This window comes from Mus musculus, chromosome 2 (genome assembly GCF_000001635.26).
Source record: "Mus musculus strain C57BL/6J chromosome 2, GRCm38.p6 C57BL/6J".
NCBI lineage: Eukaryota > Metazoa > Chordata > Mammalia > Rodentia > Muridae > Mus > Mus musculus.
Window position 1 is genome coordinate 174,079,159 of NC_000068.7, and position 144,179 is coordinate 174,223,337.

Consider the following 144,179-nt stretch of genomic DNA (forward strand, 5'->3'; position numbering starts at 1 on the left):
GTTTAAAATAATATGTGGTTTGGAAAAGCAGGCAATGTTAAGAAATATACAGCTATATTTAACAAATTCAGACAGTTTTTTTGAAAGTGATTTATAAGTACAGCTAAAATTCATGTTGAAGTCAAGAACATTAAAAATATTTTCATATGTCACACTACTGAAAATACTGGATGCTTTTATTAGCCGGTGCTTCTGGAATTTTTCTTAGATAACTAAAAAGGACTCAAGTCCGTGGAAATACCTGTGTGTTCAGTTTAGATTGCCTCCCCCCACCAAAAAAAAAAAACAAAAAAACAAAAAACAAAACAAAAAAACCCCAGCTTTTTTTCAGTCCAACAAAAATAGTCTACCTAAATTACAATTTAAAAAACAAAAGTGCATTTTCATATTTCTGCATTTTTCTCTGTGTTTCCGACTGTTAATTTTCAATTTCTTCATAAGGTTTTTCCACAAACTATTTCTGCACACAAAATAATCAAGAATATCAAGATATTAACAGGATAGAGATTACAGTTTTTAATAATTCTTTTGGAAGTCAAAAAAGCATTATAAATATTTTGTAAAAAGAAAAGATATGCTTAAGACAATTTTTGAAAACTACAACATCATGCATACAGTGCTTCTAGCTCAGAACAAATTTGAGAACCACATTTTTGTCTTGCAGATTTCAAAATCATGTAGTAAATCAAAAGTTTATTGATCAGCTTTGAATATGGACAAGATATTAGAAATTGTAATTAGATTTGTTAATTGTACTAGATATCTTGAAATGCTTAATACTAAAGGAGCGCTCACTTTATATATTCTGCTTTCAAAGGTAAAGGGAGCGGGAAAGCTGAGCTCCTGACTGAGCTCCAGAGGTGCAGCTTACCCCAGGGACTTTAGCCACATTACTTTCCTATTTTCTTTTTTCCAGCAGATTTTTCAGCTTGGAAAAATTGCAAATAAAAACTTAAAAGTATAAACTTGTCTTAGTCACCTAAGACAAAAGAGACAATTTGTAGATGCATATTTAAACTTAGATAATTAAAAAGGAAGTAACCAAGCCAGAGAATTTGATTTTTAAAATACATTACCTGGAAATTTAAATTTCTAATTAGAAGACCAAACTGTAGACATTGATTTTGGTGTGTGTGCTGTCTCATGTGTAACCAAATGTAAGTATCTAAAATAATAGATTATTTAAATTTTAATATCAAGCTTTTATGTCCTTATATGAAAACAGTACTACAGAAATGGCTTGCTGGGAGGTTTGTGTATGTGCCTGTCTCACACAACTCAAAACAAACCACAGTGGAAGCCTGAACTTGTAAAAGCATTAAGCCCATATTTTTTAAATAGTAGTTTGAAGAAAAAGCTGTAAGTTTGTTGGTGATGGTTGCTGTAGGAGACCGTGCATGCAATGTAGACTTACAGCTAGGTGCAGGTAGACGTGCTGCAAACAAGAATGGATTTCAGGAGGATTTGCAGCAGCAAAACAAGCAACAGAAAGTCCCAAGGGCCAGACTGGACCTAAAGGCCTTGGCCCAATGTCCCTTTTTCTGGAGCCTTCATGTTTCTCTGCTGGACACTTCTGTGATGGGCAAGACAGTCGGCAGCTGTCACTTTTTACTTCTGAAATGTGTTTTTCTTTATCAATGCCAGCAGTTATCCTGTCTCCCACTCACTCGGTAGTCTGTCCCTGATGTCTGCGGGAGAGGACACTAATTCTTCCTGCTTGTGGACCCCACAGCTGCCTTGTTCCCTGGAGGGTTTTTCTAGGTTCAGCCATCCCGGGTCAGACGCATAGTTTGTTTCTTCTCTGGGAATGAGGGCTGATTTTTCTCTATTCTTTTTAAAATTCAGCACAACATCTGTCCAGGTTTCTACTCATTTATGTTTTGTGTTCATATTAATAAAGTTAACATTAGAAACAGACTGGGGGTTGGTTTTTGTGTCCAAGCCACAGGCACTTGTTGGTAATTTTCAGGAGCTGTGTTCTGTCTTGGGTTTGGGGCATCCATCACGTTATCCCTCGGGCAGCATATGATAAAGGGAGAGTGATGGATGTGAGTCTGGGAATTTAGTCTAAGCCCTGCTCTGCTGTGGATGTAATCTTTTTGGACATCTTTTGTCTCGTTGCTAAATTGAGGATTTTGAGTGAGGTGATCTCTGGTGGCCCCATCAATTCAGCAGTGTTTTCTGCAGTTCTGTTTTAATACTTGTTTCTCCTGACCAAAGCACACAACCTTACCTTTAAATTGAAAAGGAGAAATCCATAGTCAACAACAGTGTGTGGCTGTCAGCTCAAGGTTACTAATGAAAAATACCTAGAAGTAGCTCCAGCACATTGCAGAAGTAACTTTCTGATATCATGTCTGCCAAGAACAGGTAGTGCCTCATGCAGGCGGTTGCAAGCAGTTAGCTTCAGGAACCTGAATGTATTTATGAAGTTAAATTAATATACGTGTGCATGTGTGTATATATATTTTTATTAATTTTTTTTTAAATCTTGGGATGCCTGAAAGGGCAAGGCTGTGCCAGCTGGTTGAGATGCCGTGTTGCTCTTGTTTTCTTGGTTCTTGGGAGTCTGAGCCAGGAGTGGGAGTTCTTGGTTAGTGTTGACTGCTGATCTATACTCTGCTGTAAAAGCATGCACAATCTATAAATGGAAGCTAGAGTTAATTGCTCCTAGATTAGTTTGAAACTAGCACATTATTTTTAATAAAATCTGTGTTTGGTGGTAGGGAAAACCTAAGGATTGACTACGGTTATAGGGAACCCGAGGTCCTTAGTCTTGACTGTGATATTAGTGAAGATTTATTGAGTGCTTACTGTGTGCCTGGCAAGGCGCAGCCTGTTCCATGAGTAACCTTGTGTCATACTGGGTGAAGTTGGTGCTTAGGTGGTTCACCTGAGCAGAATGATGGGGTAGTGGAGTTAGGATATGACCCAAGTCACCCACCTCATGAATTTGGCAATGTGGGTAAAGCCCTGGCCACACTGGCCCTGGCTGATGCCCAATGGGTATGGAAGGACGTAGTTGATTAATGACATTTTTTTTCCTCTTGCAGTCGGCTAGCCTGGGTTGGTTTTTTGTTTTGTTTTGTTTTGTTTTTGTTTTTGTTTTTTTGTTTTTTGTTTCTCTCTCCTTTTTACAGCCATCCACAGTCAATTTAACTTGCTCATTGAAGGGTCTCAGTCTGCTGGAAAATCATGTTTCTGTCTGTAGGCTCCAAGTATGAAATCACTGTATATTTCTCTTTAGATATGTTTGCTTTTCTGTGTGTAAAGATTCTGTGTGAGCAGGAGACTGACTTGTAAATGAGCGTGCTTTGCTGGATGAGAGTGAAGCAAACTTTTATTTTGGCAGCAATGGGAATAAAATAAACACCAGTATAGCACAGACCTGTGCTTCCAGCTCGCTTTGCTCAACTCCTCCAGACCCCTGAGCAAACACAGATGGGTTTCCACTTCTCAGTTTTATGTAGAAAGTCCTTTAGACTATAAATTCCAAATGCTATTTGGAATGTTTCAGTGTTAGCTTGATTGCATGCCATGGGCAGGTCCCAAGCCTTGGTTTAGACAATGTAAAGGTTTAGAAGGTGGTGATGGGTAGTAAGCTGTTTTCATTGGACTAGACTATGCTCTTTCCTGATGGTAATTCTTAGGTTTTTAACTCCGGTCTTGACTACATTTCCTGGTAATTTTGTGGTGGGGGTTTTGAAAACCTCCTGTGTTTTAAGAAATAAAATGAAGGTGGTCTTTGAAAAGGTGGTGTGCTGAATTTATTCCTGATATGCAAGTAATTCCAGGAATTATTAATAAAAATAGAGGCTGGAGGGTGGGATGCAGAAAGGCTTGGTGCACCTGGGCTGCCCCCATCCTCCCCGGCAGCAGATACTGTGACTGTGACATTTTGAAGTGTAGCTTTGAGCATTTGTAAGTGTTGCTTTTATTCCTAGTCTCGTGATTGTAATTTCACCTCTTAGTGCCTAGTAATTGTAGGGATGAGAAGAAGAGAATGTGTGTGGCCAGCTAATAACCCACGGCACTGCAGGGGCTCAGGTGCAAGGCTGCTCAGACAGCGGCTTGCTGTGCCGCTTCCCAAGATGAAGCCCTGGGAGGACCTTCAAAGGGACCCAGGTTCAAGCTCCACTGTGGCCTTCATCTTGCATCTAGTTTATTAATAAAAAAGATGTCCGTGTTCTCTTTCTGGATCTGCTAAGCTTTAAAAAATACATACTTTGTTTTCTTTTATAGCAAAATGAGGTGAGATAAGATGAGCTATTTCCATGACATAGCTTCCTCAGCCTCAACCCTAGCAGCACGCTTGTGGGATACAGCTTCGTACCAGCGGGGGAAGTGCAGGGTGCGGAGACTCTCCACTCCAAGAGGCTCTCTCCGCAGATTTTTAGACTGAGGCATTATTGTGTGACCAGTCTGTGTTTGGATGTTGCTGTTGTTGTGTTGTGTTGTTATGCTAGCATTGTGTGATACTACTCTGGTATCAATAATCAAGCTTCATTTGCACTACTAATCTTTAAATAAGAAAATTATGTTATTTATTTTTTAAATTTACTGCTAAACAAAAAAAAAATCAGCACAGTTGTTTATTGAAATTTACCACTAATTATTTCCATGATCAATACTGTAGAAAAAAAGGACCTTGTTGTTTAGATTATCTGTCATTAGTTACTGTCTCCTCAGAAGATAGAGTTCCACGCTGATCTAAAAAGGAATCTTTAATTTTCAACCAAAATTTAACCCTCGAATGCCCAGTGCTCCATCCCTATACTGGTTAAAACTGGGTCCTTTTTACCTGCTGCTTTGTCTCTTTAGTTTTCAGTACTGTATAGCACTCTATATAGCTGCGCCTGACGACAGTGCATGGCTAGCTCTGCAGGAGTGTTACTTTCTCTTCCCACCTTGCCTCCCCTCCATGACTAGGGATAAACTGTGGCCATAGCATTTGATATGTACAGTTCTTAGCGGAGAGGATTACTGCAGGGTTATTTGAATGTAGCCATTGGAGGATACTTTTGTGGGTTGTTTATATTTTAATTTTGTTGAATTCTCTGAGCTGATTGACGTGTTAAAATATGCATTTATATGACACAGTAACATTATATTTTAGCATTTTACCTTCCTAAGGAGTTTAAGAAGTGAAATTACAAGTGATAATTGATGCTTACTACAAAGGTTACGACTAGAATTTAGTGAAAGAAACCAAGCATATTTTGCTTGTCCGCAGTGTGCTTTAATTTTTACAGCTGTTTATTGGCTGCCACCTCCTTTACCAAAAGAGCCACAGTGAATGATGCACATGTTGGTGTAGCATTTCATAAGGAAAAAGACGCTAGGATAGCCTTTTAAGTGCTGCGTTTGTAGTCACTTTGAGTATCTGGACACGTGTCTCCTCACCTGATGGCCTTGTGTGTCTGTCTGCCCATGCCTTTCTTCTGCTCTTCCTGTCCGGACGGCCCGACGGCAACGCCACAACCACAGGAGCTGGACGAGGTACTGTGCTTTGGGTATTTTTGTGTGTTGGGTGATTTATAAAATAACTGTTTTCCTGCAGTCTTGGTTCAGATATGTGACACTAGGCCTACATACATGTAGAGTTGGTTTGAATTACTGTGTGGAGTGCATTGACTTCATACTTCATCTATGTTCACACCATGTGAAGTGACTTAGAAGAAGCCACGTTTCCTGTTTGGGAAGCAGCCGTGTATGAGAGTTGCTTGGGTAGGAAGCAAGCTACCTGCATGTAGGTTGAAGACCTGGGATGCCCGATCTCCAAGATAAAGAGTGCCTAGTGGTTGAGGTGGAGAAAAGGGGGACGGGCCGTCTGGTGGAAGTCTCAGGCAGGCAGCAATGGAGCTGTGCTGCCAGCTCACTAGTGCCTTGAGCTCAGGATGAAGTAAGGGGTGCTCTGTGGCTTGGCTGTTCCTGCAGAAGCCCCCTTCAACCCCTTCCTAGCAGCAGCAGCTCACCAGGAAGGTGGAGAGTGAGTCTGTATCCCTTGGGTTTTTTGTTTTGCTTTTGCTGTTGTTGTTTATAGCCCTGTTGACAGGGCTGAGGACAGGGAAGTGACACGGCTGCTGACCACATTAGTGGCTCTTTGTGTCTCAGTGATGAAGGGGTAGCAAGGGTTTTTCTGAGGGCCTACTGAGGGAAGAAGTTTATCTAGAAAGGCAGATCAGGAGAGCAGGACCATTTCTCTTTATAAACTGGCAGGCTCCAGCTCCTGGGTTTGCTCTAGCAAACATTCGAGGTGCCTACATTTGCAGTTGGTGATGGCAGCACTCTGCATCACTCACTCGCCATCCCTGGGAGCTTCAATCCTCAAGCCTGCTGCACGTAGTACCTGTGAGAGCTAGTGGAGAATGAGCCCAATGGGGTTGGCTCTCGGCCAACGGAGATGGGTACCGCATACATACAAAGGGGACAGACCCTTGCTCCCCTTTTCGGTTTAAGAAGAATAACCCATATTTGTGTGGTCTGAAAAGATGTATGGAACACCATTACCAGTAGGTCCCTCCTGAGACTGGGAGGGAAAGCTTCAATTTTGAGCCTGTTCTTACTACACACACACATGTAATCATTGGCAGGTGTCACTTCTGTATTAAAACACACTCTAACCTAAAGCTTGCTGCTTAGGTAGATGCCAAGGCTAGGCCTTCCAGTTCCCACCCAAGGTCCTCAGTGCCAGCAGCCTGGGCTGAGGAAGAATGAAGCTAGGGGTCTCTTGGGGCACAGCAGATGAAGGTTGAGTTTGCTAGAGAAACTCCTGCTAGGTTAAGCCTGACACAGAGATTCTGGTAGATGTGCAACAGTGAAGACATCAGGGTGTGAGGTTGTCCTCTTCACTGAGAAGACTGAAGCTTAGAACATCCTTGAGGGCTGATGAAAGAGGTGTGGTTGTGGGATGACAGTCAGCCTCGTCAGGGCTTGCTTCCAATCTTTCTCCCTTCTGTTAGGGCAGGTTCTAGAAACTAGCCTTGTGTGAGAGGAGCTGGAAGACTGTTTTGTATTTCTTCATGGTTTTTGAGTTGGGTTCTCACCCCATGTAGCCCAAGCTGGTCTCCAGCTCTTGACAGTCCTGCTTCCTCAGCAGCCCAGGTATTAGGGTCACAGATCTATACTACCATGTTTGGCCCCTGTTTGCATCTCTTGTGCCTAGCCTGTGTGAGCAGCACCCGGCGGAAGTGCGGTGCAGTGGCTGAGCATCTCTGACGTGTGCTCTTGGCTCTGCAGGCTTCACTTCCTGCCCTTGTCCAGCACCATTATGTTGTTCATGAAGTGTAGCTTCCAGAATTATATGCGACATACTTTATTTACCTCATCCATTCATTCCACCCATTTACTGTTGACTCATTCAGCTAATTATAACTGTGTGTTCATTACTGTGAAGTGCCAGGTGCTGAATGGGGAACTAGGGATGTTGTTGGGAAAGGTGTCCAGAGGCTCGGTTCACAAGGGGGTGTTGGGGAGGAATTAGGGCTTCAAGGCAGAGTCTTCTGGGAGGAGTAAACATGTGCCACTTGGGCATCCTGGCATGAAGCCATGGGTCTGAGAGCCCCCTACTCCCTTCAGATAGCCCTGCAGGCAGATAGACAGATGTGTTAGCTCTTTTCCTGCTCAAGCTGAGCCCTGGAGACTCTGCTTTCTCTCTTGCTCAGGAAGTGTGTGCTGTAGAGTTTGGGCTGAGGAGGAGGCCATTCTCCATCCACAGTGTTGTCAGGGCAGCATCTATTCTCTCCTGTGGTCTGTGCCTGGCCTTTACATTTTCTGTCTTGGAGAGGTAATTTTCCAGAAGATGGGAGCTATTAACAAATTAGAAGGTATGAATGTGAGGATCCCAGCTCACCTAGATCTGTGATCCAGCCCTTGTGGCCTTGAGCAGATGCCCATGCCAAGGGTTTGAACACCCACTGAAGGTAGGAGCAAGCCCTTGGGAGGATTGTGTCTTCGGCTGAGAGTCCAGGTCTGCGAGTGTGCTCAGTGCCATGCTGGCAGGCAGGAGCTGCTGCGCCCCCTTTGTTTTTCAGCTTGTGTACATTGAGGAAAGAAAGTTGGTGAGTTAGCAAGATTGTCAAGATAGTGTGTGAGATTCCCAAGATTTGTGTTCTCTATTCTGTGTGCTGTTTAGGAAGTGTTTTCAGTCATTTCATCAGGAGAAGATAGCATTATTTTTAGTCTCAGATTAAGATAATTTGGCTGTGACATCTCCATTCCTATATCCACTGCTTGTTTACTGGTCCCTGAGCCTAGAGACTTCTTATGCCATTCTGACTATCCTCAGGCTTTGGCTTCAAGATACATAGGCCCATTGCAAGAGTTGCCAGACTGTGGTTTATAGCATCCCTTCTGGACACTGAAGTGTTGAGTGGTCATGTGGTCCAGTTGCTTGTCTGAGCTGCTCTGGTTCCATTGTCAAATTTGGCGTAGATCTCCGTGCTCATCCTTAAATCTCACTGAGTTGTCTGTATGTGAGGTGAATGTTGTATGAGTGGAAGGCTGTGTGTTTGCAACAGCAGGATTTATATGGCAGGGTGTATGTGTTTCTTCCATAGGTCAGGAATTTGTCTCAGACAAATGCTTATATTTGGAGTGGAGGCAGGGTGATAAGACACCTACAGGGAAGCATGAGTTGTGCTGTGAACACAGTCAGGGGCTTCTGCATGTCTGCATTCTGTACAGGAACAGGGCTCTGAGGTAGGTCAGTCACCCATGGTTCTTGGAAGACAGCCCTAAGTTAAGGACACAAGAATTCTTAAGTTCTTAGTTCTCTAATGTGCAGTTTACTTAGCATTTTTTTTCTTATTTAAAAAAACATACAAAGATCTTTTCTAATTTCAAAAGTACAAGTTTATTTACAAAAATCCTAACTCATGTTGGGTTTTGGGAGTAGGGAGAGTTGAAAGTAGGCAAGGATAATGTGGAGAGGCATGGCTATGGGCTCTGGGGAAAGGACAGCAGCCTGGAAACTCATGTGTACTCAGCACAGCACTAACATGCTATGAGGGACGGAGCTTCGGGAAGTTGGGAGGCTGATCATATATTTTGCCAGTAAGATACATTTTCATGTTCCTGTTTGTTCCAGTTTCAAATGGTTGACGTTATCTTCAGTTGTTTTACTTTCTCAAAACACATGTTCCTTTTCAGTTGTACACACTGGGATTCACATTACGAACCTGCACTGATAAGAGGCATGGAATGTTTCTTCTCGGTAGGATGGGGTTTCTGTCATGATGAACTATGGCCATAGACTCTATCAGGGACAAATCATTGGCCACATGCAAGTCCTCAGTCTTGGTGCAGCTCAGGAAAGCAGTAGCGACTGTCCAGGCTGGCACCCGTCCCTCTTGAGGTCCTCTAGGACCCACTGAGAGAGTGTCCTGACTTGAGTCTTGGTATCTCAGATAAACAGAAGTGCTGCGTAAAACACTGCAGCCCTCTTGAGCTGGATGTTCATGTGTAACCACGGGACTCCTAGTGAGAGTACTCGTGATTTAAGATGCCATCTCTGCACATTTCCCAGTGAAAGTAGCACTGTCTGTTTTGTTAACAAGTTGATATGGTCTCAGTGGGAACACACGTGAGAACGATGCCCATTAAGATTACTGTCTATGGCTCGTTACTGTGGCACGTTAAAGCTGTGCTTTGTGTGGTTTTCTGGACTTGAGTTCAGGTTCCACCTCTTGTATCAATGAGTCTGTCAGGCTCTACTAAAAACAGCATGTCAGAGCTGGGGGCTAAGCAGCAGGCTTGCCTCTGGTCAGTACACTTCCCACAAGGCCATTCTTGGTGGCTGTGCTGTGGAATGGGACCGTTTCCACAGTGGTCAAGACAAGCCTGCTCAGACTGGCACTTGAGTGCTGGAACCTTCTCCTGCCTGTGTAGATGCTCCAGGAAGATCTGAAGCCCCAGGTCTTGTTTGCTCTCTGTTTGGTAGTCCCTTGTCCGGGTCTGTTTGCTTAGTGAGCTGTAGTTACATTGCGTGGGTTGCTAAGAGTGAGCGTGTGGGCTGGGCTGGGGATTCTGCTGACCTAGGTTTTAATCTGTCACACCACCAAGAGTGTGGTGGCTTAAGGCAGGTTGCTTTACTTCTGAATCTCAATTCTGTATTTATAAATTGAAATAATATTCTTCAGTTCACCTGGTTTTTATGAGGATTAAAGTAAGACTTACTGTTAGTGAAGGCTGTGGAATTGCCAGGCCTTGCAGTTCCTGGTGGGAGATGCTTAAAGGACATACCGTTAATCTAGGAATAGAAGGAACATGGGCCGGCAGTAGTGAGGTGGACAGTGGTGGATGCGGTCACTACCCCAGGCCTTGGGAGCATCCCCGTCATTGTTGTCCTTGATGGATGCTGGGGCAGGTAGAGGTCAGACTACAGGAAATGGGTATGGGTGTGGGGGTGTTGCTGAAGATAACAGCTGGAGTTGGAGTGTGAGCTCTCAGTATTGTAGGGGTTGTTATTTGAAGAGTTTTTAAGTTTTTTTTTTCTTATGTGATAGTTTTCATTTGTGAGAATTTTAGATTTGCCTCTTTATTGTTAGGTAAGCAAATATGAATTTGTCAAATGAATAAAAAATAAATGTAGATGATTACAAGGAAGGAAGGAGTGGACCTTGCTCACTCACAAAGCATTGTCTATGTGGATGTCTGTAGACCACCACCCATTTTAGTGGGGTATCATTTGGGTCTTTTGAAATTAGCATTTAAAAATCCTGTGTTTTGGAGGACTTATAGATCCTTTCAGATCCATTCTTTGCCTCCAGGCAAAATAAATAAATAACCAGGCTAGTCCTTGTGACTTCCCTCCCACTCTCAGAAATTTCAAAGGCAATATATATTGCAAATTTAAAAAACAAAAACTGTCTGTCATTTCAAAGTAAGGGAAGTTCAGCCAGTGGACCAGTAGCTGTGGCAAAGACTCAGGTGGCTTGCAGAAGGCGGGATGGTGTGCAGAAGGTGGGGCTGGCCAACACTAACCCAAGGATGGTCAAGGCCCATGCACAGTATTGCTAGTCCTGCTAAGCAGTTCTTGGACTTATTTTAACATGTAGTTAACAGTCTGCTGAGGTAACTGGACTAACTTGATGTCCACAGCAGGCCTGCTGCAGTCATCACACCTGTAGCACAGCAGCGCCCAGCACACTCACCCTCTGCTTCCTGCTGCCTTACCTCAGTCCTGCTGCTGAGAGACTTTTCCTTAAGGAACTGGTCTCTGACATTTTCATTACATTTCTGTAGCCAAGTCACGTCAAAGTCGTGTCCACAAGAATGTCCAAGAAAGCTCAGAAGTGGTGCATGAAAAGATAGGAATGGAGCTCAGACTCTAGTGTGTCAGACACAAGCATGTGACATGGGCACATGCATTCCCCTTGCCTTTCCACATCCTCAGGGAGGGTGGGGAGAGCCACATCCACACTGACCTCTGATCACCTCTTGATGCCCGTTATCCCCTGTAGCTTGCTGATGACCGCATGGCGCTGGTATCAGGCATCAGCCTAGATCCAGAAGCAGCAATTGGCGTGACAAAGCGGTCGCCTCCCAAGTGGGTGGATGGCGTGGACGAAGTAAGTTTCTGCATGCTTCCTTTTGTGGGTTTGTCTTTTAAGTTTGGATGACAACACGGTTGATTGAGAATCTGTCATATGAGCCAGTATGGCTGCAGTGAAAGCTGTGTCCTCAGACACAGCCATTCGTGAGTTTGCTCATTTATGTACCACACAGTAAAGCAAGACTGGGTCTGGATGGCTGCCTGCATGATGTGAACTTAGTGTTAGCAACAACGACTTGAATTATAGAAAGAAATGAAAAACTAAGGAATAAGGAAGGGTGTGTGCTTCTTTGTTTTAGGTTTATTTATATTATGTTTGGTTTCTCCGGGCAGGGTTTCTCTGTGTAGCCCAGGCTGGCTTCAAACTCAAGAGATCTACCTGCCTCTGCCTTCCCAGTCCTAGGATTGAAGGCGTGTAACACCACCTATTGGCTTATTTTACTTTATGTGTAATAGTGTTTTGCCTACAGGTCTATCGTTGTCTGAGGTGTGTGCCTGAGGGGGTCATAAAGGAGCATTAGGACATGGAGGTGTTGGGAATGGAGCCCAGTCTTCTCTAACAGCAACAAGTGGCTCTTGACTGCGAGCAGTCTCTCCAGCCTTTGTGCTCTTTGTTTTTTCCTTTATAACTTGAATTTCAAAGTTACTTGTGTGTCAGCAGTAGGCCACTAAATTCAACTGAGTGCAGATTCTGGTGTAGCTAACTGTCTTGAATACAGATGGATAGCTGCCAGGCATAAGAGGGATTTTAGTGAGTTCATTTGTTTAGATACAGTATGATGTTGGCCGCATTAAACAGAAGATGAAGGAGTTAGCCAGCCTTCATGATAAGCATTTGAACAGACCCACCCTGGATGACAGCAGTGAGGAGGAACATGCCATCGAGATCACCACCCAGGAAGTCACACAGGTAAGAACACAACGCTAGTCCCGGGGAGGTGCTGATCCTCCCAGCCCTCACCCCAGCCTTTGCCCCACTCTAAACGCTGCTGATAATGTCTTAAAAGTCTCAGGGGACCTTGGAAAAACCCAAGGTCTATGAGTGATTTTCAGAGTGTGTGGTTTTCTTGGAGGTATAGGTACTATTTTTCAGTTGTTGGTAGACACCACTGTTGATGTTAAAATGTGTAACTGCTGCCATATTCTAGGACTTGGAATTTCATGCTAAACACAGGTCCATAAGAAGATAGGGTGGGCATTTTAATGGAAACCTGCTTGAACCAATCTTTAAGTGATATGACTGGGAAACACTTCTTTAAGCTTTATATATTGTTTGTGTGTTCGAGTCTCCTTTGTATTTACTTTGAGAGTAGATATCCAAATGTCTGAAGCCAGCTTTGTAGCTGAGTAGCCATTAAATGTTTCTACTTCAGTCTTTGATCCTACCTTCTCATCTGTAAAATGGGCATAAAAGTCACACTAGTCTAGTACCTGCCTCATGTAGGAAGTCAAATAGTCAAACATACAGTAACAGTGAGCAGTATCGGGCACAGGATAGATACTGTACAGATAAGGTGAAGTTTAGGTAGGTCTTCAGTGTGTGTGTATGAAACCTCTAGTCACCCTCTTTTACCCTTGCACACACATGTCCAACCTGACCTTTCTATACCAGCCTGCAGAACAGGGTGCCTCCTGGCAGAGAGCTTGTCTAGGAGAGGCTTTTGATGTAAGCCAGAGCTATTCTCTCAGCTCTTCCATAGGTGCCAGCGTGCTGTGCAGGCCCTGCCCAGCCGGGCACGAAGGGCCTGCTCGGAGCAGGAAGAGCGGCTACTGCGGAACGTGGTGGCCTCCTTGGCACAGGCCCTGCAGGAGCTGTCCACCAGCTTCCGGCATGCACAGTCTGACTACCTGAAACGTGAGTGCAGGCCTGGTGGAGGGACTCTTAAGTAAGAAGCATTGTGTTTTCTGTCCTCCTTTGGGGCAGTTTCTCTCTTCAGCACCTGCCTTTCATTGTTAACAGCTAGTTAGGCACATTCACACCTTTTGAGCAAGAGGAAGCTGCCTCCCTAGGGAATCTTTGCTGAGGAGAGAAGGCCTGGCTCCTGGTGCAGTGGTACAGACAGGTTCCTGTCCAGGTGAATAGCACTCAGCCCTAGCTGTGCATAGACTTTGAAAGTCACAGTGTTGCTATAGAAGCCTTGTTGATGTGACGTTGGGCTCTGTAGGTTTTGATGACATGTATTAGAGCCAGTTCCTCCTCATAGTGACATCTGCATGGCCCTGGTTACCTGAAAGCAGGGTGCGAACAGTCTTGCATCAGCTGACTCTGGGTTTTCCTGTGTGTCGTTGTAAGGGATAGAACCCACTTCCTCCTGTAACCCTGATCCCTTTCCCATATCTGCTGTCATTTCATTCCTTCTGACTGTGATCAGAATGCTTACTTAGAGAGTCTCCAGAAGAGAGATATGGATGTTGTGTTAATGTCTTATAACAGCACTTAGAATAACTGTTACTGTTCCACTTAGAGAAGTCTCAGATGGTTGTGTTCTGTCTGTCTTGGCATCCTGTGAATTGGGCATTTAGAGTGGCTGCCCTGAGTACCCTGAACACTTGCATGATGTTGCAATGCTTTAATGCAAGCAAGGCTCCCCTCTGGAGGTGGTCTCTTTAGACTGTTTAGGGGCCTCCCCTTGCTATTGGGTTTTACTCTTAGACAGCCTTTTTCATGGTAGAACAGTAGCCATACTCGTTCAAGTAAAGTGGGCTCCTCCTGTTTGCTAGGCATGAAAAACCGAGAGGAGAGATCGCAGCATTTCTTCGACACCCCAGTACCACTAATGGATGATGGAGATGATGCTACTCTGTATGGTCAGGTATGCAATGGGACAGGTGTCTTCTGCCTCTTTTCCTAAGCTCCTTGCCCCTATGCAGTGCATGGTGGGTAGCTGTTGTCTTGTGCCTGCCAAGTAGTCCTTGCTGTAGGCAGAGCAGCCATGCTGGACCTCCCTCCTAGTCGTCACAGAGGCCTACAGCATGCACAAAGCCATCCTGGAGCCCAGTGTGACTGCAGATGTGGCTTCTTTCTGGTCCCCAACTTCAGCTACTATATTATGTACCATGCTGTTTGGGGGCGTGGGGTCCGTGCTTCCTGTCTGGGAAATAAGTTACCTGTTGCCAAATATTTTATAAAAAATATTCTCAGAATTTGTTTTCTCTGGATGCTGTGTAAACTGGCCAGCCACGGCTTTGCTAACTGGGAGCCTCTTGTTTGGCCAGGGCTTCACGGATGACCAGCTGGTGCTGGTAGAGCAAAACACACTGATGGTGGAGGAGAGGGAGCGAGAGATCCGTCAGATTGTGCAGTCCATTTCAGACCTCAATGAAATCTTCAGGGACTTGGGAGCCATGATTGTGGAGCAGGTGTGTGCCCTGCAGGGTGTTGTGCCCACCCTTGTTCATGGTCCTTAAATCCTGTCCTCTAATTGGGAACATGTTTAAACATGTGCTTCTCATACCTAATGTGTTTGAATATGTGTGAGTGTTTGCAGGTGATGTGGGCTACTGTCATTCCCTGTGAAAACACCGAAATTTTTTTTTTTTTTTTAAATCTGGGGAGGGAGAGAGGAATTCTAATGCTTTCTGCCCTGCCCCAAAGATACTCATGTACATGAATCCTTTGGAGGCCTGGCGGACTGACCAAGGCTGGCGTGATTTTGCCAGTGTACAATTCCCTTCTGACAGTGGTAGATTGTTGTGTAACGGCTGTTGGAACACCAGCTTTTAAGTAGAATTAAATCGTTATTCATTGCTACAATCTGATTAGGGCTTTTTATTACCTTGCCAGCAGGGATTTGTTTGGGTCCTGGTCCCATGAAACCAACTACAGAGTGTTGAGGCATCATCAGAGTTGGCTGGTTAACTGCCATGTTTCCCAATGAATTGCCGTCTTTCCTGGCCCATCCTCCATACTTCATGTAGAACCCAAGAGACTAGACAGTTTAATCACCTTTCCTTGAGTCCCAAGTTGTCACTTTAGACATTGATTAGAGCAACCTGACCATGGTGGTAGAAACTAGCTGGTATCCTCTGTCTGCCAGACCCAAGTATTTAATCAGCAAGAAATGAAAAGCCAGGGTTCTTTGCTCCCCCGGACAGGTTTCTAAGCCCTCGTACATCCGAAGGTGGTATATCTCTCTCTGTAGAGGCTAAATCAAAAGTCAAACCCTGGTTTTGGTTCTTGGTGCAGCTGACACAGTGTTTTACTCTGTGCAGAATGCCCTAAACTGTTTTCGGGTCTGACACTATCCTGGTGTGGCTCCCGAGGTGTGTGATATGCATGTCTCAGGGTTGGCAGTTCAGTTCTCCAGCTGTAATTATTGACCATCTGTACTGTCTCTCATTACTCAGGGAACAGTCCTTGATAGAATTGACTATAATGTTGAACAGTCCTGTGTCAAGACCGAAGATGGCTTGAAACAGCTTCACAAGGTACTACCGTTCTCCTTGGTGGGTCTTTAGGAACCTCTATCCCTCCTAGGAGGGTTTCTTCCTCTGTCACATGGCCTCAACTCAGACACACAAGTTAGATGGAAATGGACTCTGCTGTCTCCTTGGGAGCAGCTATGACCTTGCTTTTGAGATGCAGCCTGGTGTCAGACAGACCACACCTTGAGGTCAGACACAGCTGGGCACTTCTTGTGAGGAGCCTGGGTTCTTTCCTGTTAGAGACGCTTTGTTGTGTTTGGAGGTTTACTGCTTAGTGCTGCTAACTTTGGGTGTGGGGGTTCACCTCTGACAAGTTACTGGTGGAAAACTCTGACCAAGGCTAAAATATGCAATTGTTCCTCACTCTGTCACCTGTAGAGAAGTTGCTGGAAGTGAGGTGGATTACGGTGAGGTGGATTGCGCTCCTTGTTGCACCCCTCTTTCATGGGGTTGCAAGCTTATTTTTGGTTTTGTTTTTAAGAAGTTGGTAGAAGTCATTTTAGAAATCCTGTAATCGTTTATGAGAAATGGGCTTATGGATACTGAGGTGGTATCCACGTGTGGTTGGGCACGTGACTCCTGTGAAGGGAACAGAGCTGGTGTGCTTGATACCTTCAGTCAGTCCTGTGCACCTCCTTGTCACTGAAGCCCACTGGTGCTTCTGGCCAGGGGATGAGCACTTTCCTAAGTCACGAACCGTCCCTCCATCTTACTTTACCATGGTCCTAGCCCTGCTGCAGCCACTGGCCAGAGACCCTTCCCATCCCTGTGCTGTTTGCCTCAGAGCAGGGACAAGTCTTGCTTAGTGTTTAGAGTAATGGAGAAGCCAAAGCCAGCCTGTGTCTCACAAGCTAAAGCTGTCCCAGCTTCTCTATAGAAGGTTAGAGCTGCTGCTAAATTACCCATAGGCTCTGAAGTTTAAGTCACAACTGGGAAGCATTCTTTGTGTTGTGATGCAGACCATGGGGGGAGAGGTCTCTGTGGGAGAGACTGGATCGCATACAAGCTAAGACTTTGGTTTTGGTCTGGAGTTACTTGAGAGTTTGCCCAGAGTGTTGGGGTTGCTATGAGGAATGGTGCTGCCCCAGTTCACACTGTGGGAAGGCAGTTGAGACTTGGAAGTGGCTCCCATCCTGTTTCTAGGTGAGGAGAGCATTTTCTGGGTGGCTGATGGATTTCCTAAGGATGGTCAGCTCCTAGTGCCAGTAGTGTCTGCGCATGTTCTCCTCCTTGAGGGGTATGTGTTTCCGTACCACCACACATTTACTTGTGTGTGCTTCCCAGGTGCTTCTGTAGGAGAGAGGGTACAGGTGAGTGGTATATGTTAGTGCTACATATAGGGGAGGTAAGCAGATGGGTCTTTGGAAGCCCCTCTGTGCCATTAGTCCAGGGGCAGGGGAGGTATATAAATACACACCATTGTCCATTTCTTCCTCAAACAATGAGATATTCTGTTTCCACATTCAGAGGAAGCGACCACAGGGCCTCTTGGGGTCACTGGTTCCATGCTTTCTGGTCAGCCTTTCCTACCCAGGGAAGAAAGACAATGCACGTTTACATTTGTCCCAGGCACGGGGGCCTTCTTGAGAATCCATAGTAGGAAGTAGTAGGCCCAGTGTAACTTGGTGTCTCTTGGCCTCGGTCTTCACACTAGATCCAGTGTGGATCAGGGTATTGGTGGTTGATATCACACTGTAGGAGTCTCTCCAGTGAGGTTTGGCTTGCAGACCCAAGGCTTGGGTGAGGGCTGCGAGGCAGTAACACTTCCCCCTGTTTTGTAGGCTGAGCAGTACCAGAAGAAGAACCGGAAGATGCTTGTGATCGTGATCCTGGTGGCCGTCATCATAGTCCTCCTCGTGGCCCTCGTCGCCGTAAAGTCTCGCTAGTGGCACCAGGTTCCCGAGAGTGCTACTGTGTGGATTATTGGTGATAGGACTTGGCTGGTGCCTCACCGCTGCACTGTGTAAAGAGCACAGCCCACTGGTCCATCAGTGGGCAGCAGACCTTCCCGTGGACACCTTCTAACCAGTGGGCTGGCGTGTAGGCACGGCCATGTTTTCCATCTCTGTCCAGAGTCTAAGGACTTGATGCTGTTGCCGAAGAGACTGGCCTATGATGAGCTGTCGTGTGAATACGTGCTTTAGTGAAAGGAGTGGAAGGTTTACAGGCACTGCCAAAGCTCCGTGTCGTGTGTGCATGCTCATTTTTAGCACTAATGTCTGAGCAGCATGTTAAATAATTTTTGGGAAATTTTTTTTTTAACCATCTGGTTTTTAAGAAGTTTGGTACCAAAAATTTATGAGTGTAGAGGCAGTGCCTCTTCATCTTCCCAGCTGAAAACAAAGCAAGAAGTCCTTCAAGGATTTATAATCTGTTCCATTAACTTAATTTAGCTTTCCATCACTGTTAACGATCAGAGTAACAAAGTGTGAAAAATAAGAAACCATCATTGACGTTAATTAACACATTTAGACGGGCCAGTTAAACCAGCTTCATGCGTTTAAATCAATTGTAAATAGCATATTCCTCATTCAGAATTTTTGCCCTGCATTTTCTACTGTAAACCAAGAGGGGTTACTAAGCAAAACCTCCTGAATCAGAAACTTGGTCATTTGAACCAACCTCACATTACAAGAAAGCTTGACAGTGTGTCCCCAGCCATCCTTCCTCAGTCCATTACTTACATTCTAGCTACGTAATGACCTGTCCAAACCTGACTCCGTTTAATGAACTGTGAATTTACACAGAGGCCATTTTAAATGGGTCACCCCATTTAGGATTAGTGGATCTCAAATTATTAACCAAACATCACTCCATTTCAAAGTAAAATATTCTACACATGATTTGATTTATCGACTCTTGCCACTTAAATGCCCAGAAAACGGGTGTATTCCTGAGGACAGTGAGAACGTCAGCTAGGGAAACCCTGTGTGTGTGTGTGTGTGTGTGTGTGTGTGTGTGTGTGTGTGTGTTCTGAGGGTTTTTTGGGGGGTTTTTGGGTTTTTGTTTGTTTGTTTTTTGCGTACGTGTGTGAGCATATCATGTATTATCAGATGGCCAAAGTAGGGTTCTGTTTACTCCCTGTTAACTCTATGGTGCTCGTGTGCTCTACAGAACTAGAGCGATGCGGACCAGGCTGTCGGAGCTTTGAGAGCGTGCGTATCTCACTCGCTCTGTTTGCATCAACACTGCTGGAGTTAGAGTGATTGTTGTATAACTGTTGACGGCTTGAAAAAACTCTCTGTGTCTCTTAAATTATTTAAACACCGTGGCCCTGTTAAGTGTGTTATATTTTTATTTAGACCAGGCATATGAAATGCCTCTCTGGGACTCACTGAAGGGTGTCTCAAAACTCCAGCTCAGACCTAGAAATGGAGTCATGTAGACCCATCATGAACTCACTCTCCCTGCCTGGGCCATGGAATAATGAGATCTAAAGGTTTTCTGGATTCTTTGGCAATGTTAGTAGAGAGGCTTAGAAAAGAGGAGGCAGCACCCACCCCACCACTTCAGAATTGGGGAAGGGACTCTGCAGTCTCTCTCAACCTCTGAGGTTAGACAAGCTGTTCCTGGGTAGACTGGCCAAATTAGGGAAACTGCTTCAAGCAATCTATGGAGATCATGCTAAGTAATTGTGAAAGCCTTGAAAAAAAGTGACCTTTTAAGAAAGGATCACTATTTATTTATAATTTATTTCCCTGAATAGATTTTATTTTGGTGGGGGTGTTGGTTCCCCCCCCCCCCCAATCCATCCATCTGGTTAGAAACTGTCCCAAGGACCTATGGGGAGAGGGACTGTCCCCTTCTGCCTGGAGGCAGTGTGGTGCTGGTCTGGGCCCACGCCACCCTGGTGAGAGTCCGGAAGGGCTTGGATACTGGGCTTTGCCGAGCTCCAGAGCTCTGTGCACTCGCTCTCTGGGGCCCCACTGCCCTTTGCCGTTGAGCCTGTTCTGGGGGAAAGAGGAGAAGTTAGTACCCATGTCCTGCTAGGTCCCTCACGGTAATGGCTTTTGGAAGAGGACTCTTGTACCTGCTGACGGCCGCTGTCTGTGCGTCCATCCTTCCCTTCAGGCTGGCCATGGAGGCGACAATCACACAGACTCGTCTGTCCCTGTGCCTGGGAAGCCCGGCCTCTGGACGGACACCACCTCCCTCTGCTGCCCTGCTGGCTTTTGTAGAATTGGGGTGGAAGGGGAGAGGGAAAGAACTGTTGGTCCTTCGGGGCCCCTGATCTTTCCTAAGACTAGCATAAAATTTCTGTCTGTCATTCTGTTTGTTGGGGGTGGAGGGACATTGGGGTGCTGGCTGGGCCACTGTGTGAAGCAATGTGTGTCTAATTTAACGGATGTACCATTTTCTCTGCTAATTGAGAGAGCATTATTTATTTGTTTTGACACAAGTGCGTGCAGTGTTTCATCCCAGCTAATGGCTTCTTAAAGGTAATAAAACCCTTCAACCTAATTGGTCAGATAAGACTTTTTCCTTGTATGCTTAAATAAAGCAATTAGTGAAACGCTTCAATCCAAAATGACTTTTTTTTTGTCCTTTTTTTTTTTTTTTTTTTAAAAAAAAAGCTAATTTACTGTTACTGGAAACTTTTTGTACAATAAAGCAATCTCACAGATTGAAGAGCATCCAGCATTCCTAGTATTAATTTTAACAATGGGGGTCATATTTTCTTCAAATGTGTTTGTGTTAGCAGAGGGCCTGACCATGTCTGGGATCTTTGGGGCCGTTGCTATTTATTTTGTGCCTGAGGCCTCTGCCTCAGAGTCTGAAAGTCGATTTGTCTATCTAATGGAGGCCTGCAAAGGGACCAATCAATTTGCTATCCAATATACAAAGAGAGAAACCACATAAAAGACAGATAATTATTTTTCGTTATGGAAACGTGCTTTACTCGAGCACTAGCGCCTGTTTGGTAATCTTCAGATCATGTCCAAAGTGGTTTGCAGTGTGCAGGCTCCGGGACCTGCCACTGGGAGGGAAATGTCGTCCTCCGGTGTGGTGTGACAGAGTCTAGGGACAGTATTTGCTAGGAGGCCAGAGCAGAGTACCGATGTTTATATACATGCATACCTGGGAGAGAGGAGAGGTGATGGGGAATTGATGCAGGACCCAAGCGTGGGTGGCTGTCATAGCAGATGGGTCATCAGTCGTGAGAGCTCTCCAAAGAGCTTGCTGAACCACTGACTAGTCTCTTGCTTCCTGTACTCTGTTGTCCTTATACAATGTATGATTCCCTTCCTTCTCATCAGTCAGTCACTTTCAGAGAACAACCCATTTTCCTAAGGCTTGAATGTTGAGTCCAGTGGTAACCACCTATATCCTGATGTGGCTTAAGGTGGGAAGGCCTGTGAATAGGGGAGGAGGGTGGGTCATTTTAGACAGGTCTATGTAGCTCAGGTTGCCCTTGAACTTGCGACCCCACCTTTACCTTCCAACTGCTGAGATTGTAGGCAGACAGGTGCTACCTTGCAGGGCAGTGGGTGGCTAAACAGTGGAGTCATCTTTGCAGTGGAGCCTTTGGTGACCTGAGTCTCTAATGGTCACACAGGAGTGTAGACTCACAGTTGGGCATTGTCATTAAGCAGAGTGCTTTGAGAATTGGGTACTGGGTCAGAGTTGGTGACCAGCTGAGGTATTTGATTCTCATTCTCATCCTGAGAATCAGACAATAGGCTGAGTGTGAGACTCTGCTAATTGTGAACGTGATCTATGCAGTTAGAGCCACCTTCCTCCTCTGCCCTGTGAGGTCATAACTACCTACCCGAACATGCATGTGAACGACAGCAGAGCAGAGCAGGCCGACTATGCGCCAGGGCACTTGATCATCGGGGTCCCTTCTATGTCAGCCATATGGGGACCATGTGAAGACACCTTTTCATGGTGGCCTGGGGTCAGGCAGGTAAAGGAAGGCCAGCAGCATCCGGGACTAGTTACATGGTAGGATTTTATCTCTTCTAAGGAAGCAGCTCTGATCCATCTGATGAGTGTTTGGGGGCTTAGTTATGCTCAGTGCCTCTAAGTAAGGGTCTCAGTTGTGTTTTCCTGTGTTTATTGGCCCTTTGAAACCTCTGAGTTTTCTTTGAATTCTCTTGACCACCCACACAGCACCTTTAACCTTGTGTCTGATGTTTCTGTTTAGTTGTTTTGAAACTGAAGGAAAGCAGCCCCTTGCAAGTTGATGACTGTCAGAACAAGCTAATGGGGGCACCGGTGGACATGTAGACAGCTCATGTAGAAGTGTTTCCTATCGGGCTCAGAATCACCATCCTCAGACAGACTAAACCCATCTATGCTAGGTTTTCTTACTACATCAAGGGACATTCCACAGAGCCAAATGGCAGAGACTTGTGCACAATTATCTGGTCAATTGAGGCAAAAGAAAATAATCATTTGTCCAATCGTGCAAATGAGCTCCCTGGACTATCCTGAATGCTGAGATAATTGTGTGGTCCTCCATTTTCATTCCATAATCTGGCAAAAATGGGCTATTTAAACAAGGCTCCATTTGACAATGCACATTCCAATCAGGCTTCGTTAAAACAGACCTCTGGGGTTTGCATTTTCTGTTTGTCAACTATAATTCTATAATTGCTTTAGGCTAATCATCCAAATTCCACCATTAGTAATCACTATCTCTCATTTACAGATGTGATAGAGGCCAAGGGCCCTGGTTTATGTCATTTGGTCTCATTTTCCCAGGAAGTGCTGAGGGAACCAAATGCCTGTTCTCTGGCTTGGCATTCTGACCCAGGGTATCACAGTAGAGCTTTGTTTTATTCACTGTGGGGAGGAAAAGCCCCTCCCACACTGAGCCGCCCCTTCTCCAGATGGGGAAACCGAGACCCGTGCCCAGGTGTAGCACAGGATCGAAGACCTCATCTCTAGACCAGCACTTCTCTCTGCTTATTCCATTTTAATTGTTCATTTCTTTCCATAAAATTAAATGACCTTCTTCAAGAAAGATTTAATGGTCAAGATGTGATTTGGTAAAAAGCTTCCTCAAGGGTGTTTTTTCTTATTACAAAGATGAGACCAGGCTGCAGCTCCGAGAGATTTGCAGACAGTGGTGAACCATTACCCCAGTTCAGTTTTTTGTGTAATTGGTGTGAAGAGATTGCTGCTGATGAATCAGCCTGCCGCTGAACAGAAAAATAATGAGTGTGTGGTGACGCGACCGGGTGTGCGCACATGTGAGCTCCAAGTTGTTTACCAAAGGTATATGCGTGCATAAAATGCTCGCCGAGATGGATAATGTCATTTTAAAGTTGTAAATAATAAAAAATAGTCTCGGGCAGACCTGATTTTACAATTGCCTGAGAGTGCGGCACTTCATTTCAACACTATGCGATGGCTAGAAATTGATTTTTTTTTTAAATCCAATTAAGCCTCAAGGTTGGTCATCCATTTAAAAGGTCGGGTGAGTTAAACAGTGACAGGGCCTTCGGTTCATGCTAATAATTAGATTTACACAGAACTCCAGCCCTCGTGTCTGCGTTATGGAGACATATGTTTTCTGTTTGCACAACTCTGAGCTGTCCAAGCCCCCAAGTCCTGGTGCAGACAAACCAGCCAAGCAGGGACCCAGGCTTTCTGAGACCCCAGCAGCACTGACTGACCCCACTATGCCTTCTGCTGGGATTCCCAGTCCACCTGGAGAGTATGGGTGCCAGCATCCAGCTGCCCTCTTTTCTGTAGCCCTGAGAGCCCTCCGGATGGCAAGTAGCCTCTCATGCGAAGACGCTGTACCATCTGGGTTCATGGGCTGCTGACTTTAAGGTAACAAATAAATCCTGGTTTAAAAACAGCACTGTACAGCTCGATGCTGAGCGTACCTGGCACAGGGAGAGGAAGGCTTCAAAATACCTTTCTAGGCTTCTCACGAGTAATGTCTTAAGGGTTACTATGTTATGAAGATGTTGGGGAAATCATGAGTCTGAGGAAGACGTTTCATTCTCTGCTTGGCTTAGGGTGTCATTCTCATTTTATAAATGGCTGAGACCTGGCATTTCACCCTGCACTGTAATATAAGTAAGGCATTTCAGTATGCTCCATCCATAACGAAACCAGCCTGAAATAAGAGACCTTCCAGAACTTTCCATCCATAACCATGAACCAGCCTGAAATAAGGGCCCTTCCAGAACTTTCCATTTACAACTATGAACCACTTTGAAATAAGGGCCCTTCCAGTATGTTGCATCCATAACTATAAACCAGCCTTGAATAAAGACCCTTCTAGAATGTTCCATCTATAACTATGAACCAGCCTGAAATAAAGACCCAGAATTTTCCATCCATAACTTTGAGTGAGCCTGGAAGAAAAAAAAAAAAAAAGATTCAGTGAGAAGAAAATATTGAATTTGCTTCTCGTTGCTCACCACTCCAGACAACAAAAGCCTAAGAATTTTAGATTAGCTTTTTGCCTCCCCCACCCTCCCCTCACACCACTCAGTTGCCCAAATCCTCAACAACAGATTTATGATTCTTTTTGAAAGGTCTGCGTTGGATAGCACAGATAGACGTGCAGTAAACACAAGGGTGTTTGTGAGGTGAATGTGACGTGGGCTGGAGTGAGTCATCTCAATACACTGGAGAGATCTGCTTCTAACAGGATCCTGCCAGCGAAGGTTTTTCCTCAGGAAAAGATTTGATCAGAATAAACATCCACCTCCATTTTGCTTTTCTGTAAGTCTACATGTTCACAGGTTGGGTTTGCTTAAGGGAATGTGGGACTGAACTAGCTGTTGCTCTCTTCCTTCCTGCATCCTCCCCAGTCCCAAGGCTCCAGGTCTTCAATATGCCCTCGAAAACTTTCATAACTACAAAAATAATTGTGCTGGTGTTCAGAGGTAAATAGGAATTTACTTCCCGAGACGTGAGGGTTATTGCTGCCTGAAGCTGGGAGGTTCATTCAAGGACTAGTTCAGACCTCCATCTTCTCCAGGAGTTCCCAAGACCCCGTGTCCAAAGGATCAGGTTCAGCTTGTTAATAAATGGTTCTGCTAGTACATTTTTGTTCACGAGTTCTCTCTTGTTCTGCTGATGGCAGAGATTGAAGACAGTCACAGAGATGAGATTGTATGGCATGCTTTTCAAGCAAGGCACAAACGATTGTGTGACACCTTTTGTGTAAGAGGCGTGGAGGTAGTAGCTGTATTTTTCTAAAAGAGGCAGGCAAGATAAACCAGAAACTAGTAGAAATGGCTGCCTGTGGGGTGAAGAGGGATTGTGAGGAGTGAATAGAAAGTGGGGACAGGAAGAACCCCCTTTTGAGCATCCCTCTTCACAGCTAGGGTTTTTTGAGATGGATAAATGTTTCACGTATTCAGAAAAGAAAATGGAACAAGAAGCAAGGGGAGGCCAGCCATCATCTGAACACAAGCAGGAACCTAAGCGGCTGCCACGGAGAAGCCACGCAGCCACGAAACCAGCTCCTCGCATGGCAGTGTGCGAACGCAAGCACAAAAAGAATAAAGAAAGGGCAGCTGTGTGGTTGGAAACTGCTGCTGTCTGTGGTGGGGAGAGCAAGTGAGCATCCATGGGAGGGTGGCTGCCTGCCAGGAGGAAGCCTGCAGAGGGGTCACAAGGGAAGGCATCTGCAAGCCTGGGATGTCCTGTGAATGAAAAGACCCCACGACAAGCGTCACTGGGGACCTAGTAGTGTGCCTCTACTTAACCAACTGGTCCCAAATGCCACCCAAGAGCCACAGCTTCCTGGACAAGAAGGAACAGAGTGAACTAATCATAATGTAACCCTAGACCCAACCAACCAACCAACTAACCAACCAACCAACCAACTAACCAACCAACCAACCAACTAACCAACCAACCAACCAACCAACCAAACAACCAACCAACCAACCAACTAACCAACCAACCAACCAACCAACCAACCAACCAACCAACTAAAACACAAAACTGAGAATGTGTTAGGACATACGAACCCGTCCAAGGGGACTGCTACTGGCCTGAGCAACTGTACTGTCAAGACAAGCAGTACATGTGGGTGTTCATAAGGACATGGGGTAGGGCGCTGGGCCCCTAGGGCCTCGTGCATGGTTCAGTTTCCTGACTTGCTCCTTTTGGAGACAGAAGTTCTGCCTTCTTGTTCTGTATTGGACTTCTCACATGATGTAGCCAGTCCCAGAAAGCAAGAAGGAAGCCATTCAGAAAGAGCTGGAAATTACAGCCTAGAGGTTGTAGCCATGGTGCCCTCATGTGCACATAGTACTAGAGCTGGGTCACCATGGGCAGAAACACTGAACACCAAGGCATCCTAGCAGCCCCAAAGTGTCCCTCCCCATAAGGAAACGAGAAAGGCTCTATCTAGTAGGGAAGATAAGCTTCCCTAACAGGAGATGAAAACAAATGGAATGTCTGGTGTCTGAACAGGAAATTAACAAAATAGCAGCAGTTTCTTTAGGCCCTCCTGAGAAAATAAGACCAACCGTGCAAGCCAGAGCCCTTTGCTGCCAAGCATCTATTAAACAAGGGAGGTGGGGGTCTGGGAGTTTGGCCCAGTTAGTCGGTAGAGGACTTGCCTAGCATTCATGAAACTCTGAGGTCATTCGCAAGCCCAGCCTTTGTGAGGCAGGTGCAAGAGGGTCGAAAGTTCAGGGCCAACCTCAGGTAGGCTCAAGGATATCTTGGGCAACGTGAGTCCCTGCCACAAATAGGTCAATAAATAATAAATATAAATGGTAGGAATGGTGGTTATTGGACTGTAAAGTGGACACTGCTTCTACTTCTATCGATTATAAAGAAAACCTGTACTTTGACCAGAAGGGATCTCTCAGATCCCACTTAAACCAAATGTAAGGGACACTTAGACCCTGTACCTTCTCATGAGGGACAATGGAAAGCATAATATAGATTTTTGCCAAACACCTTCAACCCAAATCTAATCTCAAAGTAGCAGGCAAATTCAAACGTCAAGGCCTTTTGTGTGACATGTCCTCATCGTGAGAAAGAGGCAGGGATTATTCAGGATTCAGGGAGACTAGAGAACCTGACAGCCAAATGGAACGTCTGATCCTTGTGTGGCTTCTGGTAAAAGAAAAAGCCACTGAGGATGTCTGAGGACAGCCACAGTGTTAGAGGATAGTATTGTTTGAATCCTGAATTGCCCATGGGTCTGAATGGGATGATGTGGTCCAACCAGCATTCTCATTCCCAGGATACACCCTGAAGTACATAGGGATAAATGTATGCAATTTGATTTAAACAATGCAGGAAAGAAATATGTGCTCGCACACCTGTATACATGAATATGTATAGATTATAAGCATGCACAGTCTTGCTGAAGGGCACAGAAGTGTCTTCGTTGTACTAGGTTTTCAATTTTCCACAGTTGGTGAAGGTGGTTTCTGTCTGTCTGTTTGTTTTTCTACTTTGGGTAGAGCTCCTCTCACTTTGGGTGGCTCTGGTGTGAGCATAGGTGAACCATCTGGTACTACTGGTTACAGAATGTAGCCAAGGCATTTTCTCACCTTAGGGAATTCAGGACATGGTGCAGAGATGTAAGGCACAGATATCGCAGCCTGGGGCAGAACCCACAGAGGCCATGTCCTGTTTCTCTAGGTTGGTAGCTTCAGCCAACTGTCATAGAATGGGGATCACCAGACCAGAGCTGCCTTTCACTTTCTGTCCATGGTGCTCATTTCCCCTACGTCTGAAGGACTTCTGACTGGTGTTCAGTCATGTATAAGGGAAGAACAGAGTCTGGCTAAATGGATGCTAGGCCTCGTCACCTGAGTTCAGATGTCCCAAGTGGACTGTGTCCTTTAGCACCCCAGGGCACTCTATGAGGGGTTAGTTCCCTAGTTCAGGATCCAACTGCCAGTAAACTTCAACTCATCCCTCAAGACCCATGTCAAAGCTCTCCCAGTCTGCAGGGCCTCACTTGCCTCGGTCTTCTCCCAGAAACCTGGTGTCTGGAATTTGTGGCTGTGACTCCGCCCATTCACACATTTAAGCAGCTTTCATACACTGCTGCTCTCTTTGGAGAGATCAGGGGTCTAGAGCTGTTCAGAACTGATGTTTGCTAGGTCACTAGGTTGGACTGAGGAAGCTGAGGCAGGAAGATTGCAAGTCCAAGGTCAGCCTATCAACCAAGCTAGAGATGAGCTTGAGACTGGCCTAGTGGAAAACGAAGAGAGACGTGGGGATATGATTCATGGCAGAGCACTTGGCCAGCCAGATGAGATCCTGGGGCTCTGTCCCCCCACCAAAATGAATACATGAATGCACATATGACCACTGGATGAACATACCTAAACCGTACACTTGTCTTCTTGGCATTGAGGAAACTTGCAGACAAACAGCCTTAGGGGAATGTGGGGTTTTAGAGCTGTGTCCCAGAATGTGACCTCAGGACTCCTGAGAACTTTACTCTGCTTTCTTTCAGAGGCCTTTGAACTTCTGCTGCTTCTGAGCTGCAGCCACACCCTCGTCGGGTGTGGAATTGGCTCCAATTCATCACAATTGTAAGTTGCTGCTTGGGTCACAAGATCTGGCCATTTGTTTTAAACTTTCATTTTTCAAAAAAAAAAAAAAAATCAAGAAGTTCAATTTTTCCTTGACAGGGAGGTGTATCCTGAGCTGTGGGTTAATACCTTCATAAAAATCTATCTAACTAAACAAAGACGCCCTGCTGTCTCATTTATGTTGGTGTCCGTGAAGCTTGTCGTGAGAGGGAAAGTAGTTTCTTCAGACTTTCTCAGATCCATCACATGTTCTGTCTTGAGGAAATTGATAAGCATCCAAAGTGGAATGTCCTGAGTGGTTTCAATTTCTTCTGTCTGGGGGTGGCATGAAACCAGGGATCAGGAATATCTGCTCATTACAAAGCACCCAACAGTCCCTCTTGCTCTGTATGTAGTAAGTATTTAATAAATGGTTGCTGAGTTGGCTCAACTCAGCCATCTTTGTTTATGATTCACAAAAGTTACTTCCTAGGGGAATGCCAGGGCCAAAAAATGGGAATGGGTGGGTAGGGGAGTGGGGGGGGGGGACTTTTGGGATAGCATTGGAAATGTAATTGAAGAAAATACGTAATAAAAAAAAGTTACTTCCTTCATTAGAGGGGAGGATTTTGTTGAATAGGCAGGCCCTATTGTCTATGAATGTGTGTGTGTGTGTGTGTTCATATGTGTGTGGGCACACGCACATGTGAGTTTACATATATAAAGGCTGAAGGTTGGCCCTAGGGGTCTTCCTTTAGTGAATCTCCACCTTGTTTCTTTGCTAGACGGTTACAGTTACTTCTATATTCATTTTGTGTTCGCGTGTTTGCTTGAGCAGGACGCAGTACTCACCTGTAGGTTGATGACAACCTACCAGAGTTGGGCTGCTTCTTCCCATGCGGGAAGTGGGAGTTGAACTCAGATGACAAATGCCTTTATCCATAGAGACATCTGAAAGGCCCCGCCTCGTTTTTTGAGACAGCCTCTCTCGCCGAACCTGAAGCTAACCAACTGGGTAAGAATGGCTGATCATGGAGCTCCAGGGACGATTGTCCCCACCCCCCAGTGCTAGGATACAGCCCATCTTTTTATAGGTGCTGGGATCTTCAGGCCTGTACAGCAAATATTTTACCTCCCAAGTCATCTCCCCAAGCCCCCCAACATACTCTGTGGTCTGTAGCATACGCAGAGACCTGCGCACCTGCAGCTCCAGCTCCTGCTCTCATAGGCTGCAGGCTATGTCATGCTCACTCCTGCCCCACCTCCCAGCGTCATTCCTTCAGATGACATCTTGCTGTGGACTGGCCTGGGGACTGGGGACATAGTACTTCTCCCACAGGGATCAGCTTAAGCCTGCCACCCTCTAGGAAAATTGCAAGTTGTCTCGGCCCCTCCTGAGTGCCTTGTGCCTCACACTGTATTTGCAAACACCAGAGAATCGGGATAGAACACTTAGTACCCTTTACAAAATGTGTGAAAACATGCAGTTGCTGTAAAAACTCTTTTTCGAGAAAATAAGATCCAATTAGTGTTGACTTCTGCGTCAGGAAAGCCAGAGTTTCAAAGGAATCCCCTCTGCTCATTCAGCTACTGCCGTCTTCAGGGCTGGCCTGCTCTGGGCTGTTTGATGGAACCTCCAAAGCTGAAGAAATCCATACCATAGATGGCTTGTAGGTGGGGACATAAGGTGGGTGGTGCCTGCAGGGTCAGTGGAATGGAGAGCTATGTGATGAAACTGGCTTTGGTAGGGTTTTTTTTTTTTTTTTAATGTTTTATTTAATTCATTCTCTCTCTCTCTCTCTCTCTCTCTCTCTCTCTCTCTCTCTCTCTCTCTCTCTGTGTGTGTGTGTGTGTGTGTGTGTTTAAGTCGGTGTGAGTGGGTACCTCTTAGTCAACCTCTTAGTCAATGGACACATTTTGGATACTGGTTTGCACCTTCCAGATACGGGACTAGAACTCTGGTCCTCAGGCGCTGCAATAAGTGTCTTTTCTCGCTCAGCCATCTTGTTTTGCTAGTTTTAAAGGCTGATAACAGAGAAGAAATGTAGATTAAAAGTGACATATAAGACTGGAGGTCACAGCCGGGCGTGGTGGCGCACCCCTTTAATCCCACTTGGGAGGCAGAGGCAGGAGAATTTCTAAGTTTGAGGCCAGCCTGGTCTACAGAGTGAGTTCCAGGACAGCCAGGGCTACACAGAGAAACCCTGTCTTGAAAAAAAAAAAAGGAAGAAGACTGGAGGTCACTGAGCTCTAGCCCCAGGCCTGGAGTTGTCAAAACCTGGGCAGTGTAGGGTAGCAGCTGACTCCTTTCAAATGACTTCCTATAAGCTCCCAACACTGCTGTCTTTTCCTCTCCAACACAGGTGACAAAGTGCAGAGGCAGCTTGCGCCCACTGCTGAATGGTGACCTTTCTGGCGAGCGTTAGGCCGAGGAGGCGGCCTACGCGGAATAAAGGGGGGATCCGAGTGCCTAATTGTCAGGCCACTGCAGTAGCCACGGCTGTCCCTGGCAAGTGAGGCTTCCTCGAGTCCAGGAACCTACTGCCAGCCGGGCCAGGGCAGTAGCCAGAGCTGGAGCGCTTCCAGGGGCTCGCGCGCCACTTGCCCCCCAACGGAGGCCCGGAAGGCGCAGTACGGCCCGCGCCCCGCCTCCGCCGGCGCCCCCTCGCGCCCCGGGTGGGCCCTGCAGGGCGGCGCGGCCCGGAGGCGGCGGGGAAGGCGGGGCGCCGAGGCCGGGCGGGCCGGGGCGGCGCCGAGCCGGGCCGGAGCAGGGCGCAGGGTGCTGGGCGGCCCGGCCGGGGTCGTGGGGGGGAAGATGGCGAGCGTGGGGCTGCAGTTCCAGGCCAGCGCCGGGGACGCGGACCCCCAGAGCCGGCCCCTGCTGCTGTTGGGCCAGCTGCAACACCTGCACCGCGTGCCCTGGAGCCACGTCCGCGGGAAGCTGCAGCCCCGGGTCACCGAGGAGGTGAGCGGGCCGCGGCCGCCATGCGCCTGCCAAGCCCAGGCCCTGGGCCACGGGCCCCGCCTCGCCCGCGCGCCCCGCCGGGCCCAGGGCGCAGGCCCGCGACAGGCCTAGCCGTCTGTCCCCAAGGCCCTGGCTGCAGCGAGGCCCGGCCTGTGTCGCCGGCCTGCCCGGGCCGAGCCACCTGCTTCCGCGCCTCTGGGCCGGGCCCTGCAGAAGGCCCAGTGGCGGCTTTCCGCGTGGCCTCTGGCCTCGAGACCCGCTTCCATGGCCACTAGCCAGGGCCCAGGAGCCGGGCCTCCAAGTGTTTGAAGCAGAGGGTCCCCAGACAGGCCTTGCCAGCGCGAGGCGCAGTCCCACGAGGGTGGTAGGGTACCAGAGAGCCACACATGCCTGGTGGCAGCGGCTAGGGTGCCTTAGACAAGCAGGCGTGGCCCGCAGGGCGCATCTAGCCACACAGCACACGTGTTGAAGCCCGGTCCGTCTCATATCTCCTTTCTAATCCAGCTCTGGCAGGCAGCTCTGGCCACGCTCAACCCCAACCCCACAGACAGCTGTCCTCTCTACCTGAACTGCGCCACAGTGGCAGCTCTGCCTTCTAGGGTGAGCCGGCATAACAGCCCGTCCGCAGCCCACTTCATCACCAGGCTCGTGAGAACCTGCCTGCCTCCTGGAACCCACCGGTGTATCCTGGTGAGTGCTGGGCCGGTGAGTGTACCCCAGCCCGTGGCCCACCTCAAGCACAGCAGGCTGGCCCGTGTGATCTCCCATTCTAACCCTTCAACCACCGAGTGATTTACACCGGATCGGTTTGCGTGACAAATCAGAGATGCCAGCCTAGATTTATTGAGGCCTGGGCTTATGTCTGTGCCCTGCTCATCTGTCTGGGAAAGAGTGGACAACATCTGGTGGCAGACATTTTTCTCACGCAGCCTCAGGTTACTGGGGGGGCACAGCCGTCTGGGTTTGTAGAGCTGCTATTGGGAGAGTCCTGGTGGTGTCCCTTTGTGGCTTCAGCCCCACCTTGCTTCTCTCTCACTACAGATGGTCTGCGAACAGACTGAGGTTTTTGCCTCTGCCTGTGCCTTGGCACGGGCCTTCCCACTCTTCACACACCGCTCAGGGGCATCCCGGCGCGCAGAGAAGAGGACAGTCATGGTGGAGTTCTTCCTGGTGGGACAAGACAATGGCCCAGTGGAAGTGTCCACCTTGCAAGTGGGTATCTAGAGGCAACATGCCTTCTGGGAGCACAGGTGGAGAGCTCTTCTCTTCTCTCCCCCTGGGAAGAGCTACAGTGCTTTTCGGGAATCCCAAAAAAGGGTCTTGGGTTGTATTTTCAGGTCTCCGTTTGGTGCAGCTGTGATTTGATTATGCATAGTTGTCCCCTTAAGTGGGGAGCACTTTTGTGTGTGACAGTGGGAGCACCTTTACGTGTTAGGTGGGGAGCACCTTTATGTGTTTCGTCTCACTGGAGCCTCAGAGGAAACTCAGGCAGGCTGAAAACCACTGCCAGCCTGTCAGGCAAGGGAGGTGCCTGACCTAGGTTGCCTTCCGTTGCCTTGACCCGGCTTCCACCCAGCAGCCAGAGGCCAACTTGTCCCTCCACTTTGGCTTCAGGAAGGCTGTTGCTTGAGCCTCAAGCAAGCACCCTACTTGAGGGCTTTGCCCTCTGTCTCCCTGATACAGTTAAAAGGGGGCGGTCCTCCATGTCTGCCATCTCGTGTCAGCTCTCTGTTTTTGAAAACAGTCTAGTTGCTTTGCTGGTTTTAACCCCCTTTCTCTTCCAACCCACCCAGGTCTAGTTTGGGCCCCTTCTCTTTTTCTGAGGGCCACGATGTGTCCGTCTCTCCTTGAAGCATACCCCCCAATTCTCAAGCCTCTTGTCCCAACTGCCCTCCACCCTCTTACTTTCTCTTTCCAAACTCTCTGGCCTTGGTGTCTCAACTCTGCAAAGTTTCCACTACTTGTGGCCTTCATCTGGCAGTGGGCACTGAAGACCATGTCTGCCTGCTAATTCTCGGGGGTCCCTTCTGGGCTTCCGCCTCACCTCCTGCCAGCCGCTCACGTCTGGGCACTCTGTGGTGATAAGTGCCTCCTCTTTTTCCTCACCAGGGTATCCCCCACGATGCCCACCCCTAGAGCTCTGTCTGGGTCCTGTAGACTTTTAATCAGTTGCTTTGTCCTTGTCTCTACTGACATCTCTCCCAGTTATCGGAGAGTCCATCACATTGCCTGCTGTGTAGCAAGCCTCACATAAACCCACGAGAAAGAAGTGAGTGGATATTTCTTCTCTTGTCAGTGAGACCGAGGTTGAAATGCTCTTCACTCTCATCCTTTGCTTAGTGAGAACTCGGTGGAGGGTCTGCGGGGTTAGACTGCCTCCCTTGAGGCCAGTCCTCGGCCCAACACACATCCCACGCAGGCCACCGGCTGCTGACAGGTGGCAGGGGCTCACAAGCACAGCTCATATCTGAGCTGTCAGCTCCCTGGTCTCTACGCAGAGCCTTCGAGGTTTAATTACCTGGGACAGGCAGCGGCTCTTGTGATGGTCAGACAGCGGGGGCGGTGGCCGGCTGGCAGAATCGACTTGCGCCTGCCCTCCTGACATACAAGTCCGGGGGAGGTGATGATGAACTGCAAGCTAAAGCCCCGCGCCCCCGCAAGCCCCTTAATATCTGTTTCTTCCGGCCAGTACAGAGGCACTGACGTAGTCAGTTATCCCTGGCTTCTGAGACTTTGGGCACATGATGGGATTAAATGGAGGTGGAGGTCTGCTCAAGTCAGCTATGAGGAAGGCCCTGTGGCAGAGAAAGATGGACAGGCAGGAGTCTAGGTCTGGGGTGGCTCTGCAGAGACCTGGAGCCACCTGTCTCTGGGTACATCTAGCATCTACAGACCCAATTGGGCTGTCCCCAAGTTGTCCTTACTACAGAGCTAGGAGTCTGGTGGGGTCTGTTGTCTCAAGCTCCTTTCCTCTCCTGGGTCCCCTGAGGCTAATGAGCTCTCTAAGACAGAACATGGTCCCATTCCTTCTACAGCAATGCCCTAGTAGACCATTCAGTGACCAGGAGGACAGGGTGACAGGCCTCTGTTCCTCCAGAGGGCTCATGGAAAGCAACCTTCTCAACATTGTAGGGTGATGTTTTGAGGGATTCTCAAAGCACCTGCTCCTTCCATACCCATACCTGTGAACCGCCTGAAGCATTCTTCTAGAGTGTTAGATCTTTGATGTCTGTGGTCCACAGGGAACTGGATGGGATGGGGCGAGAACATCCCTTCCCACCCTGCCCGTGGGCCCCAGCGATGAACTTGACTCTTCTTCCCTAGTGTTTAACCAATGCTACAGAAGGTGTCCGACTAGCAGCTCGCATTGTGGACACGCCGTGCAATGAGATGAACACAGACATCTTCCTTGAGGTTCGTGGTCTTATCCTGATAAGCTGAGGTGGGATAGTTTTCAGATCACAGTGACGGCAAGAAAGCCTTAAGTTTTTCGGTACCTTTTCTGGCCTGGAAGTCCCAAGGCTGTGTTCATCAAATCCTGGTGTCCGTTTTGCTCCAGAAGGTCAGCATCCTTAGCTGAGGACATGCATGGGTGGGATGGGTCCTCACTGAGACCAGCTGCAGGAAGCTGAGTTTGCAGGGCCAGACCCCCCCCACCCCCGCCCGGGCTTAATCATGGGAGGCACAGCCACTGGCCCCAAGGTAGTTCCTTTCCCACCATGAAGCCATGGATAGACTCATCTTTGGCGTGAAGCCCAGCCTCGCCTTGAGTCAAGCCTTTTTCACGTGTCTCGTGCTGTTGATTTTTCCATGAATCTGTCCAGGAGATTATCCAAGTTGGAAAGGAGCTGGGTATCACCCCCACCATCATCCGCGATGAGCAGCTAAAGACCAAAGGATTTGGAGGTGTGTAGAGCTTCCTCCCCACCACAGTTCTCACTGTCAGGAGAGGCTGGGGGAACCTGAGTGGCAGGGGTAGCATTGGGAGCATTTGGCACAGGGTCCTCAGTCTCCTCCTGCTGGGGATGTGAAGGGAATGGAATCAGCCTGGGTCCCAGGCCAAGACCAGAGCTTAGGAGACAGAGCATCCCTAGGGGAGGCAGGGGCAGCCTTCCAGGTTCTGCTGCTGATCCTGGGAGTCACTGGACCCACCTCCTTCCCATCTTCTGTCTCTGGCCTCCCATGCGCTTGCTCAGAGCCAGCTCAGTGAGGCCTTCCGTTCCTCGATTGCACATGTTCATGGCCACTTTCAGGGTCCCAGTGGATAGTGTTCTCATACCGAACATATTTCCTGTAAGTCAGGGGCTGTCCTGGCCTACATGTCTCTCGTAAAGCTACCTCCTTCTCTGATCTCTACATAACCAGGAATTAGAGGGGGAGGAAGCTGGGCTGTCTCAGGCGCTTTCTAGACAGAGCAGGCAAAGGTCACTGCCACAGTTTTCAGTGACTATGAAGTAAGTTCCTTCCAAGGTCCTGGGCTCAGGCAACAGCACCCTCCGCCTTACTGACTTGGGTTTTCACCTGCCACAGCAGTGTGAAGACTGGCGGAGGAAGCCTGTGTAGGCTGCTGCCTGGCCTTGGGGCTGGGGACGGGGTAATCCTGCTCAGACTGGGTCCCCCCAGTGGGTCCTCTCCAAAAGACAACTCAATGGTGTGTGGCCAGTGTCCACCTCAGAGTAAGGTGTCTGAGGACAGAGTAGGGAAGCAAGATGTTCATCTAGTCTTCAGAAGGCCGTGTCACTTGTGCCAAGTCCTTTTATAGATAAGACCCTCGCCGGAGCTCCTCGATTAAGGGAAGGAGAATTACGGGAAGGGCATGTTCATCAGTGTATCCCTGGAACAGCGGTCAGAGCCATGCCAACCCCCCACACATTAACCAGAACAACACGCCGTGGCAGCGGCCATTTTTGCTGGGGCGTTTCTCTGAGGAGGTGGCAGTCCTGGGCAGGATGAGTAGGAGTTTGTCAGACAGGCATTTTCTCCTTCCTTGTGGTTGGGCAGGGCACCTTGATGCATGCATAGCGTCTGTGCTCGGGCATCACCTCTTTCTTTGGGAAGATGGAGTATGTAAGCAAAAAGGGAGGGAAGTGATAGGGCAAAGGCCATGGGAGCTGCAGGAGAAGGAAGGCTCTGAGCTCAGGGCGGGGGACTCGTGTGGGCAGGAGAGGCCTTGAAGCATCGTCCACGAATTGCTTCACTCGGTAAGACCTCCTCTGTTCCCCATAGGCACCGTGCCACGTTTTTTTTTTCCCCTCAGCGAGTTTTGTTGCCTAACAATACTTTGCAGTCATAGATGTTGGAATGGATCTGTGTTCTCCCATCCCACACTGGCTCCTAGCAGGAGTGGGAAGGGAGATCTATTGAGGTTGCTATGCAGGAGAGGTATGGGCCAGCTAGTGCCAGCACCAGAGTCTGCAGGGCCTCTGGACGTCTCCACCAGTGCGATGGGCACCTCACTTCTTCCTTTTCCCTACACAGGAATCTATGGGGTTGGCAAAGCTGCCCTCCATCCACCCGCTCTGGCCATCCTTAGCCACACCCCTGATGGGGCCACACAGACCATTGCCTGGGTGGGCAAGGGCATCGTCTATGACACCGGCGGTCTCAGCATCAAAGGAAAGGTAAGATGTGGGTTTCAGGGTGCAATTCAGACTGGCACGTTCAAGTACCTAGTGCATTTAGTATCAGGAGTGGGCGATTGTTTTATTTAAAATCCTTCCTCTTCTACCCAACACAATTATTTTCAGGACTACTCAGGAAATGGAACTAATAATACAAGTTTAAAAATAACCCCAATAGCAAATAATTCTCTTTTATTGAATTCCACACATATTATCTTGCCAGTTGAAAATTTAGAAAAGAAAAATATTCCAATCCAAATAAAGAGAGCAGCAGCATATTAACACTTCAGATCTCATTAGTGTGTTTTAATAGGGAAAAGACCCACGAAATAAGTGTCCATCTCTGTCTCTGCTAATTGCTGATGGATTATAGCATTAAAGAAGTTTGCCTGGGTCTCTCATCCTGTGAATTCAAATCTATTCACCCTTCTGCTCATTTCTGTGTTGGGTACACATGGGAACCAGGGTTGTTCTTCTGTTCCTACGCAGAACCCCAGCCCACCAATCCTTTAACTTGAGGGGTTTCTGTCACCCTAGGCAACTGATACCAGAGGCTCCCAGGGCAGGGGGGGGAGGTTTACAGAGAAAAACAAAACAGTGGGTGCCATGGTCAATCTCCCACTCCTGTCCTGGGCTCCCGATGGCTCATTTGAAGCATAGATGCCCCAGCCTGCAGCCTTGCCCCAGTAGCATTTGCAAGTGGGTACGTCAGCCTGCGTGCTTTGAATGATTGTTCTGATACGGAGCCCGAGGCAGTTAAGTGGGCCGCCCCGAGCCTCGGGTGTCTGTTTTGTACATGATGGGTGGATCTCCTGGAGGCTGTCAACACCCAGAGTCATGCATGAGCCGTAATTTGGTGCACTTCCTCATACCAGAAGCCTCACGTTCCTTTGTCACCATTAGCTCATCAGAGAAGCCCTGGAGCACAGGGAGGCTGTCAAGTGGTGTACACAAGTTCCGCCTTGTGGTGCAGAGCTCACGTTAGTGCTGGTGATGCGTGCCGCCCTGTGCTCTCCTAGCGAGGCTTGCCCTGTTATTACCGTGTCGTTGCCTCATCTAGAAACTATCTCTTGCCTCTGCCTCAGGCAGTGGCTGTCTGGGTCTGTCACTCTCGTGGCTGCCCTGTGCTCCGGCTGACCTGGAAGAGGCAGCTGAGGCGTGTCCCTCATACAATAGGGACAGTGACTCACACTCCAGTGGCGGTCTTTTTTTTTTTTTCTGAATCTATTTTATTTTATGTGTTTTGCCTGCAAGTATGCACCACACGCAAGCTGGTGGGCGGTTGTGAGAACATGGGGGTACTAGGAACTGAACTCAGGGCCACGCAGCGAGCGTTCTTGGCCAGTAAGCCATCTCTCCAGCCCCAGGAGAGTTTTTAAACTTTACAAATTTCAAACCTAACATTACTGCTTCACGGAGGGGCTTCTGCAAGTGAGGTCACCATGACTTGGTCGCCTAAGAGGGCAACAAGAAGAAGAGCCAGTGGCTCTTGGCTCACGGAGAGGCCACAGCCTCCCCTGGACCAGAGCTTTGACACTTTGTGTAGCTGTGCCTTTTGTGTGTGTGTCAACGTGACCAGGGCAGATGGCACCTAAGTATTGAGAACCTTTCCCTTTGTGATAACAGAAGAAACTCGGGGGAGTCAGGAGACCTCACGTAAGCAGCTGAGCTTGGCACTTTGCTTGGCAGGTAACACCTGTGCTAGGGTACACTGTGTTCCATGAACAGCTGTCAGAGGCATTTTCTGGGTGGGTCATTTCGAAATGGTTTTTTGCTAGGCCCGGGGCTCCATTTCTTCACGTCAGTGGGCCTGCGTGTTCTCTCCGAGTAGGTCAGAAAGACGGCTTCTTTTCAGTCATGAGAGATGGGTCCTTTTTAGTTGATGGTTTTATAAAAGCAGCCCTCCTACATCCAAAAAAAAGCACTGTCAGCTAAAATTCAAGGCCCCTGAGATACAAAGGGGTCTCTAAAATGACCGTGCATTTCAGGCTCAGAGTCTTTCTCCTGAGGACTTGTTTTTATTTAAAGTCCAAACCTGTCAGTCTGAGCCGGAGGCCGATGCGACGCAGCCGTGTCACAGCATAATAGTTCACAGAAGCTGGCTTTTGCATTTAGTGGCAGGGGTCTTCAGCTGCACGTGGTAGAGTAGAGATGCCCCCTACTGATGGTTGGATGTCAGTGGCGTAAGGGATAAGCAAGGTCTGCTCTCTGCAGTCATATAGGAATTGCTAGGCAGGGAGAGGGGCAGGCACAGAGCCGAGCCTCCCCAGAAAAGCTACAGGGATGGACAAAAGAAAGCCAGTGACGGTGTCTTCAAGTGGCCACTGCAGGAGTAGACGGAAGACAAGCTGGAATGAGTGTGGGCATCTGTGGCAGGGTCAGAAACTGGAGGGGCTAGGGCACAGGGCTCTTCCTTGGAGGAGAAGTGGACGGGACGCTGTGTATATTGTACCCTCGCTGTGGCTGGATATAGATCAAGAGTGAAGCCGTCAGCACACTGTTGTGTCTGACTGTAGTCGGACTGAACTGCTAGAAGCCAAAGCCATACACAGGCTGGCTGCCAGCTGTGCTCAGGGAGAATGGGATAGGCATGAGCCTGGGGTTACCCTGTCCCCCTCAGAGGAGACACAACAGGAACCTGTGCAAAATGTAGAACACAGGCAAAATGGCTGATTGGCAAATACTTCACCTCCTGGGTCCCATGTCTGAGAAGGAAGCCATAGTTCTGATAGCCACTGGAAATTCCTGGCCAAGCCTCCTGAGGTGCTGGCTGAGTGACGCCACATGAGCCTTGGTTTCTGTGGAGTCAGGGTGCAGAAGAGGGCAGAGACCGTGAGAGTAGACTCCTAAGCTGGCCTGGGATCCAGGGCTCTGTGGGAGAACCCAGTCATGGTGAGTCTGGACACTGTAGCTTCCTGGTCTCCTTCTACCATATTTATTGCTTGGTAGCCCCAAAACTCTACAAACAAGAAGAGTTATATCTCCGCCACTTCTGCTGTTCCTTCTTCTTGCTTTAGTAGAAGCCCCCCTTGGCCAGTCAGTTTCATGAACTGTAGGGGTGCTCAGGGAGCCCTGTGAAAGGTGGGGTCCTGGTGTGCCATGCAGGTTGGACGATTAGAGGCTGCTGTCAGCCATGCTCCATGCTCATGTGACTTATGTGGCTTGTACCCTCGCTTCCGGTCCTTTTGTGTGACTACAGACCACTATGCCAGGGATGAAGCGAGACTGTGGGGGTGCGGCAGCCGTCCTGGGAGCCTTCAGAGCCGCCATCAAGCAGGTGAGGGCGCCAGTTCTGGTTTCTCTCCTGGCAGTGGAGCTTAGCAAGCTTACTGGGTAAGAAGAGCTGACTCGGGGTGCTTGCTGAAGGTTCTCTGAAGGGAACAGCCATGGGCGCACGTGTTTGCAGAAGGCCTTTACTCCTGTTGCCCTGCCATCTAAGACATGCTGGCAAGGAAATGTCCTGCAGGTCAGTTCTTCTGGACGCCCCTCCAGCTGGTGCTGGGGTACCCAGTGATGAGCATGAGGGGTGGTGAATCCAGGAGGCCACAGCCAGTCACACACACACACCACACATGAGACACTTGAGTGTCACAGCCATGCTGTAGGGGTCACACTGAAGGAATACAGAGGTGGGAAGGCTCTTTCTTGTCATGGGGGCTGGGATTGCTACCTGTAGGAAGAACTGGGTCACAGGACCCAGGAAGTGATGTGATGTGTGGTAAAATTTTGGGTAAGAATGATGGTCAGGAGGCTGAGGCAGGAGGATTGCCTCAAATGTCAAGTTTTCATATGTTGTGTAGTGAGATCTGCTGCATGGTCTGGCCTCTGGAGGGCTTTTCCCCTTCTAAAAGGGGTCTTGCCAAATTGCACCTTCACTTCCTGCTCCTTATGGCCTAAGTCTGTCTGTCTAAGTCTGTCTGTCTGTCTACTGCTGTCTACGGGTCTGAGAGCACCTGGCTCTCTCCCCCTTCTCCTTCACTCCCCCCAGAATTCCCAGTCTATAATGGGACCTCTCACTTGCCTCTCCTCTCAGGGTTTCAAAGATAACCTCCATGCTGTGTTCTGCTTGGCCGAGAATGCAGTTGGACCCAATGCCACCAGGCCGGATGACATTCACCTGCTGTACTCGGGGAAGTAAGGCTCCCTGTCACGCTTGCACTGTCCTTTAGACTTGTAGACTCCCGCCCTGCCTCCCGAGGCACCCCCTAAGGGATGAGGTGTCTCATAGTCCTGGGAGGGCACGTGCCATGGAGATAGAGGAGCTGCAGAGACGGGGCTCCCCACTACAAAGAGAGGTCAGCGATGCTCAGTTGGAGCTGTATTCCTGAACTGGGTCTGTGCCTTGCCCAGGACCGTAGAGATCAACAACACGGATGCTGAGGGCAGGCTGGTGCTGGCAGACGGGGTGTCTTACGCTTGCAAAGACCTGGGGGCTGACATCATCGTGGACATGGCCACCCTGACAGGGGCACAAGTGAGTACCACACTTCACCTCTTGGCTGCAGCTCCCCAGAAGCCTGAACCCTCGTTGGCAGGTGAACATGTGCCGCTGTCATTCCGGAGGCAAGGTCGCTTCCCCTCCTGCGGTTGGACCGGAACCCATGCCCCGCCCACTTGTTGTCCAAGCCTCCTCTTTCCGCCTCTTCTCCCTCTCCCTCGCTGTATTTCCTGTCTGCCGACTGCTCTGCTTGCTCCACCTTGCGTTCTCTGCTGTCTTCCCTGGTACGGTTGCTTCCCTTGTGTCCTTTGCCTAGGGCATTGCCACAGGGAAGTACCATGCAGCCGTGCTCACCAACAGCGCCGAGTGGGAGGCGGCCTGCGTGAAGGCTGGCCGGAAGTGCGGGGACCTGGTCCACCCGCTAGTCTACTGCCCTGAGCTGCACTTCAGCGAATTCACCTCGGCTGTGGCTGACATGAAGAACTCCGTGGCGGTAGGTGTGGGGCCTGTGCTCAGGGGTGCAGCCGGGGCCCTGAGGAGTATGTGAGCGAGAAGACCAGTGTTCCCAAGCTCCAGACGCCGTACAGAGTCCGACGTCACTGAGCATGCTCACTGACCAGGCCCACAGAGAGCAGGGTCGGATTTATTTGCCTCTTTAGCGCCTTTGGAGTGTTCCCTGCCCTGGGGGGAGGTAGATGCCTTGTTCTAGGTCAGAGCCCACTTCTGCCACCTGGTTCACCAAAAAACTTCCATGTATAGCTGATGGATAAGGATTGGTTAGAGAGAACCTTCCAGACTTCTCCCACTGCTGGGGAAAGGGTGTCACCAAATGTCCTCTTGTCCCCAGGACCGAGACAACAGCCCCAGCTCCTGTGCTGGCCTCTTCATTGCTTCACACATCGGGTTTGACTGGCCCGGGGTCTGGGTCCACCTGGACATCGCTGCTCCAGTGCATGCTGTGAGTGCCTCAGGGCTCCTCCTCTTCCCTCCAGACACATCTTCACTTCCGCCTCATGGCCTAGGCCACTCCCTCCCTCCTACCCTGTTCTTGCAGAGCTCCTCAGAGCCGCTGCTGAGTTCATCAGTAAGGTTCTGTGTTCTGTGTCAGATAATCTGTGGCCCAGCCTCCAGCCAGCTGCAGTCCCTCTGACCTCTGGCCTCCTCATCCCTGGGAACAGAGTAGCTGCTGTGTGCTGTCCTCCCAGCCAGCCTCGCCTATGCTTAGTAGGAGGCCCAGACCGTGTCCACCCCGAGCTGCAGCTATTAGTTAGGCTGCGCCCACCACCCAGTCACCTTGCTGGCCCCGAGCGTGTCAGGACATCTGCAGGGAGGTCCTGAGACACAGCCTTGTGTCCCAGGACCTCCATGTGGAGAAGGAGGGATTAGAAGCCTGGAGAGCCCCTTTTACAGAGCTGCTCCTCTGGCTCAGACCTTTCCACTGTCCCTGTCCTGTCTGCAGGGCGAGCGAGCCACAGGCTTTGGGGTGGCTCTCCTACTGGCTCTTTTTGGCCGTGCCTCCGAGGACCCGCTGCTGAACCTGGTATCCCCGCTGGACTGTGAGGTGGATGCCCAGGAAGGCGACAACATGGGGCGTGACTCCAAGAGACGGAGGCTCGTGTGAGGGCTACTTCCCAGCTGGTGACACAGGGTTCCTTACCTCATTTTGCACTGACTGATTTTAAGCAATTGAAAGATTAACTAACTCTTAAGATGAGTTTGGCTTCTCCTTCCGTGCCCAGTGGTGACAGGAGTGAGCCATTCTTCTCTTAGAAGCAGCTTAGGGGCTTGGTGGGGTCTGGAGAAAATTGTCACAGACCCCATAGGTCTCCATCTGTAAGCTCTGTCCCTTGTCCTCCACCCTGGTCTTTAGAGCCACCTCAGGTCACCCTCTGTAGTGAGTGTACTTCCTGACCCAGGCCCTTGCTCAAGCTGGGGCTCCCTGGGGTGTCTAGCCAGCCCTGGGTAGATGTGACTGGCTGTTAGGGACCCCATTCTGTGAAGCAGGAGACCCTCACAGCTCCCACCAACCCCCAGTTCACTTGAAGTTGAATTAAATATGGCCACAACATAACCTTGTCTCCGCTCACTTTTTTTCTCAACTTCTTTGTCTTACTTCTTTGTCTAGGTGTAGAGCCTGTCTGAGGCTGAGGTACAGAACCACTCCACCCAGCAGCCCTCAAGCTCCCTCGCTCGCTCTCCTGGGCCTGAGATGGCTAGTGGAACTGGTTTTACAGCCCAGAGCCATGGAGTCTGGGGCCCGAGGACAGCAGGCAGCCCTCAGGCCCAGGCCTCTTTTCCAGTTTTCAATCTCCACACATGGGGGGGGGGGCTTCTGAGAGGCTCTGTTCATATTGGGGTAGACTTGGCTTTCCTCAACTCTGAACATGAATCTCACAGTTCCTACCAGAGAAGTCCTAGGGCATAAAGGGCCTGATTTGGAAACTACCTGTGATTCCTGGGAGCCCAACCAGGGTTCAGGGTCTGAAACACCAACCCTAGGCTACAGGAAAGGGACAGGGGACAGGGGGAGGGACAGGGGGAGGGGACAGGGGTCTCATAGTATCTGGAGATACATTGACCCCATTTTAGACAAAACCCACCTGCTCTCTGTCTTCCAACACAGTACATCCCATTGTGACTGCCTGAGAGATCAGGACTAGACCCCAGTGAGTAGGGAGTCGCTTCCTACACCTTCTGTAATGGGTAGCAAGGCAAGGGCCTGCCTGCAGATGTGCAGACTGCGTGCCCTGAAATGCTGTGCCAGTTCACCGACAAACCTCAGCCTAAGCCCCCACTCCCACTCCCACCCCACCCCAACCCCTGGATTCCACTTCTCTCCAGCCCTGGAAAGAAGGTATCTGTTTCTGGTCTGATACCATGCAAATGTTTAATAATCGTCTACTTTGTACATAACTCCAGGCAGGCCCGAAAAGTCAAAGTCAACTCTTAGGTTCTAGCCCTATCTGAGAAACCTTGCTTGACAGTCAATAGCTGTTATGGGCAGTGGCCAAATGACTGGGGAGCTGTGGGCTTCTGTGTACGGGGAGGCATGGCCATGCTGGAGGGCAGGGGCCTCCATGGGTCATTAGTCCACTTAATTGCTTGCAGTAGCAGCTCTCAACACCTCCCTGAGACACCCCAGAGGAGGGAAGTGTCACCAAGGTGGTCTGGTTCATTCTCTAGGGCAGCTGGCACCATCCCCATCCCACCCCATGCCAGGGAGCTGTGCCCATGTGGACACAGGAAACAGGGGTCACAGAGCATCAGGGGAACTGAGTCTCCCTTGTATGAGTACAAAGGCAGCCACAGCGGTAGGGACCCAGCTGGGGATCAGCTGCAGCCGCAGGGCCTGGCTGGCATGCCCAGTGTTGGGGCTTCTGGGGGTGAGCCAAAGGTTCGCTTTCCAAAGGTCAAAGGGCTTAAGGGTACAACTGCTTCCCCAAGCTCTGCTGGAGTCCCAGCAGGAGTCACAGGGTTGCAAGACCTCTATTGTGGCAGATGAACAGTCTTAGAGTCAGGTCAGCCTAGGCTCTGGAGAACTGCACAGAAATGTGGCTTGCCCAGTATATGAGGAAGGTGTGCAGAGGCAACTGGACCACTATCATCATGAAGACGATGTCCATTTTAACTGTCAACTTGACATAACCTAGAATCACCCAGGAAGGATCTCAACGAGGGATTGTCTACACTGAGTCGGCCTATAGGCATGTATTTGATGCATTCTCTTAAGTTCAATTTTGTGGGGAAGACACAGCCCACCGTGGGCGGCACCATTTCCTAGGCAGGATTGATTCTGAGTGAGCTAGGCTGTGGTCATCCTCACCATGACCACAGTGGGTGACCACCTGGCATGCCCAAGGAGGAGCAGAACCTTCAGCTTCCATGCTAGGAGCTGCCCAGCTTCCCCCTGACTTGGAGAGCACAGAAGGAAGACCTACTCTCTGTATTAACATAAGGAGCCCTAGACAGGACCATCGTTAAGAACCCATGCACCCATGCTAAGGGAACATAGAAACATACACCTTTGGCCTTTCGGGGAACACTGAAAGTGGCCTGAATCTGCTTAGAAGCACAAGGTAGGTGTGGGAGCCATGTTGTTTTATGGCCGGGAGTGTCTCACCCAAGCTCACCTTCTCTGGTCACTCCTGTGCCTCCAGTCACCCAGTGCCTGGTTTGTCCTCATAGCCCTAGGCCTGAGCACTTCAGCCTTGCAGGAGAAAAGTCAGCTGGTCTCCACATTGCAGCCTGAAGGAGTGGGCTGATTGAGCTGGGTATGGGCAACAGCCATAACGGTACCCCATTCAAGTCCCCAAAACCCAAGAAGACACTCCCCCAAATCAGTTCTCTCTGTGCCAGCAAACGGGCATCAATCAGCTTTTTTTACACTGACAAATCCCCAGGAAAATCAACAGGAAGGGAAACCTTTTATTTTCACTCATGGTTTCAGAGGGCTCCATCCACGGTTTGTATGAAGGCATTGACCTGCTACAGAAGGCAGCTGGTAGGAGCAGGTAGCTGTCAAGGCTGCTCACCTCGTGGTAGCTGGGAGTCAGAGAAGAAATGTCAAGAACTGCTTTGGCTGTCAGCTTTCACCACCCAGTTTCAGCATGAACTCCTCAGTGGCTTAATCCACCGGCAAAGTCAGCGCTATCTAGTTCCACTTCTGTGACTAAAACCCCGTGAGGAAGAGCGGCTAAGGAGAGAGAGAGGATTTAGCTTAGAATTCCTGGCTACTGTCCATCACTGTGGAGAGTTATAAGTGGGGAGAAATGCGTGAACGCATGCCGGTGTTCATCTCAGTGATTCAACTCCTCACAGTTCAGGATGCCCTGCTTAGGGAATGACACCACCCACAGTAGGCTGTGGTTTCCCCTATCATTTAACTTAAGGCAGTTGCCCACAGACATCCCCAAAGTATACATAATCCCTCACAAAGACTCTTCCTGTCGACCCAGCCACCACCTTTCCGTAATACCACCTCTAAGCGTGGCTGCACAGAGTGTGGCTGCACCTCCAACACAATATCCCCAGAGGACAGATCCAGTCAAAGCTAGATCCAAACTGGATGGAAGAAACAAGGAAAAGTCAGTGTCAGATCTCCATCTTTGCTACCCAGATCTTAGACCGCGCAGTGCTAAGTGACTGCAACAGGGGAGTAACCCCTTACAAGACATGATGGGTGTTTTAGGAAGAAGTCTGCTTACCTGACCCTTATGGGTGCTGAAGTGGCCTCTGAAGCCCATTGAGATGGAAGAGCTGGAAGAGAGAACTCATTCAGTAAAGTACTTGCCGTGCAATCATGAGGACCTGAGTTTAGATAGAGAGAAGCCAGGTAAAAGGCAGACACAGCAGTATGTGCCTTTAATCCCAGCATTTGGGAGATAGAGACATGAAGATTCTTGGAGCTTGCTGGTCAGCCTGTCTAGCAAATCATTGTCTAACAAATTAAGGTAAGAAGCAACTCAGGAAAGACTCCAGATATCTGGCATCTACATGTAAACACATACAAATATATACATATCTTTATCCCCACCACCACACACGTACACATGTGAATTCATATGCACATATACACACATATATGCATATGTTTGTATGTATACACACATACAAATATATACAAACATTTTTCTTAGAAGAAGGGAACCAGGTTGCCAGGCGCTGATGCTGCACGCCTTTAATCCCAGCACTTGGGAGGCAGAGGCAGGCAGACCTCTGAGTTTGAGGCAACCCTAGTCTACTGAGCAAGTTCCAGAACGGCTAGGGAGGGCTATACAGAGGAAATCCTGCCTCAAACAAAACAAACAAAAACAAAGAAACAAGAAGGGGGGGGGAACCAAGTGAGAGCTATTTCTACAGAGGGTGTTGGGTGCCAGGAGACACCCCCAACACACTCACACACACACTGCGGTTTGCTTCTAGGTATGACTCCATCAGAGGCTGCTGACACGAGTTCCCAAACCTCCTCATCCAGGCCCTTCCCAAGGGGACACCCTGTTCAGGCACATCGCCCTCCTCCACCCCAGCCTGCCCCTCGGCCTCTGCTCAGAGCCCCACACCTAGAGCATCAAGCACCAAGCCCCTCCCTCCAGCATCTCCCGTGAGTTCCCGGCTGGAGGGTTTCCGGGAAGGTTGTTCTTTGCCGCAAGGACATGCTGCAGTGCCCACCCCTCCCCGGGCCTCTGATCCCAGCAGGTCCCTCAGTGCCCAGTAAATGCCTGTTGAATTTTCTGCTGTGACTCTGCCTGAAGCTCCTGCTCAGGCGGATGTTCCCTGGTGAATTAGTGTTCAACATTTTTGTTTATTTGTTTGTTCTTTAACAAAAGGTTGTTTTGGTTTGAGATTCAGCAAAAATACAGGCTGTATTCAGCTTCCTCTCCATTCAGGACTCAGTAAATTAGTTGTTTTCCAGTCTGTTCCGAGTCCTTGCCTCAAATGCGCCTCCAACAAGATAATGCATTTAAAAGCCCTTGGAAAAGTACCAACCCCACGCACATGTGGGGTACTGTCATCCTGTGAGCTCTGCCGGAAGACAAGCGCTGCAGCTGGCTCACTCCACACCCCGCCCCCACACTGGGCTTAGCTACAGGTCCCGCTGTGAAGCTCCTACTCAGGATTCAGAGCGGGCGGGCGGGGGGGGGGGGGGGGGGGGCTGTCTCCAGGTTGGTCCCCCCAAACCCAGTCTCCACCCCCAGATACAGCCTCGGCTGAGGGGGGCTGGAGGGGAAGACAAGAGATAAACTAACACTCCTTTGAGGAGAAGACCTGTCCATATCCGTGTCTAATCCAGAGGCCATTTTGGCTTTCTTTGGGGCCTGCTGTGGTCCTGAGGGTTTCTGAGATCAATCCAGGGAGGAGGATGCAGCAGGAAAACGAAATCACCCTCCCAAGCTTAAAAGGTTCAGAAGCCTGGTTCTCGTTCCCGGTCTGCAGTCAGAACAAAAGGTGCCTCCAGCCAGAAGCCTCTGTTCTTGTTGGCTGGCCCTGGCCTGCTCTGGGGGGTGGGGGGACCTTCCTTCTTCCACCCCACGCACCTTTACTTGTTTGTCTTCTTTCCTGTCATGCGCTGGATGAGTCTCTGAGATTCATGCCCACGCCAAGTCCAGTATGACATCAGTATACCAACGGCATAAAGCTAGCTTCTTCATTCACCCACATTGATCCAACATCACCTGCAAGTAAACTCCCTTAAGCACAGACCCCTCTCTTGGGAGTGTCTTCCCACCCTGAACCTTAGAAATCAACTGTTATGAGAAGCCTCAGCTGCCTTGCTGGAGGCTGGAGAAGGCTGTGTGTGGTGCCCGGGGAGCCTGCTTGGTGGAAATCAAAGTCCTAAGGCTGACCTTAGAGGCTAGCATCTATTCCAACCATGGGCCATCACAAGAATAGCTAATATGTCACCAGCAGTTTGCTGCTTGCTAGACAGCTGCTATGATCTTGTCCTGTATAGCATCTACAGAGGCCCAAGTCCACAGATGATTGGTGCTTGTATGCAGAGTAAGGGTCATCTGGCCTGGCATAGCCTGTGCACTGAAAGAGCTCTCTGGTCCTCTAAGACCCTCTGTCCTTTGTTCCCACCCCCACACAATGCACCACACTCTGTGTGGTCAGAGAGATGGCACTTTCCAAGGCACTCGACAGTGAGTGTATACCCAGGAGGCTCTGCATGTGGCCTGGGTGCTGAGCCTCAGGTTCTGCACCAGTAACACACATAAGCTCCATGGCGTTGCATGTGACAATGACGTCTAGGACATGACCTTGATAGCTCTGGCAATGGAAGAACACAAAGAAGAAAGTTGGGATTGGTGAAAATTCTAAAATGTTGTGCATCAAAAAGGATGAGGATGGTGGAGACTGTGGCTCAGACAGCGAAGTGCTTGATGTGCAAGTGTGAGGCCCAGACCCGTCCTCAGTTCCCCATACACATACGGATCCAGCTGAACATGCAGGCAAAGTCCAGCATCAGGAGTCTAGGACAGACAGACGGACAGATCCCTGGGGCTTGATGACCTGTTCATGATGCTCAACTAGTGATTCTGGGCTCAGTGAGAGACTCTGTCTCTCTCCAAAAATATGATGGAGAACAACAGAGAAACACACCCAATGTCCACTTTTCTCCTATATACACACACATACACACACATACTCACACACACATACCACACACATACATACCCACATTTACACATGCATATAACACACACAGGTAGCCACACACGTACCTCCCCACAGGTATACATGAGCAATGTATACCCCCTCCCTGTATATAAACACATCAAAAAACACTATTAACAGAGTAAAAAGGAGAAAACATTTGTAAATTACATATCTAATAAGGGTCTGACCCAGAATACATAAACACCTATAACTCAAAATTATGTAGCAGAGCGTTGTCTAGCAGACACAAAGCCCTGGCTCATTTCCTCCACCTCATTCTCCCAAAGCGAGACAGACCAATTTAGGTGGCACAATGGCAGGCACCTGTAATTCAAGCTACTTTGGATACTGAGGTGGGAGAGTCGTGAGCTGGGGGCCAGGCTGGGCTACACAGTGCGAGCTCATCTCAAAAGCAGCAGCAAGGACAACAAAGCTCCCACCAAATAGCAACAACAGAAAACAGCCTAATTCAAAAATAGGCGAAGGAGTTGAATAGACATTTTTCCTAAGAAGATACACAAACGGCTAATGAGCACATGAAAAGATGTTCAACGTGGCTAATGGTTAGAAAAATGCGAGACAAAATTACAGCGAGCTACAACCTCGCACCCATTAGGGTGGCTGCTATGCAAGGAACCCAGAAGATAATCAATGTTGATGAGGCTGGAGGGAAATTGGAGCTGTCACGCGGGGCTGGTATGTCGCATGGCGTGAGCGCTAGGGATACAGCCTGCTGCTCTCCCAAAAGTTCAAGGACAATTACCCCATGACACAGCAGTTCTTCTACTGAGCACGTCTTCTGAGAAGCCAAGGAAAGTTTTCAGAGCTAGGTGTGTAGGCCCATGGTTGTAGCTAACATGATAGCTCTCACCACACACTCAATTACAGCGGGTATGGAGAGATGAGGGAGGGATGCAAATGTGTACGGTGCGTGTGAAGTGGACCCGAGAGAGGGCAACCCAGACCCAAGCCACAACTTGGATGAATCTTGATGCTGCTCTGTTGTGGAAAATAAGCCAGTCACAGGGGTCCCCAGACTCAGTGGTGAAACTAGAGTATTACAGGGCTGAGGGAGAGAAGGTAGGAGAGTTAGTTTGATGGGGAGAGAGTTTAAGTTCAACAGAATCAGTGTAGCTCTGGAGGTGGGTGGTCCGGAGGCTTGCACAGGGTGAATTCTCTCAAAACTCATACAGTTAAAACTGGGGAAGATGGCAAATTTTATGTTGTATATATATTTGCCAGAATAAAAACAATACATTTTTTTTTTTTTGTGGGAGATGGCTTGCCACACAATCATGAAGACCTGAGTTAGATCCCCGGAGTTCACATAAAAAACCAGCTGAAAGTGATGTGAGCTTTCCATTTCAGTTCTTGCAGATGGGGAGAAGAGGAATTCTTGGACCCCAGCCTAAACTGCAAGGCCTGGGCCAGTGAGAGATCCTGTCTCAAAAACAAAACAAAACAGCAAAAAACAGGGGGAGAAAAAGATAGCTCCAGAGACATAAAATCTGAGGTTGACCTCTGGTTTCCACATGTATACATGGGCACACACCCCTGAACATGTCACAAACACGAACACACACACACACACACACACACACACACACACAAGGGGTAAATAAGCACTTAGCAGTATGGATGGTTCCTGGGCACCCTGGCCAGGGAGTTAGGCTGGTCTGTGAACAGTAGCTTTGAGGCTAGCAGAACTCCGACCAACTCAGTCATCTCAGTAGCTCCGGGACTAGGAGTTTCCCTGAATCTTTCATTTATGTAGCATGTTTGGTGATCTGTTGGGGTGTTCTCTGTCACAAGACACCCTTTTCATTTTCCCACCCACAGTAGATGGTCTAGATAGGACACCCTTTCAGCCAAGGCTCTATCTGAGCCAGGAGGGATGTTTCCAGGACTCCCTCAGGGCATGGCTGAGCATTTGGCCAGTGTTCTTGTGGCTTCCTTCACCATATGCTAGATATCCATTACACACTGGCCAAATGTTTAAATGTCAGAAATACATCACTGACGTGGGGGTGCAAAAGCCCAGATCCCAAGGGACGGAGGCCGGGGAGTGGGTCTCAGCCTCTTCCTTCCCAGCTGATGACCCACCTCTGTCCCTCCGATCTCCTTCCTCAGCCAGCCTTCACTCGGCCCTGGGAACTCCAAACAAGACAGCCACACATGGTTCCTTGAGACCCCCAAAGGAAGACATCATATCCATCTGTGCTGGGAGACATCACAGTTCCATTTCCTCCCACGCTATAAATAAACAGCTGGCAGACACAGAGACAGCAGAGAGGACTACCTCATCCTTCTCCTTACCTTCCGGCATGTTTTTATTCATTCATTCAACAAGCGCGCACCTTATTCCTCCTTGGTGTCAGGTGCCAAGAGACAGTGTTGAAAAGATAATTTTCAGTTTCATGATGGCCACAGCCTAGCAGGGGTGATGGGTGCTCATCAGGTTGTCACACAAGTAAAGACACTAAAGACTGCAACAACCTCCCTGAAACTTCGGGAGGGGGGAGGATGAGGACATTTTGGAGACATCATTCAAAGACTAGATGGATGATGGGATGGCAAGATGGCTCAGTAGGCATAGGTGTTTGCTGTGCAGGCCCATGAGCCAAGTTCAATTGACATAGCAGATGGTACAGAGTTGTCCTCTGACCTCCACATGCTTGCCATGACACGTGTGCCCATTCATATACATCACACACACAAACACACACACACACACACGCACACACACACACACACACACACGTGTGCACACACACCTAATTACTTGTTAAGGGCCAGATAATTGAGCTGAGAGTACAGAGATACAAGTTTAAATGGAGCAGAGGATAGACAAAAATCCTTCCAGACAGAGGAAAATGCATATGCAGATAGGAGAGACTGTGACCGGCTGCTGGGACAACACAGAGGCCTTTCTAATTGGAAAACTGTGAGGTGAGGTGGGAGGTGGGCTGTAGAGTGAGCTGAGCTTGCACTCCGAGAGCCCTAGAAGCCATCAAGGAGTTCTGAGCAGAGAAGAGCTTGGCAGAGCCCACAACTGTGAAGGGCCCAGGCTGCACTTCACCAGAGGCAATCTCTGCTCACCCGTGTTCCTGGAACCCATTTTCACACACAGGGGCCACTGGAATAAATGCAGGTTCTCTGTAGTACATAGTTAAGGTGTCAGTTCCACACCACCGTGAAGCTCCTCCACATCCTGGCCATAGGATTTTGCCCCGATGATTCCCAACTCATTCCCAGCTCAGCCCTGTCTCTTGTGACTGCATTGACACCTCTCAGGAGGCCATAAGAGCACAATGTCAGTGGTTGTTGGAAAACCAGAATCAAGTGTGAACTCTCAACAGATGCAAAAGCCAATCTCCTGAAAACAGTCCTGGGCTGACAGAGGGAGATGAGGTACGATGGCCAGGCCTTACTGTCCCCCTACGGGTCACCATGGAAACATACTTCTGGGTTCACCTTTAACAGAGGAAGAAAGACCTCTGGTGGCATGTAGATGACACCATCTCATGGCCTGTGGTCCCGGCCTTCCTCATAAGAAGAGAGTGAGCACTCAGAAGGCAGATGTGATGTGATCGGATGCCTAGGTTCCAGTGCCAGCATGGACAGCTGCTTTCTATACTATAAACCCAATGAGCCCTTTGGCCTTTGGATTGCTTTTGTCCTAGCTATGGGAAGAGTAATTGATACATACAGGGAGAAGCACGCTCCCAGAGCTTTGCCCCTGAAGATGCCCCAGTCCCTGGCACAGGACTATTGGGCACCAACAGACTCCCCACTATTCCTGCCCAGAATGCAACTGAGTAGAAGTCAGCTGCCAAATCACTCGGAGGTCAAAGGTCTCAGCAATAACACTCCGACCACTGAAGCCAAACAGAAGAGTCAAAGTCTGCAAATAGCTGATAGCAGAGCCACCGTCCTCGGGAAAAGACCAGGAGCTTACAGTGGGAAGCTGGTGGGAAGCAGAGCGGGCAGAAGGGTGTGGGAGGAGGAGAAGGGTGAGGACAAGGGGAGAAGGAGCCAGAGCATGAGCAGGAGGAAGGAGAGAAAACGCACATTCGCAGAAGGGTTTTAACAGGATTCCATCTTCTTACACAGGAAAGACAAACAGCCAGAAACATGTAACATTACTCAGTCTACTAAGAACCTGGAACACATGACCAATTCCTTTTTTTTTTCTTTTCCCTTTTTTGAGGGCGGTTTGAGACTCGGTTTCTCTGTGTAGCCCTGGCTGTCCTGGAACTCACTCTGTAGACCAGGCTGGCCTTGAACTCAGAAATCTGCCTGCCTCTGCCTCCTGAGTCCTGGAATTAAAGGCGTGTGCCACCACTGCCCAGTAGATCATTCCTTAAGAAGAAAGGCAACCAATAAAATGGAACAAAACATAAAAACAAGATACAAAAACAAAACAGCAAACAACAGTCTAACAAACAAATACAGGGTAGCCAAATTTAGCCATGAGATGGTCTAGATGATGAGATTAGAAAAGACCAAAACCCCAGTTATCTGTGTGATCTTTACTGAGGTGACACTAAAAAGTCAAAGTTTAACAAAGACAAACTAGAAGAGAGCCGCAGATGTGATGTGGCACCCTAGGCCAGTGACAGCAATACGTGACCAGAGTATGCAAGGACTGGTGTGATCTTTGCAGGATCTGGGGTCTGGTTTTTCTAGATGCACAGTTCATCAGGGACATCAACCCATGGTTAGCTTTGATGGGCATATCGTATTACAGTAGGACACCAGCATTAGCGCCAGAGAGAAACTGGTGTGGTGGGGGGATGGGTGGAAATGAACTGTATTCATTTTGCAAAATTTTGCAAATGGAAAGTTATTACCAAAATCAAAGGCTAATTAGAAAACAGTTAGACCAGGGTTTTAGAGTTGAGAAGAGCAGTATCTGGAATAATGAAACAGACTACGATCGCAGCAGGATGAAGAAGAAGGAGGCCAGAGGCAGTAAGTCTGCGGGAGAGCAACAGAAATGATGCCGTCTGAGGAAGGAGACAATGGTTTCGGACGAGAAGCTCTGGGATGTGTGGGACAACGCTGGTATGCCCAACGCTCGTTCCTGAACTCAGTAAGAAAAGAAAGACTGATGCAGAAAAAAATATTCCTACTTTTTCTTAAATTTTAGTTTTTATTTTTAACTATGTTTATTCTTTTGTGTCCAGTGCCTATGAGTGCAAGTTCCCACAAAGGCCAGGGGTATGGGATCCCCTGAGGCTGTGAGCTGCCAGTGACACGGCTGAAGTTCTCTGCAATAGCAGCACACACGTCTTTAACTGCTAAGTCATCTTCCTGTCCAGTTCTTCTTTACAGACTTGTTTAATGTAGGGTTGATTCCTTGTGAGCTCTTCTCTGCCCGTGGTAGAGACAAGCATCTCTTGCTGCTGTTCCCCTTCAGCTCCTGTTTAGGTAACCATGTCAAAATGCTAAGAGCTAAAGAAATAGTCTTTCCCAGGGAAGAGCACGCAATTGGTTCTCCAAACCGAAATGCTCATTCCCGAGAACACACAAACAACTGACGTTATACAGAATGAGCAGGTTGTATTTCTGTGCGTAGGAATAGGAACACACACCTGAATAAACATCTGCACAGGCATGTGTGCGCACACACACCAACTAATGAAAACCGAGGTCATGAAAGAAAGCAAACACATATGAGAGAGTTTGGAGGGAGAAAGAAGGAGGAGAAATTATGTAATTATATTATTATCTCAAAAAAACCTATTACATTTATCGTGTGTGTGTGTGTGTGTGTGTGTGTGTGTCAGAAGGCATGTGGAGGTCAGGTGACAAATGGCAGGTCTGTTGGCTCTTTTGTCCATGAGGACATCAGCATATGTACACTGAATGTTAGCACACTCAATTTCGGAGAAGATCGGCATCTGCAGGGTGATATGGATGTAACAGGGCATCCTATTTCATAAAACAAATACTAGCAGACACACAGGAGCAGATGGTCCAGACCTAATAATAGTGGGTGATTTCACTCCCCCAATCTCATTAGAAGAAGATCAGCCAGACGAAATAATCAACAAAGAAACTACTATTATCACAGACAAACGTTCTCAAGTGACAGCTCTGTCTATGGACCATTTCACTGACCTGCTGAAGAATATGTACATTCTTCTCATAAGTTCTTAGCATATTCCTCAACGTGCTCACATTTTATGTCATAAAGAAGGTCTTTTTTTTTTGGTTTTTTGAGATAGGGTTTCCTCTGTGGAGCCCTGGCTGTCCTGGAACTCACTCTGTAGACCAGGCTAGCCTCGAACTCAGAAATGCGCCTGCCTCTGCCTCCCGAGTACTGGGATTAAAGGCGTGTGCCACGCATAAAGAAAGTCTTAACAAATAATAAAGAAAAAAAGCCCCCAAACCCTGAGATATTTTCTTGTGTTTTATCAAGTCATACTGGAATACAATTAGAAATCAACTGTGAAACTGACTGCTGAAGCAATATCAACATGGAAACTCAACATCATGCCTTTGGGTAACTGGTGAAGAGTTAAATGAGAGCAAAATAAAACCATAACCTGGGAGTCACCTCGGGTAGTTCTAGAAAGAAAATTCATAGATTCAAGATCCTACATTAAAGAAAATGTTAGAAACACAATGGAATTACATCCAGGGGACCCAGTGCCCACTTCTAGCCTCTACAGACACTGGGCACATACGTCCTATACAGACAAAACACCCATATACATAAAAGGAAAATAATAATATAAAAATGTTAACACTGTGAAAATGGCTATATGATCCAAGAGGATCTAGGGATTCAATAATATATCCACCATTATTCCAAAGATATTCTTCCAGGAACTAGAAAAATAAAACTTAAGTTAAATGGATCACAAAAGATGCAGAATTTAACAAAGCAACTCTGAACAAAAGACCAGCAATGGAAAGATTGAAATGCCTCATTTTAAATTATAATATCTAGCTATAGTAACAAAGATAGCTTGGCACCACCGCCAAAACAAACAGACCAAGTAATAGAATAAAGGACCTAGAAACAAACCCTCATGGTGACAGCTATCTGATTCCTTTGCAAGTCAGTGTGTGTGCATGTGTGCCTGCGCACACAATACATGTGCATGCACAAGTGTTTGCTTGTCCCCATGTTTGTGGAGGCCAGAAGTAAATACTGGGTATAATTCTTCAGGAGCCACCCAACAATTTGTTCTGAGACAGAATCTCTCACTGGGACTTGGTGATCACCAATAAGGCAAGACTGGCTGGCCAGAGAACCGTGGGGAATCCTTCTTTCTCTGCCTGCCAGCACTGGGGGTCCATGCACATACCTCTATGCATGAGCACCAAGCCTTCATGGGTACACAGCAAGTACCCACCAACTTGACTCTACAGCCCCTGGTTCCTTAGCTTCCTGGGACAAAATCATTGGAGAAAATGCAGCCTTCCTTAGCTTGAGCTCCCAGGGGAACTGGATATCTGCATGCAGAAGAATTAAACAAAACCCTTGCTCCTCGCTCTGTGCCAAAGTCAGTTCAAGCAGTACAGACTTTAATGTGAACTTGAAACTACTGTGGGCAGACACCTCTCGACACAGGATAGATGGCTACTTTCCGAATGGGCTCCAGCAGCTTAGGGAATAATAGCAGGGATTGACAAATGGGCTTTATCAAACTTAAAAGCTCCCCACAGCAAAGGAAACAATTACTGGAGTGAAGAGACAGCCTCAGAGGGAAGAAGATCTCTGCCAGGTACAATTCTGACAGGGATCAATACCCAGAATATATAAAGTACTTAAAAATTAACCAACAGGGGGCCAGAGAATACCATAGGACCAGAGGGGGTTTGAGTGGCAGCAGACCACCAGGGAACATTTCAGGACTCTGTCAAAGCAGAAAGACCAGAAAGACCAGGGAATGCCACAGGGTGGGAGGATGCCAAGGGTCCAGAGGATGGCTCAGTGCCAGAAAGCACATGAGAACCAGGCCTGTAGCTCAGCAGAGCTCCAAAGGTCCCCAAAGAGTGTGGGTTGGAGAGAGGGAGAGCTCTCACTTCCCCTCTGCTGCACAACACTACACGGAGCCTGCTGGACCTAGAGGGATTTGAGAATGCCATCTTTAAACTCAGCAGAGTTGTGTCGTTTATTCTGCAAGTATGTCTTTTATCTTTTACTTTTTATCATTTACCTCTGCTCTTACACATATGTCTTGTGATGGTTTTGCTTCTGTTTCTGCTGTATCGGTTACTTTAGGGTGAGGCTGCCATTTTTTCCCACCTTGTCTTCTACTTCTTTAGAATAGTTTAAATTTTACTATCTTTATCTTATGTCTATAAGTGCTTTGCCTACGTATATGTCTGTGTGCCATGGGTAAACTTCATACCTGCAGGGGCCAGAAGGTGTCAGAGCCCCTGGGAATGGAGTTCCAGATGGTTCGATGTGGCTGCTGGGAATTGAACCGAAGTCCTCTAGAAGAATGCCCAGTACTCCTAACTACTGAGCATTGTCTAGCTTCTCCTTTTTCTTCTTTGTTATAACCTTGCATAGTTTAACAATTTCCCAAATTTATAGACCCCCCCCCCAATAATTCCCAACTCTTGCCTCTTAGCCACTTTTTCCAGTTTGATTTTTTTCTCTCTTCTTCCAAGTTGATCTAATACTACTTAACCCTCGTTTCCGTCCACCCTATCTTTCCCAAGTCCATCTAGTCCTCATTCTTACTTCTCCCATCCCCTCCCACTTCTAATCTCCTTAACTGAACCTATGTATACACTACACTATCCAGTTTTTCCTCCCCCTGTCATTCTTTTGTCTGTCTATGGAGATTTATCTGTCCTGGAACTCACTATGTAGACTAACCTTAGGCTCACAGAGATTCACCTACCTCTGCCTCCTGAGAACTGGGATTAAAGGAGTTCTCCACCACTCCTAGCCTACTCTAGCCACTTTTGTTTATGTTTAAGGAGCCACTTTTATTAATTAGCTACTGTGACAATTATGTAGTGACAATACCAAACAGCCATGGTTGCTCATCAGTTAATACCCTACTCGGGAAATAGTGTACAACTTACAAGAGCTCAGGGCTCCTGGACTGAGAAATTATTTCCTGAATTACCAAAATTCAAACCCCATTAGAACATTGCAAGTACTACAACTGAAAGAATATAGCTGATAAAAGTTAAGCCAAGAAAAGCAGTAACATCAGATACATAAACCCTGATGCATTAATGTAAGACACACGGAAAGTCAAGACAGCACGATTAAATCCCAAAGAGAGAACTCAGATCTAAGTGTGTTCAAAGACACAAAAACAAACAGCTGAATAAAAGCAGGAAGGAGGCGGTTGAGACGGGGAAGGAATTTAGCAGAGATGAGGAGATCATCAAGTAGACCCACCTGGGATTCGAGAGACAGAATACAGTGAGCCCAGCGAACCAGCTCTGCGGTGGGTGAGGGCATCCGGAGAAGCTGAGTTTGAAGATGAGAAGGGAGACAAGAACAGCCCAATAAAGCAAAGAACAAAAGAGGAAAGACTGGTGAGATTTCCAAGATACATAGGAAACTGAAAAGACAAACCCTGAGTTATGGGCATAGAAAAAGGAAAAGAACCTTGTTCAAAAGGCGTAGAAGGCGTTTTCCAAAGAATCGAAACGAAACTTCCCAGTGTTAGAAAACAAGATGCCAATTCAAACAAGACCAAAAAAAGATCCTCCCTTCCCCATATTATAAGTTAAACATTGTCCAAAGGAACAGATTTGATAGAGTGAATGAAATGTATTAGACTAGCTTACAGAAGGTATCATAGTCTAACAATTTCTATATGACAATGGAAAGGCCTGTCCAGTCCATGAGACTGGAGGCCTGGAGAATTCCCAGAGTGTTGTTGTTTTTCAGTCTTCATTGTAATTCTGACGACATTGGATTTAATAAAGACTCCAGTAACAAGATAGACAAACTTGACATCGAGAAAACAAGCAAGCGACAAGCAAAATCCCCTTTATGTGTTCTTTTATGAGGATGCCACTAGAAGGTGTGGCCAAGATTTAGGGTGAGTATTCCCACCTCAAATAATCTGATTAAAAAAAAAAAAAACAAAAGGGAAGCCCTCACAGCTGTGCCCAGCAGCTTGGGTTTTAGTTGATTATAGATATAGTCAAAGTGACACTCGAGATTAGCCACTCAAACACTGTGAATACAGAACAACAACACGAAATAAATACACTGAGGGTGCAAGAGAGAAGCAGTGTCAGACTCCAGATTACACAACCGTCACTTAGAAAGCCAGAAGGGCCAGAAATGACATATTTAAGCTCTGGAAGATAACTGCCAACCTAAGCTACCATGCCCAGGAAAACTGTAACACTTAAAGGAAAAAGAAGAAGAAGAAGAAGAAGAAGAAGAAGAAGAAGAAGAAGAAGAAGAAGAAGAAGAAGAAGAAGAGGAAGAGGAAGAGGAAGAGGAAGAGGAAGAGGAAGAGGAAGAGGAAGGAGGAGGAGGAAGAGGAGGAGGAGAAGAAGAAAGAAGGAGGAGGAGAAGAAGAAAGAAGATCCCATAGAAAAAAAAAATGACCAAAGGAAGCTATGACCACTAAGCCAGCTCCACAGAGAAAACTAGGAAAATCATATATACTAAAAAACAAAATGAATTTACCCATAAGAAGCCACAGGAAAAAAACAAACCATGTTAAAATAGTGCTCTAAGCAGAAGAGGAAGAAAGGAAAGACAACCAATCACAAAATAAACAAAATCAATACACAACTCAACAATGGTTCTAAATAGAACTGGTCTCAATTCTCTAACCAAAAACACTGACGAGTTCCTTCTTCTTCAGCTTCACATGCTCTGTGGGTTGCATTGTGGGTATTCTGAGCTTTTGGGCTAATATGCACTTATCAGTGAGTACATACCATTTGTGTTCTTTTGTGTCTGGCTTACCTCACTCAGGATACTATTTTCTAGCTCCATCCATTTGCCTGCTAATTTCATGAACTCATTGATTTTAAAAGCTGAGTAGTACTCCATTGTATAAATGTACCACATTTTCTGGATCCATTCTTCTGTTGAGGGACATCTGGGTTGTTTCTAGCTTCTGGCTCTGATAAATAAGGATGCGATGAACATAGTGGATCATGTGTCCTTGACATATGTTGGAGCATATTTTAGGTATATGCTCAGTCATGGTATATACATGAGTCTTCAGGTAGAACTATTCCCAATTTTCTGAAGACTCACCAAATTGATTTCCAAAGTGATTTTACCAGCTTGCAATCCCACCAGCAATGGAGGAGTGTTCCTCTTTCTCCACATCCTCGCCAGTGTCTGCTGTCACCTGAGTTTTTGATCTTAGCCATTCTGACTAATGTGAGGTGGAGTCTCAGGATTGTTTTGATTTGCATTTCCCTGATGACTCAGGACGTTGAACATTTCTTTAGGTGCTTCTCAGCCATTCGTTATTCCTCAGCTTTGAATTCTTTGTTTAGCTCTGTAACCCATTTTTAATAGGGTTATTTGGTTCTCTGGAGTCTAACTTCTTAAGTTCTTTGTATACATTAGATATTAGCCCTCTATTGGATGTAGGATGGGTAAATATCTTTTCCCAATCTGTAGCTTGCCATTTTGTTCCATTGACAGTGTCCTTTGCCTTTTAGAAGCTTTGCAGTTGTATGAGGTCCCACTTGTCAATCGGTGAGCACAGAGCATGAGTCATTGGTGTTCTGCTCAGGAAAATTTCCCTTATGCCCAAGTGTTGTTCAAGGCTCTTTCCTACTTTCTCTTCTATTAGATTCAGTGTATCTGGTTTTATGTGGAGGTCCTTGATCCACTTGGACTTGAGCTTTGTACAGGGAGATAAGAATGGATCAATTTGCATTGTTCTACATGCTGACCACCAGTTGGACTAACCATCTGTTGAAAATGCTGTCTTTTTTCCATTAGATAATTTTTCCTTCTTTGTCAAAGATCAAGTGGCCATATTGAACCCATCGTGTATGGGTTTATTTCTGGGTCTTCAGTTCCATTCCATTGATCTACCTGCCTGTCTCTGTACCAATACCATGCTGTTTTCTCACTATTGCTCTGTAGTACAGGTTGAAGTCAGGGATGGTGATTCCCCCAGAAGTTCTCTTACTGCTGAGAATGTTTTTTTGTTTGTTTGTTTTGTATTTTGTTTTTGTTTTGTTTTTTTGTTTTTGTTTTTGTTTGGTTTGGTTTGGTTTGTTTTTTTTGCTAATCCTAGGGGGTTTTTTGTTTTGTTTTGTTTTGTTTTGTTATTTGTTTTTATCCTAGATGACTTTAAGAATTGGTCTTTCTATCTCTGTGAAGAATTGTGTTGGAGTGTTGGTGGGGATTACATTGAATCTGCAGATCACTTTTGATAAGATGGCCATTTTCCTGTGTTAATCCTGCAGATCCATGAGCAAGGGAGATCTTTCCATCTTCTGAGGTCTTCTTCGATTTCTTTCTTCAGAGACGTGAAGTTCTTGTTATACAAATATTTCACTTTCTTGGCTAGAGTCACACCAAGGTATTTTATACTATTTGTGACTTTTGTGAAGGGTATCATTTCCATAATTTCTTTCTCATCCCATTAATTCTCTGAGTAGAAGAAGCCTACTGATTTGTTTGAGTTAATTTTTTTATCTATCCACTTAGCTGAAGTTATTTATCAACAGTAGGAGTTCTCTGGTGGAATTTTTGGGAACACTTATAGTTCTTTGTTTGATTCTTTCTTGTTTGTTTGTTTGTTTGTATATAAACTTAGGGATGAAATCAGAAACAGAACTATACAAAGAATCAACAAAACTAGGAGCTGGCTCCTTAAGGAAAATCGACAAGATAGATAAACCCATAGCCAAACTAACTAGAGAGCACAGAGACAGTATCTAAAAGAACCAAATCAGAAATGAAAAGGGAGACTTAAAAACAGAAACTAAGGAAATTTAAAAAAAAAATCACTCAGTCCAACTACAACACTCAACAAAACTAGAAAATCTAGATGAAATGGATGATTTTCTAGATATTCCAGGTACAGTTCCAAAGTTAAATCAGGATCAGATAAACCATCTAAACAGTTCCATAACCCCAAAGCAAATAGAAGCAGTCATTAAATGTCTCCCAACCAAAAAAAGCCTAGGGCCAGAAATTTTTAGTGCAGAATTCTATCAGACATTCAAAGAAGACCTAATACCAATACTTCTCAAACTATTTCATAAGATAGAAACAGAAAGAACACTGATTATTTAATTGCTGAAACCACAGTTACGCTGATATCTAAACCACAAAAAGAACTTCAGACCAGTTTCCCTTATGGATATCGATAAAACATACTCAATAAAATTCTCCCTAACTGAATCCAAAAACACATCAAAACCATCTTTCACCATGACCAAGTAGACTTCATGCCAGGGATGTAGGAATGGTTCAATATATTTAAATCCATCAATGTAATAATCCACTATATAAACAAACTCAAAGGGAAAAAAACATGATCATATCACTAGACGTTGAAAAAGCCTTTGACAAAATTCCACACTCCTTAATGTTACAAGTCTTAGAGAACAGGAATTCAAGGCCCATTCCTAAACACAATATAATGTAAAACCAATATACAGCAGACAAATACCAACCTCAAACTAAATAGAGAGAAACTTAAAGCAACCCCACTAAAATCAGGGACAAGACAAGGCTGCTGACTCTCTTCCTATTGATTCAAAATAATACTCAATGTTCTAGCTAGAACAATTAGACTACAAAAGGAGGTCAAAGGGATGCAGTGTAGACAGGAAGAAGCCACGATATTACTGTTTGCGGATGATATGATAGTACTCATAAGTGTTCCCCCAAAACTCCCCCTGAGAACTCCTACTGCTGATCAACAACTTCAGTTAAGTGGCTAGATAAAAAAAATTAACTCAAACAAATCAGTAGGCTTCTTCTACTCAGAGGATAAATGGGATGAGAAAGAAATTATGGAAATGATACCCTTCACAAAAGTCACAAATAGTATAAAATACCTTGGTGTGACTCTAGCCAAGAAAGTGAAATATTTGTATAACAAGAACTTCACGTCTCTGAAGAAAGAAATCGAAGAAGACCTCAGAAGATGGAAAGATCTCCCTTGCTCATGGATCTGCAGGATTAACACAGGAAAATGGCCATCTTATCAAAAGTGATCTGCAGATTCAATGTAATCCCCACCAACACTCCAACACAATTCTTCACAGAGATAGAAAGACCAATTCTTAAAGTCATCTAGGATAAAAACAAATAACAAAACAAAACAAAACAAAACAAAAAACCCCCTAGGATTAGCAAAAAAAACAAACCAAACCAAACCAAACAAAAACAAAAACAAAAAAACAAAACAAAAACAAAATACAAAACAAACAAACAAAAAAACATTCTCAGCAGTAAGAGAACTTCTGGGGGAATCACCATCCCTGACTTCAACCTGTACTACAGAGCAATAGTGAGAAAACAGCATGGTATTGGTACAGAGACAGGCAGGTAGATCAATGGAATGGAACTGAAGACCCAGAAATAAACCCATACACGATGGGTTCAATATGGCCACTTGATCTTTGACAAAGAAGGAAAAATTATCTAATGGAAAAAAGACAGCATTTTCAACAGATGGTTAGTCCAACTGGTGGTCAGCATGTAGAACAATGCAAATTGATCCATTCTTATCTCCCTGTACAAAGCTCAAGTCCAAGTGGATCAAGGACCTCCACATAAAACCAGATACACTGAATCTAATAGAAGAGAAAGTAGGAAAGAGCCTTGAACAACACTTGGGCATAAGGGAAATTTTCCTGAGCAGAACACCAATGACTCATGCTCTGTGCTCACCGATTGACAAGTGGGACCTCATACAACTGCAAAGCTTCTAAAAGGCAAAGGACACTGTCAATGGAACAAAATGGCAAGCTACAGATTGGGAAAAGATATTTACCCATCCTACATCCAATAGAGGGCTAATATCTAATGTATACAAAGAACTTAAGAAGTTAGACTCCAGAGAACCAAATAACCCTATTAAAAATCGGGTTCAGAGCTAAACAGAGAATTCTCAATTGAGGAATCTCAAGTGGGCGAGAAGCACCTAAAGAAACGTTCAACGTCCTGAGTCATCAGGGAAATGCAAATCAAAACAATCCTGAGACTCCACCTCACATCAGTCAGAATGGCTAGGATCAAAAATTCAGGTGACAGCAGACACTGGCGAGGATGTGGAGAAAGAGGACCACTCCTCCATTGCTGGTGGGATTGCAAGCTTGTACAACCACTCTGGAAATCAGTCTGGAGATTCCTCAGGAAATTGGGATTATTTCTACCTGAAGACCCAGGCATACCACTCCTTTTTGTGTACTCAAAAGATGCTCCAACATGTAACAAGGACACATGATCCACTATGTTCATCGCAGCCTTATTTATCAGAGCCAGAAGCTAGAGACAACCCAGATGTCCCTCAACAGAAGAATGGATCCAGAAAATGTGGTACATTTATACAATGGAGTACTATTCAGCTTTTAAAAAGCAATGAGTTCATGAAATTAGCAGGCAAATGGATGGAGCTAGAAAATAGTATCCTGAGTGAGGTAAGCCAGACACAAAAGAACACAAATGGTATGTACTCACTGATAAGTGCATATTAGTCCAAAAGTTCAGAATACTTACAAAGCAACCCACAAACTACCTGGATCTCAAAAAGAAGGAAGACACAAGTGTGGATCCTTCAATCCTACATAGAAGGGGAAAGAAAATAATCATGGGATGTAGAGGGAAGGAGGAACCTGTGAGGGGGTGGGGAGGTGGAAAATGGGGGCAGGATCAGGTATTGGAATAGAAAGCAATACAGAGGGTCAGGAAATCCAAAAAAATATTAGCAATGGGGATGGAGAACTGGGGGTTGCTACTAGAAGATGCCAGATGTCAGAAAAGGGATAGGCTCCCAGGACCCAACAGGGATGACTTTAGCCAAAACACACAACAAAGGGTAGATGAACCTGTGGTGACCACCTTCAGTAGATAGGCACTGCCCCCAGTTGCAGGATGGGGCCACCTACTTATCTGAAAATTCTTAACCCAGAAATTTTACTGTTATAAGGAAAGACAGGGACAAAAAGTGGAACAGAGACTGAAGGAAAGATCATCCCAAGACCACTCCACCTAGGGATCCATCCTATCTCTAGATACCAAATGACACTACTTCTGATGCCAAGAAGTGCTTGCTGATAGGAGCCTGGTATGGCTGCTCCCTGAGAAGTTCTACCAGCACCTGACCAATGCAGATGCAGATACTCACAGCCAACCATCAGACTGAGCACTGAGACCTCAATGGAAGAGCTAGGGGAAGGACTGAAGGCTCTGGAGGGAATTGCAAGCCCATAGTAAGAACAACATCAACTAACCGGACCACCCGGAGCTTCCAGAGACTAAACCACCAACCAAAGAGTGCACATAGAGGGATCCATGGCTCCAGCTACATATGTAGCAGAGGATGGTCTTATTTGGCATTCGTGGGACGGGAGGCCCTTGGTCTTCTGGAAGCTCGATGCCACAGTATAGGGGGATGCTAGAGAGGGGAGATGGGAATAGGTAAGTTGGAGATGTTGGTGGAGTACCCTCATGGAGGCAAAGGGGAGAGGGATTGAATGGAGGTTGTGGAGGGGAAACCGGGAAGGGGGACAACATTTGGAATGTAAGTAAGTAAAACAACTATTAAAAAAAAAAAAAAAGACACAAACTAGCAGACTGGATCAAAATCCAGGAGCTGTCATTTTGTTTTCTCCACAAAATATATCTTCCCTCAAATGACAGGCACTACCTTGGGTTGGAAGGATGGGAAAACTTATTCTAAACAAACTGATGAGCAGAACACTCAACCTACAAAGAAGGCATCACTGTAAACACATATGTTCCAGTACAAGTCGTCTCCACTCATATTACTCTAAAGTAATTCCCAGCTACAGAGTCACAGAGGAACACAGTAGAGCAGGGGTGAGCGACTTCATTATCCTACTCTTCTCCATTCAGCACACAGTCCCAACAAAGTAGAAACATAGACATGTCTGATGTCAACCACAGACCAAGTGGACTTAACAGATATCTACAGAATATTCCAACCAAAGGCTACAGAATATACTTCTTTCCCCCTCAGCAGCCCATGGAACTTTCTCTAAAATAGATAATATTTTTGGATACAGTGCAAGCCTTAACAAATTTAGAAAATCTGAAATAGTTCCTTGTATTTTTCTGGTCACAGTGGAACAAGGTTATAAGTCAACAGCTATAGAAACTGCAGAACATACGCAAACTGGTGGGACTTTAGCAACACACTACCAAACAATGAATGGATGTTTGAAGAAGTAAATGCCTGCTTCAAGAACTGAGAGGACCGTGATGGAGAGGTGGGTCAGCCTTTAAAACCCAAAGCTTAGAACCCAGAAGATAAGAACTCAGAAGACCAGACCTCTGGCTCCAAGGGGACCTGAGAGCAGGCAATTGAAACATTGAAAAATCCAACCAGAATTATTTGAAATTAAAGAGATGTTTGATCAAACAAACAAACAAACAAAGCAAACAAACCCACATTAATGAGAAAGACCATGCAGAAGAATTTCAGGAATGGAGGACAAAGTTGAGGTAATAGACACACACACAAACGTGTGTGTATGTGTGTGTATAGATATATACACATACATATATACATATACATACATATCTATATATATCTATATATATATCTATATCTATATATATATATATATATATATATATATATATATATATATGTGGAAAAACGAATATGATTAGTAAGAAATCTGAGATGCATTCACGAGGACAAACATGAGAATTTAAGGTATTGAAGATGGAGTAGAGGTAAAATCAAGTGGAATAAACATAATACTACATTTACAGCAGAAAATCTATCCAGTTTATGGGACAAAGCAGACATCCAAACAGAAGAGGCACATAGAACTCCAAACAGACATGGCCAAATAAGAAACTCTCCATGACACATTGTAATCAAGATGCCAAATAAACAAAATATAAAAATAATTCTAAAAACATCATGGAAAAGGGTCAACTCATATACAGCAGCAGAATTACCCCAGAATTTTCATCACTATAAAGCTGAAAGGATGTACAAAGAAACATTCCAAGCTCTGAGAGTAAACAACTGTGGCCAAGAATTCTATACCCTGCAAAACTGTCTTTCTAAGTCAATGGGGAAATAGAGATATTTCAAGACAAATACAAATTAAGGTTATTGGTGACAACCAAGCCAGCACTGCAGAAAAATCTTAACTTAATACTTTATAAGGAGAAAATAGAAAGACTTGTTCATGTGATTATGAAAGTATGAATCTTAGGTAAAGAGCAGGTAAAGAAACTAGAATTGGGGGGGTGGGGAGAACCCAACTGTGTCTGACACATCAAATCAAAAAACCCTCAAAACTAAAAACAAGAGAAAAAAATCAATAATCCAGTGAAACAGAACTTCACCTAACAAATTTCTATGAAATATTTAATATCAAAGAATGGAAAACAAAGGGTCATGCAGACAGAAAACACAAACAAGCTGGGATAGTTATCTTTGTATCAGACAAAGTAAACTTCAGATCAATACCAATTAGAATAAATAATAAAGGACACTATATATTAATAAAAGAAACAATTTATATAAGAAAGTAAAGCGATACATATAGAATAGTCTGCCCAACAGATAGGGAGTACTTTTTTTTTTCTCAACACCACATGGAACCTTTTCCAAAATTGATCATATTATAGGACACAAATTAAGTCTCACCAAATACAAAATGAATTACAAAATTGAGATAATTACTTGTGTTTTATCAGGTCATAATAAAATAAAACTAGAAATTAACAATGAAAAACGAAAGAAACGATAAAAATACCTAGAGACTAGAGAACACATACTTGAATAGCAATTCATCCAACAAATCAGGGAGGAAATTTCCAATTACTAGAGACACCTGATAATGAAATGCAATCCTATCGGAACCTTGGGGATAAAGCCAAGGCAATCCTAGGAGGAAACTTACAGTGGTAAGTGTGCATAGTAAAAACCGAAAACCGTATAGATATCCAGTGAACAACTTTATGATGTACCTCAAGGGTCTAGAGAAGAAATGCCCAACCCCAAACACAGCAGATAGCTAAAAATCATAGGTTATTAATATTAAATAAAAGATGGGTAAAGAAACTAATAAAACAGTGGGGTTTTCTGAATAGTTTATAAGATTGACAAACCCTTCAACAATGCTACCTGATAAAAAGAAAGAGGGATAAAACACAAATTAACAAAATTAAAGATCAAAAGCTGTTCTGACAACAGACTCCAATGCAACATGCAACATTATTAGAAATTATTATAAAAACTTGAACTCTAAAAAGTTGGATAACTCAGAAGAAATAAAAGAATTTCTAAACTTATGTAATTTACCAAAATTAAGTCCAGAAGATAGACATAAGTCAGAGAGGCTCAATACAAACAATGTGATCAAAGCTGTAATCAAAAGTGTGTCTCATAAAAGCCCAGGACAGACTTATTCACTGCCGTTTGTTTGTTTGTTTGTTTGTTTGTTTGTTTGAGACAGGGTTTCTCTGTGTATCTCAGGCTTGGAACTTGCTCAGGAGACTTGGCTGGCCTTGAACTCATAGAGATCTGCCTGCCTCTGCCTCCCAAGTGCTGAGTTAAAGCTGTGTGCCCCAACTTCCTGGCCTCACTGCTGAATTCTGTCAGACTTTCAAGGAAGATCCCATACCAACTCTTCTTAACTTGTTTCACAACACGGAATACAAAGGAACACTTCTAAACTCATCTCCGGCAGAGAGTTATTCTCACATCAAAACCAAGTAAAGACACAGCAACAAAGGAAACTACCAACCAACTTCTCTGATGAACAAAGATGCAAAAAATTTTCAACTAAATAGTTGAATTCACAAACACGTGAAGAGTGTCAGACATTACGACCAAGGCTTCATCCAGGAGGGCAAGATTGGTTTAATATACATGAATCAATAAATACAGTACACAATCTAAACAAACTTACAGACAGAAGCTATGTGATCATTTCAACTGATACGGAGAAAGCATTTGATGAAGTTTAGCACGCCTTTTTGGTAAAAGTTTAAACTTCAGGAATAGATGAAACATGTCTCAAAGTAATAAAGGCTGTATAGAACAAACCTATAGTCAACATTATATTAAGTACAGACGAACTGAGATTATGTCCTCTAAAATCAGGAACAAGGCAAAGGTGTGTTCTCTCCTTATGTGGTAGCATGTTCAAATTCTTATAGTGATTACCCAAGAGCAAAGCAGAAAGAGAAGAAATATGGGGAAGGTAAAAAAAAAAAATCAAACTATTCTATTTGCAGATGCCATGGCTCTTTCTTTAAAAGACCCTATAGAATCTACTAGAAAATTCTTGGACCTAATAAACATTTATGTGAAGATACAATTTTCTGGAAATATCTTTGCCTTCAAAGAGACTGGACCTTATCTATGAAGTTAATAATATGCCTTGAGATAAGCTATATAAGACTGCATATAATCTGCTGTCCTACTGTGTGTTCCGCCTGTTTAAGTTCAATCTACCTTTTGTTACAGCAATAGAAACGAAGACATCAGCAAAACTGTAAATTGCCTCAGTTGGGATTTGGAATATAATAGATTACTGATGCAATAAAAGGAACTCATTTGAAGAGTGAAGGTTAGCAGAGCGTGGAGCAGGGTGACACATGGCAGAGTGTTGATGGCCATCACAGAGAATCTGGGTTTCGGACTAGCTTTACAATACACAATGAAGATATTATGAATGTCAGTAACATACTAAGAATGGTACAATATCTGAAAAGGGCAATGGGGTTCAGATTGGGCCTGCAGTATAAGGCACTTGAACTAAATAGGAAAGCAAACCTTTTCATTACAGAGTAAATGAGTTTCATTCAGTGAGAAAAGTTGTTAGTGGAAATAATGTCATACATATAACCTTTATCACAATGAGGTCAGTGAAATCTATGAACATATACATCACTCTAAATAGAGGGTCTCATTATAAATTTTATCAAAATAGGAGCAACTAAAGATTATTTGGTTTAATATTACACATGGAAACACATATATACAAACACATACACATAACAAACACGTACAAATTAGTGTATGTGAACCTCAGTTGTTGAAGGTTAGTGTCATTTTCCTCCCAGACTGTTATCTGTTGCTTTATTTTTAAATTGTTATTTGGTAGTTTATTTTTAATAGTGTAATTTTTTTTCTTTATAGTTCCTGTCTCCAATCAACCCTTTGTACCTCTTACTGTACTCTTAAAGGGCATATGGCCTCTTATTTCGTTAATTTTACCAAATGCTTACATGTATTTTATATGCATACACATTTTGAAATGCAGACTGTGGCATCCATGTAAACGTTTGTGTATTTATGTTCTGATGGATCGTTACTACTTGGTACCACACTGCTAACCATTGTTCCCTTCTCTGACAATGTCAACCTCCTCCATTCCCAGATTTACAGTTTCCTAAAGATGGTTGTGTGGGCTGGAAGCTTTGCAAGCCTTCTTCTATCCTAGCTGGGGTGCTCAGGGCAGTGATGCTTCCTCAGATCATATTTCGGGGGTCATATTAGTAATCCTTTGTAGTCTACGCTTTGCCATCTTCTATTTCTACATTCTCTATTTTCGACCTACAGTCATACTTTCCTGGCTGTAAAGTAAGTTTTTTTTGTAAGATACAATACTGTGTGTAATACCATGGTGGTAATGAAACTTACTGTGCCTTGAGTTTCCTATGCAATCCTTTGTATAATCTAAGCTGAATGCATAGCTTTAATCTTAAATTATGTACTGTTTTATGTATGTATTATGCCCCAATCTAGAATAATGTATATAGGGTGTATGTGTGTGTGTGTGTGTGTGTGTGCAAGCTTACATGAAACAAATATCCCATAAATGTTGAAAGCGATGTGTGGGTACAGGTTGATAACATCTTTGTGATATTTTGAGTGACAGCCTGTGTCTGTTGGTATCAGATAAGTAACATCTTCCCTGATAGGGATTTTCACGAAGTATTCCTTGATCTGTCTTGTACCACATCCCATGTGTTGTTCAGGAAAGCCTGTTGTTAGAAGAAACACAACAGGACAGGCAACATGATAAATCAAACACATGCAATAGACGGGCTGTAGAAATGCCAATAACCACACACTATGGAAAGATGCAATACCCAAGGAAATAAGTGGAGAATTCGGATTTGGGCTCATTCTTGGTCAAACTACTTAAAAAAAAAGTCTCGCTTTTTTTGTTGTTGCTATTTTTTGACAGTTCTTAATGCAATATTAACAAATTTTGGTGCCTGCTCTGAGGTTTCTTTAATGTGTTTATCAACACACACACACACACACACACACACACACACACACACACACAAATATCAGCAATACACACTCAGAGAAATAAATTGGAACTGTATCCCAATCAAAATAACTCCAAAACTTTAAATATTTAGCATATATGTAACCACAGAATAAAGATACCTTTACAATGGCAGCCACAAGGCATTGAATAAGAAATCACAGATGTTATATGTGATGGAAAGACAGTCCATGCTCCTGGATTGGCAGACTTGATATTGTGAAGATGGATATACAACCAGAACTCATCTACAGGTTTAATGAAATGCCTTTGAAATTTTTAATGTAGTATTTCACAGATTTAGAATAAAATCAGAAATTCATACAGAGCCATGAAAGACCACAGATATCCCAAGTAACCCTGAGAAGTAAGAATGCTGCTGGAGACATCTCAATATTTGTCTTCAAATTATACTACAGAGCTATAGAGACACAGACAGCCTGAGGACTATAGAGACCGAGACAGCCTGGGGACTACAGAGACAGAGACAGCTTGAGAGCTGTAGAGACAGAGACAGTGGTACTGGCATAAAACCAGACACAGAGACCAAATGAAACAGAACAGAGGACCCAACAATAAAATCAACAAAATAACAAATTCATGCACACTTTAAATTTTCTTTTTCTTTCCTTTGACAAAGAAGGCAAAAACAAAGAAACAAAACAGTCCATTTAACAAATGGTTCTGGGAAAATTGGTATCTACAGGTAGAAGAGGGAAATTCCATTCAGTTATTTCACTTTGGACAAAAATCAATTCAAAACAGACCAACAGCTTAACTTAGACCTGGAACCCTGGGACTCCTTCAAGAAAACAGAGAATCCTCTTCAAGACCTTGGGGTAGATAAGAACTTTCTTAGCAGGGCAGCAACAGCACAGGAAGCAGCCCCAACAGCAGCAGATTGGATTGCAGGAGCATTCGAAGAGTCTGCACCCCACAAACAACAAACAAACAAACAAACAAACAAACAAAAATATCATTGTACTGGCTAGTTTTGTGTCAGCTTGACACAGCTGGAGTTATCACAGAGAAAGGAGCTTCAGTTGGGGATATGCCTCCATGAGATCCAATTGTAAGGCATTTTCTCAATTAGTGATCAAGGGGGAAAGGCCCCTTGTGTGTGGGACCATATCTGGGCTGGTAGTCTTGAGTTCTATAAGAGAACAGGCTGAACAAGCCAGGGGAAGCTAGCCAGTAAAGAACATTCCTCCATGGCCTCTACATCAGCTCCTGCTTTCTGACCTGCTTGAGTTCCAGTCCTGACTTCCTTATGTGATGATCCGCAGTATGGAAGTGTAAGCTGAATAAACCCTTTCCTTCCCAACTTGCTTCTTGGTCATGATGTTTGTGCAGGAATAGAAACCCTGACTAAGACAATCATCAGAGCCCATGGCCCACGGAATGTAAGAAAATATGTACCAGTTATACATCAGTCACGGGGATACTTCAGAAATTAGGTAACAAAGAAATAAAACCAACCATTGACAAATGGGCCAATAGACTGAATAAACAGCTTACAAATCAAACAGACAAACAAACAAAAAACGCCCAAAAGCTATCTTTAAGAGTGTCCGGTATCCCTTGCCATCAGGGAGATGCAAATTGAAACTTCTTTGAGAATTCACCTTCAGAATACAAGGTGCTGTGGGAGAGGCAAACTCTCTTATTCACTGCTGGCGGGGGTGCAAATTAATACAGTCATTATAAAAAATCAGTTTGGAGATTTCTCAAAAAATTAAAAGTAGAACCACTGCATGATCCTGTATTTATTTCACCCCTAAGCATGTCATTATGGAACTGCACACTCTCCCATGTAAATAGTTGCTCATTCATTCTCACTGCTGCTGTATGCATTCACGAGAAGGAATGCAGCAGTGTACCGGGAGCTCAATGTCAACTTGAGACGAGCTAGAGTGTTTCTGAAAGAAGGAACCTCAATTTAAAAAATCCTGTGGCCAAGACTGTGGTACATTTTCCTGATTGTTAATTGATGTGGGAGAGGCCAGTTTGCTATGAGCAGTGCCACTTCTAGACTGGTGGTCCTGGGTGTTACAGGAAAGCAGGCTGAGCAAGCCATGAGGGAGCAAGTTAGTAAGCAGCGCCCCTCCAAAGTTCCGGCCTCTATGGCCCTGCCTGGAGTTCCTGACCTGACTTCCTTGGCGAATGGACTGCAAACTCTAAAGTGAAAGAAACCTTCTCCTTCTCAAGTTGCCTTTCATTGTGGTGTTTATTACGCCAATAGGAACCTAAGGCAGCAAGCAAATAAAACCAACCTAGTGGTCCACTAACAGATGAACGGATAATGGAAGGCTGGTATGGATATTAAATGGAATACTACTCAGCTCTAAAGAAAAATGAGATCACAAAACTTGTAGGAAAAAAAAAATGGGTTTAGAATGTATGATATTAAGAGAACTCACACAGTCTCAAAAAGAAAAAACTCTGCAGTTCTCCTTCATGTGTACATCCTAGCCATACACACACACACACACACACACACACACACACACACACACACTCACACACACACACACACAAATGTGCATGTCAGGTGATGAAGAAAGACACCAGAATCACAGAAGACAATAAGACTGTTTTTCTGGTTTTAAGTCTTTCACCTTTTTTTGTATTTGTGTGTGTGTGTGTGTGTGTGTGTGTGTGTGTGTGTGTGTGTGTGTGTGTGGTAGATAAAGCTATGTTTGGTAGTGAAAGTGTAAGATTCAGTGTGAGGCTCTTGGCTTCAGAACAGCCTCTCTAACTGTGTAGTTCTCAGAGGTGGATGGATCCTTTTTTAACTGTGTAGTAGTTTGCTAAGAAGAACAAGCTTTGGGTCTGGCTAATCTTGCTTCATGCTATTTTATATTTGCGTGTTTTCATTATAAAAAGTTAAAAATAAAAAATAAATAAACCAGAGGGGACTGGACAGATAGTCCACAAGTTAAGAGCAGTGCTGATCTGGCAGAGAACTTAAGTATTGTTTCCTGTACCCACAGCTGGAAGCTCACTCCCACCTGGAACTCCATCTCCAGAGAATCTGTTGGCCTCTTCTGGTCTCGTTACATACCCAGACTCGGGAATATAGAGACTACTGTGTCCTCTGTGTGAAGCTACTCACACATACAAATAAATTAAAAAAAATTTTTTTTAAATCTTTTCATGCAAAAGAAAACAGAGAGAAATCTGAGAGATTGTAAAGTAAATCCTTAACAATATACTTTAAAAGCTCTTGCATAAGAGGCAGGAAAAAAACAAAGCCCAAATCACTAGAAAGAAAGAAATCGGTAGAATCAGGGCAGACACATAGAAATGTAAAAGAAAATATAGAGTTGCAGTGAAAGAAAAGGTTAGGTTTTTTGAAAAGATAAACAAGATTAATACATTCTTAGCCAAACTAACTAAAGGGAAGAAAGAAAATATCCAAACTAATAAAATAGGAAACAAAAGGGGTGCATTACAACAGATACTGATGGAATTCAAAACATCATTAGGTCTTGTCTCGAAAATATATATTCCAGTAAATTGAAAATGCTAAAAGAAATGGATTGATTTTTAGATACATATATTACCACAATTAAACTAACAGGAGATAAACAATTTAAATGTATTGGTAACAGGCAGTGAGATGGAAACAGTGATTAAAAAAATAAATTAAAACATGCAGATGCAGACAGACTCGCCGGAGGTTTATCAGACCCTCAAAGGAGAGTTGATGCCAATAGTTCTCAAGCTTTCCCATGGGACAGAAGAAGGGAGACTACTGTACTGTCTGTGCGAAGCCAGACTAGCCTGGTATCAAAAGCAAACTAAGACATAACAGAAAAAAAAATCCAGACCAGGTTCCCTAATGAACACAGTAGATGAAAAAATTCTCTACAAAATACTTGTCAACTGAATTCAAGAGGCCACCAAAAAGATCACTTCCCACAATCAATTTGGCTTTGGTACAGAGATGCAAGGATAGGTCAATATATGTAAATCAATACATTTCATTAGCTACATAAATGGACTCAAGGGCAGGAACCACATGGTCATCTCCATAGACGCAGAAAGGGTTTTTGACATAATCAAATAGCCCTTCACATTAAAAGTCTGAAGGAACTTGGAATAGAAGGATCATATCTCAACATAATAAAGGCTGTATTTGGCAAACTTACGGCCACCATTATATTAATGGGGAAGTCTCAGAGTAGCTCCACTAAAATCAGGAGCAAGACAAGGGTGTCCGCTTTCTCTCCTCTTATGCAAGTGAGTACTAGAAGGCTCAGCTAGCCTAATATGACCAGAGAGGGAAATACAAATGAAAGGACACAAGTCGGAAAGGAGGAAATGTTTATATTTACAGTTGATATGATTCTGGACATAAGGGTTCCATCCTCACCTATGATAACCACCTTCAGTAAGAGGGCAGTGTACAAAATCAACACACAAAATCTATACAGCAGTGATAAAGAAATCAGGGAAGCAATCCATTTAGAATAGCCATAAACCAAACCAAACCAAACAACAAATGAAAACCCTTGGGTGAAACCTAACTAAGGATCTGAAGGATCTAGAGAAAATTGTTAAAACACTGAAGAAGAGGAGGAACCCACTAGAAGATGGGAGGACCCATGCTTGTGGATTGAGAGGATACATAATTGTGAAACAGCACACAGGAGACCCCCATTGGCTAAAGCAATCCTGTGCAAATGAGTTCTAGGGAGGGATCAACATGCCTGACTTCATGCTACACTACAGCATCAAGGTATTGACCAACACAAAAAGAGTCATAGGTCGGTGGGACCGAGAGGGACGAGTTATAAGGCCACATAACTAAAGACATCTGAATCTAAACAAAGATACTGAGAATACACATCATGGAAAGGCACCATGTACGACGAAAGGCTCTGGAAACCTGCTGTTAAGTGTTTGGTGGGATTTTCAGATAAAATCAATCTAGTCAGAACTTTGGTTTTAGTTTTTAAAAGGTCTATCATAAATGAAAAGTTCTGTTCAGGAAGACAGAGCAATTCTATCTATGTTCTTCCAGCACACGGCAGGGAGAACAGGATCTAACTCATTTTACAAGGCCAGTATTAAATTACTCTGTTACCAAAGTTAAAGACATTAAAAAGAAAAGACAAGGGGGAACCTGGGCCAACAGGATGATATAGCAGCTAAAGGTGCATGCTGCACAAACCTGTTAACCTGAGTTCAAATCCCAGAACCCACATAAAGGCAGAAGAGAGAGAACCAACTCCACAGAGTGGTCCTCTGGCCTTCACCCACCACTGCTGTGCACACACACACACACACACACACACACACACACACACACACAATTATGCACACATGCATAAACTACTAGTAATTAAAAAGAAGAAGAAAATGAAAGATCACTTTATGCCTCATGAACTGATATGCAAGATTCATCAACAAAAAAACACAGGGAAGCATTCTCCTCCTGCCAGTGCAGTTTATCCTGGGAAAGTGAAGCAGGCCAACTTTAGAGAACAAATCAATGCCATTTGTCAAGTCAGGCTACTAAGTAAGAAGAGGCCAAGGGAAAGAACATTGTAGACTCAATTTCTAGTAGGATGGAAATATCTCAGTAAACTGTGAAAAGAAGGTGCCTCGCTCATCACGGAGCCTTGTGCCTGTGGAAAGGCAGCTATGAAAGTCACAGCTCAGATCACACTCAGTGGCAAAGCCTCAGTCTCTTTCCTTCTAACACAGGAGACAGGGCCACAGTACACCATGCCTGTGCAACATGAAGACACAGTGAGCTCTGTCTGGGGACAGATGGTGGTGGCCATAACACAATGTCACAGAACTTTGCACATCAGCAGGGTAGGATGCTAAGCTTCTTACGTGGGCTTTTCCCCAATTTTAGAAAACTGAAAACATCACCAAGTCCAAATAGACACCCCACAGCTGGAAAGTGGACTACGGAAGCCTCAGAGCGGGAGATGTGGTAGAGTTTGTCTGGCTCTTCCGATGTCCTGGTTGACTCTCACCTCAACAACAGCTCCTCAAATGAAATATTCATTGAATGTTCATAGCGGAAATGACAAAAGGAAGGGTCAGTGGACTTAAAGACAGATGCGACATAAAGGAGACAGAGAAAATTGAAGGCCCCAGGAAGTGCAATAGAGCATGAAAAAGAAATAGAAAAGAATTGGCCAGAAGGAGATAACCTGTGCTTATCGGGGGCTGACATGATTGCCTGCAAAAACAAAAACCAAAATCCACTAAAAATCCATTGGTGTCTACAAAGAAAGGGCCCCAGAATGCTAAATTATTTTAGTGAGGGCACAGAATTAAATGGCGACACTGTAAAACTGGCTGCGTTCCTATATATTAGAAATGAACACTTGAAAGACAGATTTTAAGTCAGTGCCACACGGAGCTCACGGCAGGAACCCAGAGTGAAAGGCATTCAACTGTCTGCCAATGGAAGAACGATTAAAAAGTCTTTTTAGATTTATTTTTAATTATATGCCTCCCCCTGACTTTGAGAGCATGGTGTGTGTGTGTTAGTTGTATGTTAATATAGATGCCCACAGAGGCCAGATGAAGGTGTGTGACCCCTGACCCCCTTGGAGCCAGAGTTATAGGTGTCTAAAGTGGGTGCTGGGAACTGAATTTAGACAGTGAATAGTCTTAACCATTGAGACACCTCTCCAGCCTCCAATTTAGTTTTTTTAATTTAAAAATAAAATGTAGTGCATGTTGGCTTGAGTAGAGTCAGCTTTGCAAAGGAAGTACAGGGATCAGAGGCTGGCTCCAGGACCAAGTACTTGCTGGGTGTGAGGGAGGACCTGAACTTGGATCCACATCACTCACAGTGGCAGTGCACGCCTCTGACTGGGAAACTGAGGCCAATCCTAGGGCTCCGTGCGCAGCCAGCCTAGCCAAATAGATGAAGTCTGAGTTCAGAGAGAGACCCTGACTCAAAATATTAATGTGAAGAATGATTGGGAAAGATACCTCGTCTGATCTCCACACATGAACCCACATACACACACACATAAACATGTTCATGTACACAGGCTCACACACGCATACACACACACAAGCATGGACATGCATATGCACACACACACTCACACACACACAAGCATACCTACACACTCAAACATATGCGTGTGCACACACACAAGCACCCTCACACAATAACATTTGACACATACACACAACTTACTTTTTTAAAATTATAAACCTTATTATAAAAGAAACATTGACTATATACAGCTCTGTCAACATCTGTACAGCCAGAGCAGCCATTTGGAAATGAGCCTGTGGTGTTTCACATAGGATTTCATACCTTCATTATCAAATATATTTTTATGCACTTTTCACCACTAAAACAAGACAAAAAAAATATCCTAACAGAGGTAGAACTAGAAAAACAATTCTCTTTATATCTTCTTTCATAATGTATACTTTAAGATAAATACTTGTATCGATTATTCAAGAATTAGATACAATGTATTTTGATTATATCCATCTCTAACTCCTCTCAGATTCCTCCTCTCACTCAGGGCTTAACTTCATGTCCTCCTTTTAGGTTTTTGTTTTGTTTTGTTTTGGTTTTGGTTTTTTGAGACAGGGTTTCTCTGTATAGTCCTGGCTGTCCTGGAACTCACTCTGTAGACCAGGCTGGCCTAGAACTCAGAAATCCACCTGCCTCTGCCTCCCGAGTGCTGGGATTAAAGGCGTGCACCACCACCACCTGGCCATGTCCTCCTTTTAAACAAACGTAAGAATCCATTGATTGCAGTTTGTGCTGTCCATTTAATTTTTCTCCTTTTTAAAAGAAGGGGACTGTGGCTCCTGTTGAAGAAAGCTCGGGAACGGTGTGCCAGGTGAGGTAAACAAACACAGGAGTGTTGGCACCGCTCTGGTCCCGCTTAGTCACGAAGTCAGGTTTACAGAGGCAGAAGAATGGGGCTCCCAGGAGATGGAGAACTAAGCTTTTCAAACACTTAAAACTGGGCACAGATTCAGGTTTGCAAGATGAAAAAGAATCTGTGGGCAGATGGTAGGAGGTGGCACAGCCCTGTGAATGTACTCGGTGCTGTGCAGCTGTACCCAGCAACAGGTTTGGGCGGCCGCTTTCGCATGTGTGTTTGGACACAATTTTAGAGAATTTAAAAACTCAAGTCTAAACAGCTGTTCCGGAGCTGAGAAGCACAACACACAGAATGAAAGACCATCAAATGTCCTTCCATGGTGCCAACGGCAAAACAGAAAGCCAGTGGACGTAAATATAGGCAGTGGGACAGAAAGCGAACCAGCTTCCATGCTCAGACAGGTGACTAATCAGCTGAGCACACAGAGAGTTAATTCTGTGAGCACACGTGAACGGGGGGGGGGGGCGGGGGGGGGGTGGGTGGGGGTGGAGTTTGAAGATAAATAGCCCAAAGTCCCTCAAATATGGTGAAAAATATCACCAAGATCCCCCAAATGATCACCATGACCAGAGATGAGATAAATATAAAGAAAAAATGCAAGCAGAAAATGTCAGTCACAGAACTGAGAAGCCAAACTAAAGGCAAAGCTGACGGTGCCCAGAAGAAAGGACACGTTGTTCTTGGGGAACACACCACCCTTTCTCCACTGAAGGCAAGGGTGATGGACACAAGGTAAAACTGTCACATTGCAGTTAAACAATGGTGGGGGAGGGGTGGGCAGGGGAGACAAGCCAGGGGTATGAGGGACTGAGTTTAGATTCCCAGAGCCTGTGCAAAATGCCAGGGAGGTTCTGCCCTCTTGTGAGTCTAGTGTTGGGGAGGCAGGGACAGGAGGACCCCTGAACTCCCTAACCCGCCAGGGTAGCAGGATGGGTGAGCTCCTGGATCAATGAGGCATGGATTGAGGAAGACGTCCAACATCAGTTTTCAACCTCCAAAAGCATGTGCATGGACACACACACACACACACACACACAGAGAGAAAGAGAGAGGGAGACAGACAGACAGACAACCAGAGAGGCAGACAGACAGAGAGACAGAGAAAGAGAGACAGAGAGGCAGAGAGAAAGAGAGATAGTGGGATGGGGAGAGGAAAGGGGAGAGGGAGGGAGGGGAGAGAGAGAGAGAGCACAGTGAGGGCTAATGCTGAGATGTGGTTACCTGGAGATACACACTAGGGTTTTTTCCTAAAGGCTGCTCACTTGGATGGAGGTGGGCAGCAATGGCTAAAACCCACAAGTAAAGGCAGTGATCAAGAGCCACTTCAGTGGTGAACATAGACAGCTCATAGTCCTCAGCTGTTAATTTAGTTTCCCTAAAAGACAGCTGATGGCTGAAGCTCAAAGTCTCAGACTGTGCTATAGGTGACCATGTATGCCCAAGAAGTACCCAGCAACAGTACCCAGCAGGTTGCCAGACTCTGTACAAGACCCAGCACAACCTCTGATTGATGTGTTCCTACCACCTTGGCTGCTCTCCAAGCTCCAAATAATCCTTGAACTCTGTACGTTCCATTCCCATTCCCCGAACTTTGGCCTAGGAACTCTCCCTAGCCAGAAGGAAGGAAAGAGGAAACGAAAAACAAAGAAGAGACAGAATCACATGTAAACAGTAACATGTAAACATGTAAACAGTCCAGACACACCAGTTAGGAATATGAGACTGGACCAGCAAGTTGGCTCTAAGGTGTTGAGGTCAGTCCTTGGGACTTATGTGATGGAAGGGGAGAACCAACTCTACAGGGAGTCCTCTGGCCTCCTCTGATGAGCTATGTCATGCCAACTACAACCTCAAAAACATAAAAGATAAATATTGCCGGGCGGTGGTGGCGCACGCCTTTAATCCCAGCACTTGGGAGGCAGAAGCAGGCGGATTTCTGAGTTCGAAGCCAGCCTTGTCTACAGAGTGAGTTCCAGGACATCCAGGGCTACACAGAGAAACCCTGTCTCGAAAAAACAAACAAACAGACAAACAAAAAGATAAATATTTTGAGGGGAAAAAGTAGAGAAATGATACCCAACTCAAAGTTTTTCTAAGAAACCTACTTTGTGTGTGTGTGTGTGTGTGTGTGTGTGTGTGTGTGTGTAAGAGAGAGAAAGACAGAGGAGGAAGGGAGGAAGGGAGGGAGGGAGAGAGAGAGAGAGAGAGAGAGAGAGAGAGAGATTGTTTCATAGCTGTGAACCAAAATGCAAGTAAGGAAAGACTTAGGCTCGAGCAACCCTGACAGCCACAGACAATGTGCACTCTCTATCAGTTACCACAAGGGACCTAGAAGGTCACAGTGATGACAAGAGGAAGTACCTTCAATATGGAAAACTAAAAGGCACTTAAATGGCCTGTGAGTTAAAAAGAAGAAAGAAAAAGAAGAAAAAAGAAATTACAAAAAAATGAATAAAACATTGAACTGAATAAAAACTAAAATGACTTAAGGAGGTATAGCTGACCTTAAAAGACCACTGTCAGGTATTAGATGGTGCCCCTATTAGTCGGGTGTGAAACACTGAAGTCAGCTGATCCTTACAGAACAAGAAACGTAATTAAACCCGGAGCTCAGAAGTGTAGAGGACTCTTCAAGCCATAGCTGAATCTGTGACCATGTGAATTAAAGTGAAAAACCTCTGACCAGACTGGTCATGGAGAAAAACAGACAAGAAATAAATTACCATGATCAGAACCTGAGACTCCTTCATTACAGATTACTAGCTTAAAAGACACAAAGTACAAAAACTCAGTCAAGGTACAACGTGTGATGTGGACATCTCAGTGACTACTATAGATATAGAAACTGAGTTGGACTTTAAACCGTTATCACAGGCTGGAGAGATACACTACTGCTCCTGTAGGTGCCCTGGGTTCTATTCCTAAGCCCTACAGGATCACATTAACTCTTGCTCCAGGGAGACCTGACGCCTCTGGCTTCCTCAGGGACCTGCAGTCCCGTGCACATGCCCCCACACAGACATGCATGCATACATATACGTTTTCAAAAAATAAAAATAAATCGTAAAAAACACACACACACGCACACAAAGATAGTCCATAGTCCAGGTGGCTTATGGTAAATTCTATCATACATTTGAGGGGGGATAATTCTACAAAATTCCAGAAAATAAAGGATAAGGGTAAAACTTGTAAAGTCATCTTATGAAGCCTGTGTTACCTTGAAAACAAAGCCAGGTTAATCTATGCTAAAAACATAAAAATATAAAATGGTATCTCACAGACACACAGATGCAAGGACATTTTAGCCTGATGGGACATAAAAAAAAAACAAAACAAAAACACAAAAAATGTGTGTGTGTGTGTTTGTGTGTGTAGTAAAACTACATACATATACCTACATACATATATATGCTTTAAGTATATGTACATACATATACACATGAGTATTGTTTCTATTAAAAATACTGTCTGATGATTAAGTGAAAAGTTTTGCTGGTAATTCAAGAGAAGTGGCTTAATTGTAGAAAAAAAATCAATCAGCTCAATGAAATTGAAGTTAGAATTTAGACACTAAGGGGGAAGGCCATATTATCTCAGCGTGTCTCAGGAATAGTCTTTGTCAAAATTCAGCATGTATCCACGATACGAAAACAAACAAGAACAAACACAGCTCTTAGCAAGTCAGGACTGAAAGCGAATTGCTGTCACTCAGTAGTAGCAACTGCAAGTCCTGGAGCTGCTACTGTGTGTATTGGTGACCGTTCTGTTGCTGTTACATAAAACACGGTGACTGACGGTAACTTACAGAAGTTCTTCTTCTAAATTTACAGGAGAGTTTATATTAGCTTTCAGTTCCAGAGGCAGAGGAGTGCATCATGGCTGGCAGGCATAGCAGCAAGCAGCAGGCACAGGAGGCCAGAGCAGAAAGCTGAGAGCTTGTCTTCAAATGCAAACTTAAAGTGAGAGAAAGTTAGAACTGACAAAAGGTTAGATTCTCTTAACATCTGCCCCAGTGGTATCCTTCTTCCTGCAAGGCCAATGTGTCATCAAGGGCACATCACATCCCTGAGCTTACGGGAGAACTTTCTCAACTAACTCGCATGACTCATATTGCTTAAGGCAATATGTAAGATGCTTTCTTCTTAACATTAAACTAGGATGACTAAGGCAGACAAGGTGGAGGACACCTTTAACTCTAGCACTTGGGATGTGCAAGTGGGCAGATCTCTGTGAGTTTGGGGCCAGTCTGGTCTACAAAATAAAATCCAGACTAGCCATGGCTACAAAGTGAGACATTATCTGAAAAAATGGAGGAGGAGGAGGAGGAGGAGGAGGAGGAGGAGGAGAGAAATAAGAGAGTGCCTCCCCACTCTTACTCAGCAGATCCTGGAAGTTCTAGTTACTGCAGTGAAGCAAGAAAAAAAAAATTGAAACAAAATGAAACAAAGCATCCAGTTAGCAAGGCCTGTGCAGGACATCCACGCTAGAATTAAGCTGAGGAAGAACTAGAGGCTTGACTGAATGAGACGTAATGGCGGTTCGGTGGTTAAGAACACATACTGCCCTTCAAGAGAGCCTGGGTGTAATTCCCAACACTGCACCCCTGGCATCCCAGCCTCCTTCCAGTCTGAGTGGACATCTGTACTCAAACCCCATATAAAACATACATATACAATATATATCAATATATATTAAATCTAAGAAATAAAAATAAAAACTCCTAACTGGATAGAGATGTATACCATGGCCATGGACAAAGCAAAGGCATTAACATCGTAGACACCAAATGACCCTGATTTAATCCCTGTTTGTTTTATTTAACTTTGCTGATGCTCAGCCTTCAGGGGAGAAGCTCTTGAGTGGGAAACACATAGGCAGCCGCCGAGCTGCGCTTTCAGCTTGTGTGTTCTCTAGGTTTAGTATGATTCCTACTAAAATCCAGAAAGGGCTTTAGGCGTCCAAACAAGTGTGTTCTAAAATTTACATAAATGTGCCAGGTTTGGTGAAACTGAATACAGCAGAGCAAAGGGTCTGCCAGATCCTCGGGGACACACTACAGAGTCAGGGGTTGACGGTGTGGGCTCTGGAGAGGAAAGCCAGAGATTGGTGGGATGAAGTGTGTGGAACTAGACCCACAGGCATGCTAACAACTGATCCTTTTATAAACAAAGCCATAGAGACTGCTCCCTAGGGTATGAGTGCAAGCTTCCCAACAACTAGAGCTGAACCAAGTGGGTGTCCACACGCAAGAAGCCAAGATGTATGGGCAGCAAAATGGCTCTGCAGGTAAAGATGGCACTTTCCATCAAGCCTGAGGACCTGAGTTCGATACCCAGGAGAGAACTGATTCCTGACAGGCATGCCCCCACCCCTGCCAAAAAATATGTTTTTTTTTTTTAAATTATAAGGTAGAAAAACATCTACCTCTATCTCAGTCAAACGCAATTCAACATAGAGACTTAAAACATAAAGCTTAAAGCTTTTGTGAAACCTAGAGAAGTGGGCTGGCTATATGGCTCAGCAGGTAAAAGTGCTTGCTGCTCAGCCTTAGGAACTGAATTCCCTCTCTGGTACCCAAATAGGGTAAAGAAAGAACCAACTCCTACAAGGTGACCCTTGGCCTGTGCACAAGGGCACACACACACTCAAATGTGTGAGCACACACATGAATAAATACAATGTAAAGATAAGGAGAAGAAAGCACATAAGAAAAGATCTTCACAATTTAAGAGTGGACAGATTCTTACATTTTTGGTTGTGAGCCTAGCCTTTAACGGCTGAGCCATCTCTCCAGCCCGAGTGGACAGATTCTTAGACTTGACATGGAAAGCAAAGTGTTGCGAAGATAATTTGGTAAATTAAGACTAGTGAAAACTTACAAGTGGGTGCCAGCTTCTTGCCCAGCAGGTCCAGGAGAAAGGAGAGAGGTCCCAGGACCCCCAGGGTCTCTCCATGGTTGAGCGGGATGGCGGATGTCTATGGCCCAAAAGAAACACACTGAGCTGGGAGTCTTGTCAAAGCAGGAACTCAACTTTATGGCATCAGCCTCTCACTTGTATACGTTCAGAACACAGGGAGGGGGATTTTTGGTGGGGTAAGATGACATAGGAGGCAGGGGAGGGTGACAGAGGGTATGGAGTGACTGACAGGGCCAATGGCAAAGCTCTACATCAGCAATGGCTGGGCAGAGGCCAGGCCAAACAGGTCTTACTGAAGTGACTGAAACAGGTCTCAAAACTTGAGCTAGGCTTAGGTTCTCCCATAAGGCTGCAGAAACTTGAGCCAGGCTTGGGTTTGTCCTCAAGGCCCAAAATGGAGCCCAACAAGTAGTGGGGCTGGAGAGATGACTCACTGGTTAAAAGCACTGGCTGTTCTTCCAGAGGACCCATGTTCAATTCCGAGCAAACCTATTCATCAGTTGCCAACTGCCTGTGACTCTAGCTCCAGGAGACCTGAAGCCCTAACACAGACATATATGCAGGCAACACACGAATGCACATAACATAAAAATAAATAATTTTTGGGAGAGTGAAAGGTCACGGTACAAAACATGGGAAAATATTTGTGAGCTCTGTATTCCCCAAAGGAAAAGTGTCAATTATACATTAAGAATTCTCAGCAGTAAAACAATCCAGTTATGACAGGGACAGGCAGCAAAGACTGGAGAGGCGCTTGAAGCAGGACTTAGCATGCAGGACTTAGCATGCAGGACTTAGCATGCAGGACTTAGCATGCAGGACTTAGCATGCAGGAAGCTGCTGACACCTTTGTCTTTAAGAAAATGCAATTTAAGTGTAACTCACCAAGTGGTGATAGTTCATTCCCTTAGTCCCAGCACTTGGGAGGCAGAGGCAGGCAGATCTCTGAGGCCAGCCTGCTCTATAGAGCAAGTTTCAGCCAGGGAATCACAGCCAGGGAATCACAGGAACACAGAGAAACCCTGTCTTGAAAATCAAAAAGCAAACAAACAAACAAACAAACACGAAAAAAAAGGAAGGAAGGAAGGAAGGAAGGAAGGAAGGAAGGAAGGAAGGAAGGAAGGAAAGAACACACGCACACACAGAGGGATGCACTCATGTACTTGGAGGATCAATAGAAAATTCTTCTGGGTGTGGCTTTTTTATTTACAATAGTAATCTCTAATTCCATGGTTTTCATGAAAATGACATGATTCTGTCTTGTAGAGACTTTTTTTTTTTACTCCAGTATTATGTTTACCACGTGTCGCAGTTTGCTTTTCCGGTGCTGTGATAAAAACCCTGAACAATAGAAACTTGGGAAGGAAAGGGTTTATTTCCACTTACAGGCTAAAACCCATCGTGGAAGGAAGCCTGGGTGGCAGAAGCTGAAGCAGAGACTACAGAGGAACTGTTTACTAGATCGCTCCCCATGGCTTGCTCAGTTACTTTCCTTATAGCGCTCATGCCCACCTGCCTAGGGATGGTATCACCCAGAGTGGGCAAGGCTTTCTCCACAGCAATTAACAATCAAGAAGATGCCTCACAGACACACTTAAAAGGCCACTCTGTTATGGACAATTCCTTAAGTGAGATTCTCTTTTCCCAAGTATGTCTAGGTTTGGGTCAAGCTAATTAAACAAATAGATAAATAAACAGATAAAGGAATAAATTAAAAACTAATCATCATGCTATATATATATATTAACTCATTGTCCATTATCTATTGGTGGGTGCCTAGGCTGATGCTATAAGTTGGCTATTGTGGCTGACTCTTCAATACACTTGGGAGTGCCGACATCTATAATATATACTAGCCTTGATTTCTTTGTATCTAGAAGGGATATGCCTAAGCCATCAGACAATATGTGATTTGTTTGTCTGAGGCCCCTGGTGGCTGGACTAGTTTACATTCCCAGCATCAGTTGTAGGCTCCCCATGTCCTACATCCTCATCAGTGCCCGAGACTTTTTTTTCACAGGGTGGCATCATTTTGTCCCAGAAGTCAGTGGTGGCTAAGGATGCTGTACATTTCTTCTTGTCTTCACTGGCAGTTTATATGTCTTCTTTTGAGACCTCTTCTGCTCAATTACATGTTTATTGGTAGTGCTGTATATTCTTCAGCTGGTTTTATTTCCTTTAAGTTTTCAAAAACTGTATTCTCCATGTCCACTTGCTGCACAGTCGCTCTTCAGCTTGAAAGAATTACAAGGCTGTGGTTGTTCCTTGAAGGTCTTTCCCCATTTCCTCTACTGGTTTCACATTTTCAAATCTTTTAAAATACTGATTTATCGTGTTTTTTTTTAATCATGAGTGTTTACCTGTACATATGTATGTATGCCACATGTGTGTGGTTGCCCTGGAGGTTGGAAGAGGACACTGCATCTCCTCTGACTGAAGTTACAGGCAGTTGTGAGCCACCTGATGTGGGTCCTGGCGAACTGAGCCTTAGTTCTCTGCCAAAGCAGTAAGTGCTTGCAACCACTGAACCATCTCTCTTAATCCATCTTGAATTGATTTTGGGTGAGAGAGCAGTGAGTATAGTCTCATTCTACATACAGATATCGGGTCTTCCTGTACCATTTATAAAGAGGCTGTGTTTTCTTCAGGTATTTATGAAGCCTTTCTCCCAAGATTCTGATGACTATAGCTTCACGGTCTGATTCTGTGTTGTCTCTCCTATCCCACAGTTCTGTGGGGCTTCTTAGGAGACAGAGTGTGTACATTATGGCTCCGTAGTATGTTTGGAAATTAGGTATTGAGTAATTTATCCAGTGTTACTCTTTCTGCTCGGAATTGTTCGAGGCATTCAGGATCTTTCATGCTTCCATATGGATTTCAAGATTTACTTTCTAATTCTGTGAAAAATGTGTCTTTGGAAGTTGGATGGGAGAGAGCATGAAACGCAGGCATTTTCACAACAGCAACCCTGGCTGTCTGTGATCACAGGAGTTCTTCCTGTTTTCTGGCGTCTTTTCTCAGTCTCCTCTTGTTTTCAGTGTTCTGTACATTTCATTACTGAGTCTTTTCATACGCGTGGGTGACTGGACTCAGAGGTTTGGTTTGTTGTTGTTTTAGGCCATGGCGAGTGGGATTGTTTTCTTCACTTCTCTCTCAGCATGATCATTTGCGGTACAAAAGAAAGCTGCAGATTTCGTCACCTTGATCTTTTATCCTGGAACTTTGCTTCAAGAGCTCCTCAGATCTGAGTGTTTTCTGTACGCTCATTTCAGTGGGAGTCCATCTTCTGCAGAGACGGGGTGGGATCTGCATCCTTCCTATATGTAAAGCCTTTGCTTCTTCCTCTTGCTTTGTTTGTGCCGTGTCAGTGAAGGCTGAGTGGGAAAGCTTGCTTCACTCCTCATTTTAGAGTAAACACTTGAAATCCCTTCCCGGAGTACAATGTTGTCTATAGGTTTGCTGTGCTCAGCCTCAATGCACTTAAGACCTGTTCCTCCTTCTCCGCCTTCTCCCTCTCCTTCACCTCTTCCTCCTCCTCCTCCTCCTCCTTCTCCTGTTCCTCCTCCACCTTCTTCTCCTTTTTTCTCCTTGGAGACAGGGTTTCTTCGTGTAACCCTGGCTGCCCTGGAGCTCTGCAGACCAGGCTGGGTTCAAACTCAGAGACCCGCCTGCCTCTCTGCTTCCCAAGTGCTGGAATTCAAGATGTGCACTGCCATGCCCTGTCAGGCCTCAGCTTTTTTTTTTTTTTCTTTTTCTTTTTTTTTTTTTTTTTGAGACAGGGTTTCTCTGTGTAGCCCTGGCTGTCCTGGAACTCACTCTGTAGACCAGGCTGGCCTCGAACTCAGAAATCCGCCTGCCTCAGCCTCCCAAGTGCTGGGATTAAAGGCATGCGCCACCACGCCCAGCTTTCTTTTTTTAAAAAAAAAACAAACAAACATGGGTTTTATCATGAAGGAACAGCATCTCTGCTCTTGATTCCATTCGTGCGCTGTGTTGTGCCCTTTGATTTGTGTGTGTCAAGTCATCTTTGAATTCCTAGAACAACAGCAACCTGATCCTGAAGCTTGCTCCTTTTGAATGAAACATTTCATTCAATTTGCCAACATTTATTGAAGATTTTTGTATTCTTATTCATAAAGTAAACTGATAGTTTTCTCTTTGGTGTTCAGTTTGGTATTAGTGTAAAACTGGCCTTGTAAAATGAGAGTAAGGTTTTTGGGCCTTTTGTTTGTTTGTTTGTTTGCATGATGGTCTGTTGATGAGAGTGTGTTGCTGAGGTTGACCACTGTTATTCTTTGTGGACCTATCTAGCCAGTCTTGTCCAGAAGTGCTATTCTCTTGTAAAGGATGCACTAACATTCAGTACATATATAGTATTATATATATATATTATTCTATAGTATAGTACATATATAGTATTTCTTGATATCAAATGACCTGAGCCTAATCCTCAGAACCCACATGGTGGAAGGAGAGACAACACTCCTGCAAGCTCTTCTCTGAACTCTAGACATGCATCAGGGCTCTCAAACACAAAACAAATAAAGATGTAGAATACATAAGCAAACAAAAAACTTAAAGCCGGTCTCACAGAGGTGTGGAGTACCCCACAGAGTGGTGAACCCCAGAGAATGCCATGGTGTGGAGAAGGGAGGGGAGATGTCAGGCAGAGATACAAGTTTCAGATGATAGGAAGGATGTTCTAGTGGCCCGTCACAGTGCATGACGATTATGGCTGAGAACAATACATTGGCTCCTTTCAAACTTACTAAAAGCGTGCATTTGTGGTGTTCCCATCACAGGTAAACCAAAGGATCTGTAATGGCAGCTGTGCTGGTCAACCTGACTTAGTCAGTCACTCGGTAGCACACGCATCCCATAGCATTCCTCAATAGAGATAGCGATTATTGCTTTTCTTTGTATCTAGTTATTTTGTATACGTTTGGATTTGTGTGGGAACCCATACCATGATGCTCATTTGGAGGTCAGAGGACAGCTCCTGAGAGTTGATTGTCTTCTCCCACTACACCAGTTTTAGGGACTGAACTCAGGTCACCAGGCTTGGCAACAAGCGGCAGCTCTTACTCACTCAGAGACCTCGCTGGTCCTACACGGATCCTTTCTTCCTTTTTTTTTGGACTGATACATATTTTTAAAATGCTAAAAATATTTACAGAAAACCAAAATTAAACGATAAGATATTGCTAGCTATCTTATTTCTTGATTAGAAATTTAAACAATAAAATAAATGAATAAAACAAAAGAAGAAAAGATACTGTTAAGAGAAGTCCATGTTAGCTCCCAGGGACTCTACAGCTGCTCTTCATGATCTGGAGTCCCAAAACAGCCTATAATGCGGGGGAGGACACTCTAGGCACCTAGACTCTGAAGATATAGGATAGAGCCTGTAGCCCTAAATACCGAACCGTGATATCTCACCCCTACTCTGAATTAGTTTCCTCCTGAATGTTCTCTCAGCAAAAGTGTTTGGAATATTCAGGAGAATGTCTCAGCTAAGCAAATAAATAAATAAATAAATAAATAAATAAATAAATAAATAAATAGACTTGGAGAAAAAAAAGAGAGAGAGAGAGAGAGAGAGAAGAAAATGTATCCAACAAACAGCCCCAGCCCCGCATATGCAAATTCCAGTGCAGAGACAAACACAAGACCTAGGCAACACTTCTCTTCCACAAATTACTAATCCCATAATAACGACCCCTAATAAAAATGACCTGAAAGAAGTTCCAGGTGAAGAACTCAAAAGAATAATGATAACTGTATCCAAAAAACCAAAGACATGAATACAAGGGGAAGAAAAGAGCTGAGTGAAATGCCGGGGTCAACCCAAGATAGAAAGACAAAATTCAACAAAGAGATAGACTTTTTAAAGACATTTGATAAACGGTTCAATCACTTTGATAAAAGGTTAAGAGATCTTTAGGAAAACACCACAAAATCATCAAAATGACAAGAATTAATACACACATGTCAATAATTACTCTGAATATTAATTATCTCAATTCTCCAACAAGAAGGTAGATTGGATTAGAGAACAGAATCTATCTTTTGGCTGCCTCCAAGAAACGCCCCTCTATCTCAGTGATAGCCTTAGGTTCAAAGACAGGGAAAAGATATTCCAAATGGAACCAGGAAGCAAACAGATATTCAGATATCTGACAAAGTAAAGTTCAAACAAAAATTAGTCAGAAAAATAAGGGAAGTCACTATACAGTCATAAAGAAACTAAGATTTTGCAATTTTAAACATTTATGAGCCTCATTGAGGCATACCCAATTTCTAAGAAATACTCTAAGTTCAAACCTATAATCTCAACACACTGATGGTGGGTTTTGTACCCAACTCTCACCAGTAGACAGATCATCTAGACAAAAATCAAACATAGAAGCATAAAACTTAAAGTGTTTGATAACTCTAATGAGCCTAACATACATATACAGAACATTCTATCCAAACACTAGGCGATGCATACTCTTCTCAACAGCCAATGGAACTTTCTCTAACACATGATCACATGTTAGGATACACAAAAAGCAAACACAGGAAATTTAAATAACATGTGATATCCTGTCAGACCATCACAGGATAAAGCCAGCTGTCAACATCATTAAGAACTACAGAAAACACACAAACTGATCTATACAACACAGAGCTTAATGACAAATGGGTCACGGAAGAAATCTGACAGAAATAATTTCTAGAGTTGAATGAAAACGAGAACATAATAGAACAGTCTGGAACATGATGGAGGCAGTTCTAAGAGCTAAGTATAGCACTGAGGGCACATACATGCATACATACATACATACATACATACATACATGCATGCATGCATATATCCATACACATGCACACACACATATACACATATACATACATAGAAACAAACATACAAACACACACATGTATGAGCATGTATATATGTAAATTGGTAGAATCTCAAATTAATGTCTTCTTTTTAAAAAATAGATTCTTCTCTCATACAATGCACCTTGACTACAATTTTCCTCCCAGCTCCCCTCACCTCACCTCTCCTCTACCCAGATCTACTCCCCCTTCATGTGCCTTCAGAAAGGAGCAGGCCTCCAAAGGACAACAACCAAACAGGACAAAACAAGATACAAGAAGACAAGATAAAAAGCTCTCTTAGTAGGCAACCCAATGGTCAAAAAAGACTCCCAAGAGTAGGCAAAAGAGTCAGAGATACATCTGCTTGTTAAGAGTCCACTGTTAGGAGTCTCACAAAAACACCAAGGTAACAGCCATAACATATATGCAGAGAACTGGGTGCAGGTCCCATGCAGGCCCATGGTTGTCTTTTCAGGCTCTGCGATCCCATGTGGGCCCTGCTTCATGATTCAGTGCGGCATATTCTCCTGCTGTCCTCCATCCCCTCTGACTTCTCCCATCGTTCCACCCTCTTTTCCTTGGGGTTTCTGAAGCTCTGAGCAGGAGGAGAGGTTAAATGGAGACCTCCAGTTTAGACTCTCTGTGCATAATGTCTGCCTCTGGGTCTCTGTACCTGCTCACCCCTGCTCCCCGAGGAAGTCTCTCTGACGAAGAGACAAGACACAGATCTATAAGTATGGCAGAATATCATTGGAATAATTTCATTGTTCTTTGTTTGTGTTTGTGGTTGTCTGTTGGTTTCTTTGCTTGTTTTGGCCAGCAGTGTATAGTTCTACCCTAGGCCTTTGGACTATCCGGTCTTCATTTCTTGGTTATTCAGCCTGCGTTATTTAGGACTCTCCACTGAACCCCCTTGGCAACAGCTCTACCAAATGTGACCCAGTCCCACCACTGGAAACCTTGCCTAGCTACAGAAGATGTGCAGTTTAAATTCTGTATCCACCATTATTAGGGGTCTACATTAGGGTCACCGTGGTAGGTTCCAGGAAGTTTCTATTGCACTAGGTTTCCACACTGTCCCTCAAGTCCCCTCCAATTCCACTCGTCCCCCCCCTTCTCCTTCCACACACCTTATCCTTTTTACTTCTATCCCCACATACCCCATCCACCCACAAAATCTACTTTCCCTTCCTGGGGAGACTCATGAATCCTTCCTAGAGCCCTCCTCTTTCTTTACCTAACCTCTCTGGGTCTACAAATTGTAGCTTGATGTTCATTTAATTAGAAGCTAATATCCACCTCAAGTACCATGTACCATGTTTGTCTTTCTGGTCTGAGTTACCTCACTTAGGATGATGTTTTTGCTTTTGTTGTTGCTGTTACATCCATTTGTGTGAAAACTTCATGATGCCTTTTTTTTTTCGTAAAAGCTGAGTAATAATCCACTGTATAAATGTACCACATTTTCTTTGTCCGTTTTTCTGTTGAGGGACATCGAGGTTGTTTCCAGTTTCTGGCTATTACGAATAAAGTTGCAGTGAACATAGGTGAGCAAGCGTCCTTGTGGTAGGGTGGGGTGTTCTTTTGGTATACGTCTGAGAGTACTGTAGCTGGATCTTGAGGTAGATCTAGTCCAAGTTTTCTGAGGAGCAATCATACTGATTTCTAGAGTGCTTGTACAAGTTTGCACTCCCACCAGCAATAGAGGAATGATCCCCTTGCTCTACATCCTTCCCAGCGTGAGCTGTCATGTCTGTTTTTGATGCTGGCCATCCTCACAAATGGAAGATGGAATCATACAGTAGTTTTGATTTGAATTTCCCTGCTGACTATGGATGCTAGACATTTCTTTAAGTGCTTCTCAGTCATTTGAGATTCATCTGTTGAGAATTCTTCCTTTAGACCTGAACCCCATTTAAAATTGGATTATTTGGTTTTTCGATGCCTAGTTTCTTGCGTTCTTTACATATTTTGGAAATTAGCCTTCTATCAGATGTGGAGTTGGTGAAAATCTTTTCCCATTCTACAGGCTTCTGTTTTGTCCTATTGATTGTGTCTTTTGCTTTTCAAAAGTTTTTCAGTTTCCTGAGGTCAGTTGTTAATCTTAGAACCTTAGCCATTGGAGTTCTGCTCAGAAAGTTACTCCTGTGCCAATGAGTTCAAGACTATTCCCCAGTTTCTCTTCTACTAGATTTAGTGCATCAAGTTTTGTTCCACTTTTAAAAAGCATTATTATTATTTAATGTATATGAGTACATGCCAGAAGAGGGGATCAGATGTCATTATAAATGTTTGTGAGCCACCATGTGGTTGCTGGGGATTGAACTCAGGACCTCTGGAAGAGCAGGCAGTGCCCTTAACCCCTGAGCGATCTCTCCAGATCTAGTGTATCTAGTTTTATGTTGAAGTCCTTGATCCACTTGGACTTGAGTTTTGTGCAGGGTGATAGATACAGATCTATTTGCAGTCTTCTACATGCAGACATCTAGTTAGACCAGCACAATTTGTTGAAGTTTTTTTTTTCCAGTGTGTTATTTTTTACTTTTTTTTTTAATACAAAGTCAGGTATCCATAGGTGTGTGAATTTATGTCTGGGAATCCAATTTGATTCTAGTGATCAATGTATCTGTTTTTATGAAAAATACCATGTGGTTTCTATTACTATATTTCGGCAGTACAGCTTGAAATCAGGGATGGTGATACCTTTAAAATTCTTTTATTGTACAGGATTGTTTTGACTATCCTAGGTGTTTTTTTTTTTTTTTTTTTTTTTTTGGTTTTCCTTATGAAGCTGGGATTGTCCTTTCAGTGTTTGTAAAGAGTTATGCTGGAATTCTGATAGGGACTGCACTGACTCTGAGATTGCTGTTGGTAGGTAGCATGGCTATTTTCACTATGTTAATCCTACCAATCTATGTGCATGGGAGATCTTTCCATTTTCTGATATCTTCTTCAATTTCTTTCTTCAAAGACTTGAAGTTTTTTATCATGTAAGTACTTCATTTGCTTGGTTAGAGTTACCCCCAAGATATTTAATTATATTTGAAGCTCCTGTGAAGGTGTTGTTTTCCTGATTTCTTTCTCTGTCCATTAGTTATTTGTATATAAGAGAGCTAATGGTTTTTGTTTTTGAGTTTTTTGTTTGCTTGTTTGGTTTTTTTTTTTTTTATTAATAGTGTGTTCAACCACTTTGCTGAAAGTGTTTATCAGCTGTAGGAGTTTCCTGATGGAATTTTTCTGGAAACATATGTATACTATCATATCATCTGCAAATAACCATATTTTTGACATCTTCTTTTCTAATTTGTATCCCCTTGATCTCTGTCAGATGTCTTACAATGTTGAATCGATAATGAAGCAGGCAGCCTTATCTTGTTCCTGATTTTAGTGGAATTGCTTTGAGTTTCTTTTCAGTTAAGTTGAAGCTGGCTATAGTCTTACTGTAAATTACCTTTATTATGTTTAGATAAGTCTCTTGTATCCCTACTCTCTCCAGGACTTTTATTATGAAGGCATGTTTGAGTTTATCAAAGACCTTTTCAGCATCTAAAGAGAGGACCGTGTGATTGTTTTTCTTTCACTTTTTCTTTCTTTCTTTCACTTTACTTATATTGTGTTTATTCACTTTCATATGTTGACCCATTCCTGCATTTCTGGGGTGAAACTTATTTGATCATGGTGGATGGTCTTTTCGATGTGTTCTTGGATTCAGTTTGCAAGATTTTTCTTGAGTATTTTTGCATCTATGTTCATAAACTAAATTGATCTGAAATTATCTTTGTTGTTGTTGTGTCTTTATGCAATCTGTATAACAGGGTAACTATGACCTCATAAAATGAATATGGTAATGTTCCTTCTGTTTGCAGTTTGTGACTAATTTGACAAGTATTAGTGTTAGCTCTTCTTTGGAAGTCTGGTAGACTTTTGAGCTAAAAATCCTCTGGCTCTGGGCATTTCTTTTGTGGAAGACTTTTAATGACTGCTTTTACTTCACTAGGGGTTGATTTTCTTCAGTAAGTGGCACCTCTAGAGAAAATTATTCATTTCTTTTAGATTTTCCAATTTTGTGGAGCACAGGTTTTTAAAGAATGGCTTGATCATTCTTTGGGTTTCCTCAGGGTCTGCTGTTACGACCTTTCCATTTCTGATTTTGTTAATTTCTCTCTCTGCCTTTTAGTTAGTTTGGAAAAGGGTTTGTCCTTCTTGTTGATTTTCTCAAAGAGCCAAGTCTTCATCTCATTGATTCTTTGTATTGTTCCCTTTGTTTCTATCTTGTTGGATTCAGCCCCAAGTTTGATAGTTTCTCTCTGACCACTGCTCTTTGGTGTGCCTGCTACTTTCTGTTAAAGTGTTCTCAGGTGTGCTGTTAGGTTGCTCGCGTGAAATCTGTTTATGTAGACACTTACTGCTATGAACTTTCCTCTTAGCATGGCTTTCATTGTGTCACTTAAGTCTGGGTATGTTGTGCATTCATTTTCATTGAATTCTAGAAAGTCTTTAATTTCTTTCTTTCTCTCTTTCTTTCTTTCTTTCTTTCTTTCTTTCTTTCTTTCTTTCTTTCTTTGTTCCTTCCTTCTTTCCTTTCTCTCTTTCTTTCTTTCTTTCTTTCTTTCTTTCTTTCTTTCTTTCTTTCTTTCTTTCTTTCTTTCTTTCTTTCTTGACCTATTTTCCATCCAGTATGGAGTTTTTCAGTGTCCATGAGTATGTAAGCTTTCTGCTGTTTCTGTTGCTATCCAGCTTGAACCCATGGTATCTGACAAGATACAGGGAGTTATTTTAATTTTCTTTGTTTGTTTTTGTTTGTCGATACAGGGTTTCTCTGTGTAGCCCTGGCTGTCCTAGAACTCACTCTGTAGACCAGGCTGGCCTTGAACTCAGAAATCCGCCTGCCTCTGCCTCCTGAGTGCTGGAATTAAAGGCATGTGCCACCACACCCAGCTTATCAATTTTCTTGTATCTGTTGCGACTTGCTGATCTGAGCATGTGATCCCCTTAGGGAAAAGTTCTAGATGTCCTGAGAAGAAAGTATATTCTTTTGTGTTTGGATGAAATGTTCTGTAAGTATGTGTTTTCTTCATTTGGTTCCATGACATCTTTAAGTTCCAGTATTTTTCTGTTCAGTTCTTGCCTGGATGACCTGTTCCTTAGTGAGAGTGGAGTACTGAAGTCTCCCACTATCAGTGCATGAGGGTCAATATGTGATTTAAGCTCTACCAGAGTTTCTTTTACAGAAGTGGGTGCCCTTGTGTTTGGGGCATAGATGTTAAGAATTAAAATGTCACCTTGTTGGAATTTTCCTTTGATGAGTGTCAAGTCATCATCTCTTTTGACTAATTTTGGTTTGCAGTCTATTTTGTTAGATATTGAAATAGCTACACAAGCTTGCTTCTTAGGCCCATTTGCTTGGAATATGAAGTGGGGTTTTTTTTTCAATGCTTTACCCTGAGGTAATGCCTATCCTTGATAGTAAGGTATGTTCCTGATATTCAGTAGAATGATGGATCCTGTTTTTGAATCTACTTTGTTATTCTGTGCCTTTTTATTAGGGAATTGAGGCTATTGATATGGAGAGATATCAATGACAAATGATTGTTAAGTCCTATTAATTTGTTGTTGGTGGTGATGATGATGGCTATGATGATAACTTGTGTTTGTGCATATGCGTGTGCGTGTCCTTCCTCCCTTTGCTTCTGCTGATGTGAGATTATTTATTTCCTGTGTTTTCATAGGTATAGCTAACTTCCCTGTTTAATCTTGACTTTATCATGGAATATCTTAATTTCTCCAGATATAGTGATCAAAATTTTGCTGGGTAAAGTAATCTGGGCTGGCATCTGTGGTCTGCAGCACATCTGTCCGTGCTCTTCTGGCTTTTAGTTAAATTAATATTTTAAAAAAATATTTATTTATTTTATATATAGGAGTACACTGTAGCTGTCTTCAGACACACAAGAAGAGGGCATCCATTACAGATGGTTGTGAGACACCATGTGGTTGCTGGGAATCAAACTCAGGACCTCTGGAAGAACAGTCAGTGCTCTTAACCACTGAGCCATCTCTCCAGCCCCAAATTAATATTTTAATATATTTTTTAAGATATTTTCTCCAAATTAATATTTTAATAATGCACTTAAAGGCCATGAGAAAAAAAAGCCCAAACTGTAGATGGTATATTTTTCATTTGTATGTGTGTGTTCTAAATACATAAATACAACCTCCTTAAGTTTGTATAATGCTGCTTGTATGTATATGTTTCAGGGCTGACTATTTGGTATTGGAAAACAAATTGGTGTATTCTGAATTCGAAAGAGAAAAAGGAAGTGAAATGGGGTAGTAGCTGAAGAGAGGAAGGGAAGGGGAAGATGATTTAATTATATTATAATCTCAAAAATAAGAGAAATCATTAAAATTCAAAAACACATATGTACTTTTAGGTAAATGATATTTTCCTTAAAAAAACAATAGATGGGAAAAGACAACAAAAATCAGGGCTAAAATTAGTGAAGGAGAAACAATCAAACAACAACAACAATAGCAAAAACAATACAGAGAGTCAATGAAACAAAGAGTTGGTTCTTTGATAAGTGAGATTGACAAATCCTTAGCCAACTGAACAAAATACAGAAGGAAGCTCCAAGTCTATAAAATTAGAGATGAAAAGGGAAACATTACAACAAATACCACGAAATGAAGAAAATTGTAAGTATGTATCTTAAAAGCCTATCTTCCAAGCCAGGAATGGTGGCACATGCCTTTAATCCCATCACTTAGAGACAGAGGCAGGTGGATCTCTTAAGATTTTTAAGGCCAAGATTATTCATATAGCAAGTGTTAGGCTAGCCAGAACTACACAGTGTGATCCTGTCTCAAACTAAACAACAAACAAACAAACAAAACCAACAATGGAAAACAAACAAAACCCACCAACATTGTCTATTCTACTCGATTGGAAAATCTAAAAGAATTGGACAAACGTTTTGAGGCAAGGGACAAAATAAAAGCAAGATAAAAATAAGTACACCAAACAGACCATAGCCAGCCATGAGATTACAGAAGCAACAGCCCTCCCATTCAGAAAGAGCCCCGGGCCATGGATGCACCACAGAACTCTATCAGAGCTTCAGAGTGACTTGAATTATCCCATACGATACGATAAAATGGGAAACAAGGCATCCAAACTTTGATGAAGCCAGTGTTATCCTGATACCTGAACCAGATAAAGATACCACACCATATACAAAAGAGAAACCGACAGACTGCTCTCCCCATGAACAAAAATGAAAAAATTCTAAATAAAATACAATCAAAACAAATTCAAGATCACATAAAAGAGATCCTTCATAGGGATCAAGGCAGCTTTATTTCAGAGTTGCAGGAATGGTTCAATATACATTAACTCAATCGATGTTATCTATTACATAAATAGACTCGGAGATGGAGAAAATGTGAGCACATCTTTGGATACAGAAAAGGCCTTTGACAAAATCCAGTGCCCCTCCCTGATAAGGGGCACGAGAGGCTAGGGACAGAGGGACCTTTGCAAAACATAATAAAGGTTATAGATGACAAACCTGTAAGCCAATACCATCTTTAATGAAGAAAAGCTCAAAGCATTCCAATTAAGGAGCAGACAAGTCTGCCCACTCTCTCCACCCCTGTTCAATATCGTGCTTGAAATCTTGAAGCAATAAGACAAGAGAAAGGCACGAAATGAATACAAAGAGGGAAGGAACCATGGGGGATACAAACAGGAAGGGAAGAAGTCAAATATTCCCTAATTGCAGGTGAGATAATACCATACATGAGAGAAAACTGCACCAAAAAGCTTTTAGCACTGATAAATACTTGTAGCAAAGTGGCATGATAGGATACAAAGAGCTGTGCGACAGCACCACGGTGCAGAGGTGCAGAGGCCGGCACCACATTGACATGAAGTCAGGCTCATAGATCCATGGATCCAACTTCAGACAGATACAATCACCTGCTGTTTGACAAAGAAAGAAAAAAAATACACACTGGAGAAAAGAAGGCACAGTCAGCAAATGGTGCTGGAAAACCTGGATGTCAACGTGCAGACATATGACGGTAGATGTTTGGCCCTGACCCCACCCAAAACTCAACTGCAAATGGATCGAGGATGTCAGAACCACACCGGAAACTCTGAAATGGCTGGGAGAAAATGTAGGGAGTACGTGTCCCTTGAGAGGCCCGGAGAAGGACTCTCTGAAGCAGGCCCCAGGAGCATAGGAAATGAGACCAGCAAATGACAAATGGATCTCATGAGATTAAAAGCACATTTGTGCAAAGGAGGCGGCCAAGCAAGTGAAGAGGCAGCGTACAAGGTGAAAGACGATCTTTGCCAGCTACACATCTGACAGAGGATTAGTGTCTGAAATACACTATACGTATATGTAGTATATTTATATATAGTACATATAATACGTGCATATTATACTAGATAAATACATATTATGTATTATATATACTAAATATATAGAGATACTATATTCCAGATATACACATGTATATATTATACTATATTAATACTATAGTATTAATAAAGTATAGTATTAATTTATAGTATTAATAAAACTAGTGAAGCCACATTGCAAATCAGTCTGGTGTTTTTTTGTTTTTTTTTAATAACACTAGAAATAGAGTCACTATCCTGATCCAGAAAGACCACTCTTGGGCACACACTCAAAGGACTTAACATCCAACCACAGAGACGCATGCACATCCGTGTTCATACCTGTTCTATTCACAGTAGCTAGGACACGGAGGCGGCTCAGATACCCGCCAACTGATGAAAGGCTAGTGAAGATGCAGTATGTATGTAAGATAGCATGTTACTCAGATGTAATGAAAAGTGAAATTGTGAAGTTTGCAGGTAAATGGATGGAACTGGAAAAAATTATACTAAGCAAGGTTACACGAACACAAGCCCCACATGCTCCTTCATACATGTAAGGCCTGGCTTCAAATCTTATTTTGTATGTTTAATCTGGAGGACATGTAGAAGCCAGGACATCAGAAATGAGTTTAGGTGAGTTTGGGAAGGGAGATAATAGAATGCAGGCAAAATGAAAGCAGAGAGGGCTCCTGTGCTGAAGTGTTCTTGCAGGCAATGGAGGGATGGAGACAGGAAACTGAAGGGGCTTGAGAAGTCTTAGCCTGCATAGACTGTGCATGAAAATGTCACATGGCAACCTATGATCTTGGAACTCATGTGATGAATCTAGGGGGGGGAGAGTAGAACACATGTGGTGTGAACAGGGAGCCAGGGAATGCTGGGAGCAGAGAAAGAGGCAGGGTCTGAAGGTGGAAAATGATGGAGGGTTAGGTTAACCAAAACTAAGGGTATACGCAGAAGCATTCCAGAAACCCAGCATTTTCTAAACTACTTAAAAGCATAACAAAACTCCTTTGGGAACAGGTCCCCGACCTGGGTGAACAATGTACCTCTCAAAGGACACAAGATTTTTAAAGGAAACTCAGTACCGGGAATGGGATAGTTCATTCTAAATGATTGCTCCAGGAGGCCCCCAAGGCACCCAAATCAACACAGACTGCTGCCATTGCTCTTGGTGACCCATTATAAATAGATGGTAAGTGAGTAATGCTGAACACATCACACACTGGTTGTAGGGTACAGAGAAACCAAACTCTAGTGACCAGGCAGCTCTCCCTGCCGGCTAGCTTCCACAGTGCTCTGGGAAGGAAGGTGCTGTGCATTTTGCTGGGAGAGAACAGCAGAGGTGGTCTTATCCAGCAGAGGCCCACTCATGTGACCAATGCAACCTATCAGCAATGTGTACCCACTGGTGCAATAGTGGCAAGACTGTTCCTGGTAGTAACCAACTGCCCTCTTGATTGGTCTGAGGGCTGTTTCACCAGAGGGAATTCATACTTGGTATTGTAAACACAGTTCAAATGCATGGCTAGGGAAGTCATGGTCCCTACATGAGAATTGTTTTTGTCTAGATAGTTCTTGTTTTGCTAAGTGGTCATATTGTCAAACATGACAACCTTCTAAACATGTATGTTCCTATGCGTAGATCTGTGCATCTCTCAGCCTTGGGCAGGAACTCTTCTTATTGCAGTGGGTAGTGGTTAATGTAGAAACCCAGATCAGGTCAAATTGCTGAAAGTGAGTGACTGTGAGTGCTCAGCCCTAAATCCTTCCCCTTGACCCAAAGACTCAGGGAGCCACACGAAAGAAGGGGTAGAGAAAGTGTGAGGATTGGAGCATGGGAAGGAATGCTGTTAACTGTCATCCTTTGGACAATGACAGGAATGTTAAGCACCTAAACTCACAGCAACTATGGTTTACTCGCACAAGATCAAGCCAGTTACAAACTCTAGCAATGGCCCTGAGGTTATCAGCATGTGCTTCTCCTGCAGAAGACCCAAGTCAGATTCTCAGAATTCACACGGTGGCTCACCACCATCTATAACTACAGCTCCAGAGGACCTCTTGATGCTTCTGGTCTCTATGGGCATCATCGATGAAATGTGCACACGGGCACACACACACACACACACACACACACACACACACACACACACACACATACATTCTATGCCAATAAACTCAACTATTTAGATGGAGCAGATAAACTCTTTGGCATGCCACCTTACCTACACTAAAGAAAATATTCAGAATGTATTAAAGTTATTGAACTCTTACAAGAAAATTCTGGACCTGACGTGTTTTTCTGGTGAGTATTATGAAAAACAAAGAATGAAAGATACACTATTAAGACAGATTTACTCAGAAAACAGAGGTGAATGGATTTCTTGATCATCTTAGAAAGTCAATATAATCTAGATACCAGAACTGGGCACGATCAGAAAATTGAAAGCCAGATGCTCTCATAAAATCCCTTACATTAGTAAATTGGACCAAGTGGGATACACAACTATAATATATTATTATCATTTTCTCTTTGAGGAATTTACAGGTAGCATTCAAAAGTTATCCAGTCTCATTTGCTATAAGAGCAAAAGTGTGTTTGCTTAGAGCTAAGGTCTCATGCAGCGCAGACTGGCCTCAAAGTTGGCCTTGAGGGTTTATTCCTCCTGCCTCCATCTCCAGGGTACTAGGATAACAGTCTACATCACCACACCAGTAGGCGCTAAGGATCAAACCCAGGGCTTTGCACATGCCAGGCAGTCTTCTAACTGGACGATATCCCCAAGCTACCTGTGAGCAAAGAGAATGGGCAAAACCATTTGGCCATTTCAAAAGCTACAGATAAAGCGTCTGGCTTGATCTATCACTCTTGGCTCCAAGTGCCCATTCATGACCAAAACTCTTAGTAAACTTGTTTGGGAAAACAACGTCTTCAGTCTGATAAGAGATGATAAAAAATATCCTAGATTCTGGTACAATTGCTGATAAAAATTCTAAATATCAAATTTATTGTTGAAATACTGGAATCTTTTATCCTAAGCCTGGGACCCTGTCCAGGATATCTTCATGCACTGTTCCCGCTCATTGCACTACACTGAAATCCCAGCTCGAGTAATGGGAAGAGAAAAATAAAAAGCACATAGATGGAAAAGAAAGATTCGGGGCTAGAGAGATGGTCCAGTGGCTATGAGCATGCTCTGCTCTTGCAGAGGAGCCAAGGTAAGTCCCCAGCTCCCACACTGAGTAGCCACATATGACTCCAACTCCATGAGATGCAACACCGTCTTCATGGCTTCCACAGGCAACTTGACACACATGCAAGCACCTACATACAGCAACACTCTAGATACTCTACATATATCAAAAGGCTAAAACTCCCTGTATTTTTAGATACTGTGACTATTTATGCAAACATCTCTACAGGATTCACTACAGCAACCCCACCTCCCGTCAGTAACCAAATATGTGTGTTCCCTAGTTGGCTTCTGGTTTTGAGATGGGGGTCTCACCTTGTGGCTCAGGCTACCCTCAGACTCCCGAGCTTTCTGCCTCCATCTTCTGAGTGCTGATGTTAACAGTGTGAGTCACTGTACCTAAGAGAACTTTGTTCTTAGACTTGCAACACAAATCCAATCCAAATGTCATCAGGAACCTTTGTAGAGCAGATGAGCTGTTTCTAAAATCTAAATGCAAATGAGAACGATTTAGAGTAACCTTGGTGATCTTGAAAACACACTACCAGGTTCAAGAACTCACTGGGCAGGATTATTAAGTGGGTGTCGTCCTGACAACCATAGATAAACAGACCAGTGGGCTAGAATGGCAAAACCATGGGCAGCTTTCTTCTATGCAGCCAACACATTTTTTCACAAAGGTGGCATGCTGACTAGAAGGGGAAAGAAATGCTTTTTAAGTAAATGAGGCAAAAAAATACCTAGGAAAATGTATTTTTTAATTAACCAGTTACTTCCACTTCATATTAACACAGAGAGGTCAGTTTAAGACAATTGTATCAGACAGGCATGGTGGCTCGTCCCTTTAATCCTAGTACTTGAGGCAGAAGCAGGTGGATCTCTGAGTTGGAGGTCAACCTGATCTACAGAATGAGTTCCAGGGCAACCAGGACTATACAAAGAAATCCTGTCTCAAACAAACAAGCAAGCAAGCAAACAAACAAACAAACAGATGGTTGAATCACAGATCCAACACACAAACCTAGAATGTCAAAGTCCCTATCCATCACAGCACATAGACATCTGTCTTGAATTGGAGGTAGGTTAAAATTTCCTACCCCAAGTATGTTAGTCACAAAGAGAACATTGACAGATCAGGCACCATATTTGAAGCTTGAGTTCATGGGAAGTCAATAGGAATCAAAAGAGAAGGCCGGTCACAGGTTGGGAGGTTTGTCGGTTACACATACCTGGCACAGAACTCTTATGCAGAATATTTTAAAAACCCTACAGTTCAATAGCCAGGCATGAATACGAGAACAAGATGTGAATAGACACTTCTCAAAAGAAGACACAGAAATGGACAAGTGCATTTGAAATCCTTCAGTGTTGTTAACATTCAGGGAAACTCAAGTAATCCACACAATGAGATCCCACTTCACACCTGTGAATGGCCAGCTTTCTAGACACTAGCCAGCTGTCACTGGAACTCACCCGGTAAGGCCACTCAGCCACTTTGGAAAAGGTTCTTAGAAAGTTGAACATGCGGTTCTCTGGAATGAAACAACTCCAGGACGAGCTGTTTATTTGAGGAAAGCAAGAACAAGCGTGTGTGCACAAAGCCAGCACCATCCAATGCCTATTAACAGAGGAATAAATAAATCATATATGTGCACACTGAGGTTTACCCAGCATAAAAAGAACACTCACCAAGTCCGTAAAATAATATGGAAGAATCTCAAAAAATGCATTGTAGCAAATGAGTGCCTATTCTATGATTACACTTACATTCAGTCGAAGATCAGGGAAGACTGATCTATGGCGTCCACAATTAGAACCGCCTGATGTGGTAGGCACAGACAGGGAGAGGTGTGAGAGGACCTTCTGGCAAATAGAAAGGTTATCTATCTTGATTACAGTTGTGCTTATGTGACTATTTGCATAACTCAAAACTCATAAAACTGTACACTTATCTGTAAATTTTTCATGCAAATTTTACTTCAATAAAAAGTTACCGTGCTGCCTGCCTGTTAGTCAGCCTTCAGTTAACATCATTACCGCATCATACACTCCATTTGAAGCTCCAAAATTGCTCCTCAACAAAACCCACAACACGGCACAAAATAAATCATCAGACAAAAAGATGGTAATAAACAAAAGTCTATTAACATAATGTCAAAATATTTGGGAGGAAGTAACATATTATTTATCCCTCCGGAAAGCCCATTTTAAAACCATGTTCTTTCTAACCATGTAATTGGAAGTAAAACAAGTACTGTTTGTTTTATCCTGATATTCTCTCTCACGCCAAAACAAAACAAAACAAAACAAAATGACTGATTAAAAACAGGTAGAGATAATGTATGCTGTCCGAGGATTGGGGAGCAGCAACAAATGAGGGTGCATGGGGTAACCTCACGGCAGAGGCGGGCAACATTTTGCTTTTTTGTTTGTAAAAATTCACCCATCTTTTATTGAGGATACTAAAAACATTAATCACACATACACAAAAGAAATATTGCCACATTATTCATCAAGTTAAAAACTGTTCTTTGTAAGCCAACATCAATCAAATGAAAAAGGAAGCCATAGGTTGGGGAATGAATTGGGGAATGAATGTGTGTGTGTGTGTGTGTGTGTGTGTGTGTGTGTGTGTGTGTGTGTATCAATCATAGGCTGGGGAGATGGTAAAATATGTGTCTCACAAACTTGAGGGTTTAAGTCCCAACTCAACCTCATACCCCATGTAGAAACAATGGGTGTGGGTGTTTGGGTGTGGTGGGGTCCTTGCAAACCAGGAGCTTGAGGAGGCAGAGCCCTGGGGCTCCTTATTCAGGTAGCCCAACCTGTTTGATGAGTTTCAAACTACCCAGAGACTTTCTGTGAATATCATCTGAGGTTGTCTTCTGGCCTCCACATACCCACATACATTCATCTATTTGTATACAAGTGGATGGACACACATTCACACATGTGCACACACACTCACATTAAAATAATAGCAAAAATAAATCATATAATATTTTAAGCATGTTTACAAGTTTGTGTTGAGCTGCATTAAAAGTGGTGCTTGGCTGCATGAGGTCCACAGACTTTAGGTTGGCATTCTTAGTAGTGTCCAGAGTCCCTGCTCAGGTCAGAGTCTCTGCCAGACTGTGCAATTCTGCAGTCCCAAGCCAGCTGCATCAATGGTCTTCACTCAGCAAGGCCGAGAAAGAATGGCCATAGATCCATCTAGAGAAATCACCCTTGGTCTGAAAGGCAGAAAGATCAGAAGAGATATCCCTCCCCTAGTACCAGGTTAGGTAGAGACAAATAATTAAGGTTCATCTTCCTGGGAAACCCAGAAAAAGCTGAGAATTCTTGACGACCCAGAGCACAAGGCAGCATGTATGCTCACTCGTTTGGGTTTCTTGGGAGCCATGCAGCCCACTGAACTCATCAGATCATGGTAAGGAACTGGAGTGACTTTTCAAGGATAATTCTTATTTGGGGTTTAAAAAAAAAGAGGGAAACCATTATTTCCTGGGTGAGTTGACTTGCAGGTAGCCTAAAAAGTGTAAATGTCTGCCCCCTTCATCTATGAAAGCCAAATCTCTAACAGTGGGGCCAAAACACACCCCTTCGTTCCCTCCTCCCCCCAGATGCTTAGCTCCTAACTCAGTATTAAGACAACCTTTAAATCCTTTCCATGAGGCCAATGGAGAGCATGTAACGGGCATGGGAATCAGCGGGCAGAGCTGGGGACTCATGAGCCACCAAGAAGTCATGGCCGTAGGTCTTACTAGGGAGAAATTTAGACAAGGCCCCAGGGCCGTCTGTCTGGAAGGTTTATGTCTCTGACACTCTAAATCTGGGTTCCGAGCCCCGGGCATGGGTACCACCTGCAGCCTGGCATCCTTTGTCAACTGAGACTTTTACATCTCTCCAAAGGACCTGGATGCCTTCCTCTGTGGTCAGGGGGCAGCACTGGAATACTTAGAGCTGTACCAGGGGGCCATCAAGATCCCACACTCAGGCAATAATGAGGCTTCATAGATATTTCTTGGGCTTCTCTGTATAGCTTGGTGGGCTTCAGTATTTCTACTGAGAGCAGGAAATGGCTTAGGAAAGGGACTGACACTCGGGGCTGGTAAGTGGCCACACAGAACCCCCCACTGTAGCACTGTAGCGGAAAGCACTGGTTAGGGAGGGTTTTGGGTCTCTGACCCTCAACCTGGGTCTGAGCCTTGCCTACCACCTGCCCCTGGTTTCATCCTATTGACCTCTCTAAGCAGGAAGGTACTTCCTGCTTCCCAGAACTGTTGGCAAATATTGGTTATACTTTCTGTCTCATTGTCTACGTGTTTTTGTGTCTGTCTCTTTGCTTCTCTGTGTCTGTCTCTCCATCTCTAGGTGTCTGTCTATGTCGCAGTCTCTTCTTTGATTTTTTGAAACAAGCTTTCAAGGGCTTGTTCTAGCATCTCCTGGCTCGCCCTCCCCAGTCTCCATCAGAATAACTATCCATTCTGCACTCCTGAATCCTATCTGGCATCTTTTCCTGTAACTGGCGTTTGTGCATATCCTGTTTCCTAGATTGACTCCCCGAGTTCTGTGACTGCCGCTAGCAGATTCCCAAGGTCATGACAGGTTGGAAGTCCCTAAGACTTTTGCTGGAGAGACCTCTGCCCCATCCACCATCCCTCCTGCTCCCGCACACAGACCAGGGTGCTGAGCTGATTTCTCAAGCAGTGAGCTCTTTCCTCCGTTCTATCCTGACTAGGAAGGATCCTGATTCTTGAGGGAAAGGTCCAGGCTCAAGGGTCTCAAAGGAGATAGCAACCCAAGCTAGGGAGGATTCAGCAGTTGAAGGGCTCCAAGAAGACCCCCACAGCTAGCTTAGTGGAGGACTGGTCCTCTGGACTGCTGCCCTAGCTCTTTGTACCCAGCTTTCACCTTAATTAGTAGATGCTTTTCAGAGAAGCAATCAAAGGATACCACAGAAGCAGTTTGGACAGGGCACGGAAGGCAAGAGCCATTTCGGTAATGGAGTTGGTGGAACTGCTATTCTAAAAAGAGCAAGTGACCACTCTGCGCTATTAAGTATGCTGGGGGCAATGCTGTCCTGTCGTCTGCCTGGTTATTAAGGATAACTGATGGCCATCCCACCTTCGCCCAGCAGCCGAGGCAAACTGCAGTTCCATGAATCCAGGGTCCTGGGTAATGGCTTGCAGGAGGGAAGTACTGAGCTCAGCAGTCACAGGAGAAGTATGGGCTTGGACTTCTTATTCACCAAAGTACCCCAAGAAGATGGTGCTGTTTTAAATACTACCTCCAAAAAACATGGGGGAGACAGCTGCACCTGGCTGGAGGGCTCGTAGCCATAGAGACACTGGTGGGTGATGGGGAAATCTGCATGGTTTGGTGGACAGAGGGAGGCAAGATCATGCCCCACCCATTGTATTTTAGTGCTGGCTGGGAGAACCTGGGAGGATGCCATAGCTGAGTCCCTGGCTTGACAGGTTAACTGGGGACAACATGTGCATTCATTTCTCCCACGTCTGTGTTGACATAGAGCACCAAGGGAAGCAACTGCAGTCTTGGGGACTGACCTTCAAGGGGAGGGCTGGCTCCCTTGTGTTCACCCCTGAATGTCTATGCCCATGAGAACTGGCTACTAGAGTCAAATGTCAATTCTCTGGCCCAAATACAGATGTTGGGTTTTACCCCAGACAAAGGCAGTGTGGACTGAGGAGAGTGTAGTGCAGAAGGATGGGTACTGGGTTTAAATCATTGTTAGGGGGTCTTTAAGCCAGTTCTCTGCCATCAGGTTCTTTGCCTGACAAATGGTGGTCACTAGCTAGGGGTGTGGTGGGTGGCTTTAAGGGTTAAAAAAAAGCTCTGGGAATGAGAAAACAAAAAACCAATGGGCATGTCTGATGACTGGAGATATAGGTTATCCTATGGATGGGCAAGAGGAGGGGCAGGTAGAGTGATGAGTACTTAGATGATGGATGGATGGATGGATGGATGGATGGATGGATGGATGGATGGACAGATAGATGCAAGAATGGGTGTGTGGATAGTAGACAGATGGATGAAGCAAAGAAAGAAGGAAGAGGGACAGGGACAAAGAAAAAGTGGCAGGGTCAAGAAACGATGACTGGCTGGGTGTGATAGCGCACACCTTTACTTCCTGCACTCAGGAGGCAGAGGCAGGCAGATCTCTATGAGTTCAAGGCCAGCCTGGTCTACAGATTGAGTTCCAGGACAGCCAGGGCTACACAGAGAAAAACCCTGTCTCAAGCAAGCAAACAAACAAAACAAAAGGAAGGGAAGGAAGGAAGGAAGGAAGGAAGGAAGGAAGGAAGGAAGGAAGGAAGGGAGGGAGGGAGGGAGAGAGGAAGGAAGGAAGGAAGGAAGGGAGGGAGGGAGGGAGGGAGGGAGGGAGGGAGGGAGGGAAGAAGGGAGGGAGGGAGGGAGGAAGGAAGGAAGAAAGGAAGGAAAGAAAGAAAGAAGGGAGGGTGGAAGGAAGGAAGAAAGGGAGGGAGGGAGAGAAGGAGGGAGGGAAGAAGAGAGGAGATGGTGAGTATATGCAAAGATGGGAAGATGGAAGGGGGTTTGGCTGTGCAGACATAGAAACAACCGTTAGGCAGAAGGACTTGACAGACAGTAGCAGAGCACAATTATAAGCTGAAAACTACTGGGGTTAAAGCAGAGGCAGCCTCGTGGTCTGGCGGTCTCCCACAGTCCTGTGCACATGCCAGTGAGAAGGAAGAATAGCACTGTTGGGACAGGGAGTGAGATTTGACTCCTGGCACCATGTTGTGTAGACTAGACACACTCATGAGGAGAGCATGGCCTCTTAGCCTGTAAGTGGCTCTGCTGACCCTGTCACTGTACCAACACTCCAGTGCTGTAGACAAGGAGACAGACTGCCCTCTCCTCAGCTTCCTTCTAACTCCTTCATGCATTGTTCATAGGGAAGGTCTCCCTCTTGATTTTTTTTCTCCTCTCAGCTACTTTTTAACACCAGCTTCCTGGGTCTCCAGATGTTTATTCAGCATCTTCTTACTATCGTTCAGGCGGTTGGGAATGTTCCCAGTAGGTTCCATCCTTCCTGGATCCTGAGTTGTGAAGACCTGTGAGAAGACTCTCTGAGGAAGACTTCCTCTGACCTCCTTCCATAAGTGACTGTAGATGGAACACCACACACACACACACACACACACACACACACACACACACACACACACACGATATTCCTCACCGGCTGGCACCCACTCTCCTCCCTCAAGGTAGGAATGAGGCACTGGTACCTTGTGTTTTCAACCTCCACTATGTAGACACAGGCTAGTGACTTGCTCTTCAGTGTGACTGATCTCAAAGAACCATGTCTAGAACTTCACAGAGGAAAGCCTTGTAGGTTGTAGGTAGCCCTGAAGGCCAGCAAATGATGAAGAAAGCATACACTGAAGTTAATCACTGTAATCGTCCAGCTAGGAATTTAGCCATGGCAAAAGTGGAAACCAGATGACTTAAAGCTTTGATCTAACAGAAAATACTTTGCTACAGTTTGGAATCCCAGAGTCCCTGTATTACAATCTAACTTGAATTGTGAAGTGTAGGGGGCAATTAGTATTGAAAGGGAGGCAGTTAGTGATCATGGGTTATTAGAGCAGAGCCTCATGATTGAATCCTGGGGCTTAACACACACATGCACACACACTTGCACATGCATACACACTTGCACATGCATACATACCACTTGCACATTCTCTGTCTCACTTTTCTATGCCCTGTCGTACCTCAGGACGCTGCCAACAAGAAACCTATCACCAGATGCAGTCTTGCATTGGAGACCTTTCCAGAACTACTAGTCAAACAGATATCTTTGTTTATAAAGTTACACACCCTCAGGTAATTCAGAACAGTAATGACAAATGGGCCAATATACTTTTAAACAAGGAATCAAGCAGAAAGGACATATTTGTTGATCAGCCCCTACCACTCTATGTCCCTGGGCAAAGACATGGCTCCAACTGCAGCCAAATATCTCAGTTTCCCTGTCTGGACAACAGAGAGCAGTTTCTAATCTTGTCTAATCCCTGCTCACTGTAATTAAATAAGAAGAAGGAGAGGGCTGGGACGTGGCTCAGTTGGCCAAGTGCTTGCCTGGTAAATGCAAGACTTAAGTCTGATTTCCAGAACCCACATAAAGTGTCAATTGTGGTACTTGTGACTCCAGCACTAGACACATCCCTGTGGCTCGTTGGCAGTCAGTAGAGCCTGTTAAGGTGCAGTGCACTGAGAGACCCTGTCTTCAGAAACAGTCCTGAGGAACTTTGACCTCAGAATGCTGTGTGCATGGATACACATGATCACATACTCATGTATGCACACACATGCACAAAGCAATGAGGAACTGGCAAATTGTGTCATCACAGGACATCGAGTGGGGTTTTAGGTCGATGCTCCTTTATGACTGAGCATAGAGAGACTGCAAGGTATGCAGGTGTCCTTTTCAATCTCAGGTACAGGAGGCAAAGACAATAGCTTTTCTTCATCCAGTGCTACCACAAGGCTTTGTGGTGTTGGAGGAAAAATTCACACCAGAAAGGATATCTCACGGTGACCGTAGCTTGAGGAAAGAAAGGAGAGTGAGATAGATCAAGTTCCTACAACACCTGAGGTCCACAGTGGGTCCTTGCACCCCTACAGCACCAGGTGCCCAGGCAAGTCTTAAGCCCCTCCTAAGATACTTCTTTAGAAAAGGCCCTGGCACCTGCAGAGGCTGGGGGTAAAAAGAACACCCCAGAAACTGCTTCGGAGCCGTAAGCTGGCCCCAGATGACACTGCTGAAGGCGGGTCACCTTTTTTTTTTCCTTTTTTTTTTTTTTTAATTTCTTTGAGCAATAACTCTCTTTGTGATTTCTCCTGACGTTTGTTGCCCACTAAATCAATTTGATGTATTGCAGGCAGATGAAGACGGCTCTCCGGCTTGCCCTCCCTTACAGGCGAGGCGCCAGGTAGTGATTTTAAGAGATTGTCTTTTTATGCTGAAAATGCTCAAAAAGATGGCATTGTTTCCTTTGGCAATGGAAGGTCCCTTAGAGTTCCCTTCCTTTTAATATTGATAGGTTCCCAAACACGGGGAGAAAGACGGCTTTCCAAGCCAAGGAAGAGAATGGCCCAATGTACAATGTTATCCAAGCTGCTCCAATGCTATTTTGGGGTGCTACCCCTGAATTCCAGACTTCTAAAAGCACAAGATTTTCAGCCAGATAGGTGACTGACTTCATGCCTAGAGAGACCTCTCAGGGGCTGCCTGTGGCCAGCAGTGAACAGGGCAACAAAGTCTGGAAGACAAGGAAACAAAGAGGGTTCACTGGCCTTGGGGATGGAGAGTGGTGTCCATAAACACATATTGGCGCATGTGTATGCGCGCGCACACACAGAGACACACACACACACACACAGACACACACACACAGACACATACACACAAACACATCTCCCCGGTTCACTGTGTGGATGGAGCCTTGTTTGAGTTCACATAGGAATTTTGATTTAGACCCAGATCCTCTTACTTTCCTTGTCTATAACATTAGGAGTTTGGAAGGTATCATCCTAAAGCTTTCTGACTTGACCTCTACCTCTGTAAGCAAAGTTCGTGTTCATTTGTCCATAGAAACTAAGTCAGAATGTAGAAGCTCCTCTTACAGGGTAGTTAAGAATCCAGCCTGATTTTACCTTCTCAAAATGGTTGGTTTGGAAGGGATGGACTCAGGCTCTGGAGTGTGCCGCCCTCCCTAACCCTTGTTGTGGTGTGGGATTGCAAGCTATATTGCAGATGGTGGCAGGAGCCTCACGGTGCTTAGGGCGAGAAGGGAAGACGAGTTTCATCCTGAGAACAAATGCAGAGGCAGTAGGAGTTGGAGCTGGCCCTGAGGCTGTCAAAGGTCTCCTGGAAAAAGAGAGCTTAGATGGATTACTAATGTCTCAAGAGTGCAGGTGGGAGAAAGAAAGACATACACACACACACACACACACACACACACACACACACACACGAAGGATGTTTGTTTCCCTTACCTCCCAAGCATGGAGGCATGAGCTGTGACTCCAGCTGGGGACTCAGGAATAGCGATCTAGGCCCTGGGTCCCCACTGTTTTACATTCTGGAACAAGCCCTGGCCTCTGATGTCTTCTGATGAACGATGGGGATAGAGCCAGCTGGCTCTGTGGACCCAGCTCTCGGTGTTGGCCATGTTTATTAACTAAAGGTTCTGTTCCAGAAAAGCTTTCGGGAAGATCAAATTTCATCTGGCTATAGCAGTAAATCAAAATAGATCTGTTTCCTGTGTGATTAGGATGTCCACTTAGGCTTTTAAATGGGTGCTCCTTTCTCCAGCATGCCATGGACTCTTCTTTGCAAAAATGTCCTTGCTCGATTCTGCAAAGCTAAGTCTCCAGAGGCTACAGAGAGCCAGCCGAGACAGAGGAAGGCCGTCCCCTGGGGCTCCTTCTAGTGATCCTCAAGTGAAATCCAGAGCAAGGAGGTTTCCCTTCCTCCCTCACGGGCCAGAACTCTTGCAGAGGGGCCATGACAGCTTGGGAGAGCTATGGTTAATTCTGACTGTCTTATAAAAATGGCTTGACAGGAGAAAGAACCAAATGGTGGTACTTACCCATTGCTCTAATTAATTTCAGGGACAGGCTGTCTTTAGGTTTACAAATGTGTTGGAATTCGAAAGAACTAGTGGTAAGTTATGTCTGTGGTGCCAAAAAAATTTTTTTAAAAGAAACGTGTATTCCCAAGGTCAATGGGTATAAGCCTCCAAGCATTTACTGAGCACCTACTCTGTGTAAGATACCAAGGAGGCCCCTTCAATCACTCCTTATGAATGCTGAAAGCTAGCACCCTGTTGAGAGAGTGTATGTTCTGTATCTTTTCCTCCAAGTACATCTCTCAGCTCTAGAACTGGATATGTGACAATGTTGACCCAACATTATGTGACAGATGGTAGTGGACAGAGGGCCTGGTCTGTGGTTGGGATCTACTGGCAGGCGGTAGGCCTTGGAGAATGGCAGCAGAACATCTAGATTGGACATGGCCAGTTGGTGCAGAGTGAAGGTCACTGAAGGTCAGCTTCACACAGCAACAGACTTCTATAAACCTAGTAGAGCCACCACCGAGTCCCGCAGGATGTTCAGGGAGGTGAGGGGAAGGAAGGTTTTCCTGAGTCTTTGGAAGAACAGCCAGCAGCCCTGGATGGGCGGATGTAGTTCTGCCTCAAGCAAAACCGATAGTAAGAAGAAAAAACACCTTCAATTTTTCCAAACTCTACACAGGGAGCAATTTTTCACTTTTCTGAACACTCAGCCACAAGGTTTTCCGTTTAACGGGCACTCCCTAGATGCATTTAAAAAAATATATGTGATTTGCAAAACAGCTCAATCGCTCACAATTTCTCTATTGAGTAAAGTATTTTCAAACAAGTAATCAAGTTCAGAGAACCAATTGCTTTCTCTCCTAGAGTATCTAGCATAACACCTCTTAGCTTAACTTGCCAACCCAAGTACAGCAATTTCAGCTGCCGCATTGAACAAGAAAAATGTGCTGGTGTCGAACCTGGGTTACATATCATCCTTGCCTTTTAAGGAACCAGTTGCTGGCTTGCAACATCTTGTAAGCTCTTCTGTTGGGGCCATGGGTCTTCCTGGTTCTCTGAGTGAGTGAGACAGAACAGAGGGAGAGAAACTATCATAGCCCCTTGCCTTAGTCCTTTCTCTTTCTCTTTCTCTTTCTCTTTCTCTTTCTCTTTCTCTTTCTCTTTCTCCTCTTTCTCTGTCTGTCTCTGTCTCTGTCTCTGTCTCTCTGTCTCTCTGTCTCTATGTCTCTGTCTCTGTCTCTCTCTCTCTCTCTGTCTCTCTCTCTCTCTCTCTGTAGGAAGAACTGCAGAAACCCTCTCCTTCCAACATATCCTCTGCCTGCCCCTTCCCCCTTCCTGGCTGGCCCACAACAATTTTGCATTATCATCTCTGTGACCTCCCTGGACCCCAAAGACATCATTTTTTAAAACCTTTGATGACCAATCGATTACATTTGCATCAAAGGGCATTCTACTAAAAAAGAAAAAGAAGGGCCTCATGAATTTTCATTCCAGTCTTTCCCCACCTAGAATTCACAATCACTGGGGCTAGCTTGAGATTTACTCCTGCCTGACCGATGAAGAATATGGCAAGGGGTTCAGTCAAACTACTACCAGACTTGGAGAATCTGCTGTGTTCCATTCCTTGACCTGGACAGCAGAGACCCAAGGAGGGATCCAGGATGCTCTGTGTGCATTTGGACCTCAGGCAAGGGGGAGCACAGCCACCCTGAGAAGGGTACAGCATCTAGGGCTGACATTTTTCCCAGAGCTATGGCAGGTTGGAGGTGACTTCCCTGAGGTGAGGCAGGATGATGGAGAATGTCTTCAGGCAGAGAAACCTAGGGAATGCAAATTCCAGGCACTGCCATTGGAGGGTCCTTAAGAAGGTGGCAGAGGCAGGCTTGAGAGGAGCTGAAATCCACATGGACAGCAAACTATACTGATACAGGCAGGTGGGGACAGGAGTCTGTTTGGGGACCATAGGCATAAGAGGGAACCTGGAGATGTTCCAAAAGAAAGTCACGGACATGACTGAAGAAAGATGAATCTCCAAGAGCTCCTGGAAGAGCAGCAGTATGCTCTTGGGTGGTCATAGGGTTTGTAGAAGAAGGACTCGGTGAGGGTCATGCTGAGAGCATGGTTAGAGGCATCTGGGGTATGTGGAGTCTGGCTGTGCATAGTCAGAGCATCCCTAAGCAGAGGATACTGGGCCTAGAATTACACACACACACACACACACACACACACACACACACACACACACACACACACACACGGTGACTGGAAAACAAAGAAGATGGTGACTAGGAAGCAGAGGAGAGAGATTAAGGACCCAGGGACAGAAAGGGAAGGGAGTGAAGAAAGGATTTGCCTCTGTTCTCCAGAGCAGTGTGACTCTCGGCAAGTCTGCACTGGGCTGGGAGAGCTCTCAAGGCCCAAGGCTCATCCTGTCCCTGGCAAGGGAAAACTCGTGGTGCGGCTCAAGTGCTCGAGAGTACGCACAAGGCCCGGGTTGGAGAAGAACATAAACAGGACATAGGCAGGGTCCTGGTGTCAGATCTGGGGTAAAGAGAAGGGGCCATCACTCCTCCACCGTGACTTCTAGCTCTCCTGGGTAGAAAAGGAGCAGTGTGTTGAGATCGTGGAGGGCTTGCGTGTGAATCCAGGGCCTGAGAAAGGAGGAAGGTGGGGCCTCGGTCCCAGCAAAAACTTCCCCGGAGGAATCTGGACGCTCACCCACTCTTCTGGGGTCTGACATACTTCAAGGGCTAGGATCCCATGGTGGGCGTGGCTCAGAGCTGGATCAAGCGTCTGCGGCTGACCTTACCCAGCTAGCAGAATACAGAGGTGGGGTTAAAGCACTCAGGTTCACACACCGCTGCCAAGCGTGGTTTCCCCGTGTGCAAAATGGACTCATTCTAACCGCCTCCCTCTTGGAGAAAGAAAGGTGCACAAACGAGCCAGCCCTGGAGCGATTGCTGTGCACCCCACTGGGTAGAAGATGAGCTCTTGAGAAACACCTTCTTCGCCACCCAGCATGGAGTGACCCTCCTGTTGGCACATGTCTTCGTCATGCCATGGGCTCCTGTCCATCAGAGCTGTCCTCTTTGTTTCTGTCCCTCAGTGACTAAGACAAGACCTGGCAGTGCAGAGAGCGCCCAGCCTGGCGTCTGAATAGATGTGTGGATGATTTTTTGCCAAGTGTCCCTCCCATCCGTTCTATTCCCATTAGGTGTTCATGTGAGGCCTATTTCATTTGTCCCTCCTAAGTGACTTTTTAAAGGGTCACACAGTCACAATTCCTATGACTAAAACTGTGGAGAGAGGGGGACTGGTCAACGTTCACTGGGACCGCCTCCGACTTCTCTAAAAGCCAGGCTTCACACTTGAAGAAAATTACTTCTGCACCTACCAGGGGTCACTGTTATTCAACTCCGAATATAATTTCATGGCATTAGCAAAAATGAACCCTCTTACAGCTCTTTAAATGTCCTTGGCCCACAAAACACAGTCTTGACCTTCAAAGAGACTGAGATTTCATGGGGTGTCTTTTATACCTATGGTCCTTCCTTGGCAGGAAGCCACATTGGGGCTCAGGGCAACCTGTTCCATCGTTAGGCATTCACCCCTCCCTGAGGCCCACACAGAAACTGTGGGTTTCTGCGTTACTCCTCCTCATTTCCTGTCTTCAGACAAGGGGTCTATCTGGATGCTGCATCCGCCTTTCCTGACCCCCCCTAGCCCCCCACGGCAGCATCTGACAGCAGGAGATGTTGCTCTTAGAATATTCTCAGCGTGGCATTTTTCTCCTGCAGGAACCCATCAGGTCTTTCTTACCTTAAGAGTGGGGTAGGCTAGGTGGTTATGGCGTATGCCTTTAATCCTAGCACTTGGGAGACAGAGGCGGGTGGATTTCTCTCTGCAAGTTCAAGGCCAACTTGGTCTACAGTGTGAGCTCCAGGACAGCCAGGGCTACACAAAGAAACTCTGTCTTGAAAGACAAAAAACAAGAGGAAGAAAATCACCCAGCAAGGTCACAAGGTGCTATTCACACCCAAATCTCTGTAATTTGTGTCTCAAGTCATAAACTAGCACCCACTGTCAATCCAAAGACTTAACTGGGAATTCTGGACACAGGAAACCAAGCCAAGCGTGGGGAGTCTCTGAAGGCTCAAGTCATAGATTATAGGCAAGCGTGTGTATCATGGTAGGAGGCTACAGAAGCAACCAAGGCTATCAGCAGGCTCTGCTAGGAGCTAACACACATCGTGCATCATCCATCAGCTCATGAAGTGACTTTCAATGTTGTTGGGATGGAACAATTAAATTGATCTCGTCAGGGAAAGCCACCTCCTTCATTGCAGGGCTCGCCTTATGGACAAACAGCCACCACAGGCATCCATCTACTGGAAAGGCCACCTCGCTGCTGCCATTCTCTTGTCAATGCACTTGGGGCCTCAGTGGCATTGCCAGTACTACCTGTCCCAATATTCAGAGGAACTGGGCCCTGGGAAGGCAGCTCCAGGCTGTGCTGTGAGGAAAAGACAAGGTATGAGCCATTCACCAGCTTCCTGCTATCAGCAATGGAGGAGAGCCAGCCTGGCCATCTGTGGAGGGCAAGCGAGGAAAACCACCCACAGTGTGTGGATGTCTCTGTTGTGGTTAATTTGTTGGTGACAGTCCCCAACTGTCACCATAAAAAGATAAAAAGAGTGGTGTTTGCCACCCCAGATAAAAAGAGTGGTGTTTGCCAATCAAGTACCGAGGGCTGGCATAGGTTTCCCGCCTGACCTGGGAGCTGTGGGTGAAGCAGATGAGAGGCTGGACAGAAATGGGTAGGAGAAGCTCACCTTTGTCTCTGAGCACCCAGACTCACTCTTATGACCCACTCTGCATGATAGAGAACCAGATTTGAGGGCTTACGTTGCCTGAGACCTCTCGGTTGAGGAATGTGGGAGTGAGCTCCTCCCGATCATGGGTGGGAAAGAACTGCCCAGGGCAGGAGCTCATTGCTCAGAAGAAAGGACTGAGGGTCTGATGGTAACACTGCTCTTCCCACGGTGGTCTCAGAACTCCCTGGAGGCAGTGGGGGTTGGGTAGTGGTAATAGTAGGGGCAGAGTACTTCAGCAAACCACTCAACTACCATCTTTAGTGGTGGTGTGTCTGGCAGCTCACTCTTGGAAAGGGGCAGCCATAGAGCCATTACTGAGGACTTGGGATGGAGAGACAACTCTCTTTCAGAAGGCTCTCTGATGAGTTAGTCAATGTAAGACGAAGTCTGAAAACAACAGACCAGAATCCTTTCTAGCCCCAGACCCTTTCTCTTACAAACAAAGACCAAAGGGAAATTCAGCCACGGTGGCGCACGCCTTTAATCCCAGCACTCGGGAGGCAGAGGCAGGCGGATCTCTTGAGTTCAAGGCCAGCCTGGTCTACAGAGTGCATTCCAAGACTGCCAGGGCTACACAGAGAAACCCTGTCTCAACAAAACAAAACAAAGCAAAGCAAAACAAAACAAAACAAAACAAAACAAAGAGCACAGGGAAGCAGGCCTGGAGCCAGAGGGCCCTCCAAAGGCTCCTTTCCTACAAGCGGTTGGTCACACAGCATGAGCGTAGCATACCTACTACCCATTAGGCATTTTCTTAGATTTTGGTTCTTAATTTTTTGTGTGGGTTCCATGGACCACGCTATGGTTATTGTCCCTGTGAGAGCTTCTCAGAGCGCCCGTTCCACTTCAGGAACGCCTTCCCCTCTCTCCTTCCTACGATTTTTCTGTGTCAGATACCATAGGGTTGCTGTGTAAACTGGACTCCTCCGGATTCTTTGTCTTGGCCCCAACTGCAGCCTCCAGAGCGACCAGCCTCTCTGCTCATGAATCACACCAAAGAAAAATAACAGAAACATCCATCAGAAACCCTGTCTGTTTTCCATCTATATTTTTGTAAATGTTTCTTACTTCCAAATAGGGGCGTCTATGTGTCCAAAGTGGGCATGTTGATGGGAATTTTGGTCCACCCTAAACATATTTAACTCTGTGGGCATTTTTGGAGGGGCCAAGGGTACACTGCAGGCTTTAATGTCCATCACCTGATCCTCATTCCAGACATTAGGAAAGGTCTGCCCACAGAGGAAAGCCTTTTGAATTTGTGTTGGCTCGTGTTTACTCTCTGTCAGGGTCTCAGCTTAACTGAAATGCATGCCTGACTCAGGAAAGATTGGCCCCTCAACAGACCACATATTTATCTATCTGTCTCTGGTTGGTCAGTACATTCCAAAGTCAAAGCCCTTATGGAAAACAGGCATGGAAAAAATGCATATGCCTCCCAATATCTCAGACTAACAAATCACCTCTTCAGCAAGCGCCTCACTGTCCACACCGTGAGGATCACCTTCGCCATACCCTCCCCCCAGCCCTGGGATGAAAGGCTCTCTATGCTTCCTATATGTATCCATGACTTCATCACCACCACCCCTCCCCCGCAGCCCACTTGTTGTTAAAGGACCTAGTCAAAAGCCAGAGTTGCTTGACGCCAATGTTCCTTATTTGACCATCTGTTGATCAAAGTGACCACACAGGCTCCACTCTGACGTTGCCAGCAACTCCACAGTGGTACCCCTGTTTCCCCCTTTCTTCTTACGGATCCCTCCCCACACCTCCTTCATCCTGCCTTCATCCCGGGAGCAGACACGGGAGCTGTTTGTCTAAGCATCAGGTGAGAGCCATAAATCCTGGCCTGTTCTCTGGCAGTTTTCAGACATCGAAAGCCCAGGACCTCCTTAGCTTTCTTAAAGGTCACAAAATTTAATTAGAACCATTGCTAACTGTATATTCTCGTTGTCGGTAAGCCTTAAATAATAAAAATCAGACCGAATGAGACTAATCAAGGGAGATGGAAAATCGATGTCATATTTGTTCCAAGTAATTTCCTTTTAGAAGAGAAAAGCTCTTAGGGATGGTTTGCGAATGTAAAAGATGTTGAAAGTTGCATCTAGACACTGAACATCAAAGTCAACCCCAAACGGGATTTCGCTGGATGCTCTCACTCCTCATTCCGGGAAAAGTCAGTGCTGCCTGGGATAAAGGACTAAAAGAGGAAGACAGCCCTCTTTGTGTCTGCCTTAAGTATTTCTGGCTCTGCCAAAAATAAAAATAATAGATATTTTAATATATATTAAAATAATGTCTATATATTTTAAAGTGGATCCCTTAAGACAGGAAAAAAGAGTACCAATACAAGACATACTTTCTCTTCCCTCCACGCTATTCTGAATAGTTACTATCAAGTACCTATTGGCAGTACAAGGGGTGAGGGACCCGTAAATAAAAAGAACTAGGGATCGTAAATAATAAAAAGAACGTAAGAAAAGACAAACTCCTGTAGGAAAGGACGAAGACTGACTGGTTTCTTCAGACTCCTTTGCCCTGAAATAGTATTTGCAGGTCCTAACATTGTATCTACAATTTCCTAACATTGTATCCACAATTTCCTAACATTGTATCCACAATTTCCTAACATTGTATCCACAATTCCCTAACATTGTATCCACAATTTCCTAACATTGTATCTACCCAGTACTCAGTCAGAGGTGACTTGCCTCTCAGGAATGAGTGACTACCTCAAGGTGACCAAGCACCCCTAAGTGACAGGGCTTCTGAGGAGTGGTTATCAACTGTTTGTTGTCAGTTAAACCCCAGGAAATCCAAAGAAAACCTGTTTAGAAATCTGCCCCTGGCCTCTCATCCTGCAAAGCCTAGCCCGTGTAGAGATAGGAGAACCTTTACGCCCACTTGACATTGGACACATCTTGAACACTCCAAAAAGAATTGTATAATGTTTTAAAGTAAGTTTGATCTTGTGTTGGGCTGCAACTGGAACTATTCTCTGCTTGTTTGTGTGAGTTGGACACACCTACAGTGCTGTCCCTCACACGTTAGCACCAGAGCCCTAATCAAAGGAATACGCCTGGAAAGCTGTTTGGGGTCTGGTTGTTAGCCTTTTGTCTCTGCCTCTCTTTCCCCTTGTGTCTCTTTTCCCTCACCATTGGCCTCAAAGAGACTGTTGGCCTCAAAGAGGCTGTGACGGCCTCCTCCAGAATAACTTGAAAACACATAATCTCTTTCCTGAGTTGGAGGGCAAGCTGGCCCAAAAGGCGTGTTGGAAGTCTCGGTCTCCTGGTGTGCAGCTCACTCCATGACTGAAGCCTCCCCCCAGCTCATCGGGCAGCAGAAGCAATCACTGTCATGACAGGGTTACCATCTCTCTAACTAGATTGAAATGATGGATTAATGTTGAGATTTCATGCTGGACTCCTCCGCTTCTGTTTCCTTTGGCGATCAATGCACCTCCTTAGCCACAGGATCTTCAAGTCCAGAACGCACGCACTACTGATAGCAGTGGGGGAGGCAGCCCCCGGCAGACAGTGGGAACCTGCCGCCCCACTGTCACAAAGGGCCTGAGCTAAGCTTTTTGCTTCTGATTTTTGCTTTTGCTGTCAGGGTGTGTAGAGTCAAACCCCAAGTTTCATGCATGCTGGGCAAGCACTCCACCATTAAGCTACACTCCAAGCCCAAAGCTTTTTCTTTCTTTTGGGGAGAAAGAATGTGTGTGTGTGTGTGGGGGGGTACCTCTCACTCAGCCTAAAGCCTGCTCTCTTGAGTAGCTGGTTGCCCAGTTCCACCCAACTCCCTCTGCCTTCTCAATGGCAGGACTATGGGCATGAGTAGTCATACCAGGCTTTGAACTCGGGTCTTTTTGCTTTTATAACAAGAAGCCTTATACATCAATCTACCTTTCCAACCCAAGTTTTTTATTACTAACAGTCAATCCTGGATGGGTTTACACAGTAAGCGTTGACCAACTTATTTCTGCTCCTTTGCCATAATCCTTATGCGGCCAATGGCAGATGTCTCCTGGAGAATGGACCCCGAGTAGCCGCAGAACTGGATTTCTGGGCCGGGAATGGGATCTACTCTTGGCAGCTGAAGCCACTGTGCCACTGTCTACTTACTTGAACTTGCTGGAAGGGCAGACATGTCACCAAAGTCTACCGCCATCTCTCTTTCATTTTATGTCTGCTGTATTAATATCATGTGGACAGAGCTGGAACCCAAGATCTGGTATCCATCTCTCCTGGACAAGGCAATGGCTGTCAGGAAAAGGAGCTGTCCTGAAATATATTCATCCACTCAAGACATCAGAACCAGCCCACTGGGCAGTTATTAACTCCCCTCCGCCCTTCAAATAATTCCTCTGGGCAAAGTAATTAACTCACATAAAATCTGAAAGGGAAATTTATCAACGATTTAAAATAATACGCTGTTTTCACATGAGGCCAACTCAGCCCGGCGCTTAAGCTGACAAGCGTTTCTGTCCCAGGGGGATTCTCCAGAGATTTTGCTCTGGGAGACCGGCCCTAATGGTTCATGAACTTGAGCATACTAAAATGGAATCTCTTCTCTTAAAAGCACCATAACTCAGTCTTGCCTCTAATTCAGACAGTGTGTCCGCCAATGAGGAAGCTGCAGCTGTATGTCACCCCTGCATACCGCCGTCCAGATAAGACGCCATCTCAGCAGCTAGGGGCCGAGAGATGCCTGCTGTTTCCTCCCTTCCCTCAACTGGAAAGAGCAAACCCAGTACAATTTGAAAATAACAACTTTAGAAAGAGAATGCGTTTACTGCAGATCTGATAAAAAATGGGGCTTCACGCCTCGCGCTACTTGGCCCTTTGGGGAAGTCATGTTTTCTGAGAACTCTCATGATGGCTGGACAGAAATGCCATTTAAAATGAATAACTACTGAAACCATGTCCAGAGAAGCAGGGCCTGATCAAACAGAGCACTACTTGACTGGGGGGCTTTCATTTTCTGAATGAAGGAGGGGGCTTTGTGCAGCCTCCCTTGGGATCCAAAATTTCAACTTAAAGCACTATTCCAAATTTAAACCCTCTGAATGCATCAGACAAAAAGGTCCCTCCATTATCCCCTCAGTCCTGAGGGGAAGAAATTCATTTTCTGTTAGTTCCTGAGGTGTTGAAGGGATCAGTTTAATGTCCCCATTTTAAGACCAGAAGAACAGGTCACCTCCGTGAGCCCAGATAACAGCACCTCCTCCTGTAAGAAGGCCCTTCTTGTAGCCTTCCTCTGGGCGAGCAGCGTTCACTGCCAGCCAAATCGAAGGCCTCCTGCGGGCTCTCTGCAGAGCAGCAATTTCCTTGTGCTTTGCCTTCCTCTGTCCTGGCAATTGGCGACAAATAGAGAAAGCCATTTCCTCCTCCAGCAGCCAGAATGCCTTGGCCATTTTGTTGGTCTAAGGGCCTGCCTTGTTCCCTGAAATGATTCAGCTTTACCCCCAAGGTACCCTAGTCACAACAGCTAACTGCTCTGTGCTTCATTGCGGTGGACAAGACCCTGTTCCAAAGGTACAGGGGTCACTGATAAGCGTGGAGTGGTAGAACAGCCTCTTTCTGATCAAGAAGACATGACGTGTGTTGCCAGTGGGGTCTAGATGACAGCACTGTATATGAGGGGAGGGCTGGCAAGCTCTTGGTGCATACTGAAAAACTGAGAGACTGGGACTTGAGTTATTTGACGGTCTGTTGTCACTCTTGGTCACTGAATACCATGGCTTTTTTTTTCATATTCCTTCTCCTACATGACTATGGGTCAATTCCATTTTAAGTTTTCACCCTAATCCCTAATATCTTTGAGATTCTACACTGAATGAATAAGGTATTCCCCACTAAAACACATTAATACAATGTAAGGATTAAGTGGACAATGACATCATCTGCATTAGGGAGCTGGTTTCATATCAGTTGGCTTGAAGGCCACCAGAGATGGACTCCTCCGTTGTTGGCAGCAGCATGTAAAATCTAGCACTGAGAGTAAAGTCTTTCATTTTCGATCAACTGAATGGGGCCTGAATTGTGTCTCTGACCCTGGATGGCAGCATAGCATCCATACTACCCAGGAGGTCACAAATAGGGGACTCGCTAAATCCTGTAAGAGACCCAATAAAATGGCTCAACAGGTTAAAAATAAACAAATAAACAAACTATGTGCCTTAAAACCTGAGGACCCATGATCAACTTCTTAGAAACGTCCTGAAGGCAAGAGGAGGGTGAACACCACCAAGTTGTCCTGCAGCCTCCACATAAATGTCAAGGTGTGACATCCTTCCATCTGTCCTTCCCTCTCTCATTCTCTCATACCTGCATCATCATCATCACCACCACCTCCATCATCATCACAATAGTAATACATCTTTTAAAACATTTAAACTTTGGACAGGAATGATGGGTCAACAGTTAAGATCACTGGCTGCTCTTGCTGAGGATCAGAATTCAATTCCCAGCACCCACTTAGTAGCTCACAAACATCTGTTAACTCCAGTTTGAGAGGATCCAAATGCTCTCTTCTAGCCTCATGGACACCCATATGCACATGTGTACAACACACACACACACACGTCCATGTACACGCACAAGTTCAATAAGCCTTTTTTAAAACTTTTATTTACTTGGTTTTTTCCTCTGTGTAGCCATGAAAACTCACTCTATAGACCAGTCTGGCCTTGAACTCAGAGATTAAAGCAAGTGCTACCACTGCCCAGCTAGTTTTTAAATTTTGTTTTTGTTTTTTTGTTTTTTTTTTGTTTGTTTGTTTTTTGTTTTGGTTGTTCAAGACAGGGTTTTTCTGTGTAGCCCTGTTGTCCTGGAAGTCACTATGTAGACCAGGCTGTCCTTAAATTCAGAGATCTGCCTGCCTCTGCCTCCTGAGTGTCAGAATTAAAGGCATGCGCCACCATTGCCCTGTTAAAGTTTTAATTTTTAAACTTTAAAAGATTGCTATCTAGCTGAAGTTTTCCAATAAAGAACACAGACATATTTGTTCCCCTCCATTAAGAGTCAAAATCCAGATAGGTCTGTCAATCATCTGGACAGGAAAAATGTTCCTCAAGCTGTCGCCTAGAGACGTTAGAAGTAGCAGCAAGCCTCCCTAACATGTAGGTAGACACAGCCACTTGTCTGCTCGCACACTTTGAGAGCACACCGCGTTACCTAACTGTGATAAACCCTACACATCTCCTGAACTGCACTCTATGTGCCTCTCCTGAATTCATTCCCTTGAAGATAGTGTGACTGGGAAAGAGGGAGTCCAGAGTAAGACCCTTGAGCATGTGTAGCCCCTAGCAGCTTGCTGGGAGCCAGCTGGAGTGGGGGTCATGTACTGTGACACACTGATTGACAGAGGATAGTACTGGCAGAACAAAGCATCAGGCGGCTTCTTCTCAGGACAGAGGCTCAGACCTCAGAAAGCCTGTGGGGTGGGGGGTGGGGGGTGGGTACAACAGCAAGGCTTTGAAAGCATCATCTGTCCTCCCTCAGAGCTCCATCAGGTGATGGTTCATCCCAGGAGAGATTCATGTTCTCATCACGCTCAAGAGCTGCGCCTTTGTTCTCAGAACCAGAAGAATCAGCCTGTAATTTCTGCCACCTCCAGCCACTGATTGACCCACATTTCCGGCTTGCTAGCACACTATACTTCAAACATAGCATTTTCCCAGACTTGTGGCAGGCTCTTCCTCTTGGCAAAATTCAAAAATAAGAAAAAGAAAGAAAGGGGGCTATCAGAAAGACAGTGATTAGAGTGTGGTAGGTACTTGGAAAATAAGATGATAGAAAGATAGATAGATAGATAGATAGATAGATAGATAGATAGATGAAAGATGGATGGATAGATAGATAGACAGACAGACAGACAGATAGATGAAAGATGGATAGATAGATAGATTGATAGATGAAAGATGGATAGATAGATAGATAGATAGATAGATAGATAGATAGATAGATAGATAGATAGAGCTATATCCTTATAGGATAAGGAAGTAGGCTAAGACAGACCAGATGGTAGTGTTCCCCATGCAAGCATGAGGGCCTGAGTTCAATATCCAGAGTCTCTGGTTTTGTTTGTATTTGTTTTATGTTTGTGTTTGTTTTTGTTTTTGGAAAAGCTGTGTGTGGTGGTGTGTGTTCATGATCTCAGTGCTGGGGAGGTGAAGAGAGAGAGAGTCCTTGAGTCCCTGTGGCAATGTTAGCTGGCCCTGCCTACTTGGCAAGTCTTAAGTGAATGAAGAAGCCTGCTTCAAAATGAGGGTGGTGGCCTCTGAGAAAGTCCCCTGCCTCTCATCCCATGCACCCTCCTCCACATGCCACAGAAGAAGCCTACTAACTGCCTCATGGTGACCAATTGGGATTCCGATTCATCTTCATCACAGGGCTCCAGCAGCGTTGTGTCCTGGGTGGACGAATCACCCACCCGTCAGTTGTTTGAACCCAGATGACATTTCTGTGAATTCTATTAGGGAAAAGTAAACATTCCTAACAAGGCAAGCTCGACTTCCTGCTCCAAAGACTCCTTTTCTCTCCTGAGCTGTGAATCCAGAGCCTCGGAGCCAGGTTGACTCTCCTGATGGGGGAGAGAACTCTTCTTAGTAGGGCCACAGTAAATGTGGCTGCAGATCTGCACCATCAGCCTGAAGACTGGCTAGGCAGGCAGCTGCTGAGTCGAAGGGGACACAATTGAATCAGTAGCATTTCTGAATTCTGGACTATTGAAATGGATGGCATAATTCTCTTGAAATTGAATTTGTCCCTTCCCATTGGCACAGTGCTGACACGCCCCGTGAGGCCCAACTCCAGGGACTCGCTGCTATCAATTAAAGAGAACAGCCTAAGGCTGCTCCATGATCAGCTTAGTATCAGTTAAAGAATTTGTCACTGGTAGGTACTGTCAGGCAAGTTAGACAGGCAGACATTTAAACAAGGGTGAGGGCCTGGGGCTGGGATGGGGGTAGGACCATGCAGAAAGGTCCCTGAGACTCTGGTCTGCGGTAAGGCCTGGAGGGAGCTGAACAGTAGATTGATTATAAGGGAAACTCAGCCAATGTCACTTTTGACTCTGACTGTGCTTGGCTCTTCTCTGCCACAGGGTTGATTGATGCCACTCACCAGAAAGCCCTTTATGTACTTATGTATTTTTAAGTCTGGTATAAACTGAAGTTCCCAGGGAGAAGCATCAGAGTAGTGGTGAACATTCTATAGAGCTGATCGACTGATTAGAGCTTCTGTTGATTGTGGAGGGCTGGAAAGCCATGGATTGGAAATCTATCTTAAGCTATTTTAGCCTCCAAATAGCCTCTCACTGCTTACTTTGTGACTACTAGATGAATCCTTTGGGGATGTGCCAACAGACCCTAGCTTCTACCAACTCAAAAGCTGAAACTGTCATGGGAGATCATCGGAGGTGTCTCCAGTGTCCTGTAACCTGCCTAGCTGGTACTTGCTCCAATCAATTTGAATTGTACTTGGATTTATGAGTTTCTTTGTTCTGTTACTATTTTTAAAAACTTTATGAAATTGTTACCATGTTGGAACACAGTATTTGGAGATAAACAGAATGTGTGGCCAGGGCTATGGCCATTTGTTTTAGTTCCAGAACAAATCATCTCTTATTCCCTTTGAAGTGAGAGCTGTGGTTTTTATGTTGACACTGCCTACATTGAGTTGAAGCCCTGCACAATCAGAAGCCTGCAGAGACAGGACTGCACACCGAACTCAAAAGGGAGCAATGTCAGGTAGAGACTCATCAAGGAGACACAGGAGGTGGCCCTGCTCTCTGCCTAGCTCCATGCAGGCGATCCACTTTGAACCTAAGCTCTTTGTCTATGGAAGACAGGGGCTGTGATCCTGTAGTCTGAGGATTCTGTCATCCTTTGACCAAAGGGTTCCGCACATCAGTCTGAGCCCTTCGACTCTGATGCCTCCTGGTAACCGAATGCCAATAAAGCCTTGATGGCTCACAGGTTGGTAACACAGGAAAGGTGGGAGAACCGTATCAGTAGGATCAACAGAAAGCTTGGAGCCTCCAAAGGGCTCCACAAGTCTCATCGGGGATGGCTTCTGGGAGGACAGGAGAAGAGGCAGGGTCTCACACTGTGCCTGGCATGTACCACCTTTGTGGAAGGGACAATCAACACTGGGCAAATGCCACGGTGCTTCCCGTGTGCTCTTTGCTCTGTGTGGTTCCCTGTTTCCTATCCAAATGCTCTGTGGCCTCCTGGGAGACAAATCAGATGAGCCGTACGTTGAGGACTCCATCCCTAGAACCTCTGTCGACTCCTGTAGTTTCCCACGGCGACTCCTTCCTCATTGATCTTCCCTTTGATAAATAGCAGAGGCTTACTGCAGGCAGGGACAGGTAATCCACAGGCTCAAGGCCCTTCAATCTCAAGACCTCAGTGTGATGTGTAGATACCTTCTCACCGTCGCCACGGTGCTGAGCAGGGAGCTGGGGCTTATCTGGGAGTGATGAGCTGCATCTGCACAGGTATTTTTTTTTTGAGAGAGAGAGAGAGAGAGAGAAATCCAAGGTGTCTTGCAGAGACAAGAGTAAAAAGAAACAATTCCCCTTTCCTTCACTCATAAAAGGAAGCTGGCTGCAGCTCCAGTCAAGTAGAACCCAGGGCATCTCCTTTTCCAGTCTCAGGATCCTGGGCATTAGCAGACCAGAGACCAGAGCTTGCAGGCTCGGAGAAGTGCCCTTGGCAAAGACCAAAAAATCCTAGAGCCCAGGGGTCACTGCTTGGAGGGCCAGCTGCCCTTGATTGACAGCCATCCCCAAGCAGAGCTGGACAGCAGTGTTTGTTCTCTTCTTTCCTGCTCAGTTCTTGGATTCTGGGGAGGGAGGGAGGGCATCTCTCAAGCTGTCCAGGCTGTTCTCAATGGCCCTTCAGAGAAGAGTCTAGCAAGACAATCAAATGCAGTAGAACGTTGATTGGATTGCGATTCAAAAAATAATAACACTAATATCTGCAATCAGCTATTCTGGAACAACTAGGAACATTGGGGTATGGAGCTGGCCTGCAATGATACTGGGGAATTGGAGTTAATTTTCTTTTTTTTTTTTCTCTTCCTTCTTCAATAATGTGTGTGTGTGTGCACGTGCGCGTGCATGTGTGGATATATGTAAGCCACAGCGCACGTGCAGAGATCAGAGGACAACTTTGTTTACCTGTCCTTGCTTTCTACTTTCTTTAAGGTGGAGCCTCTCCTTCACAGGTGTATACACCAAGCAAGATGGCCCTCCAGCTTCTCAGGATCCTCTGATTTCCACCTTGTATCTCAGCAGAAGAGTGCTAGGGGTTACAGATGTGTTTTACCACGTCCAACTTTGCATGGTTTCTGAGGGTCCAGGTTCAGGTTCTCATGCTTGTACAGCAAGAGTTTTACTCACTGATCCACCTACTCTGCCCTGGGCTTGGGTGTCCTGGTAGTGTTCTGATTAGGAATGAGAATGACCTCACACAGGCACAGATGGAAATAATTTCGACTCCTCTGCATTTGAGCTTCATGCTAATGCAGTTGTGAGTTATGCATCAGCTATACCAGAGTCCCTACTTGTGCTAGCAGAAGTCTTGAGGGTGCATAACTGACTGACACTCCTAAAGACTACCAGGAGAATGGCCAACCAAGCGTGGGAGGCAAGAAGCACGAACACTCAGCTATAGCAGAGAAGCTCTTGGGGAACCTGCCATCTCTTCATCGGCAATGCCTCCCAGCTTAGCCTGACCACCATCAGTGTTCAGTCACCTCTTGATTGCTCTCTGACATGTTAGTCTCCCACAAGAGTGGCAACTGGCTGTTCAACCAGAGAAAGAAATAGTTGCTTGCCTAAAGTTATATAAGAAATGTATCCAAGAAGCTGTGGAAGGGTGTGTTGATAAGGACCGAGTCTGAGAACAGGTAGCTGCATATACATAAAGCTATATGGTCCAGAACTCAGAGCTGCCTTTGGGCTCCACTCGGGGTACTAACTACAAAGTCACCGTGTCTTCCTGGAAGCTTTCTTGCCTCTCTCCTGCCTTGTCACTCATAAAGGAAGACCTATTGGCCATTAGGAGGACGAAGTCCTAAGATGTATTAGGTTGAAGGACACTGCTATCTCTGCCCATAGAGATGCAGCAAGATGAATGGATGGCATGAATATCACCATTACAGTAAAAGCTAGTTTATCTGACAGGCAATCACTCAGAAGTCTCGAGCCAACGAGGGCTGCTACTCTGAATGATAGGCTGTGGTCTTGGAACCCCTATAGAATGATTTTTTTTTTTCTGGAGAGAGTTTGATGACTAACTAGGTTGGAAGGCCATGCAGTAGGAACTGCACACTGGGTAAGGGATTCAGCACCAGGCTTTAGAGATTGGTCCAGCCTCTTCTAGACTAGCTCAGCTGGATTTTTTGTCTCGTCTACTTTGAGAGGGTCTTCCAGCCCTATCAACCCAAGCAGCAGGACTGAGGATAACCAAATAATCTCTTGACTTCCTGTTTTCCCATCTCTGCACTTGCTAATCTCTGAAGTGCACATTTAGTTCACCTGGCTGTATAGGACTACCCTACAAACACACCAACAAAGGACACGTCTCATTGAAATGACAGAATGGGAAGCAACTGGCAGTATTGTGAACTGTTTCATAAAGCATTTTTTTTTTACTTTAAGACCTTTCTCTTCTTCACCTCTTGATCCCCTGTGAGTTTCAAGCTCTCTGATATCAAAAGTTGCTTCAGAAAGCACAGGCCATGTCATGCGTGGCCGGGAAGGATGGTTTTACATTTCACCACCTTTGGTAAACACACCCTTGAGAAGGAACTTTCAAGGTGCTTGTTGGTTTTGGCAGTCCCCGGCGGTAGCATATTAAGAACTATGTCAGGTGCCAAAAACAAAGAGCAAACTTGAAAGAAGAACTCTCTCATAGAGAAAAGAGCCTCCATTGCTGTGCCAGTAATGAAACTTGGACCAAGAATTTCATAGGTTTCAAGAGATGGTGACTTGCCAGCAGCATAAAGTGTCTGGGGACCATTGAGTGCCCCAGCTCCAAGCTGTTGATTCAGATCCTTCAAGAAAAACCAGGCAAATCACAGAGCAGAAAGGATAATGAGAGACAGCAACACGAGCTGCACCCACATGGGACCCAGATGATCAAAGAGGCAAATGCAAAGACATGGCTCAGTAGAGAGACCCAGGCACATCTCCCATGGGCCAACTTATATGGAAGGAAACACATAGAAGAGGGGGTGGAGGGCAGGGACACAGAGACAGAGACACAGAGTGAGAGACAGAGACAGACAGAACATACACACACATACACAGAGAGACATACAGTCAGAGACATGGAGAGAGACAGAGACACAGAGTGAGAGACAGACAGAACATACACACACAGAAAGACAGAGAGACAGAGACAGAGAGGCAGAGAGCACCAAAGGCCCAGAGGCTCCTGAGGATGCTGGAAGCTACATGGGGCACAGCCTGAAGTGTAGGAGAACATCTCTTTAATTCTAAACAGTTCCACACAACCCAGTAACCACCACCATAGCTGATGTCAGTTGTGATAGGGACAGAGACACAACTTCCCACAGGTTCCTTCAGCCTGAGGGATCTCTGGAGTCTTTGTGAGCCCTTGACTCAAATATAACTAGGTCCTTGAAAACATTTCAGGACTAGGCAGTGTTAAGTAAAGGTGAGACTTTTTAAGGGTATTTTAATTTAGTTTTGTCTGTTTGTTTTTCTGGGGTGTTGTTGTTGTTTAGGTTTGTTTGTGTTGTTTGTTTTATTTTGAGAGACAGGAATAACTATGTACCCCTGGTTATCTGGAACTCCCAGAAATCTGCCTGCCTCTGCTTTCCCGGTGCTGATAGTGAAGTCATGAGCTATCACTCCCAGACCTTAATATATATTATAAGCATAAGAGCTAAGAGAAAGAAAGACACTAGGGAAGAGAGTAAGAGGCGTTGAGAGCCTGGATATGGGCCTCTGACAAAGTCACATTTCACGGTCCTTACAGTGCTCATATACTGGACTTTGGTGGAGCTTGGAGCTACTCTCGGTCAAAGGGTGGCTGAGATAAGTGGGTGGTTCACAAGGGTTCCAGCCAAAATTGCCACTGACAAGGTCAAGACCATGGGATGCAGGAAGGAAGTACCTGCCCTGTACACAGAGTTAACAATTTGATCTGAGATTCTCAGAAAATGCCTGCAGGGAATGAGGGAGGACCTACAGGAAGTCATAAACATCTGGGCTGTAAGCCTGAGCCCTTGGGGTTTCAGCAAGGGCATCTCTGCATGCTGAGACAACATCACATCTGTGCTGACATTGCACACAGCCGATGCTGTTCATGACAGACTCTTGCCTTCTCAGCTGCTCAGAACTCCCAGCCCAAGTTCACAGTGGGGGCTCCTTCCCAGCCTACATCCTAGCATCTTCTGTCTCTTTTATCCTCAATCAGATATGAAAGATTTCCATACTGCCCAAAGTTCCCCTGACTGCTTTCATACAATCACAATAATGACATTAAACATGCTTATCAGTTACTCTTTTTTATTGCCAAGTAATACTTCACAAGACAGATATATATACACATCTACATCATCTACATATTCATCATCTATATGTACATAATATACATATACATATTCATATATATTGTTTACATCATATTACATCATATATGTCATATACATGTACATTACACATATACATTTGCCTTGAAAGGAACTGGCAAATGGTGTGTAGTTCCACCAATGGCATTCCTACAGACAAGTGAGAATTCTTGTTACTTTTATGTTTGTTACCAGACTTGGGGCCACCAGGGTTGACGTTTGTTACACTGTATTTTAATTTCAGCTGCTTTCCTTGTATCAGTGAGGTGATTAAATGAGTGCAGGTGGTTGCCATAGAAGCCTGACTGCCTGAGTTCTGCTCCCAGATCCCACAGTAGACAGAGACGACCTGCACCTCCAACCTGCACCCCACCACCCTCCACACACCATTCATACACCCCACACATGACAGCCATAAGTGAAATTAAAATAAATAAAATATACACTTCAGTTTGCACTTCTCTAATGACTAATGATGTTAAATATTCTTTTTAGTCTACTCTTGTTGACCTGTAATCTTTGTTATTGTTTATTTAAACCTTTTGTTTAATTTTTAAAATTAAGTTGCCTTTATCAAGCTTTAGGAGATTTGGGGCTTTTTTCTTTTCTTTTGGACAAGGCCTCAGTCTGTAGGCATTGCTGACTTCAAACCCATAATCCTCTTACCCCTGCTTCCTTAATGCTGGGAACGCAGGCTACAACAGTGCATGCTCTGGGTAGAAGCCCTTTATCAGACATGCGTTTTGAAAATATTTTCTTCTTGCCTGTGACTTACCTTTCCCTGAGCTCAACAGTGGCTTTTTAAGAGCAGGAAAAGGGTTTTATGTTTATTTATTTATTTTTCTATAAAATTGAATTTATCAACTTTCCCTAAAAGAAAATTCTTGCTCCAACTTACAATGGCAGGGTTTTTCTTTTTCTATTTTATTTTCTTTTTCACTTTACAACAGGCTTTCGTACATTCCAGAGTGGCCTTAAACTCATTGTGTATCTGAAAATGTCCTTGAGCCTGTCATTCTGCACTGACACAGCTGGGATTATAGGTGTGTGCCATTGCCACCCAGTTCATGTGACACTACAGCTTGGAACCCAGGCTTCATGCATGCTAAGCCAGGACCCTACCAACTTTGTCACATTCCCTAGAATAATTTTTCTAGAAGACATTTACAGGTGGGCTCTTAATTCCATGTCTGTAATCCATTGCGGGTTACTCGCCAGATATGGTATGAGGTTGGGACCCAGGGTTTGTGTTTAGGAGTTTCTTCAGAGACCTGGGAGCATTTCATTGTTCACAATATTTCTTGGAAAGGTCTTGAAGATCAATGGCCAGACTTGCTAGCCAGCAAGTCCCAGGGACCTCCCTGTCTCTGCCTCCCCAGCACTTGGATCATAGGCATTCATGCCTGTGTTTGGCTTTGTTACATGTGCTGGCTGTCAAATGCAGATCCTTGTCTTGTATGGTAAGCACTTTCTTGAGTGAGCAATATCCTCAGGACAAACTCATTCACATCTAAATGATAATATTACTTTGGTTCTGATAAAGCTTTGTCAAGGCCAGGCATAGAATGTTTCCACTATTCTGGAAATTTCTCTCCTCCTCCTCTTCCTCCTTTTCCTCTTCCTCTTCCTCTCCCTCTCCCACTCCCTCTCCCTCTCCCTCCCTCTCTCTCTCTCTCTCTGAAAGAAGACATTTACTTTTCTATGTATGTGTGTTTTGTACCTGCATATATGTCTATACCAAGGGTGTGCCTGATATCCACAGAGTTCATAAAAGGGTGTTAGATGCCCTGGAACTAGAGCTTCTGATGGTTGTCAGCCATGATGTCGTGAGTATCAAGTGCTCTTAATTCCTGAGTCATTGCTCCAGTCTTTTCATTCCTCTTCTTAAGGCCAAGCTCAACCCCTGTGAATCACTCTTCTGATTTCTTTCAGCATAGGCTTGTTTCGCATGTTCCAGGTCTTCTCCATGGACTCTCATGTCATGCATGTTTTTATACCTGGCTCTGTCACTGAGACTCATGCACTGTGTAGTATGGCTCAGTAAGTCGTTCTTTGTTTGGTATGTGTGTGTGTCTGTGTGTGTGTGTCTCTCTGTGTGTGTATTAGTGTGTGTGTATGTGTGTGTTAGTGTGTGTGTGTGAAACCACGTGTGTGGAGGTCAAAGGTTAACTTGTAGAAGTTGATACTTCTTCAGATTGAACTCCAGCATCAGACATGGCAGCAAGTGTTTTTCATCAGGTAACCATCTCAATGACCTTTCTAGTTGGGATGGTTTTATTTGCTTGGCCCAGGGAGTGACACTATTAGGAAGTATGGCCTTGTTGGAATACGTGTAGCCCTGTTGGAGTTGGTGTGTAACTGTACACATGTGCTTTAAGACCCTCATCCTAGCTGCCTGGAACCCAGTCTTCTAGCAGCCTTCAGATGAATATGTAGAACTCTCAGCTCCTCCTGCACCATGCCTGCCTGGATGCTGCCATTCTCCCACCTTGATGATAATGGATGGAACCTCTCAACCTGTAAGCCAGCCCCCAATTAAATGTTGTCCTTTATAAAATTTTCTTTGGTCATGGTATCCGATCACAGCATTAAAACTCTAAGACAGAAGTTGGTACCAGGGACTGGGGTATTGATATGAGAAGCCTGATCACATTGGATTGGAATAATGTGGATTTGGGGACTTTGGATTTGGAAAGCAGAGGAATCCTTTAAGTGAGGCTTAATGGGATATCCTAGTAGGAGTATGGAAGACTTTGTTGCTGAGGGTGATTTGAACCTTGCTGACCTACCCCAAGAGGTTTCAGTGGGGAATAATTTCAGTATGTGGCCTAGAGACTACTTTGTGGTATTTTGGTGAAGAATGTGGCTGCTTTTTTGTCAATGTCTGGGGAGTCTGCCTGAGGCTAAAGTGAAGAGATTTAGATAATTGTTTTGAAAAAGAAAGTCTTAAAACCGCCTGGTATAAATTCTGTTCTGTGGCTACTGAAGTTTACTCTTATGAAGAACATTTTAATGAAAATGAACAAGCTGGGAAAGGAAAAATACAAAATATATGGTTCAAATATTAAAGGGGCACCAGGAAATAGAATATAGCCGAAACCTCTGTTCTAGAAGAGAAGAGATTAAGGGAATGGGACTTTGGGGCAAGATCCCACCCAGCTAAATTTAGGTCCAGGCATGGTGGTACACACTTTTAATTCCAGAAGATAAAGCCAAGAGAATCTCTAAGTTTAAGTACAGCCTGAGACAGAGCAAGTTTTAGGTGAAGAAAGGCTTGAGTCCAGAAAGGCATGGTGGCACATGCCTTTAACAGCATTACAGGAGACAGAGCCACGCAGATCTCTGGGGTCAAGGTCAATCCACAGAGCAAGTTCTAAGATAGCCAAGCTTGGGCAGTGAGGGAGTTGGAAAACAGAAAGCTGGTAATAGAATAAGGGGAGCCATGTTCCAGCAGCAGCAAGCAACAGAACTCAGCAGCTTCACCCATTTGGCTCTGGCTTCATAGTCAAGAGGAGAAGCCTACTGGGACAGTTGATGCTGGTTAGCTGGCTAAGAAGTTAGTGGTGATTAGGAAGAGACTAGCATCACTGAGGTGAAATCTGAAAAATGTTTTCAGAAAGCACAAGGTTGTACCTCATGCTACAGCTGTACTGATTTTGAAGGTATGAAGGAGTCATGGAGAGTAGCTGAGCCTTGGTAAAGGTGCAAACTCAGTTGCAGTTGATGGGCCAGGACTGAAGAAGTCATGCAAAAAAGTAGAGGCTTGGCACCTTGAGGAGAACCTATGAGAGGCTATTGGTGAAATCTAGCTGCAGCAGAAAACCCCAGTGTATTGGAGTACCATAAGATAATCACCAAGAACAGCAGCATCAGTGGAGTGGAACCAACCAGAGCCTAGAGTGTTATAGAGGGTAGAGCTGGAGATATAACCCAAAACCTTTGGAGGAGCCCAGAAGATCATGTGTAGATCCTAGATATTGGAACAAGAAGCTGTAATACTGAAGTTGCCTTGGAAAAACCCTAGATGTTGGAGATGCCAGACCCATGGAATATCTGCTGAGGAAAGCTACTAACAGGGAGTGGAACCAGCCCAAGAGTAAGACGTTTGTTGCAGTCCACAAAAATGAAAAAGGAGTTGGAGATCTGAAGACCTCTTTGACATCAGACATGGAGATGCAGAGTTTGGAGTTTGCCCAGCTGGTTTACTGTCTTGCTTTGGGGATTACAGCTAAGTGATCCAAGGAATCTTAGAAGAGACTTTGGACTTTGGACTTTGGACTTTTAACATTGGTGAGACTGCTATTGACTATGGGGGCTTTGGAAGTTGGGCTCAATGTACTTTTTTATTACGCTATGGCTAGACTCATGTGTTTGAGCCAACCTATGGAGGCGAGGGAGTGGAACGGGATGGTTTGTATATGCTTGACCCAGGGAGTGGCACTATTAGGAGGTGTGGCCTTGTTGGAATATGGGTAGCCTTGTTGGAGTAGGTGTGCCACTGTGGGTATGGGCTTTAATACCCTCATCCTAGCTACTTGGAAACCAGTCTTCTCCTAGCAGCCTTCAGATGAAGGTGTAGAACCTTCAGGAAGACATGCTGCACCTCTTGCACCAGGCCTGCCTGGATGAGAATGGACTGAGCCTCTGAACCTGTAAGCCAGCCCTAATTAAATGTTGTCCTTTATAAGATTTGCTTTGGTCTTGGTGCCTGTTTATAGCAGTAAAACCCTAAGAAGCTAGTTTTGGCTGATATCAATAAATCTTCCATAAAAAAATATTGACCACACTTTGGTCTTCATTCTTTTTGAGTTTCATGTGTTTTGCAACTTGTATCTTGGGTATTCTAAGTTTCTGGGCTAATATCCACTTATCAGTGAGTACATGGCCTAGTCAGCCATCATTGGGAAGAGAGGCCCCTTGGTCTTGCAAACTTTATATGCCTCAGGACAGGGGAACAACACCAGGGCCAAGAAGTGGGAGTGGGGGGGGGGTAGGGGATGGGGGACTTTTGGGATAGCATTTGAAATGTAAAATAAGAAAATACCTAATTAAAAATTATTGAAACAGCATTTCTATAGGCATATGTTTATTTTTCTGTATAAATACCTAAGGAAAAGGGATTTCTGGGTGTTGGAGTGATTATTTATCTAGTGAACATTTTCAACATGTAGTCAAATGCTTCTCCAAAATCATAGTACCATTGGCTCTGCCTTTCTGAACACCATTCCCAGGCCTGGGGTACATGTGAGGTCCTGTTGCTGATATGTGATCCAGGCAATCAAATACAGAACTGAGCGCCCCTGTCAGGCCTTGCATGGCTCCCAATTCTTTTCCCACTGTTTAAGGAACTGGCAGAATAATCGAGGGAAAGCAGAGGGTCCCAATGATCCGTGGAGGTTTCCTGAATAAGCTGGAAGCCTGAGCATCTCCACTTGTAAGGCTTCCTGCAGACTCCATTGTTCAGGAAAGTGGTGTCCCAATGCCAGAGCAGAACCCCAGATCCTCGGGCAGAGTTCAGAAGGTGGGGCTTTTCCAACAAATACCAGTGACCCTCATAGATTTTACATGCAACAAAATTCCCAGGAATGCAGGAAGTGGAAGAAGGAAGTGCACACCATCATGCCACCCCAGCTACAAGGGTCCTGGTACTCAGTCTGACTTTGAGTGGATGGTTAGTTTTTGACAGAAAGTGAGGGGTCTGAGAAGATGGCTAAGCCAGTAGAATGCTTACCATGGAAGAGTGAGGACCTGATGGGGTCCCCAGTGCTCATGGTCTTACTGGGAAACTGTACAGTGGCTCATGTTTGTAATCCTAGTGCTCACGAGGCAGAGGCAAGAGGTTCCCTAGGGCTCACTGACCAGCAAGGCCCAAATCAGTGCGTTCTGAATTCAATGAGAGGCCAAGTCTCTAAAACTGAGGTAGAGAGTACCTGAGAAAAAAAGAAGATGCTGAACTCTGGACACACACACACACACACACACACACACACACACACACACACACACACCGGAGAGAGAGAGAGAGAGAGAGAGAGAGAGAGAGAGAGAGAGAGAGAGAGTTTACTGCTGGATGGTTTAGCTCTGACTCCCAAACCCAAATTCAGGGTCTTTATTTCAAAGATGACATTCAGATATCTTATTTGCAAATCAGCCATCCCTTTTTTTATTTAGTGTCTTACTAAATCTCTAGATTTTAAATCATCTATTGAAAGTCCTACCCACCCCCTTCACCCCATCAGAATAATGCTTAGGAATTAAAATTCTCTGCGACGCAAGCACTTTTTAATTAGACAGAGACCTTGGAACCTGGTCACTATATTTCTTCACTGAGCTCATCTGGCTGATTAGAAGAAGATGAAATGGAGAGATGTTGGAAGGGAGGTTGGCAGGGAAGGAGGGCTAAATGCCACTTGGAACACCCTGAGTCCACCACTGCCTGCCTAGCTGAGGTCCCTGAAGTGGGAAAGGCACTTGAACACCCACAAGTCTTGCCGGGTAACGATTTGGCCCATGCTTCTTGGCAAAGCCAGAGAAATATAGCCACTTACTGAAACGTAAAGGTGCCTCTGCCCTCAGGGCTTTCCATGGGTGGTCAGTAAAGGCAGGAGACAGTTTCTCTCTGTCTTATTGCCTTTCTGAAGATCGTTGAGTCTATGGTCTATTAATGCTTCTTCTAAATTATGTAGAATGACTAAGATCTGGATGTGACTTGAAGGTCAGGAGAAGGACATTTTGTTGTTTCAAAGGTCAAAGGATGCTCGGGGCTTCTTCAGAACATCCAGCAATTGGCTTTTGTCTGGGTAACCGGAGAGGTGCTGAGACACTTCAGCATGACAGTTCCATGGTCTACATTCAATCCTGGGGGTCAGTAAGGTTGATCTGCAAATGGCAAACACAGGTGAAGAACTCTCTTCTATGGGAGGTGGCACAAGAGGTTTGGCTAAGGCCGTAAAGAGCAAGAGAAGCCTTGTGTACATGCTACAGGTAGGACCGTGAAGAAGAGACTCAAAAGTAGAAGCAAGAACCAGAGAAAAATTGAGAAGAAAACCTAAGGAAGGGCAGGAACCTGTGTGCATATATACACATGCACACAGACACACACTCACTTACCCGGCATGCACATACATGCACGTGCACACGCAGTCTATTACTGGGGTGGGTAAGAGAAAGAAAGAGAAGAGAGGAGGAAGGTGGTGAAAAGGAGAAGAAAAAGAGAAGAGGGAGAGGAGTCAGGGCTCAGAGGTTGGAAAAGGAGAGGTCCAAAAGCCTAGGAAAGCAAGACAGAAGCAGGAGAACTGAACTAAAGAGAAGGAGAAAGGGAGGAAGAACAGACAGGGACGTCAAGCACGCAGAGAGTGAATGCAGACTGGCCGCAGAGCCCACCAGCCACACCGCATCCTATTAACAGTGACAGGGACTTTTGTGTTCAACTTGGGTCAGAGTTTTGTGTCTCTATATTCCAGGTGACAACCTCCAGTGAGAAGATGTCAAGGTCAGAATCTGCCACCTGTGCTGTCCAAGTGTGGTCTGGTTTTTCCTCCCAGCCTCATGCCCCAGAAATAAAACTCAAACTCAAAACATATTTACATATACCTTGCCCATATAGTTAGACTCTACTCTGACTAGATACAATGTAAACATCCTATATTCTAACCTACACTCTGACACATGGCTGGTTACCTGTGCTCAGGTACCATGCATCCTTCTCCTCACATCTTCCCAGTGAATCTCCCACCTGGCTCCGTCCCAGAATCCTTTCTCCCTCACGGATGTCCCACCTCCTATTTCCTGCCTAAGCTGTAGGCCATAGGTTTTTTAATTGACAGGTGGTGCATCCATACAACACACAAGATACTCCCTACACTGTGCTACCAAGAGTTTGGCTATGAGTTAGCATGGCACCCAGATGCAGCCTGCTGGGAGCTGGCACACCAGCCTTGCCATCTTCATCTGAATAAAAGGGTTTTGGCTGCACTAGCCCAACGGCACTGCCAGACATAATGAAATGGGATGTGTCGGGGAATCTGGGAGTGTGCTGGGGTAGAAGACCACCATTGTTCCTGTTCCTTTCATCTTTATTTGCATTTAGGTGCAGCTGGGCCAACGATTCTCTCCAGGCAAGCCTGGTTGGATGGATAGATATGATTGACTCTGTTCTTGGATTGTGTAAAGAGTAATCAATTATCCTCCTCGAAATAAGGTGTCCTGGGCATCATAGAGAATCACTCTGAAGGTCCATTGTTCCTCAATGTCGCATTTCTCCTACACAATGGCACTGATGAGAGCTGGGGAGACGGCTCCGTTGTGATGTGCTTGCCTCATAAGTATGAGGGTCAGAGTCCAGATCTCCAGAACTCATAGAAGTGCCAGGCAATCATGGCAGCTGATCTGTAATCCTAGCACTCAGGAGGTAGAAACGGATTACTGGAGCAAGCAGACTAGCCAGCCTAGCTGAATCTGTGAGCTTGAGGTTCAAGTGGGAGACCCTGCCTTAGTATACAGAGAACAATCCAGAAAAATACTCAGTGTCAACCTCTGACACACACACACACACACACACACACACACACACACACACACACACACACCACTAGAGGTACACTAAAAAAATTAAAAAAGAAAAAAAGGAAGAGGGAGGGTGGGAGGCACAAGTGACAAGGCTGATGTTCAAAGACATCCTCCAATGTGTCTACATCAAAATCAGTCAAAAGTCATGTACCCCTGAGAGGCGGTGGGCAGGCAGAGTGTGTTGAGCTTTCTTGTACAGAAGGGCAAGAGGCAGGCCTAGGGCTCAGGAAATACTGACAGGTCCTAAGACTGACGAGAAATCTTAGCATCCGCACCAGACTTCGGCAATTGCTCTTCTCCACTGCAGATTCAGAGACTGAATCAATCAGATGACACAGATGAGGAGGCAGAAACCCACATGCTGCCCTGTGGCACTGAGGGCAGCCACAAAACACAGCTGAAATTCAGATGAAGGATGTGAGGCAAACACCAAGCAACAGCAGCTAGTGGGAAGCAAGCCACAGAACAGCTTCTGGCCCTGGGCTGAGAAGATGGCTGGGATTCGGGGAGGGTGGTACCCTGAGTTTGTTAATTTCTTTTATTTTTTCTTTTATTTCTTTCTTTCTTCCTTTTTTTTTGTGTGTCTTATTATAGCCCAGAAATTCATTACAGCCATTTGATGTATTAGCAAATTAGTTAAATATCAAGACCCAATTTGTTACAATTGTCAAGAGATTGCATGAAGCAGGGCCTGTCCTGCCGACAGGTGAGAACACAGGACCCCCTCTGCAGTGAGTGTGGCAGCCCCATGGGGCTCTTGATGGTGATATTTAAAACAAAGCAAGGCTGAAAGAGAAGATGCCAGGGGCTACGGAGATAGCTCAGTTGTGAAGTACTGTGTAAGTATCCGAATTCAATCCTGAGAACCACATTAAAACAAAAATCAAACAAACTAACAAACAAAAACACACCACCAGCAACAACAACGACAACAAAAACTAAGCCAGAGGCATGCACTTCTAATGACAGTGATGGGGAATGAAGGCAGGAGGATCCCTGAGACACATACACATACAAACAAAACAGACACACACACACACACACAGACACACACACACACACAAACATGAATACACCCACACAGTTCCCCAGGGAGTAAAAGCTGATGGGTTTACA

At 45.1% G+C, this 144,179-nt stretch overlaps 2 protein-coding genes and 1 long non-coding RNA gene across 21 annotated transcripts in view; 2 read left to right on the forward strand and 1 right to left on the reverse strand.

Annotated features, from left to right (window-relative positions):
- Stx16 (syntaxin 16) overlaps positions 1–20,613 on the forward strand; it is a 23,512-nt gene extending 2,899 nt beyond the window's left edge. For 5 of the 16 annotated variants that reach the window (XM_006499437.3, XM_006499438.3, XM_006499439.3 and 2 more), the window contains 7 exons: positions 11,463–11,570; positions 12,324–12,464; positions 13,244–13,409; positions 14,276–14,367; positions 14,771–14,914; positions 15,902–15,982; positions 17,761–20,613. In XM_006499437.3, coding sequence (XP_006499500.1) covers positions 11,478–11,570; positions 12,324–12,464; positions 13,244–13,409; positions 14,276–14,367; positions 14,771–14,914; positions 15,902–15,982; positions 17,761–17,865 — 822 coding nt within the window. In that variant the 5' untranslated portion in view covers positions 11,463–11,477 and the 3' untranslated portion in view covers positions 17,866–20,613. Of the gene's footprint in view, positions 1–5,487; positions 5,500–11,462; positions 11,571–12,323; positions 12,465–13,243; positions 13,410–14,275; positions 14,368–14,770; positions 14,915–15,901; positions 15,983–17,760 lie in introns of all 16 variants that reach the window. The other 11 variants (XM_006499436.3, NM_001363030.1, NM_172675.4 and 8 more) reach the window with 5 other exon arrangements.
- A 10,566-nt stretch (positions 20,614–31,179) lies between these two features.
- Positions 31,180–43,544, forward strand: Npepl1 (aminopeptidase-like 1). 4 transcript variants are annotated; one of them, NM_001378793.1, is made up of 12 exons: positions 31,193–31,414; positions 31,919–32,119; positions 32,456–32,626; positions 34,739–34,828; positions 35,239–35,320; positions 36,893–37,035; positions 40,235–40,312; positions 41,069–41,169; positions 41,386–41,509; positions 41,790–41,966; positions 42,321–42,431; positions 42,933–43,544. In NM_001378793.1, the coding sequence occupies exons 1-12, from the start codon at positions 31,265–31,267 to the stop codon at positions 43,092–43,094; spliced, it is 1,590 nt and encodes a 529-aa protein (NP_001365722.1). In that variant the 5' UTR covers positions 31,193–31,264; the 3' UTR covers positions 43,095–43,544. The 4 variants fall into 4 exon arrangements, 2 of the variants coding, with proteins under 2 accessions (NP_001365722.1, NP_998898.1); NM_213733.2 differs by having other exon boundaries at positions 31,919–32,104; XR_374462.1 differs by lacking the exons at positions 40,235–40,312; positions 41,386–41,509; positions 41,790–41,966; positions 42,321–42,431; positions 42,933–43,544 and adding an exon at positions 40,347–40,501 and having other exon boundaries at positions 31,180–31,414.
- A 2,335-nt stretch (positions 43,545–45,879) lies between these two features.
- On the reverse strand, positions 45,880–104,760 carry Gm10714 (predicted gene 10714). The gene is made up of 4 exons (NR_040530.1): positions 104,691–104,760; positions 85,857–85,953; positions 46,678–46,729; positions 45,880–46,534 (listed from the first exon to the last, which is right to left on the reverse strand). It is a non-coding gene; the product is annotated as a predicted gene 10714 (long non-coding RNA).
- Between the last annotated feature and the right edge of the window lie 39,419 nt (positions 104,761–144,179).

Coding starts and splice junctions, on each gene's coding strand:
- Npepl1 (NM_001378793.1), top strand. CDS start 31,265: ATGGCGAGCGTGGGGCTGCAGTTCCAGGCCAGCGCCGGGGACGCGGAC. Junction 35,321..36,892: donor AAAGACCAAAGGATTTGGAG/GTGTGTAGAGCT, acceptor TTCCCTACACAG/GAATCTATGGGGTTGGCAAA. Junction 41,510..41,789: donor CCACCCTGACAGGGGCACAA/GTGAGTACCACA, acceptor TCCTTTGCCTAG/GGCATTGCCACAGGGAAGTA.